The sequence below is a fragment of the Taudactylus pleione genome, unplaced genomic scaffold (genome assembly GCF_031769625.1).
Source record: "Taudactylus pleione unplaced genomic scaffold, aTauple2 ptg000110l, whole genome shotgun sequence".
NCBI classification, from domain to species: domain Eukaryota; kingdom Metazoa; phylum Chordata; class Amphibia; order Anura; family Myobatrachidae; genus Taudactylus; species Taudactylus pleione.
In genome coordinates, this window is record NW_028284512.1 from 1,617,047 (window position 1) to 1,761,225 (window position 144,179).

Here is a 144,179-nt window from a genome sequence, read left to right on the forward strand (position 1 = left end):
CTGATTACAGGGAGGGGGTGAGCTACTGGTACAATCTGAGAACTGGGTGGTGATTTCTGGGAGGGGGTGAGCTACTGCTACAGTCTAATTACTATGAGGTGGTGAACTACCGGTACAGTCCGACTACTTTGAGGAGGGGAGCTACTGGTACAGTCTAATGTCTACTGTGAGGAGGTGAGCTAGTAGTACTACAGTCTGATTACTGTGAGGAGGTGAGCTACTGATCCAGTTTGATTACTGTGTGGAGATGAGCTACTGGTACAGTCTGATTTCTGTGAGTAGATGAGCTATTGGTACAGTCTGATTACTAGGAAGTAAGCTACAGGTACAGTCTGATCACTATGAGGAGATAAGCTATAGGTGCAGTCTGATTATTGTGAGGATGTGAGCTACTATAGTCGGACTACTGGGAGGAGGTGATCTGCTGGTACAGTCTGATTACTGGGAGGAAGGGAGCTGCTGGTACAGTCTGATTACTGTAAGGTGAGCTACTAGTACAGTCTGATTACTATGAGGAGGTGAGCTACTGGTACAGTCTGATTACTGGGAGGGGTTGAGCTATAGTTCCAGTCTGATTACTGTAAGGAGGTGAGTTACTGATACTGTCTAATTGTTGTGAGGAGGTGAGCTACTGGTACAGTCTGATTACTCGGAGGGGGTGAGCTACTGGTACAGTCTGAGTATTAGGTCGCGAACTATTGGTAAAGTCTGATTACTCTGAGGGAATGAACTACTGATACAGTCTGACCACTTTGAGGAGGTGAGCTAATGGTAAAGTCTGATTACTGTGAGGAGGAGAGCTACCGGTATAGTCAGATCACTAGGAAGGGGTAAACTACATATATCGTGTGATTACTATGAAGTGGTAAACTACTGGTACAGTCTGATTACTTTGAGAAGATGAGCTACTGATATTGTCTGATTACTGTGAGAACGTAATCTACCTGACAGTCTGATTTCTGGGAGGGGGTGAACTACTGCTACCATTTGGTTACTGGGTAGAGGTAAGCTACTGTTACAGTCTGATTACTTGGAGGGGAGCAACTGAAACAGTCTGATTACTGAGACGGGTGAGCTACTGGTACATTCTGATCACTGTGAGAAGGTGAGCTATTGGCACAATGAAGTTACTATGAGGAGGTGAGCTACCGGCACAATCTGATTACTGGTAGGGGTGGGCTACTGGTATAGTATAATTACTGTGAGGAGGTGTACAACTGGCAGAGCCATAACTAAACATTTTGTTGCCCTCTGCCAGAAAGAGCATTGGTGCCCCCCCTCCATATTTTAAATAGGGACAGTGCATGCCCAATAAAGGGACGTGGTCTTGCGGGAAGGGGGGTGGCCCCATGATAGTACCCCCAGTTCAAATTATGCCATACAGTAGTGCAACCTTATTCACATTACACTGAACAGTAGTGACCCTTATTCACATTATGCCTTACACTAATGCCCCTTACACATTACACTGCACAGTAGAGCCCCTTATACATGTTATGCCAAACAGTAGTGCCCCTTACAGATTATGCCACACAGTAGTGCCCCTTATACATTATGCCATAAAGTAGTGCCCCTTACACATTATGCCACACTGTAATGCTCCTTACATATTATGTCATAGAGTAATGCACCTTACACATTATTCCATACAGTAATGTCCCTTACATATTATTCCACACAGTAATGCCAATTACACATTATGCCACACAGTAATACATATTATATCCCCTCCATATTTTAAATAGGGACAGTGCATGCCCAATAAAGGAACGTGGTCTTGCGGGGAAGGGGGGAGGCCCCATGATAGTACCCCAGTTCAATTTATGCCATACAGTAGTGCAACCTTATTCACATTACACTGCACAGTAGTGACCCTTATTCATGTTATGCCTTACACTAATACCCCTTACACATTGTACTGCACAGTAGAGCCTCTTATACACATTATGCCACACAGTAGTACCCCTTACACATTTTCCCATACAGTAGTGCCCCTTACACATTATGCCACACAGTAATGCCCCTTATAGTTTATGAAACACAGTAATGCCCCTTACACATTATTCCATACCTTAATGCTCCTTACATATTATTCAACACAGTAATGCCCCTTTCACATTATGCCACACAGTAATACATATTATACCCCCTCTCATAGGGTGAGTCACAGCGACAGCACTCTCACAGTCACCAATATCTCACTGTCTGTATGAGGGGAGAGAGACTAGGAGAGGAAGGAGCTGAGCACACTGCTAATAACAACAGTGCAGCAGGCACATGATAAATTGCGTAGATTGTGGTGGTGGCCGGTTCCACCCCCAGGGCATCCTGCACCCTGTGCGGCAGCACCAGCCATACCACCCTAGTTATTTCCCCTGGCTACTGGTACAGTCTGCTTATTGGGAGGGAGTGAGCTACTGGTACAGTCTGATTATTGGGAGGCATACTTACTGAGTCTCTTGGAAGTTGCGAAATTCTCCCAATTTTTTGGATAGTCCCCTGCACCCCTTCAAAAGTGGGTAGATCTCCTGCTTTCTGCCCACTTTCTAGGTAATTGGGCAGGTTGGTGAGATAATTACTGAGTAATGTGTGTCCGTATGGAGGGGGAGGGGCTAAAATTACGTGGTGAGCTAATTATACTGTCTGATTGCTGTGAGGAGGTGAGCTACTTGTACAATCTGATTATGGGGAGGGAGTGAGCTACTGGTACAGTCTGATTACTATGATGTGAACTATTGGCACAGCCTGATTACTGGCAGGGGGTGAGGTACTACTGATATAGTCTGATTACTGCGAGGAGGTGAGCTACTGGAACAGACTGATTACTCTGCGGAGGTGAGCATGTTTTTTCAGTCCAATCGAGGAGGGACCACAACACCAATGCAACTTTAAAGTTGCACACCTGGTATGCTCCCCTACAGAGGGACACTACAAAAAGTAGAAGAAGCTCCGAAACAGAGGAGTACAAGGAGGATGATTGGATTCATAAAGAAAAAAAATCCAAGAAACCATAAAAACAATTTTCCAAAAGGTCTTTATAACCTTTCATCCAAAAGCCTTACCCAAAATCAAATTAATCATCTTACTAGAGTTTTGATGTTTGCTCCCTCGTCTAAGCCAATTTTTTTTTTGCGGAATCTGTAGAGCTTAATAGGCTTGTTTGGAGTATTTGTTTTTAAAAAATACTTCACAAATAAGAAATTAAAACAAACAGAAATTGAGGTCTATCCAATTCTACTAAATATTAATGATGAGATCGCATTACAGAATTTGGAAGCTCTTTTTTATGAGCAAAATTCTTTATAATGTAGATATCTCTCAAAAAAATAAAAATTTTACTAATAAGTCACAATTTTTTCCATTAAGTCAAAAGAGTTCAAATATTGAGGCTTTCTATAAGAAGACTTTAGAGGATTTTAGAATTCTTTGTGAAAAAGAACAAATATAGTTTTGTTATAAACAGAACCTTCCTGCTGCAAAAAGAGAGGCTATTACAGAGCTTATCTCAGATCCTGAGATCTTTATTAAATTAGCATATAAAAGAGTGGCTAGAAGCTAACAGACAGTTGTCTAATGAGGCTTTTTACAAAACTATTACATCGGACCCCACTATTAAGTTTCAAAATAATTGAAGTTTCTTCTGGATGAAGACAATTGAGTTGACTCAAAGAAGAAATTTGATTATTTGTATCCCACCTACTATCTTTTGACAAAAATTCACAAAACACTCATTCACCCACCAGGTCGGCTTATTATTTCTGGTGTTGGGTCATCTTTCATTTTATGTTGATCACTTTTTACAATCACATGTAATCACATTGAGATCATACTTAAAAGATACTGATTTTTTGAATTCTATATCAACAATAAAATGGAAACCTCAATACAAATTTTTGATTTGTGATGTTAGTTCATTATATACTAATATTCCCCATGATGGGGGTAATAAAGCGGTTGAAACTTATTTTCTACATGATGATGGTATCACAGATGATCACCTTGGATTTATACTTTCTTATAAACACTTTATTCTTACACGCAACTATTTTTTACTTGATCACCTTTTTTCTTACAGTGCACAGGCACAGCAATGGGGACCAGGTTAGCGCCAAGTTTTGCAAACCTCTATATGTGTTGCCTGGAAGAGCAGCTCATTTGGGGAGAGCAATTTTAACAAAACTGGTCCTATATAAACCCTATATCGATTGATTGTTTATTATTTGGGATGGGGATAATGATTCAATCCTACAATTTGTTGAGCACTTACATCACAATAATTTCAATCTCTCTTTCACTAGCACTTTTCACCCTTCTACAATTACCTTCCTTGATATTAGACTAGAGATTCAGAATGATATTATACAAATTTGTATATATAAAATAGATACAAACAATTATATTGATTACACTAGTAACCACTATAAAAAGTGGCTAGATAATATTCCGTCTGGTCAAAACAGACAGATCGGTCATAATGGTTCATCCAAAGAGACTTTCATACAACAAGCTTCAGAAATTACCCAAGATATTAAAGATAAAAATTACCCTGAACCTCTATTACAACAGGCTTTTCACACATTTTCAGAAACCCTTCTGAATCCTGTGAAAAACAACCAAGGAACTCCTTGTGTAGATGGTTTGAATGCTTTATTTCCAAATATGATAGTTGTTCTAATAAAATTAAACACATTTTTAAAAAGAACTTTAATATATTACAATTGGATCTCATTCTCAAGACTGAGTTGGATTCCAAACCCACCATTCATTTTAAAAGGGCTCATCATTTGAAAAACATCTTGGCACCTATTTAAAAAAATAAATAAACAGAATTCTACTAAGATTGTGTCTCAATGGCTACCCAAATATGTAGGATGTTTTAGATCTGGCCATATGTGTTGTATAACATGCAGCTTCATTGGCCACAGAATCACACATTTTTCATAAAAATTTACAGAAATTATCTTTCCAATTAAGATGTTTATACATTGTGATAGTACATATATAATCTATCTATTACAATGTACATGCAAACTTCAATGTATTGGTCTTACGATTAGATCTTTAAATAATTGGGGGTCTATTTACTAACTTTGGATGGAGATAAAGTGAATTGGAGATAAAGTACCAGCCAATCAGCTCCTAACTGTCATTTGTCAAACACAGGCTGTGACATGGCAGTTAGGAGCTTATTGGCTGGTACTTTATATCTGTTCACTTAATCTCCATCCAAGGCTTAGTAAATAGACCCCTAGGTTTCTTGATCACTGCAGGAATATTTTATTCAGATATGATAAGCATAGTGTATCACAGTATTTTGCAATATCTTATTCAGGTGATCCCACAGTTCTACAGATAATTAGTTTAGAACATATTCCAACTACTCCACAATATCGCAAGCTTTGCTTCCGTGAGACCTTCTGGATGCATTGGTCTCCCAGAAGGTCTCAACAAAACTACTGAATTAGACTTTTGAGGGTTTTCACCCTATTTCCTTTTAAATTATATCTTCCTAATACTACCGTGTTGGCCATTAATCTATTATGTGAATGATGTGCAGGGAGGGCTTTTGTATAATAATGCATTTTTCAGTCAATACCCCCCCTCCTTTTCCTTGTTTTTCCCTTCCACCTTTCAAATTTTATTTTTATGTATTTATTCTTAATATATTATCTAGTCTAATTTCACACCACCTTTGTTTATATATACATGTATATATATATATATATATATATATATATATATATATATAGGGATGGGTCGGGATGCCGGTGCTCGGAATCCTGGCGTTCAAAATCTTGACGCCGACATCCCTCCCCCTCTCCCTGCACTAACCCTCCCTCCCTGGTGCCTGAACCTAACCTCCCCCCTAGTGCCTGAACCTAACCTCTCCCTCCCCACACCATAAACCTAACCTCCCCCTAGTACCTAAACCTAACCTCCCTCCTAGTGCCTGAACCTAACCTCCCCCTCCCCACACCATAAACCTAATTCTCCCCCCTAGTGCCTAATCCTAACCCTCCCCCTAGTGCCTAACCTTAAACCTCCGAACACTGCAACTTATCTTCAGGGTTCCGGCGCCTGGATTCTGACAGGTGTTCTAAGCGCCAGCATCCCCTGTGTGAGGATACTGAACGTATACATATATATTTTTATATATATATATATATATATATATATTATTATACCAAATTACCAATCGCAACGGCAATTCCGCACGCAGACAGACGATTGTTGCATTCTGTGCATGCTTGAGTTCTCACTGCCTACAGGAAGTTTAGCAATTACTGAGTAAGGCCTGACCTTGTGCAATTGCGTGTGAGGCTCCGATATTATTCAATGCTACTGATGGTTTCGCAGACTTGCAAAGTGTTACGGATGTGAGTAGGGGGAAGTGTGCGTCCTTATGTTGGGCTGCGACAGTATAGCGATCGCAGACATTAGCATAGTTTCGCAGTGAGACTCTCTTTATATTACATGGTTATTTATATTGTTAATTATATATTTGCCTATCTAGCAACAATTTAATTATTATAGCATACATCTGTTTGTTATTATGTAATATCCCATTGAGCTGGTATATATACTGTATAATTGAAAATGTGGTATAGGTTTAATTATACATCACATGTCCTTAAGAATGGACACATTTGATTGGTTCTTAGCAGTATATAGTACTACTCTCTATGGACACATTACAACACTTCCTTTTGAAAAAATCCTGAGAGAGGGGAGAAACGCGTCAAGGCTCTAACACTGACTGCTGCTTATCCTTCTATGGCAACATTTCCACTTCTTAAAACTCTCACTTTAGTAAATATACCCCCTAGTGTTCCCGCTAGGCTGTTTCAGAGTGGCGCTGCACCCTGCCCAATTGTAAATCGCTGAAATACACCCTGCCCTTATGGTGGCACCCTGCTGAAACAGCTGCCCCCACCCACGGGCTGCAGGGTGTCCCATGGGGAGAGGAGTTCTGGTGATACAATCACCAGTGAGTGAATAGATGCACATGGCAGGGGCAGCTTGGGGGCAGCCCAGCATCTCCGTGAGTTCTGGGCACACCTCTTAGAGTGATGAAAAGGGTGCATGTCTCAAGGACACCCCCTGTTTCTAGTGACCATGCCTCGGGTGAGCGAGTTTTAGGCGCAGCGGCACAATGGGCATTGAGAGAGAGGGGACTGCTGTTGTTGAGCAGAAAACTAATATGTACATGGGGAGATGTACTAAGCCTTGGAGAGAGATAAAGTGGATGGAGATAAAGTACCAATTTTATCTCTCCTCAAGCTTTATTAAATCTCCCCCTAATGCCCATGACACTCCTACAAGTCTGGGGGGTTACATGCGATCGCTTTGCCACCACCCAGTTCCCTCCCCAAAAAATCCCTATTCACCGAAAAACAGATTCGGCCAAGTTCTCCCCGACTCAGAACAGGACGGACATTTGTATCAGCACATGCCCTCTATGCTAAAAGTCACCATCTGCTTGCATGTAGAGAGATCCGTGAGACTCAGAATCAGCACCCAGGCTTCTTACGTTGATACCCAGTCTAGTTGTGCCATAATGACAATTTAGAACTAGGAAGGGAGACACGCAATCATGGCCACCAGGGGTTAAAGTCAGCTGGAATGGGAATGGTCTATCCCATAGTTCCGAGAAGCAGTCGGATGGCAGCGGACACAGGAGCGGGGCTTAAGGTTAGTATTGTGTGTTTCTTTTTGTGTAAGGGGCACTACTACTGGGGGCACTACTACTGGGGGCGCTACTAATTGGGTATAAAGATGGAGAATAAAGTATGCATTTTGCGCTAATGCCACCTTTTGCTAAGAGGCAGAATAGGGAATGGAGGTGGGTGTGCGAGTGTGTATGTGATGTGTTCACATAAATGCATCCCATGCAGCTCACAGGGGACGAGGTCATAAAACCGACAGAAGGGATGCCGGCGTTAGAATGCCAGCGCTCGAATCCCAACACCTGGCGCTGGCATACCGACTGCTGTCATCTCGATGGTAAGTAAAGGGGTTAAGGGGAGAGTTAGGGGTTAGGCTTAGGCACTAGGGAGAGGTTTAGGGTTAGGCACTAAGGGAGGAGGGTCATGTTTAGGGTGCCGGTGGGAAAGTTAGGTTTAGGCACAAGGGGGAGAGGCTAGGTTTAGGCAGCGGGGAGGGAGGATTAGGGGGAGAGGCTAGGTTTAGGCAGCGGGGAGGGAGGATTAGGGTTATACCTCTTTTCCACCAAAAACCCAGGTCCGAACAGGGTTTTTAAACATGGTTCCAACCCTGGTCAGACCCATTTACACTGCACCTTTCATCTGGGTTACTCCCAGGTCAGCCCTGTTCACACTGAACTCAGGTCTGCCCTGCTAAACCTGTGAGGTCATAAAAAGTGGGAGGTGAATGCTCCACAACCACCAATCAGCTCATTTTAGGCATGATGCAGGTCAGATAACCTGGGTTGCACCGTTTACACTGCACCATTACCCGGGTCCATCCTGGGTCCAACCCTGGTAGCTACCTGGGTTGGTTTGCAGGGTCACTTGACCCAGGTTATTTTTCAGGGACCCTTTTACACTGAGCTGCGACCCGGGTAGACCCAGCAAAAACCCAGGTTTTTGCTCTGGTGTAAAAGGGGTATTAGAGAGAGGGGAAGGGTTAGGATACTCACGAGTGCTCAAACACTGGTGCAAAAGTGGAACTGATTATGATAGTGATCAGCAGATTTATTGGCTGCGTGCGTCTTGATCAATCTCATTACCATTAGTGTGGCTGCTTCAATCTACTTGGAGTATAAGGGGTACGCATTTTATCTTACTGAGGATGCACACCTATAAATTCTTACACTTCTATAACTCAGTACAAAAATGTGTCTACATACACATCTGAGAGAGCCTTTTTTAAAAAATATACTGCATATGGTCTGAGAAGTACAAGGATAAAGGATATTAATAATATAACCAGTAGATGGCAGTACATATCAATCTAAACCATAGTATTTATTGCTGTCAAAGTTGCTGTATCTTAAATCTAAGAGGCCTATTTTTTAATTGAAGCAATACGTTTTTGTTTTTTTTATCGCCCATATTCATCAAAAAATGATTGTTGAAGCAGCTGGGTGTTTCTCAGTATAATCTCAGGTGAAGATACTGACCCAGAAATGTAAGGATGACTTTACTTACAACTTCTCCATAAGAATTACAATAAGAAACATTTACTGACTGTCAGGGACACACAGTTTAAGTGATATGTTAGACAACACTAGATGGCACTTAGTAACCAAAAGATCATCATAATGTTGCACTATAATGCTGTTTTAATAAATACTCTTTTCATGTTGTTTTTTTTCTTTAAAAGCAATAAACACATGTGTAGTGGTCCTGCTTGTGAAAGGATTATGAATTATTTATAACATCAAGACATAAATCTATGTATTATCTTTATGTATTGCAAAAAAAAAATTGATGTAGTGAAACTATCTACTTTATAACTCAATCTCAGAAAGTATTTTATTTTTATTATTATTAATACAGTCAGGTGCATAAATATTGGGACATTGACAGAATTTTCATATTTATTCCTCTATTCACCACCACAATGGCTTTGAAATGAAACAAACAAGATGTGATTTAACTGCAGACTTTCAGATTTAATTTGAGGGTAATTAGTAATTACATCCAAATCAGGTGAACGGTGTAGGAATTACAACGGTTTCTATATGTGCCTCCGACAGCAATTGATTCCAAATGCAAATGTCACACCTAGAATCAACTCCAGACCTTTTACCTGCTTAATTGATAATGAAATAACGAGGGAATAGCCCACACCTGTCCATGAAATAGCTTTTGAGTTGATAGTCCCATTACTTTTGGCCCCTTAAAAAGTAGGAGGCAAATATGGAAACCGTTGTAATTCCTACACCGTTCACCTGATTTGGATGTAATTACCCTCAAATTAAATCTGAAAGTCTGCAGTTAAAGCACATCTTGTTTGTTTCATTTCAAAACCATTGTGGTGGTGAATAGAGGCCAAAATATGAAAATTCTGTCAATGTCCCAATATTTATGCACCTGACTGTATGATTATTATGATTACTCGTATTATTATTGTAACAAGAAATCACATAAAAACTTATAAGATACCCAGCAAAAATACAATGCCCATTAGTGGACATTCCATAGAAAATATACAAGTGATGAGTTGCAGGGGAAGGCGCAACAGCTCTCGATAATACTAACTATACCCATCATATGGGTGAGCATAAAGTGTCAGAGATAAAGTACCAACCAATCAGCTCCTACTACTTACCCAGGCCAGTTGGAGGAGCCCGGTGGGAACCCGGGTCAGCGATCGCCCCCATTTGAAAAATTCACCACCCTGCCCACTAGGGCTGCAGCCGCGTCTGTATAGCAGGGCAGCCACATTAGACAATGGGCTGTGAGAGAGAGGGGACTGCTGCTGCTGAGCAGAAGATTATCGGAGGAGATGTACTAAGATTTGGTGGGAGATAAAGTACCAACCAATCAGGTCCTAATGGTCACTTTACAGGCTGTGTTTAAAAAATGGCAGTTAGGAGCTGATTGGTTGGTACTTTATCTCTCCACTTTATCTCTATTCAAGGCTTAGTACATCTTCCTCGCAGTCTCCTCTCCTTCACTGCCCAATGTGCCGTTGATACATTTCCCCCTCTAAAGGCTTTGTAAGTAAAGGTGAGAAATTTGAATGCATTTTGAGGGCTATATGTTGCCAATGTAAGAGGTTGCAGTGGGGAGGCCGACGAGGTGATAGAGGAAAATCTGTAATTCCTTAATAAAACAGGGTGGTACTGAATATATTCATGTTATTGCTGTATATATCTGTAGTCACTGTATTTTCTTAAGGCTGGTTGACATTTCTCATCAGTTTGCACCCACTAATGTTTATAGTACTCAGCTATAAACATGCTAATATAATGTATATATTAGCTCATTTACAAACTGCAACAAAGGCAGACATTCACTGCCTCTTTATTTGTATAAGTGCCCCTATTTGTTCATCAAACACATTTTAACCTGTACACCCATTTTATGGACCTAGAAATTGCCCATGGGAAATCAGTCTAGTTTTGTGGATTTGTAAATTGAATGATGTTTTATTACATAGGGGTCTCTCCCAGTAGCAGCCTTCATAAAAATGAAACAATAGAAAATTTTAAAAATAGAAAACAAATCATTCTTTTAATATAATTTTAAAATGAGCGAAAAAAATCCCACTTTATTCAGTGAACTAAAATACTTTCTTCTCTATCACCCCTGCTATCGCCTATCCGAGACGGCAAAAACACTAAGACGATTACTGGTTGCATTGGTACAGGTACCACCTTGATCCTTCTTAAATTTGGAAGCTAGGGCCAGAAGCAGCTATGACAGTGATACTCAGAGATGTATTTTGCTGGCTACAGGACTTGTTAAATAGGGAACGTGTATGGATCTTCTGTTTTTGTTAACATGAAATGCACCTAGAAATGCCTTTCTCCAGCAAAGTGCAACTAGAAGGTGCAAAATGGTCAGAAGTCCTATAGCTAGAAGAAAGAAGCAAAGATTATGCGAAACCATGAACACCTAAAAAATGTGCCTCCTGTGTTCTACGTCCATTTATCTCTTTTAAATAATTGTGTCCTGAACAAAATCTAATTTGTGCGCATGGGTATAAAAGTAAATACAATCATGTACCCAATCCGCACACAGCAAAGATCACACCTAATCCATCAGGGTAGTGCCACCATTTGCATACGTACAGACACCAACATCTTGCTTTAGACCAGGGATGGAGACCCTCAGGCCCGGGGGCCGTATAAGGCCCGCGGGTTCATTTGGCCTGGCCCTTTGAGCTTTTTTGGTAGCCTCGTCTGGGTAGCAGGGTGTTTAGAATGGCACCCGGCAGCCAGAATCTATGCAGCAGTGCCACCTGGAGTGTCCTTATGACACTTCAGACGGTCACACCGCTGCCCTTACAGCTCCCCGGAGCATCCTCAAGATGCTCCGGGTATTGCTGTAATCACAGGCGATCGTGGACCCGCCCCCGTGTGATGTCACACAGAGGGGCGTGACCTGCTCTAGGTCAGCGACTAATGTTATATATATCAAAATGGCCCTCAGCAGAAAAAAGGTTCCCCACTCCTGCTTTAGACCCACCATTGCCAGTACCTTGTTGCCTTCCTGAGTGGGTCCCGTCTTATTTGTATATTATATGTATCACCATGGAAATGCTGGCCTTACTGAGCATGATACCATTTCAGGATGTTGGAGTTATGGTTTTTCATGTTATATCGGACATGGAAGTGTGAAAGCTAGCACCTTAATTCTGGTTTATGGTCAGACTGGAAATGCTCATGGATATAAAAGTTAAAATGGGGTGTAGTCAAAAGGTCGACATTGACAATGTCAGCATTCAGGATGTCGACACCAACATGTCGAATGTTATCATGTCGACATAGTGAAAATGTCAAGAGGGAAATGTTGACAGGTGAAATGTTGACATTATCAAACTGTCGACATTATGGTTAGGCTGCCCGCGGGACGGTTAGGAGTGGTGGGAGGTTAGGGTTAGGCTGCTAAGGGGGGTAAGGGGGCACTAGAGCAGCCTACACTAGAGGAAGGGTTAGGCATAGGGATTAGGGTTAGGGATAGGGGAGAAAGACTAATAGCTTTGACATGGAAATCACCTCACTGCCAAGACCTGGAACTCGCTGGACTTGCTGCAGCTGTCAGGAGCAGATAAGTCACCGCTGGGTCACCGGGGACGATATGTCGAGATTCTAACATTTTGACATTTCATCACTGTCTACATGGTGAGTTTCGACATGGTCAACATCAAAATTATGACCATGTTGACATTCTCATATCAGCATTATGACTGTCCACAGTCGTTAAAATGTCACTTCAAAGGCCAGCCTACAATCACATGAGGACCACCCTTTTCTACTATTGTAAAGTTTCTCCTAAAATACTGCTTAGTTTAGACTTAGTTATGTCTGAAGTGATTAATAGGTACCTAGAGATGTGTGGGTTCGGTTTTATTTGGTCCCTTTCGACAAATTAGCGAAAGTTTGTATTAGTTCAGATTTATCTTATTGGCTATCCAAAACACATTAGCCAATATTATGCCATTTTTGAGATTTTAACATAATCAGGACTGTTGTTTTTTATTTTTTTTTAAATATGAGCATGCCCTCATTTTAAAAATGTACCCCTGCATGAGGATACAGAAAACAAGGCATGTTCATGCGCTTACAATTTGCTCTATGCAGGCTGCGGAACCAAGCATATATGCAAATACTGGTGATGTATAAATATAAGCTCACCAAACCTATTTCCACTTGTGACTGTAGGTGTGTGACAGGGCTGTAATGGGGCGTTCTCACATATGCAATGTTCATCAAGAGTATCTATGCAATTGAGTGGTATACAGAATTGTACGCACGGATTCAGTACATTTTGTCGACAGTTATCATATTGACATTCATGTCGACATGGTTGTAATGTCAACATACAGCATGTTGATGAAACGTTCCTGGTTGTCTACCGGTGACTACGCTGTTTCGACAGCTCCAGCGGTGTCTTCCGGGTCCGACAGTCAGCTTCAAAGTGACTTCTGGCTGTTCCTGCAGCGGTTCTGGTGGTGAGTATAGCTTTCCCCTTACTCTCTCCGTAGTTCCTAACCCAAACCACTCCTCCTGCAGCCTAACCCTAATACTCCACATAGTGCCAAACCCTAACCCTCCCCTCCTGTAGCCTAACTCTAACTCTCCCCTCCCGTAGCCTAACTCTCCCCTCCCGTAGCCTAACCTTAACTCTCCCCTCCCGTAGGTTAACCCTAACCCTCCCTTCCCGTAGCCTAACCCAAACCCTCCCCTCCGGTAGCCTAACCCTAACCCTCCCCTCCCATAGCCTAACCCTAACCCTCCCCTCCTCTCCCCTCCTCTCCCCTCCTGTAGCCTAACCCTCCCCTCCTGCAGCCTAACCCTAACTCTTCCTTCCCACAGCCTAAACCTATCCCTCCCGTAGCCTAACCCTAACCCTCCCTTCCTGTAGCCTAACCCTAACCCTATCCTTCCCGTAGCCTAACCCTAAACATCCCCTCCTGCAGCCTAACCCTAACTCTTCCTTCCCATAGCCTAACCCTATCCCTCCTGTAGCCTAACCCTAACCCTCCCCTCCTGTAGCCTAACTCTAACTCTCCCCTCCCGTAGCCTAACTCTCCCCTCCCGTAGCCTAACCCTAACTCTCCCCTCCCGTAGGTTAACCCTCCCCTCCTGCAGCCTAACCCTAACTCTTCCTTCCCATAGCCTAACCCTATCCCTCCTGTAGCCTAACCCTAACCCTCCCCTCCTGTAGCCTAACTCTAACTCTCCCCTCCCGTAGCCTAACTCTCCCCTCCCGTAGCCTAACCCTAACTCTCCCCTCCCGTAGGTTAACCGTCCCTTCCCGTAGCCTAACCCAAACCCTCCCCTCCCGTAGCCTAACCCTAACCCTCCCCTCCTCTCCCCTCCTGTAGCCTAACCCTCCCCTCCTGCAGCCTAACCCTAACTCTTCCTTCCCACAGCCTAACCCTATCCCTCCCGTAGCCTAACCCTAACCCTCCCTTCCTGTAGCCTAACCCTAACCCTATCCCTCCCGTAGCCTAACCCTAAGCCTCCCCTCCTGCAGCCTAACCCTAACTCTTCCTTCCCATGGCCTAACCCTATCCCTCCTGTAGCCTAACCCTAACCCTCCCCTCCTGTAGCCTAACACTAACACGTTCCATGTCAACATTTCAACAGTTTTGACACATTAACTGCCAACATTGTGGTGTCAGCGTTTTTATTGTCTACATTATAAATGTTGGCATAATGACTGCATCTCATGCACACACATAAGTACACCTGGTATTAGTTCTATCTATTGCACCAAGGATAGGGCTGGTGCAAGTATGCACTGATGATGATGAGGAAGGGTATCAAAATAAGTGTGGTACAGCTGCAGAGACGTGTACAACTCTGCATACTGGTGAATATAAGCATTTAGTTCCATACACAGAGCCTGATTATGAGATGGACGTAGTGCTGATGTTTAAGCACAAGTCTTGGAAATCCTTATGCATCAAACCAAGGGTCGATGGTGCGATCGAAATATCGTGGATGTTGAAGTCAGGGCCGTAACTAGGGTGGTGCGACCAGTGCCTTGGCACAGGGCACCACAAGGCAGGGGGCGATGCTTGGGCCTGTCAATTTTACTGTTTATTATAATTCTCACTTGTAGCGTCCTCTTATTTTATCCCCAGCATCTCCTGGCCTCCCGAATCTCTTCCCTGGCCCTTCCCCATGAGGCTATTGCCCTTTTTCAGGTGCACTATCTTATGTCCTTTTTAAAAAAATGGGGGGGCGCCAATGCTCTATCTGGCATAGGGCACCAAAAAGTCTAGTTACGCCTCTGGTTGAAAGGCGTATTGCCACTCGTATACTCCATCGCACCGTGGAGCATAGAGGGAGATTAACATTTGCATATTCCCTCAAACGCCATAGCGAGAGCGGCTTATTTAGCAACCATGCCCACTATGCGGGAGCAATTGCATCAACCTCTAAACAATTCTCTGAGCAACTCCTCCAAATTTGAACCCCTCTAGACACCGCAGCATTCTTGGCCTTCAAATCCACAAAATTTCACAAAATAGCATTCATGTTGCGGGCACAATGTAACACTTTTGTAATTTAACCATATGGGTTTATATTGTAGCTCTAATCTAACAACCGGTTCTGTGGGCCTGATTCAGTTTTGGGAATAGAGGGCCTGATTCAGACCCGCTTGCGAGCGCCAAGCGCTCGCAAGCGGGTCACTGTTGCCCAAGTGCGCATGCGCATGACGGAGGCGGCTCCGTCGTGCGCATGCGCGAGACCCGAATAACGACGGCCAAGCCGTCGTTATGGGTCTCGCACCGAAGGGGGCGTGCTGTCGATGGTGATTGACAGCATGCCCCCTTTGGTGGGTGTGCCGGGGGTGTGGCTGCCCAGAAGGAGGTGGAGGGATGGCCCTGATTCAGAGCGAGCGCTCTATCAGAGCGTCCGGCTCTGAATCAGGGCCAGAGTAAGAAACAGCACGTAAATGGAAATCTTGGTAAAACCATGCTGTACTGCAGGTGGGGCAGATGTAAAATGTGCAGAGAGATTTAGATTTGGGAGGAGCGTGTCCAAACTAATATCTAAATTGCAGTATAAAAATAAAGCTGTCCAGCATTTGTGAGCTACATGCAAAAGCAGCCAGTATTTACCTTACATGCAATTTTTTTTAATGTATTGCTACATGGTTTGTCCAAGTGCACAGTTACTTGCTCTATCTTATACCTCTTTTCCACAAAAAACCAGGGTCCGACCTGGGTTTTCAGACATGGCTCCAACCCAGGTCAGACACCGTTTACACAGCACCATAGATCTGGGTTATTCTGAGGTCATTCCCGTTGACACTGAACCTGGGTTTGCTCTGCTAAACGTGTGAGCTCATAAAAAGTGGGAGGTGACTGCTCCACAACCACCAATCGGCTCATTTTAGGCATGACCCAGGTCTGATAACCCGGGTTGCGCCATTTACACTGCACCATCCTGGATCTGACCCTGGTAGCTACCTGGGTTGGATTGCAGGGTCACTTGACCCGGGTTATTTTTCGGACCCTTTTACACTGAGCTGCGACCTGGGTAGACCCATCAATAACCCGGGTTTTAGCTCTGGTGTAAAAGGGGTATAACTCTATTCCCAACTCTGAATCAGGACCAATGGCCCTCATTCAGAGCCGCACGTTAACAACAGTACGCTCGTTGCGTTCCGATGTTGACTAACCGCGCATGCGTCGGTGTTACACTGCGCATGTGCGTACGGCAGATTGCGAGCTTTTTTTCTCTCGTTCCTAAAATAGCGTACAGGAAGTGACATGTCAAATGTGATTGACAGAACAGGGCGTTTTTGGGTGTTGACGGGGGTGGAGATGAAAAAACGCAGGCGTGGCGAGGCGTTTTTGGGGCGTACATACATTAGCAGATGCGAACGTCAAATGTGTTCGGACCGTCTCATACGTCACTGGAACATCCGCTTTCCCTTCAAAATGCTCGCACAGCTTAGGGTCAGGATTACTCGACCACATTGGCGATGGCCTTCTCCTCCGTCCCGGGACTCAACGATGGTGCAGCGATTAATCGCGGCTGGTCAGTAAAGTAATTAGTGTTGGATTGAAAACCGGCTTGGTATGTGTTTGGAAAGCAGTTTATTGGGATAGCACAAAAGCGTACGCAGGTGGAAATCAGAGCTGCTAATGTCATGATTACACAATCAATTAGCGTACATTTTTGGTGTTTTATTTTGGCCACAATTTGTTGGTTATGGCCTATTGTAACAATAATGTCATCATGTTTTAATTAGCTCCCCTTTTTTTTGGTTTACTGTGGAATTTGCATCGCTATGTGATTTTTTAAACGTTCCTTAAAGAGGCCTTTTTTTTTTTTAAGAGGGTCAGTTTTTGCCTTTAGGGCCAGGATTAAATGTAACCCATTTGTACAATAATGTCACAATACAATGTCAGTTTTTTGTTTTAAATTTATTGTTTAAACACAAACAAATTGGCCTAATATTTTGTTGCCTTTTTTTTGTGGCAAAGATATTTGTTAAAAAAAAAAAAAAAGCCATAACTGGTAACATAAACGTAAATACCAAAATTAAAAACATTTCACAAGAAAGGAGAGGGAAGTTTTGACCAGAAAGGAATATGAGCCAAGCACAGAAGGAGTGTGGGAAAAGTCGCCATTGCTGTCACCGTTTTCTCGCCCGTTTGGCTGGGTGAGGGTGGGCGCCAGACCGGGTCCGGGATGCCATCGGGCTGGCCTGTCCAGAGGCAGATGTTGTGGCCTCTGGACTAGGCACAGGGCTAGGCACATTTGGAGGATTGGCTGATGTTGTGCCAGAGGTGGAGGATCCGGATGTTCCGGCAGGAAGGGAGGTCGGCTCCACCATGTGCTGGCAAACGAGCTGCTCCAGGGCATCGGCGATGCGGATGTTGGCCCTGGTATTTTCCGCCAGGGCCTGAGCAATGGTCACGTTGGCCGCAGCATTTTGCTCCAGGGCCTCAGCCACCCGTATCAGACTGGCGTCCATCCTCTGCAGAATCTCCGTATGGAAATCCGATTTAAAATTGAGTTCTGTGAGGAGGCCCACTGCCTGCGAGGGGGCACGCCCTGGACTGGCTTCTGCAGGGTCCTCAGCCGGATGTACTGGTTCCTCCCCTGCAGAGCCAGCCGAAATTCTGCGGCCAAGGCTCCCCTCTGGAGCAGACTCATCCGCCTCTGTCTCTGTTAGGAAAAATGCGAAAAGACTCACATTAGAATCTACATATTGGCACAATAGCATTTCAGAGTTGGTGACATCACAAGACTTACCTTGGCCAACATGAGGAGCCGCAAAGTCTGGCATGTCCGTATCCATGTTGGACACGCCAAACACCTCCACAGCCTGCACACACCCCTGTGCCAGCTCTTCTAAGTCTGTCAACTCCAATGACACAGGGGTGGGACCCCCACCTGTCCCCCTTGCATGCCTAGCCCTGTCGGCAAGTTTTTGCTTGAGACGATATTTGAAGTCTGCCCATCTGTGGAATGAAATTGGAACCATTATCCTTTTTTTTACAATGGGGTTTGTTTATAGGATGGGAAAGTGTTTACTTACCGCCGTTTGACATCCCGGGCTAGACGGACATAATCACCCACCCTATTGACAGCAACGGCGACCTCCTCCCACATTCTCCACTTCTGGCTTTGGCTCATATTCCTGGCTGCCTGGGGCAGGATGTCAACGCACTTCTGGATCAAAACCTCCATCTCCTTGCTTGTGAAATGTGGCTGCCTTTTTTTTTTGGCAGCTTTGGCGGGTTGACTGGGGCCAGCAGTCTCTTCCATGTCATCCTCCTCACCTATTTGGGTAAATATGCAGATTTAGCCACTTCACAACTTGCACAATATTATGTTTTAAAAGAATCATTGAGACAAAATGCATGAAGGCCTTACCGCCGGAATTTTGCCCATTGTTTCCCTGGTCTGAAGCCATGTCTCTGCTTCCAGAATGAAATCTTCCAGAAATTAAATGTGATTTCGTGACGTATTTATACATGCGTCCTTAGTTTGCGGCCGCATCATTGATTGTGCGTCCCTATGATTCATCCTTAATTTGTGCGGGAAAATAAACACTATTTATGGCTTGGTGTGTGTGGAGTCGAGGTTGCGTTGTTGGATTGTTGGCGGTTAAGTTGTTTGGATTTTGTTGTTTGCGGTTGGAGGATTTGGCGGTGTTTGTATTTTTTTTGGTTTGCTACAGTTGTTTTGGTTTTCCGTTCGCATTTTTTTGGTTTATTTTTTGCCATCGTTTCCTGATTTGGTAAGTTTTGTGCAGTCTAATTTGTGGCCAATTGGTGTCTACTTCTGGTTTTTTGTTTGATTTTTTTTTTTTAACACTAATTTCATCTATTTTAGTTTGTTTTGGCTTTCGGACCCAAAGACCTTTTTGAGGGAAATCTTATATATTCGATTTTGGTAAGTCCATTATTTTTCTTGCATTTGCGAACTAATTAATGCATTTTTGACTGTTGGTGTAGTGACTTGCATTTGCGAACTAATTAACGCATTTTTGACTGTTGGTGTAGTGACTTGCATTTGCAAACTAATTAACGCATTTTTGACTGTTGGTGTAGTGACTTGCATTTGCGAAATAATTAACGCATTTTTCGAGGCTTATTCATCATGTAAACCAGTTTTGCTTTTCCCTTTTCCATTTTTGGGGTCCATTTGACCCCTATTTGACGTACGGTGTGCAATGTCGTTTTCATCGATGGCCAAATGTGTGTTTCGCCTATTTTATGTGTTGGCTTGCACCAATTTGACAAACATAAAATCACCCTCTAAATTTGTGATGTCTCATTTTTGGCTTTTTTACAGTTTATACGTATCATGACAATACCCCGGCATGTAAGCAGCTATGGATGGTATCATAAAGCTAAGTTGTTTTATGTTACTTTTGGGGTGGCTCAAAAGCCTTACATTGTAAACTTTGAATTTCAGGTAGATCTGGGGCGAATTGTTCTGGCCCTGCTCCCGGAAGACGACCAACCTCAAACTCGTCCCAGGCGTAGGCATCGTAGGCATGCAAGGCCCCAGATATTTCGAACACGTGTCACCCTTTTTGGAATGCCCGATGATGAGGTTTTAAGACGCTACCGTCTACCTCCCAAAATCATCATAGACACTCTCTCATTAATAGAAAGTGATCTTGAGCGGCAAATTGACAGTCCAACAGCAATACCACCACTGACGCAATTTATGGCGGTGTTACATTTCTGTGCCTCAGGATCGTTTCAAACAATGGTGGGAATAGTGGCGGGCATCTCCCAATCCTCCTTTTCCCGGATCCTGAGGGCAGTGATGGAGGCACTTTTCAAGCACCTCCATCATTTTATTAAAATGCCTTTGGATATGGGTGCCCTTAGTGTGGCCAAGGCCAATTTTTACCAAATAGCTGGCTTCCCACACATCATAGGGGTTGTGGATGGTACTCACATACCACTTCAGCCTCCAGCATGGCTGGAGGCAATATTTAGAAACCGTAAACACTATCACTCCCTGAATGTAATGGTGGTATGTGATGCCTCCCTCCAGATCCTGTCCCTGAATGCTAAATTACCAGGAAGTGCTCATGACTCCTTCGTCATCCGGCAATCAGGGATATGGCAGAAATTAACCAACCTACAAGCTGGTGATGCGTGGCTTCTGGGTAAGTGGAGACCTTTAGTACATAACAATGTTAAGCTTGATACACAGTGTTCCTGATGTTGTCTATTTTTTTTCACAGGAGACAGTGGATACCCTTGCATGTCCTGGCTGCTCACTCCTTATTTGGCTCCCACACCAGGGCCACAAAGTGCGTATAATTCCGCACTTACAGCCACCAGGCAAGTGGTGGAGCGCTGTATCGGCCTTTTAAAAGGCCGATTCAGATGCCTCCACCGCTCTGGTGGCGAGCTCATGTATGTGCCGGATATGGTGTCTAAAATTGTGGTCCTGTGTGGGATATTTCACAACATTGCCATAAGGAGTGGTGTCCCAATGCAGCCAGAGGATGCCTTACCTGAGGATGGCCCCCCCGAGGTTGGTCGGAGGTCAGTATGTGGGGGGGCCATACGCGATGATGTTGTGGCCAGATTTTTTAGGTAAGTTGTAACAAAACTACAGTGTTTATACCTAATGTGTTTGTGTTTGTTTGCGAACATCTAATTTTGTGTTTTTTTTCTCACCATCTTCTGTTTGTTCACATAATCTTTGGCACTCCAACGCTCACTACTTCCTGCTACCCTTACCAAACCTGGATCTGGTCCTTTTGGGCATATATTCTGGAACCCATATCGCAACGCCATGTTTGTGGAATCATGTTGGCATGGTCCTTCGTCAACCAGTTCTTGATTTTTTGTTTTTATTTAATTATTTCTTGGTATGTGTTGTATTTGAATTTATCACTGTGTTCTTTTTTTGGGAGTGACCACTTTGTTTTCTCTGTTATGTTGTGAATAAATGTTTGGAGAGTGAAATGGTCTTCCTTTTTTGGGACGTTAACAGCAAGTGTAACCAGGTTAACACAAGTTACATTTGACTAAGGGGTAATCCAGTACTGACGCCAGTTGAGCTAAACTGAAATATGTTTTCAGCTTCCCAACCCACACCAAAAGGAAGCCTGGCCCAACCTTGGGATTTGTAAGATTGGCCTAAGCAGCTTGCGCACCAACTAGGAACCTGTAAAATGTAGAAATATGTAATTGACACTACACCCAAAAAGGGAAATGACATTGTTACTGTTATGTGTTTCTTGTGTCTGTTTGACATACAAAGACAAAACACAATCTAACTTTTAAAAAAGGGAAATCCTTGCAGGAACAGTCTACTTATGTCAGGCTAAACTATCTTGGTTTTGGATTTCAAAAATGAGCCAGAACGTATATTTGTATGAAAAAATTTATTTTGAAAAGTTAACAAAAATAAAAAAACTACTGGCGAAGGAGGCCAGACAGCCGGTCGAGGGCCACAAGAATGCCAATTACATGTTGGCGCATCTGGCCAACACTATCCGCCACCTCTTGCCGACGCCTCTGTTCCTCTGTGGGTGAGAAAAGTGTGTGGGTTAATACAACAATAGGGAATCCACATTAAAAAAACAAAAACACAACGAAATCACTCCTAAACCTAAAAAAAAAAAAAAAAAGGGGGTGCTGCCAAAAATACAAGGCCTATGTACAAATTCCCACAGGTGTGATATGTGTATGTTGAAATCACCAGGAAGAGGTAAAGGCAAACTGCGAAATCACCAAAAGTCAAGCCACAAAAACACAAAGAAAGGCACGACACATGATTACATACAAACAGTTTGTGCTTTAAAAAAAAACAACATAAAAACATACCGGGAGCCAAAACGGGAGCTCCGGAAATGCCTCCATGATCCTCCTTGGAGGATCCGTCATTCCCCAAAGAATGGGGAGGAGTTATGATGGACTCCGGGGAGGGGGTAATTGGAAGAGGGGTGGGTGGAGGAGAGGGGGAAGTGGGACGGAGGGGAAGGAGGCCCGACATTTCCGGGAGAGGGTCTGGGAAGGATGGGGAGGAGTGTAGAATAGGGGAAAGATTTGGGGTGGAGTGTTGGCTGGGGGTTGGGGATAGTGGCCGGGAACGCCGTCTGGACGGACGGTGACGGCGGAGTCTTGGCTGTCCCCCTAAAATATGTCAAAGAAATTGCGGTTAGTTTATGGACAAATCCGGGGACCAAAACTAAAAAAAAAACACAACCCAAAAAATAAGCCAAATAGGAGTAGAATGAATAAATCAGAAATAGAGGGAAAACATGCACACGCAGATATGAGTACAAATAATAAATAGGACAGACAGGAAAACATGCACACGCAGATATGAGTACAAATAATAAATAGGACAGACAGGAAAACATGCACACGCAGATATGAGTACAAATAATAAATAGGACAGACAGGAAAACATGCACACGCAGATATGAGTACAAATAATAAATAGGACAGACAGGAAAACATGCACACGCAGATATGAGTACAAATAATAACTAGGACAGACAGGAAAACATGCACACGCAGATATGAGTACAAATAATAAATAGGACAGACAGGAAAACATGCACACGCAGTTTGCCCCACAAACACAAACATTAAAACCACAATACATAACACTTACTTTCCTCGATCTGCATGCGAAAGCATGCCAGCAAGCGGGGCGTTCGCCGTTGCAGGTCGGACCACCTGCGCTCCAGCTGCCCGATGTTGCGGCGTGAGCCGAAGGACCGCAGGCGGGACCGTGCCTCCGCATACGCGGAGCGCTTCTGCCGGTTGGTGATGGGTGGAGGCTGGCTGGTGATCCGGCGATCCATGACCTCCGTAAGCACCAGCAGCTCGCGCCTGGTGAATGCGGAGGCTCTCATGATGGCAATGGTGTTTTTCTTAAAAATCATTTTTGATAAAGTGTGTAAAAATTTTCTGATTGGCTAATGTATTTTGGAAATTAACAGGAGCAATTTTATTGGTTAGTGTATGAGTCATGTGTTCGACAGGGCCAGAAATCTCTGGAGAGTTATGATAGGCTTGATGCAGTGACATGCGTAAGCAAATTTAAATAAAGAAATGAACCCAGGGAAATATGCGGGGATCCACAGCAATAGAACAATTGTTTAATTGTGGTTCACATGTTTTTTGAACAATAAAAGCGAATGTTTCATCCGTACGTATTCTGCGGGTAAACACAAACACGGACAAGAGTAAAGTTTCTTGCATTGTGTTGAAAAAAAAAAAACAATTAAGCTAATTGATACATTGATTGGCATGATACGATTGATGGAGGTAGGCAGAATAAAGGAGCAGGTAATCGACATCTGACAAGGCCACTTCCTGTTTATACTTGTGCGTGCGTTCCTTTCAAGCCATTTCGGGGATGTACGCTCGCTATTTCGTACGCTCGTTAGTTAGAGGAGGGGTCGTCAGAGTTTAGGGAGGAATTTTAGATGCGAACGAAAATACGAGCGAGCCATTGAATTTAAATATTTTTGTACGTACGCCTAACGTACGTGCGCCCGCTTGCGAGTGGGTCTGAATGAGGGCCAATGATCCATGTGTCTACATGTGTGGTGGGATTAATTGCCCATATAGGTCATGTGAAAATCCAAACAGTGTGTTTGTCAAATGGCAGCACAAATGTGGACAGTGGTCCTTCCTTGGTCAGATTCTGTAGCAAGGACCCAAACAATCTGATTGGAATTGATTGAATAATCTGTTCATTGGTGGTCATGGACATGGACTGATAATATAATAATCTGGCAAATAACAATTAATCTGATTGCCCAGTTCACAGTCATCTTACTGTAAATAGTACATTGTAGCACTCAACTTAATGAAATTGATTAGGCAACGTCATGTTTCAGTACAGATACTCTTTATATAAGATCTTTACACTTGCACTATTTCATGTGTGTTCTGGCAAATCTTTGTTCCCTATTTTGTCACTCAGATTTCTAAAAAAAAGTTGTTTTTGGTCTTCAGAATGATTTGTTGACAATCTCATTAGACACAGCAATATCGACATGTACACGTGCCGACAACCACAATATCGACTTGCAAGATGTCGACATTGACGGATTGTCAACATGTTCAAAATGTCAGCTGTCAAAATGTTGACTGGTACAGGTGTTGACATGTTGGGGGTGCACATTTTAACCATGTCGACAAAGGACATTTGATATTATGGTGTCAACATTGTGACAATGACATGTTTTCGCAGTTGAGGGATTATTAGCCATCTGCCAAGGTACATTACCATAGTTGCTCGCAGCGAGTATTCGCAGCGTGATTGACAGTCAAGGAGCATTTGAGGGAGATAACGGGGTGTGGTGGTAAGGAACGTACTGTAGGTCATACTTGCCGACCTGGGAGAGGAGATAATTCTAGCCAGTTCGGGGGGCTGGGTCGGGCTGTGGATGTAAATAGGCCCTGCCCCTTTCCCGGGAAAGCCCGCAGTTCGCAGGTCCGCGAGGAGGGGGCGGGGCTAAACTATGCAATTTGCGTCATATAGCCCCACCCCCTCCCTATTGACCTGCAAATTCCCCATTAAATCTCCCCATCCTGCCGTCTTCACTAGGAAGTGGGCAAGATGCGGGAGATCTGCCTACACTTCCAGGGGTGCGGGGGGCTACCCGAAAAATGCTTGGATTTGCAAAGCCGCAGGTGGGCGTCTCAATATAAAATCTCCCGGCAGCTGCGACAGTTACATGGCATCTCTGTATAAATTTACAGCTGCGATAGCATTAGCATACAGCTCTGAATCAGGCCTGTGTTTGGGCTATGTAGTGCATCTTGTCCTGTAAATTTTCAGGGCACAATGAAACCAGACAAAGATTTTGGAGCTCATTTTGAGTACAACGCTAAGCCCATATATTTATGTAACTTACACTTTTTCAGGGGCACATGTGTATCCTTATACAGGGGCGCCGAGAGGGGGGGGAGTGGGTACAATTTACCCGGGCCCGGACATCCAGAGGGGCCCGGCGGTGGCCCGGGTCTGGCACCGCACCCTCCTCCCTTCCTCCCTCCTCCCTCCCTCGCAGCAGCCCAGCACACAGCGTGTGCTGGGATGCATGTGCTGGGATGCAGTGGGAGATTGCTTGCGGCTGCTAAGTAGCAGCCACAGCAATCTCCTATGCCTGAGGGGGGGTGCGATAACACTGATCGCGCCCACCCCTGGCTTTGCGCCGGGCTGAGGGGCTCACAGCGCCCCTGCAAAAGTATTTATTTATTTTTATTTTTTCCAAGGGGGCTTGGCCACGCCACCCGCGATTAGGCCACGCCCCTTCTTTAAAGAGGCCCGGCTGCGCTCTCTACGCCCCTGTCCTTATGTACAGATTGCACTATTTGTGTATAACCTATTTACATCTCCAGAGGCAGAACAGTAGAGGGAAGGGGCATTTTATCATAGGCAAAGTATAATAAAGGCATGTTTATGTTGTTACACTGTATTCAGACCCACTCGCAAGCGGCAGTACGCTCGCAAGTGGATCGATGTTCCCCACTGCGCATGCGCACGACGGAGGGAGCTCCGTCGTGCGCATGCGCGAGACCCGGACTGCGACAGCCAAGCTGTCGCTTCGGGTCTCGCACCAAAGGGGGCGTGCTGTAGATGGTGACTGACAGCACGCCCCTTTTGGTGGGTGTGCCGGGGGCGTGCCTGCCAGACGGAGGCGTTCCCATGGGAGCGCCTACCGTCTGAAGCCGGCCCCACTGACATCACTAGTGATGTCAGTGGGAGTGATTTTGGCTCTGATAGAGCCAAAATCACTCCAGGGCTTGTGGCTGGGAAACCCTACCGCAGGGTTTCCGTCGCAAGTCCGATGGTCGCGATGGTCAAGACCATCGCGACCATCTTTTTGGACCCTCGTATATGCTGTGAGTGGTCACCCACAGCTATACGAGCGTCCAGGAGGACGCTCCATTTTAATGGAGGTGGGCCCTGATTCAGAGCGAACGCTCTGGTCAGAGCGTCCGGCTCTGAATCAGGCCCTTAGAGGTAGTGACATCTGTAAATCATACATGTCTACTCTCCCGGAAGTTGCAGGAGGCTCCCGATATTCACCCCGCACCCATGGGAAAGTAGACACTTCTCCCGCATTCTACCCAGTGAAGTGGGCAGAATGGGGAACATTTACTCGCGGATCGGAGGGTCCGCGAGTAGGGACGGAGCCTAATGACGCAATTCTTTGTTAATCGTGTCATTTAGCCTCGCCCCTATTCAAATATGCGGGAATCGCAACATTTTACAGTGAGTGGGTGGGCCTTAATGAAATGGATTGTCTGGCCCCACCCCCAAAACAGCCCACCTGCTTCTCCTCCCCGGCTTTCTCCCGGGGAGGAAGTGTCAGAAGTTGGCAAGTATGTCATAAATATAGCTGCCTGTCTGGAGGCATATCTCTGCCGCAGTGTACATTCAGTGAAATACATTGTAACAATACATTCAATATATTAACCACTTAACTGGCTAATACTCTTTAAAATGAATTAGGCCAAGAACATCTATTTAAAACTTATCCAACACGTTTTTATTAAAAAAATGTTTTTAGTGTAAACACATAACATTAATATCTTTTATTAGAAAAATATATATAACGAGTAACACTAAGCCCATATATTTATGTAACTTACACTTTTTTTTGGTTGTGACCCAAAACTAACCCTAATTGCAGCCCAAAGCTAACTCTAATTGTAGCCTAACTCTAACCTTAACCCTAAACCTAATTGCATATGTTGACATTTGAACATGTCGACATTGTGGATGTCGACATTTTATATGTCGGCATTCTGACCATTTCGACATCCTGAACCCTATTGCACTAATAATGTTAATGGCTATTCATTAAACTGTCTATGGGCCTGATTCAGCAGCGATTGCAAGTGCAACTACGTATGTAGAACGAGCAATTGTTTGCCATTGCACATACGGCAGGTCAGACCTGTTGTAAATGCTGTGTGAGTGGCCAATGTACTTCGATGGTATCGATGTATCGGTTGAAATGCCGGCCGCCGGCTTCCAGACTGTGAAATCCCGACGTGGGACTAATGATAGGCGTCTAAATACCGACGCCTATCATCAGCCCCACTCCGAAATCCTAAAGCCAGGCATACCGATCGTAGGTAAGCCGGGCGCCGGGAGCGCTTAGCCGCAGGGGGGAGGGTTAGGATTAGGGACTCCCGTGGGACTTAGGGTTAGGCACCCCCCCCAGGGGGTTAGATTTAGGCTAGGGGAAGGGGGGAGTTATGGACAGGCACCACCGGGGGGGGGGTGTTAGGTGTAGGCATCCCCCCGAGAGGGTTAGGTTTAGGGTGCGGGGAGGGGGGGTTAAGTTAAGGCACCCCTGGGGGGAGGTTAGGGATAGGCACTAGGGGGGGAGGTTAGGTTTAGGCACCCCTAAGGGAGGGTTAGGGTCGGAAAGGGGAGGGTTAGGGGTGTTACTTACCTTTATTCGGGATCTTCAGCTGCCGGCCTTCAGGCGTCTGTATTTCATCTGCCGGACTTAGGTCCGGCGGTGATTCATATCGATTCCCCTTTAAAGAGACATTTTGCATTACACTCTTTAAGCACCTGACGCTAATTATTATTTTAAACCCTATTTCAGCCTAACCCTAATTGCAGCCTAACTCTAATTATAAACTAACCCTAAACCTAATTGACTGTCGACATTCACATCGTCAACATTTTGAACATTTCAACATTGTGGATGTTGCCTGTCAACATTCTGAATATGGGCATTCAGAACACGTTGATGTTATGGTGTTGACATATGATGTTGGCAACCTGACTGGAACTCTTAAAGACAAAGATTAGCGCATTACAATGATATTTAGAGTACGGAATGGCAGAATGGATAAGGCATGCTTGTTAACTTAGATAATAGGTTCAAGCACTAGTGTGTACTGTATGTAAAATTTATCAAGTATAGAAGTCACTGTTTAATCCATTCTCTGAGCTCTATATTTGATGAATACTGTGCCCAGCATATATATTTTTCCATTTCTGTGTTTGAGATACGAGAACCATTGTACCACTCATTCAGTTTGTGACCTGCCCAACCACCACAAAACACTGGTGCGAGTTTGTCCGATACTTACTTACCACCATTGGAGGGTGAGTGCAATATAACTCACAGACCATCTATATTATAAAACAGTGTACACTATATATTGTCTTTTCTTTTCATATATACTGTACACTTGGATTTATTCAATGAATACATCCTATAAGGACATTAACTATCCAATGGTTTCAGTAAGGCTTGAACCGCCTTTTCTAAATTCACATTGACCTTGAAGAGTCCGATTAAAATACTCCTGGGTGTATATTTACTGAAGGTCAATTTTAATACATTTTGATGGATTTAAAATCAATGAAAAGGAATCAAAATCGATCAAAATCGATGTTGTAACAGATAGTTTTTGATTTGTTTTTTTTTTATGTATTAGTAAATGTGTAATTTAGCCCTGGAAATTAAACATTAATGTAAATCGATATTGATTTATTTTAAATCGATTAAAATCGACCTTTAATAAATATACCTCTTTCTGTTTCTGGCTGCAAAACTTTTTCCATCATTCCTGGTGAAGCCCTTAGAGAGAGCAACCTTTTTGCTCTTACATGTGTTTCTTAGTCACCAGAGGGAAAGTAGTCTTTGATAAGTACCACACAAAGAGAAGCTACATATTCCCTTGTAGCTCTTCATGATCCTGTTAGCTCAGTGATAGGCAACCTGATACAATTCAAGGCCCACATTGGCCGGCCCTCTAACCTTCAGAAGGGCCGCACATTACTCCTAATCTCAGTACTTAAATGAATACATTTAATCAATGAAAGATACACCTATCTGTTATAAGATATCAGCAGGCCTTTATGACAAAGAAATCTGACAGCAATGCAGGAAGGAGCTGGTGGCTGCAAGTGAAGGCTTGGGGGGGCCACCTGAACCGACTGTTGCCCAATACTGTGTTAGCTTGTAGTTGTCGACAGCTTGTCATGCTGTCAAATTGCTGCGATTTGAGCTTTAAATGGTACATTTTATAGGAGATCTGTGTTTTAAAATGAACTATTTGTCTTTATTGTGGCTGTGATGATTAGAGGTGTTACTCTATGCTCCTCCCTTCCTACTGGAGTGACTGAGAGACAGTGAAAGGGAATCAGTTCACTATCAGAGCTGAGGGAGGCAGAAGAGGGAATCATCTGTCCATATCACCGCCCCTCCCTCCACCAGCATCCACCAGCTCCCAGTATCAGCCACTGCCTGCCAGTACATGATTACTCCTGTCTATCAGCAGAGTCACAGACAGCCATGTGGGGATATAAACAGCTTCAGCTCTTCTCTCTCCTCTTCATCACTACCGTAACAGCAAACAGTAAGGTAGGAGGATTCACTGTTTAAATATTATCTGTGGACTTATGGGAATCGGTTACTTATGCCAGTAATAGGTTGTATCATGGAGAGGGAGAGATATTGTGAAAACTTTTGTATAACCTATGAATATGTTTTGCTCCTTATCTCTAAGGTTTTCTCAACATTTCTGTGTTCTTTACTGATTGCTTCTGTTAAAATAGTTTGTGCTGGACACTTAGTAGAGACACCAGCAGCCTGTTTGCTTTCTGAAGTATCAAGAAATTTGTGTGTGATAATTTACATCCACACATAACATTCCTGAAATCAGCACTGGGATGGAATGTCCACTGCAGACCTCTGCTGCTGCATCTGCCCAAGTAGGCTGCCTGTGTCATGTGCTCTTTCTGGCTTTGACTGATTAAAACAGTTGTATGAGTCTCAGTTTTAATGTCAACCCTGTGCAACTGGATGTGCTGCATTGCGCTCCTTATACTGAGCAATTGTTCCTCTGTATGCGCTGAGCTCTCACTTCTGGCTTTATTGTTTGGACAATTACATAGGTGGCAAGTTTGCTTTTTACTGGTCGTAAATGAATGTTCTTCTTTGGGGTCACTCAAGTTGCAGTTATAAAATACTCTGGGCAGCTACATTTAAGATGCCTTGTTTGTAAGGACAAATTGTATTAAATGGTTCATCATTTTCAATGGTACTTATTTTTTTTTAATCTTTTTTTTTTTGTGTGGTATTCTTCCAGGTGCTTCTGTTTCCACCTACTTTCTAAAAACATATTGTCAGATTAGTTGGCTTCTGACAAACTGACACTAATAGTGAGTGTTGCGTGTAAGAAAATTTAGACTGTGAGCTTCAATGGGGCAAGAACTGATGTGTGTAATTACATATTATTTTGTATGGCGTTCCATAATATGATTGGCACTATAACAATAGTGAATAATAATTACCATTCTTGTGGACATTGTAGAGTAATAAGCAACACATCGCAGTCTGGAGGGCACTGGGAAAGAAAGGGTTAATGGGAAATGATTTGTGTGCTCTTCAATCCTCTTTTTTTTCTACTTGCAATTGTAAAGACTCATAATAACACTAGCTAATGTGCCTTTATCTGCATGTACTATGGGGTTAATGTGGTGTGAATGGCAGTGATCAAAGATCATTGACGTCTATGGCTTATGTGTCCATAAAAATACTCAACCTTTTCATACACCTTTTAGGGTAGTATGTTTTATTTTGAATGCTCCTAACCTTTGAATATATATAGGGATTTCACATTTACAGGAATCAACAATTTTTATCATAATAGCTGTACAAATCACATTCACTACTAGATGAACACAGCTAAAATTTCCATTGGGCAACCCTGTTTCCACTAATGTATATGAACCAGAGTTTTATGTTTGGAGGTTTCAAGAAAAAATACTGAAAATGCATTTAAAAAAAACATGATTACAGATTTATCCATCCTATTTTGAGCAATATTGTCTATTTAAATTTTGGTGACACTTAGGATTTTTTTTTGTGTACAGTCATTACTTTGTGCACTTTACAGTATAATTCTAGAAAAAAAATGCTTTTAAAAACGTTTGTATTTTTATTAGAGATGAGCAGGTTGGTTGTGCTGAAAACCACACCTGAACTTTGGGCTACCGAGTCAAACCGAGTCCTGGCTCGGAACACTTTTGGGGTTCCGAGTAGAACCGAGTCCTCTGGTCCATCCATAAGTTCAAATCTACAATATAAAAACCCGGATCTCGGATTTTGGATTGTATCTAAACAGGTCGAAATTACATGATTTTAGCTGTTTTTATCAATTTTAAAGAAATCCAAACACAAAACCGAACCAAAATAACTGATAGTGGTTTTGCCAAAACCATAACATTTGAGGGTGGTTTTGCCAAAACCAAAGCCAAAACATGGGGGTCTCTGCACATTTCTAATTTTTATGTGTATTCATGAGTTCATTAGGATTCCATTTTAATGAATGGAAAAATGCACCTTATTGGATGAAAACTGGGACATAGTAAGCTGAAAAAAGCTTTACATTACCCTATACTGTCAATATTAAAGTGTTCCTTGGATCCCATGGATGTAAGCAAGACTGATCTCCATTGGAAGCGTGTTTATCATACATGTAGCAGATTTACTCAGAATTGCTTGTATATAGAATGCATTTGGATCCATTGAAGTTAATGGAAAAAAAACATTTCAGAACAATGTCTGGAGGCGGTGTGAGGCACTGATCAAGCCTTGCCATTTCCTGCCCTGTTGCTTGTCACATTGCTGGGATATGGTGCAGCCGAGTCCTAGTTCTATTATTTCACAGCTCAATGTCAGGGCTACACATCAGTCCTTTGAGAGGAAACAAGTGGATATTAATGTTTTCCTTTATGGTGTCATTCACATCTGTTTTCAGCTGCTCTACAGAAGTCTCTTCTAAGTCTTCCAATAACCACTTCTGTGGTGTCGCATGTTTCTCCAAAATTGTTGCATACCATTTAGCCTGGAAACCAAACGTAGCAAGCCAATAAGAAAGATCATTTGATTTAGCAATGTTTGAACTCCTCTACCATTATATTATTACGCTGTTGTTTTTCATTTAGTCTTGATCTCTGTGCCCAGGGCTAACTGTTTTTGCTGAGTGCTGCAACATTGTTACAGCTAAGTAAAGACAAAACAAACTAATAGAAATCTTGGCTGACTGGCTGCCAGCCACTATTATAGTGCAAAGGGGAGGGGAGTGGTTACAGGAGCCCAGTCTACTGTCTCTTTGAACTTACTTGATACATGATAATTGAATTCTCTAGCAAACATATAGAAATAACTTTAAAATATGGGTATTTAACACCACAATACAGCAGAAAAAAGGCAATAACACTGTCATAAATAATCATCTTGGCTGAACAGAAATAAAAAAAACAAATGTTGTACTCCCTTTTTAACTACTCCTATATTGTTATTATAATACAGGTATACAGTTTCCCTGACCAATATATTAATTTCCCCAATTTTAACAATGCATCTTCCCCTTTAAACTGTAATTTTGACGTCTTATACTATATATCACTCAATCAAGATGTTATCCTGGATTATCTACATTTTTGAACAATGCATTCATAAACTAATGTGCTCCTGCATCACAGCATTCCTGCCTTCCCTTTAATCTGGAATCCATTCCCTCCTTAGCAATGTCTGATGGCGTGCACTTTAGAAATCCATTCGCTCTAGACAGCTGCTTCCCACTATTCTTGCTTTCAGCAGTCACCTAAATCCTAGTCCTGGAGCAGTTTTCATTGTGTTAACAACTGCAGTCATAGTGGGTGTAACATTTTTTTTTGCTACATGAATATCTTGAGTTTTGCACCCAATCAGTTCTTACTGCAGAAGAAGTGCAGGTATATCATACATCTTATGTACATTATGATGACAATAGATTATACAATCTAGTTAATAATTTAAATCCTATTCTTGCCCCCCTCCGCCCCCCCCCCCCCAAAAAAATACAAAAATACATAAGTGCGTTTTCAAACTTAAGGATATGAGCTCTGAAGCATTATGCAAGTACTGTCAGGAGTAGATGTCCCTTGAGTCACATTGGAACCCCACTGTTCTGCAAAGTGTAGTGCCCAAATATTTTCAAAATGTATTTATTGCAAAAAAAAAACAATACAAAAACAAATCTAAAGATTTCTTTAAAATTTACCAACAAATCTTGGATGCTTCATACAGCTGTGTCTACATATACATCTTATCTCCATGCACTACAAGTCACGTTAAACATAATGTGTGAGCGCCGTGTGACTCAGTAGCGATGAGCATCATTGCGTGCGACTTTTTACCTTCAAATGCATCTTATTCGCAAAGTGATGCATATATTCAGTGTGACACTGCGGCTGTATTTGCATGCAAAATACTACTCTTTGCGAATTAGACGCATTTGTAGGTAAAAAGTCACACAAAAAGACACTCTGCACTATTGAGTCACGCCACGGCATGGCGCCACTAGAAGATCTGTTTAATGCGCATGGAAGTAAGATGCATTTGGACACATCTGTAAGTTTTTAGAAATATTATCAGATGATGGGCCCATAAAATGTTACTGAAACGTATTACTTATAAACACAGATTTATTGCATCGGTTTGAAATTAACCTTTAAAAACAAAAACATTTTAACAAGGTTTTTTTTTTAAAAAGGAGAGACTGGATATATCTTCTGCTCAATAAGAAGCGATATAATGTTTAGAACATTTTGAAACCTAATGCACAGGAAACGGCAGATGATGTGCTTTATCCATAGCAGCTAATCAGACATCTTGTCTGTGCTGTTATGCATTCGGACACCCCTGCACTGATTGGGATGAAACCAACGCGAGGTGATCCATTTGGGTCCTGGTTAGGTTTTAGGGGGGTTGAGGTCCTGGTCGGACCTCCTTGTGGTGTACGCTGGGCAGAACTTTGACCCGGGGAGCCTGTTCTGGGCTTTCCACTGGATGGATTTGGTTGAAAACTTCACAGAGGAGTGGCAATTGGTCTGGGATACCTAACCCTTGCAACGCCGGATAGTTCAGCTAGTTTCTTTTATTTTTTCTAAGCTGTATTAGAAAGTTGGAAATTAACATTAACTGGTTGCTATGGGTTACAGAAGCCTTTTTGATGATGTTACCTGTGTAACTTTTTCATAAATGTTTCCCATGTTGTTCTTGATGCCACTTTATAATATACACAATGGGCCTGATTCAGTGCTGTGCGCTATTTGCATTGCAGCTGAGTCTTTGGACACAGCGGCAATACAAAAATATGCTAATGCCGCAAGAGGTCTCTGAAGGCATTGGCCCTATGAGTGAGCCGAAGGCTACTTAGAATGGCCGCCTGTTCTCCACAATTGAGGCCATTAAGACACTGGCTTCAGCAGGCCTGGAAAACGGGGCCGACTCGCATCAGTTTTTGAGAAAGCGGACATTATGTCATCATATTTGCAACCATTAGGAAAGCTTTTATTTGATGGGAAATAATTATAATACTATAATTATTGCTCATAAAACCTCACATATCCATAGCTTATATTTTTTGTTATGGCCACGGATCTCAAGATGACTCATGATAATCTCCTTATGCTGGCCATACACTAGTACGACCAGCATAACATGAGATTCATCTTACGATTTCCCTTGAACTCCCCGGCAGCTCCCTGGCAGTCCCGGCCACACGATTGACACACTATGGGCCTGATTGAGCGCTCGCTCTGAATCAGGGCGGCCTCTTCGTTTTTAAAAACATGGCCCCCTGGTCGCTCGCTAAGCTGTGGGTAACCACCAACAGCTTTAGCGAGCGGCCAGGTGATGGTCGCGATGGTCGTGACCATCGCGACCATCGGGCTTGCGACGAGACCCTTGTGATAGGGTCTCGTCTGCCGCAAGCCCCAGTGAACTTTCGCCTCTAATAGAGCCGGAAGCTCACTACTGGCATCATTCGTGATCTCAGTAGGGCAGCCCACAAACGGCAGGCGCTCCTTCAGGAACGCCTCCGTTTGTCCAGCCACCCCGCCTACAAAATGGGGCGAGCTGTTGATCAACATCGACATCCGCCCCGTTTGTAGCGAGCCCTGGAGCAAGAGAATTTCTCTCTCGCTCCGGGGCTTGCGCACGCGCATTGCGCAATGCCCCACCATTGACCCGCTTGCGAGCGGGTCTGAATCAGGCCCTATGTACATACGATCTCAAGATATGATTGATCTGCAGTTTAGGAGGGAAGGTCATTGAAAGAACATACACTTCTTCAAAATATAACTCATGACGCTGGACGGATGCACGATGCATCGCATGCACAAATACAAGGCATGATCTGCATATGATAACGATAGATAATATAGGCTACACATCTGATCATACGATAGGTTTTAAGAGCGGCAGGAGCACACATCGGCTCGTATCCTACCTAAATACTACACGATTTCGACACAATTCATCGTACAACGCATCTAAAATCAGGCAATCGGCCCGAAATCGTGATAGTGTATGGCCAGCATTAGAATTGAAGGGAAAGAACACACGATCCCATATTGGTAATATCTTTCAGATACCCAGGAGTGAGGCAGATGGGTGCCAGTAGTGAAAGAACGCTTTTTGTATGAGGCAACAAGTGCACTTAGCAGTGCAGTGACTGTAAACAGAGTCTATATGGCTTGTTACCTCTGCATTCCTTTCCGCAATCACATGTTGTTGTAAAGTGCTGCACCATGGGTCACTTGCTAATTGTTGCCTCATCACTAGCACCGTAATAGTTTAATATATCTCTCCGGCAAACATAGGATTTATTGTTAGCATGTGTGAGAAGGTGTGTGCATCCCCTTAAGCTTCCATTCATTTTGGAAAGAGAGTCCAGATAGGCCACTTAAAGTTTATAAGCTGGAGAAGGTCATATGTCTTTATTTAGTTTTCTAATGGCTGAAAAGGGCCCGCACAGTTTTACACTAGACTAGAGAGAGGACAGATGTTTGACTAAAAATGTATCGAAGTGCAGTATCCAGTCATCCATATGAGTGTTCATAAGGCCCATGTCTTGATACTATCACATGCCTCAAATTATTTATATCAACTCAATTAACATTCCATTAATTTTCAACTGTTGAAGGATAATTAGCAAAGAGACGACAAACAAAGCAGCATACACCACACTCTCAGGCTTCTGCTATCACGCTGCTTCTGGGCTCAGGGCCTCTGCGAGTACCGGGCATGTGTCATCGGGGGCCTGAAAAAACTCTGCGTTAGAGTAGCCCATGGTCTATTTTGCTTTTCCACCCTACAGTGAATCTATGTACATTTTCAGCTCATCTATTTTCAGCTCATGTTGCCATAATCCATTATTCACATCTAATACCCCTTTTACACCGGAGCTAAAACCCGGGTTATTGAAGGGTTAACCCGGGCAGCTCCCTGGTGTAAAAGGGGAGAGGGTTGGATCGCCAGGTCGAGTGACCCAGCAATCCAACCCAGGTAAATAACAGGGTTAACAGCGTTGCCCGTGAAACCCTGCTGTGAGAACAGCGCACTCCGGGTCACGATTCAGTGGCGCTTGGAGATGACACCGGGAAAGCCGGGTCTATGCAGACCCGACTCCTGTGTGAGCGACGCCGACTCGGGAATATCCTGAGTTGGCGCCGGCTAAATTCCGGGTCTGATCCGGATAGGAACTCTGTTCCAATTCCGGGTCAGACCCGGAATTTAGGTGGAAAAGGGGTAAAAGAAACAACAATACATTTTTAAATAGAAACTCATTTGTAAGTTGAATGAAGCTGCAAACTCATAGAGGTTAGATAGCAGTTGATGCTTCCTGTATGCAATCAGTCACTGTCACATCACCTGTACATCATTGGTTAGTTGCAGTATATGGAATGGCGTTTGCTAGACTAAGTACGTCTGCTCACTCTATAGCTGCCCATACATCTGCGACTGATTGTCACGATCTGGCAATGCGAAGGGAAATGCCGGCATTCCACTATCGCTGTTCAGCGATCTGTCGCAGGATCGCTGAATTTTGACATGTTAAATGTCCCTGATTAGACAATCACGATCATTTTTTGATCGCGATCATCAAATCGGGAAAATCCAATATGTTGGATTTCTGCGATCCTGCGATTCCGGGTTGCAGCATCGCGGGAGGGGACACAAGATTCTAGAACAGGGGTGGGCAATAAGCCGCCCTCCAGCTGTTGTTGAACGACACATCCCAGCATGCCTTGCACAGGTTTTAGCATGGCCAAATAGCAAAACTATAGCAGGGCATGCTGGGATGTGTTGTTCTACAACAGCTGGGGGGTAGCTTAATACTCACCCCGAATCTAGGAGGAAGAGGAATAAGTGTGTGTAATTGAAGGGCCGTGTGCCTATTAGGAGGAGTTGATGGAGTAAAAGTAATACTGTAGCTTGAGTTTAGGTGATGGGGAGAACTGGAGAAAGGAAACAAAGCAGGTGGAAGGGAGGGGGGGGGGCTACAGGGGGAATGTTAGTGGAAGTTGGGAATGAGATTAATGTGAAATAAATGGAAGATGGAGAGTGTGGTAGGTTATGGGCATAATGGGGAATGTGGAAGTATGCTGTAGAGCAGTGGTCTCCAACTTGTAGCTCGCGAGCTAGCGGTGGCTCGCGGTCTTAATTTTGGTAGCTCACCTAGCTGCAGTACTGTGGAGTCAACTAGGAGAAAGTGACCTCTGACGTGTGCTCCCCCGTGGCATAGACGCCATGGGTGGAGCCACAGGGAAGCACATCACGTGATTGCCGCAGCCTCTACAGAAATCACTTGACGTGCTTCTCCGTGGTTCCACCCATGGTGTCTACACTACGGCAGAGTGAGTGACTCCCGCCCAGCCCTGTTGGACAAGCACACAGCAGCCCTGCCTATATCTTTTGCTCCTCTACTGCATGTACCTCCTTGGAGCTGGTAATTAACAGTGAAATGTGCCTGTGCTTACATTTTATTTACAAACTACAACAATATCACTGTAATAATTAAATGCATTTTTATTTTCTATGAAACAGTTTTTTTTTAATTTCCTTTAAATTACCTTCAATTATTTGGTTATTAGCTCCAGAAAGTTGTTCCTTCAATTTTAGTAGCTGTTTAGGAGGTTTCATTTTTCTAAAGTAGTTAATTAACGTTGGAGACCACTGCTGTGAAGCTAATTTTGGTTTGGAGGAAATTATTAATAGGTATAAACTAATGAATAGATGTATATAAACAGATTTAGTATCAGAGTATTATTGTTGTTAGATGTAAGTAATGACTATGGAATAGAAATTAGGGTAATGCAAGGCAGATCATCTGTAAGAATGTAGACTTAAAAGAGATAACAAAGCTTTCTAGTGTTTTAAGTGTGAGCAAATGGAAATACAGCATGTGGAAGAAGCAGGGATGTACGTAAACTGGAGAAAATCAACTAAAGGGATACAAATTAAATTGATACAAATAAAGATAAAAGTAAAATAAATCTGCAACCAGTGTGTGGTTACAGTTACAGGTCAATTTGCATTTCGCAACCAGTTTGTTGCTTTTTCAGTGAGTTGTTTTTTGCAAGTCGTATTCTGCAAAATTCAAGTTTTCAGGGATGAAGAGGCTTTTATGCCGATCGGCATACCACAGCGTCTCCAACATGCATGTGAAGTGGGGATCGGAGCACACGCCACCCCATCCAGCGGCTTTCACTGCAGTAAGCCCCTGGACGGGCAACCAGGTAAGGGTTAAGGCCCCCATACATCAGAGATGAATCGCTTCAATACTGCGATCGGATCAGAAATGCCGATCCACCGGTCAGAAATGCCGACCGGCGAACATCGATGTTCCACGATCCGTCGCAGGGTTTGTGAGATTCTACATTTTAAATTTCATTGATCTGCCAATCACGATAATTTTTTGATTGTGATTGGCAAATCTGTGAAATTCAACATGTTGGATTTCACCAATTCGCCAACTCTGTATCGCCGCATCACAGCTATCCGTCTCTGATGTATGGGGCCTAAAGTATATATAGCAGGGTGGGGGTGGGACAGAGCAGGGGCTGGTCATTATTTCCATGTTTGGCAATGCATGGAAATTATTTGAGTGAATTTGCATTTAAGCATCCACTCTCCTGACTAAGGCCCTCATTCAGAGCCGTATGCTCTGAGCAGAGCGCACGCTCTGAATGAGGGCCACCCTCCATAAAAATGGAGCGTCCTCCTGGACGCTCGTATAGCTGTGGGTCACCACCCACAGCCTATACGAGCGTGCAGTTTGATGGCCGCGATGGTCGTGACCATCGCGACCATCGAAACTGCGAGCCGGAGCCTGCGGTTGAGGTTTTCAACCGCAAGCCCCGGAGTGATTTTGGCTCTATCAGAGCCAAAATCACTCCCACTGACATCACTAGTGATGTCAGTGGGCCGGCTTCTGACGGGAGGCACGCCCCCGGCACGCCCACCAAAGGGGGCGTGCTGTCAATCAACATCGACAGCACGCCCCCTTTGATCAGACACAACGAGCGAAGGACTTTCCTTCGCTCGTCGCGTCTGGCGCATGCGCACGACGGAACTCCCTCCGTCGTGCGCATGCTCAGTGCAGACCATCGACCCACTTGCGAGCGGACAGCCGCTTGCGAGTGGGTCTGAATCAGGGCCTAAATTACTACAATAATGTTAAATATCGCAATGTGAGATTGATTGTTACTTTTCGCAGAATGTTTGGAATTCTTGATAAATAGGCCCTTTAAGGTGCGTACACTAGACGATATTTTGAACGATATCGTTCAGTCGTTCACTATATCGTCCAGTTTGATGAACAATGAACGTCCAGTTTGATGAACGACAATGACCAACGATGCGTGCTCCCGCAGTGGTTGGTGTTTGTTGTTCATCGCCCGAACATGCAGACTAACCTGACGATATAGTCAGGTTTTTGCATGTTCGGGGATGAGGGAGGGAGCCCGGCACTGAACGATTTCATGCATGATATCGTCCAATGTGTGCTCAGTGTTGTTAACGACATTGAGCACACACCTGCCGAGAGCTACTTTTAAACTATCCAATTATCACATTTGGATTTTGTGTAGTGCAGAGTACAATTATCAGGGCCGTAGGGAGGGTGGTGCGGCCGGTGTCTCCGCACACGGCGGAAGCATCCAAGGTCACCGGCCGCAACCTGTCCGGCTCCGGAGGTCTGTAGAGAGACCTCCTGCAGTGCTGCTTGGCGCTCGCAGGGCGACGCCGTAGAAGTTCCCCGCCCTTCACCCATTTCCAGGTGGAAATAGGTAAGCGCTCAGGGGGAGGAGGGGGCGAGGGGTGGCAGTGCAGCACAGGGCGCACTGCCATCCTGATACAGCGCTGACAATTATGATAAAGCAATTCTGAGTTTCTTGTAAGTAAAATACATTCCTGGCTCTAGTACAGCTGCACTTGTACATTTAATGCGGTTATACTCTGTTTGTGTCAGCTGTTCCTGGTATATTGTTGTAATAGGAAAGAAGGTCTCACTGTTTTCACCCACCCATAAAAGAGGTGGGACAGTGATTAAGTGTTCCACTTGAATTCTCCTGGGTGTAGGTGTTTCTCTGCTGCCTATGCAAAGGAAGTTCATTATAAGACACAGTTGGAAGGTCAAATGACATAAACACTTCTTGTACTAGGGTAGTCGTAATGTTTGATCAAAGACTCAAAAAAAACCCCAAGCAAAATATGTACATAGAGAAAATACTACATCATATTATATTCTTTTACATATGGGTAAAACATACCGCAAAGTGCATAAGTTCAAAATGGTACAGACAAGAACATTACAAATGTACATATTTACATCATTGCAGTGCCCAGATTAGGGGCCTCATTCAGCTTGTATCGCAACTGCTAAAGCATATGAGATAGGCGATTGTTGCGTACTGTGCATGCATATTCATCGCAGTGCGCAAGCGCAAATGCCTTATTGCGATCAACTGCGATCGCAATCAGTACGCAGACCCATCGCAGAGTGATTGACAGGTATCACTGTTTAGGAGTGGTGATGGGGGGGTGGTCGGGCGAACGCAGGCGTGCCAGTGCATTTCAACGCCGTGCATAAATTAGCCACTGCGATGGCCTCCGCAGTCTGAGATCTGATAACGTGCGAAGTTGTTAGTAGTAGGGTCAGACCTGCCTTAAATGTGCGAGTGGCTCCGATGTACATCGATGTTACCGATGTTTTGGCTGGATTGCAAGGTGTTGCGGATGTACGAGAGGGAAGTGGGTGTCTGCATTTTGTGCGTGCGAGTGCTTTGTGATTGCACATATTAGCATACTATCGCAACTGACCTGCGTATGCGATTGCAGCATCAGCAATACAAGCTGAATGAGGCCCTAGGTCCCTGCTCGTGAGAGTTTACAATCTAGAGGGGCTATGGGTGGACACAAAGAGAGTGAGGGGAAATGTATATGTCATTGATGATTATAAATGAATACATTAGGAAACATGATTTAGCAATGTGGTGGAAAGTAATTTTGTATTGCAGGTCCCTTATCTAACACACACAGGGGCCAACCTGGAGTGCTGAATTGCCCTAGTACAGCACTGTTACCTTTGCTTCTGTCTGTACTATTCTGAAGTTGTGATCAATGTAAACAAGAAACAAGCTGTAGACATTGGTCCTCATTGAGACCTGGTCACAAGCGCTGAGCGCTCGCAACCGGGTCGATGGTTAGGCCCTGCGCACGCGCAGCGGCCGCACTGCGCATGCGCAAGCCCCAGAGCGAGAGAGAATTTCTCTCGCTCCGGAGCTCACTACATAAGGGGCGGCTATCGATGTTGATCGACAGCTCAACCCGTTTTGTAGGCGTGGCAGGGGGGTGGTTTCACAAACGGAGGCGTTCCTTAAGGAACGCCTGCCGTTTTGTGGGCGGCCGCACTGACATCAGCAGTGATGTCAGTGGGGAGCTTCCTGCTCGATCAGAGCAGGAAGCTCCCTGGGGCTTGCGGTTGCTGAGACCCAACCTTAGGGTCTCGTCGCAAGCCCCGATGGTCGCGATGGTCTTGACCATTGCGCCCTGCCCTATTTCTAAAGGGCAAAAAGCACCCTGTCCTCCGTGCAGCTCCCCACTTAAACAGCCTGCAGGTGCCGTCCCCACCCACGGGTCCAGGGGCGTTTCTAGAGAGGAGGGGGTCCATGTGCAGTCTCCATCACGGGCCCCCTCCTCTCCGTCTGATGGGCAGCATCGCACTGATCGGTGCCCCACCAGCGCCGCACTTATAGACTCTGGCACTACAATGTGCCCAGAGTCTATAGCGCATGCGAAGGTCACCGGGAAAATGGCCGCGGTGGCCATTTTCCCTGTACTGCGCATGCGCAAATGATGGGAAAATGGCAGCGGCGGCCAATTTCCAGCCATTTTTACAGCAGACACCAGCGCCGACGTGGGTCTCCAGAGAGGTAAGTATAATATGGGCGCAGGGTGTGTGTACCGCATACACCCTGCACCCGTTATAAATATGCCGGTGAATGGATGCCAGGCGCATGCGCCCAGCATCCGTTCACACTGATAGCAGCGCTTGGGGACAGCCCGGCGTGTCCGGCACGCCCCTAAGAGTGACAAAAAGGGACACGTCTTAAAGACATGCCCCTTTTCATTGGCCATGCCCCTTTTTCGGGCACAGACGCACCTTCGACGCATGAACATGTGCCCTTTCTCTACGTCTGGTGCCCTGCTTGGCACCGGACCTAGAGTGAACACTATTAAACAGATACCAGTAGTAGTGCCCCCAGTAGTAGTCCCCCCTATGCAGTGCCCCCAGTAGTGGTACCCCCTATTCAGTGCCCTTTATATATAGTGCCCCCAGCAGTAGTCGTGCCCCCAGTAGTGGTCCCCCTTATGCAGGCCCCCAGCAGTGATTCCCCCTATCCAGTGTCCCTTATAGAGTGCCCCGTGTAGTGGTCCTCCCTATTTAGTGTCTGCAGTAGTGGTCCCCCCAGTGCAGTGCCCCTTGTGCCCCTAGTAGTAAGCCCCTTATATAGTGCCCCCAGCAGTAGTCCCCCCCCCACCATGCAGTAGTAGTTCCCCTTATGCAGGCCCCCAGTAGTGATCCCCCCTATCCAGTGCCCTTATAAAGTGCCTCCTGTAGTGGTCCTCTCTATTTAGTGCCCCCAGTAGTGGTCCCCTAGTAGTAAGCCGCTTATGTAGTGTCCCCAGTAGTAGTTTCCCTTGTGCCCCTAGTAGTAAGCCCCTTATATAGTGCCCCCAGCAGTAGTCCCCCCCACCATGCAGTGCCCCCAGTAGTAGTCCCCCTTATGCAGGCCCCCAGTAGTGATCCCCCCTATCCAGTGCTCTTATAAAGTGCCCCCTGTAGTGGCCCTCCCTATTTAGTGCCCCCAGTAGTGGTCCCCTAGTAGTAAGCCTTATGTAGTGTCCCCAGTATTAGTTTCCCTCCCCAGTAGTAGTTCCCAGTAGAGGTTCCCCCTCTGGATGCAGTGCCCCCAGTAGTAGCCCACCCCCCAGTTGTAGACCCCCCCGTAGTGCAGACACACACGTTTAAACAAAAAAATTAACTTACCTGAATCCACGCTCCGGCTCCGGCCACTGTCTGACTCTCATTGGCTGCTGGTTAACACACACATCGCCGCCGAGCTGGCTGCGATCTATGTGTTAAACTGCACAGCCTGAGCTCGCCTCCCACCGTCCTCCTGGCGCTATTGGGCAAACGCTCAGGGGGAGGGAAGGAGCTCGGCTGTGCAGCACAGGACCGGTGCTGGGCGCAGGGAAGCCTAGTGCCGGTCCTGTGTAAATGTGTAGAGCTGACCGCACACACTACACTGCCCAACTAGGAGGGGCCGGACTGTAGGCGGCGGGGGGGGGGGCCCCCTGAGTCTCCTGTCATAGGCGCCCAGGGCACGTGCCCCGCTCACCCTGCCCTAGTTACGCCACTGGCCCCAGGCCTTAATCTGGCCCTGCTTACCATCAAACCATTGCTGTTGCTTATCATAAATGGTCGATGGTCAATCCTACTGCACATCCTATGCATCAGTTTACAGTGGGGAAAAATTATACTGTAATTGTTAATCCCAGTCTACTGAAATGATGTTTATACACATTGTTTAAAAAGGATTCAGCATATAAACATTTTAAGCACCATTGGCATTCACATAATATTGAAGTGGTAAAATGTATTAACTTATGGCTATAAATATTACAACATGACTATTATTAAAGAACATAATGAGAAAACAAAGGCTGTGCATGACTAGGTACTGCGTACATAATTCTCGGATGCTAAATTTCCTGTCTGTCACACTTTGGTATTTAAAATACTTAAATCTCGGGTGCATTTACTCAAAGCAGAGTCTGTTCTTGTACTGTACATGCATTCGTCTTTTCTAATCACTTTTCCCCAAAAAAGTATGCCCCATGGTGTAGTAAAAACAATCGTTTTCCATTGGCTCTTATTGCGGCAATGTAAAATCTTGTTCTGCCGCTATTTGCTAGTAAAATGTCGCTGGGCCAGGTGAGTGATACTGAGCTCTCCTACAATACTGGCTGCAGTGGTAAGGAGAATATTACCGCCTCTCCAGCCATTTCTGCTTGCATCGTGGAGTCCAGCCCAGACTTGGTGCGTACACACTAGACGATGTGCTCACGATACTGTATTGTTAGCTATTTCCCTTGTGCTCTCTCCGGCAGCTCCCCGGCACTCCAGGACACGATATGGTGCTAAAAAGTGTCCAATCTGACTTAAGATCTATCGTACACAAAATCTATCTATTGCACAAAATCGTGTATGAGATTGGCAAATCTTGCCTGCTGTAGGCAAGATCTGAAGATGCGATGTACGACCAGCAGGTACGCGCATCGGCATCGTGGTCGTGAGTGGACATTCACAATCATATTTTACACGATTTGTCGTTCCGATGCGTCGAAATCGGGTGAATCGTGTAAAATATTGTCTAGTGTGTACGCACCTTTATTCCACACTTTTCATAGGAAGAAAAATTAGAATATTTAAAAATATAAAAATAAAAAGACATAATAACAATAATGTAATTGTTTCGCCATCCTGAGATAACATTAGTGATAAGAGGATTGCACCACTTTATGCAGGGCCGGCTCTAGGGGTGTTCGACCAGTGTGGTCACACAGGGGCGCCACCCGTTGAGGGCGGCACCCCTCCCCAGCACCCCGAGTTCAGCGGGACACTAGTGTCCCGCTGTTCCACCCTTGGGCCGAAGTGGCCCGCGGGTGGTCAAATCGGGAGGCTGGGGACCCCCACCGCCGCAGCTGTGCGGCAGTGCTGGACCCCCAGAGAGTGAATGGATGCCGCGCGCATGCGTGCGGCAACCATTCACTGACGGGAGAGGGCTGGGGGAAGCCCAGCCAGTGACGGAGTGCTGGGCTTTACCCTCAGCCTGATGTTATTTGGAGGCGTGCCATACGGGCACGCCGCCAAATAACGTCACACAGGGGGCATGGCCTATGGTAATTAGGCCACGCCCCAAAATTTGGTCAAGGTTAGGGCGCTCTCTCCAGAGCTGGCTCAGGGTGCTCAGAACCCTGGAGCCGGCCCTGACTATATGTACCGCTGCAATGCTTCTTTAATCAGCTTCGCTATGATTTGCAATGAGAAGAATGTACCGGAATAAAGTGGTTAAAAGATTCTCCCTTTAGTACAGGGGTGTCTAAACTACACACATGCCAAATTTGGCCCTGCGCTTGCTCCAATTCGACCCTCTGACTGGGCCGCAGTTTAGAGTTTTTGATCCGCTGCTTCACCCCTGCGCCTCCATTACTGCAAGGTAAACTGTGCCCGCCCTGCTCAAGGGAGATTGGGCCTGATTCAGCAAGGAACGCAGTTGCTAATACGCACACAATCGCTCGATTGTTGCGTACTGCGCAACAATCTAAACCTAAAGGAGGAGTGAAAACATTCGGGGAGATAGCTGATTTTCATATCAGCTGTCTCCGCCCTGGAAGTAATGATGAATTGCGCCGGTATATGCTGCGAGTTAGAATGTTAATTACCGGGGACCTCGATAATTAACATACTGAAAAGACCCATAAGTCATTTATGTCACACAGCACCAAATAGATTTAAAATCATATCTTTAAAAGTTTTGAAGTGACTAAACTTTTCCTTTCGACTTTTTTTTTCTATCTGTTAATACCCCTGTTTTATTACTGTTGTTCTGGCATTTATAAAGCAATATGGAAGGGGTAAAGGTAAGCATTAGGTGAAGCAGGGAGGGAATATAATTATTTTTTTTATATGTTGAGGTTGTAGTTGATTTAGGGTTAGATATTTTAGGGCTTTGTAAGGATGCATTGATCAAAACTACTAGGCACAAACTGTGGTTAGACTGATCTTTGAAACAAGGAGGTATAGTACACCAGGAGGTGTAGATAGAAAATCTTTCTATACACTCAGGGCCTGATTCAGACTTGGGAATAGAGGGCCTGATTCAGAGCCGGACGCTCTGAAAGAGTGCTTGCTCTGAATCAGGGCGTTTTTTTATTTATTTTTGGAGCGGCCTCCTGCTCGCATAGCTGTGGGTGACAGCTAGCAAGTCACCCACAGCAAGAGGCCATGATGAGGGTCGCGATGGTCAAGACCATCACGACCATCGGGCTTGCGACGAGACCCTTGTGGTAGGGTCTCGTTCATAGCAAGACCCAGAGAGCTTTCGGCTCTAACTGAGCCGGAAGCTCTCCACTGACATCAGTCGTGATGTCGATGGGGCCGTCCCTAAACGGCAAGCACGGGAAAATCTCCGTTTGGGCAGCCACCCCCCGCGCCCGCCCACCAAACGGGGTGAGCTGTCACTCAACATCGACAGTTCGCCTCCTTTGGTGCGAGATCCGGAGCGACGGATTGCCCCGCTAGCCGGGTCTCGCGCATGCGCTGTGGGCCACCATCGACCCAGTTGCGAGCGCTCAGCGCTTACGACCGGGTTTGAATCAGGCCCAGAGTGAGATATCTCTCTCAACTGATCATCTTGGTAAAACCATGCTGCTATGCAGGTGGGGCAGATTTAAAATGTGCAGAGAGATTTAGATTTGGGAGAAGTGTTTTGAACTGACATCTAAATCATACAGTAATAATAAAACTGTGCAGTATTTGTGGGCTACATGCAAAAGCAGCCAGTATTTACCACACATGTAAAAAAATTTATGTATTTACACCCCTTGCATTGCAATATGGTTTGTTCAGGTTCACAGTTGAGAGAAAGATCTCACTCTGGGCCTGATTCAGAGCCGGACGCTCTGACCAGAGCACTCGCTCTGAATCAGGGCCCTCCTACATGAAAATGGAGCGGCCTCTTGGACGCTCGCATAGCTGTGGGTGACCACACACAGCTATAGCGAGCGTCCATGATGATGGTCGCGATGGTCAAGACCATCGCGACCATCGGGCTTGCGACGGAGACCCTGTGGTAGGATCTCGCTGCCGCAAGCCCTGGAGTGATTTTGGCTCTATCAGAGCCAAAATCACTCCCACTGACATCACTAGTGATGTCAGTGGGGCCGGCTTCAGACGGTAGGTGTTCCCATGGGAACGCCTCCGACTGGCAGCCATGCCCCCGGCACGCCCACCAAAGGGGGCATGCTGTCACTCAACATCGTCAGCACGCCCCCTTTGGTGCGAGACCCAGAGCGACGGCTATCCCGTCGCTAGCCGGGTCTCGCGCATGCGCACGACGGAGCTCCCTCCGTCGTGCGCATGCGCAGTAGGGCACCATCGACCCGCTTGCGAGCGTCCTGCGCTCGCGAGTGGGTCTGAATTACCCCCTCTATTCCCAACTCTGAATCAGGCTCACAATCTACATCCCTAGGGCTTAATGGAGGGTCACCAGTCGTGGGTGGCGCAGTGCTAATACTACTTTTACTCCATATTAAAATTTCCATGATTATAGTACATACTTTCTGACTCTCCAGGGCATATAGTAATAGCAGATTATCTTCTGGACTCCCAGGAAGCCAGGCCGGAGATACGCAAGGCAAACACACCACAGAGGAAACACTTAGAAATGATTACATCTGTGTGCTGGCAATTGGTGGCCATTTTCTTGTAGCACACCTTCTTCTGGTAAATAAAGGTTATTTGCCAGGTGGAGGTGTGGTTCGAGAATTGCATTTATGTGTTCAGAATTTTGAGAATCAGCTTTATAGGACAATCGCTTTATACTATACTATATGGACAAACTTTGCTCTATTACACACTGCAAGTTACTGGAATGCTTGGTTTGTACTATGTTGGGCAATTACTACTGCTTGTTTATTATATTCCCAGGATACTAATCTACACCATTAGCAGGTCACACTGGAATAACATGTATGAGATGTGTTATATGCTTACAGAATAAGTCAAGCAGAGTTACAGTGTTCTTATAACTAACATAACACATTTTTGCATTTTTATTCTGTCTATCACAACTCTGACTGTCCAGTAATACTATATATCATGACTATTTCACACGCAATACTTTTGTTTTACTGCTTGTGTTTATGTTAAAGGGAATTTTAGCTGCATTAATTTGTTAAGGAAATAGGTCTACAGGGAACAATATAACATGACTGTGCTGCAACAGTTCCGTTCCCCTCCACTAACAGGATGACATACTGTACCTGTAACTAATCAAGAACTGACACCATGTGCGTGGATGAAATTGGCCACATCATTTGTACAATATGGAGCTGGGAAGTGCTGTAAATGGGAGCATTTTCATAATTGCGACCGAGTCAAACCTGGACACAAATGTATATACGTTTGTCAGGAGGCGTATTTCTTACAGGAGCTCGACTCCATGTGCAAAATGGAATCAGTATGATTTACTGCCGCATGGCCGGCGGTTTAAATCCCAACAGCAGAAGCCCAGCAGGGGTGAAGATCCCGAAGCTACAAAAGGTAAGTATTAGCTTACTTTTTTTTACCCCCTAACTGTAACCCTCCTTTAAGGGTGTCTAACCCTACACTCGCCCCCAAGTGCCTAACCCTAATCCCCCCCTAAGTGCCTAAACCTAACCCCCCCTTCCCCGCAGCCTAACCCTAAGTCTCCCAGGGGGGGTGCCTAACCCTAACCTCCCCCCGGGGGTGCCTAACCTTAACCCTCCCTTCCTCTAGCCTAACTGTGCAACCCTACTGGTACTGTGGTACACTTACATGGAGTACCTGAATACTGTCTCTCACCTCTTCATGGTGACTCTCCTTTGTTCCGGCTATGGCGTGGGTATGGAATCCATGACCAGCAGGGCCCCCGAATACTCGGGTGCTTAGCACAAAGTACCTGATGGAGGGAACACATGTGGACAACAGGTGCAGTGCAGTAAAGAAATTATTGGGCGCCAGACCATCTCATGATGCAATAACAGGTAAAACTTTATTTACACTCCTCCATATCCTCCAGCACAGTAAGCGTAATGGTTACAAGCTCTACTTAGCCAACTTCCTCCAGCACAATACTTGCAGTAGATGGTAAATGCTGTATTTTAAGTTTAATGGTTACAGAAGATTAGTTACGTTCCACTCCAAACTAGCACCTCCAGCGCAGACTTACATATATGACACAGCAGTAAAATGGTAGCACATACCCGGTGTTGCTGAGCTCAGTAGTTCTACGCATGTCAGTCCAACAAATACTTCATACAGCATACAGGGGACTCCAGATACGAAGTTCATCGCACTCGTCTCTATCCTCACGAGAGACTGCTAACGTGCAGCACATCCCATTACACAGGGACCCTTTCTCCTTCCCTCACCTCGCATACACCTTCTTCAGGCATACTGACGTCCTGTATATCCCAGGGCTCTGCCTCTAGTACAAGTCCCACTATCCAGGGCCCTTTCATCTGACGTGCTGGCAACTTAATGCATACCGTTAACCCTTTTACTGCTGGGCTTCTCTTCTTCAGCACATGGTTACACAGGATTCTTCCATTAAACTCCCCTCTAGCCACACTGCCATTTTGCACTGAGCCCTCCCTCACTATAGGGCACTTCTTCAGGGGCTATCGACCAGGGATCCAGCATTATGCATCACAGACACTCACCCTCTCACACATGGGCTGTCTCTTCACAGGAGATCTCTCATCTTCCACTGTGGCATCAGGCAGCACTTTCCCTGAGATCCTCTGCAGTGACTTCCTCACTCAGCAGGCACTCTGCTTCCAGCTGCTACCTCTGCAGCACTCCCCAATCTTCTTCTCAAAAGGGGTTCATTATCAGTGGGCCTGCTTTATTCACAGCTCCCTTGCAGGACTGTGGGAAGGGTGACTTACCCCCTTTGTCTGTACCCAGGGGCTTCTCTAAGGCTCCTTATTGCCTAGGGGTTTCTCTCAGGGGCCCCTTACTGCATTACAGGGGCATTCCCCTGTACATATAAATTGTGGCTCATGGCAGATTGCCATGCACCCTCCCCTAGGATACCAGGGTACCGCGGGACCTCCCTCCTCCCGTCCTGCAGCCCCAGCCTAAGATGGCCGCACTTCTTCTCCCCTAAGGACGTTGTTTTTCGCCTGCCGCGAGGCCACGCCCCCTGGCAGCCTGGTTCCTCCTGCCCTCCCGGTAATTGACGGATGATATCACCGTGAGGCGGGGCTTAATTGCAGCAGTGCTGGGAGGCGGGGCCTAATTGCAGGGGCGGAGCTTAAGTCCGGCTCTGCCGAATATTACATTACTCTAACCTCCCGGGAGGGTGCCTAACCCTAAGTTCCCCCGGGAGCCCATAACCTAACCCACTCCCCCCCGGCAGTTGTCCGCGCCCGGCTTACCTGCGATCGGTAAGCCAGGTGTCGGGCTCCCGGTGTAGATCTAATGACAGACGTCAGGATTTCGATGCCTGTCATTTGTACCTTGCCGGGATTAGACAGTCGGGAAGCCGGCGGTCGGCATTGCGACCGTAGGCTTCCTGACTGCATCCTTTGCAACATAAACATTGAACACGGGAGCACACATTTCTGCTGGCAGCCCCCCGGGCGGCGAGCAGAAATGTGTGATAAGTCGGCACTCTGGGGTGCCCAAAGCAGGACTTTAGACGGGTTTAGCCATTTTACATGGCTAAACCCTGTCTATTTGGACGCGATATGCATGGGTGCCCAAAAACAGTTAAACATTGTACGATGGGAGATAGGGTGCAATAAATCAATTGAGTCGCCAACTTTAATCGCTTAAGTGCAATTGGCATATTTACTTAGTAACACATATTTCTCACAAGCATATGTGAGAAAAAGTATTTTCTTAAATCTTTACGCCAGCAAGTTTTTTTTTTTGTAAGTTCGTTTAAAAAAATGTATTCATTTAAAGATATTACATTATCTTTTAGGGCAGAGGTGTATTAATGCCCAAAGGGGCCCGTGTGTAGCCCCTCCTCTGAGCAGCACCCAACCCCCCCATCCCCCAGCCCGACATCTTACCATCTTACCTGTCCTCTACTGCGCCATCTTCCCAGTAATATTCGTGCAGATGGCACATGCATACAAGAGAGCAAAGGCTCTGGCACAGTATCATAGTTTTTCCAAAGATGTCACTAGGGAAATGGTGCCATGGAGGAAGAGGGACCTGCATACCGGCACAAGGTAAGTATAGTATGGGTGCAGGGTGTGCGGTGCAGGACACCCATGGACCCATTATAAACCCATGTGCCCTGCACACCCGCACCCATTATGAATACGCCTACAGTATGCTTTTAAGCATTAACTAACATAACATTAGGAAAGAGATCTGACATGCACTGCACATGATTGAACAATATAATTGATTGAAGTGTGTGTTGCTAGGTCGTTGATTAATTAATTGGAAGGATATCACCCAAAGTACACAGTCCTTGACCTGTGCAAAACGGGATGGTAAGAAACAGTGGCCCTGATTCAGAGCCGGACGCTCTGACAGAGCGCTAGCTCTGAATCAGGGCGTCTTTTTTTTTTTTTATGGAACGGCCTCCCGGCCACTCTCATTGCTGTGGGTTGCCACCCACAGCTAATGCGAGCGGCCAGGATGATGGTCGCGATGGTCAAGACCATCGTGACCATCGGGCTTGCGACGAGACCCTTGTGGTAGGGTCTCGTTGCCGCAAGCCCCAGAGTGCTTTCGGCTCTAACAGAGCCGGGAACGCCTCCATCTGGGCAGCCACCCCCCCCGGCCCGCCCACCAAAGGGGGCGTGCTGTCACTCAACATCGACAGCACGCCCCCTTTGGTGCGAGACCCGGAGCAACAGATTGCCCGTCGCTATCCGGGTCTTGCGTATGCGCACGGCGGAGCCGGCTCAGTCGTGCGCATGTGCTCTGGGCCACCATCGACCCAGTTGCGAGCGCTCAGCACTCGCGACCGGGTCTGAATCAGGCCCAGTATCCAAATCATACACACTGGTGATGTACTGATGGGGAAGAAAGATAAAGTACCAACCAATCAGCTCCTAACTAATTTTTCAAACAGCCTGTAAAATGTCAGATAGGAGCTGATTGGTTTGTACTTTACCTCTCTCCACTTTATCTCTCTCCAAGGTTTGATACATCTCCCCCCTAGGTATGTGATACCTGCTGGCACCAATGGTGATCTCAGGGAATACAAGGCTTATTTAATTACTGTCAGGGGCCCCAGCGGAAGTACCACCAGAAAATTGTAATAAAGGGTAGCGGCACCTGTTATTCAGCAGAGTATGGATATGGAGAACCAACGTAATCGATTAATAAACTTTTTTCTTTAAATATTTGTGAATTTTGTGTTTTCAAATTATTTATTACACACAAACATTATACACGTTTTTTTTTCTCTAGGAATTGCTCATTTTTTATGTGGCTCAACTGACAAATATAAGTTCACTGCAAATGATTACTGCACTAGTATGCCCGTGGCGAATATTTTGCCAACTTGAACCCAGAACATACATACGGAAAATGCTTCGCTAGATAATGGCTAGATCGTATGTTAATACGACGGTATCAGGTAATAAAAGATGAGTGTGAAACATAACCAGCTAAGCCACACCCTTTTATTTTTATTTATTTTTTTATTGTGACATTTCGCCAGTTTGTACGTGCGATGATATATTTGGCCATGGACTCTGAAGCAAAATGGACCGTTTCCAGGGGGTATTGCAAGCTGAGCCCCTATAGATGCAAATAATAATGCACTGTTACTCTGCCTCACTGCCTCCCAGCCTCCAGCCAATCAGCGGCTGCTGGCAGCTCTCGTGGAAAGCAGAGAAAAGAGGCGTTGCTTTCGAGGTGCAAACCCGGTGCTGATTGGCTGGGAGTTGCAAGCCTGGAATTAACGTATTGGAGAAAGTAGGTGAGGGAAGAGCGCATCCTACAGCAGCAGCCTCACATATTGTGCCGCCCGAGCGCTCTCCCTCCCACAGCCAGGCGGCCATTCATGTGCGGAACTGGGCAGAACGTACACAGTGTCCGCACATTGGTAGAGCGCCGGGTCTATGTAAGAGCACAGACCACCAGTAGTGCGTGAGAAGAGCAGCCTGTGGCGGTTACCCGTATCCCGCTTCCCTCGGGTCACTGTGCCGGCTCTGTGTTCTGGTAGTTTTCAGGTTACCTATACCAAAGCATTTCTTATGGTTTTTGTCAATTTTATTTTTTTTCATCAAATTTTATACAGTTTTATTCCAAATTCTGAAATTTATTGCTGATTGAAATCCATCGCATAAGAATCACATCAATATCTTAATTAGTCTTTGAGATATTCAAAGAGATACCGGACAAATGGACTAAGCAGATTATATATATATAAGATGTTAAAACGTGCCCTTGAAAAATAAGTAAAACAATGATATTTATATATTCTCCTAATGGAAGGAAATAACTCAAAAGAAAACAAAAAAAGTTGAATAAACAAATAGACATAAAGATTTTAACAAAACAAGTTTAAGGTCATAGTCAAATACTATACCAAATACTATACTAACAGTACAAAGAAAATAAATACCATAAATTGAACTGATAGTCATATTGTTCCAGATCTCTGTCTGGTCCTCCCCCTTCAACATGTCAGCAAGTTCAGTACCCAGAGAGTTTCATGTGGAAACTTGAATGATGTTTTGAGACCAAGGGGGTCATTCAGACCCGGTCGTTAGCGCCGATGCGCTCGGACCGGGTCGATGGCCCCCCACAGAGCATGCGCACGACGGCACCGGCGCCATCGTGCGCATGCGTGAGACCCGCTACGACCGACAGCGCTGGTCGTAGCGCGTCTCGATCCTAAGGGGGCGAGCTGTCGATGTTGATTGACAGCTCGCCCCGTTTGGAAGGTGGGCCGGGGGGTGGCAGCCCAAACGGGGGCGTTCCCATGGGAATGCCTACCGTTTGGGGGCGGCCCCACTGACATCACTAGTGATGTCAGTGGAGAGCTTCCGGCTCAGACAGAGCCGAAAGCTCTCCGGGGCTTATGACAAGGGAGACCCTACCCTAGGGTCTCGTCGTAAGCCCCGATGGTCGCGATGGTCTTGACCATCGCGACCATCACCTTAGGCGGTCGTAAGGCTGTGGGTGTTAACCCACAGCCTTACCACCGCAAAGGAGGACGTCTTGAAAATTCAAGACGTCCTCCCCTCATTCAGACCGACCGCACGCGACCGGCTCTGAATGAGGTCCCAAATCCCCATATGTAATGAAAATAAGGTTGACTTTGTCATATGAATTTCAATGAGGTTAGAGGTCTGGAAATGATTGTTTTAGAGACTGATTGAAATAAACTGCTTATTTGTAGATATGGGTAACAATTTGCTATGGCAATTGGGGGTTTATTTGGAATACTTGCAAAAGATGGAAAAGGTTTAGAGGAGGCTAAATCATTAATAAGTGTACTCGTGCAGACACCATGGGATAAAAAGAGCAATGGGTGTTTCCCAGGTGTAGGTATTACAGGTAAAGGAGAGGGAGATCTACCTGTTTGTCTCACATATTTAATAAAGACAAGAGTCATGAATGGCTTTTGAAGGCAGCCAGGGCATCTGATCTTTACGTAGCCAGTAAAGGAAATATAGTGAATGAAGGGGTGTGCTATATGATATTTATTTATTACCAGTTATTTATATAGGGCACACATATTCCGCAGCGCTTATGTCGACATTCATTATGTAGACATTTATTAAGTGACGTTAGTATACTTGCTGACCTGCATTCGGGAAGGGCAGCAAGGTAGACATAGTTGGGGCATGATGGTCGGAAAGGTGGGCTGTGCAGGGAGTGTGGTGGCATGAATGTTTCACAGTGGCCCTGTCCCCGTAATACAGTGCAGCAGAGAAAACAGGCATTGAATAGCGGGGGTCTGCAATGATTCAGCGAGAATGGTGTCATCGGCCTCCCCGGACTGCCCACTTGTGCTCTGTAATTGGGCAGCCACAGGGGTATATGTGAGCGGCTGCCTGAGAATGTCGACATTTTAACAATATCAACATTATTACTGTCGACTTAATGACTACATTCCTATTAAAGGTGTGTATCTCCAGATCCTATAGCTATCCAAACCTTCGAATGCCATCGGGCAGTTGGAGGAAAGCCATGTAATATCTTTGAAGTCCCTCTCCCCATCCCACAGATTCTCTTTGTTTGTTTTTTTGCCAATTCCAATTAAAGCGGGACACTCTTTATAACATATATAGCAGATACAAAGCACCTGATTTCATTAATTTGAGAAGAACTTTGGTAGGTTACAGTGGCTGATTTTACCTAGGGGCTGCGGGGCTGAAGCCCCCCCAGCAAAATCTGCTACTTCAGTGAGGCAGTTGCAGTCTGTGACTGCACTCGCTTCACTGTGGCTGGAGGTGGCTTCCCATTGTTGGTTGGTATGTAGTTGACCATTATTTATTAGTATGTAGTAGGCCATTGTTGGTTGGTATGTAGTAGACTATTGTTGGTTATTATGTAGTAGACCATTGTTGGTTGGTATGTAGTTGGCCATTATTGGTTAGTATGTAGTAGGCCATTGTTGGTTGGTATGTAGTAGACTATTGTTGGTTATTATGTAGTAGGCCATTGTTGGTTGGTATGTAGTAGGCCATTGTTAGTTGGTATGTAGTAGGCCATTGTTGGTTAGTATGTAGTAGACCATTGTTGGTTGGTATGTAGTAGGCCATTGTTGGTTATTATGTAGTAGACCATTGTTGGTTGGTACATAGTAGGCCATTGTTGGTTAGTATGTAGTAGACCATTGTTGGTTGGTATGTAGTAGGCCATCATTGGTTATTATGTAGTAGTCCATTAATAGTTGGTACGTAGTAGGCCATTGTTGGTTAGTATGTAGTTGACAATTTTTGGTTAGTATGTAGTAGACCATTGTTAGTTAGTATGTAGTAGTATGTAGCTGTCTGGAAAATAGACTACAATGGCTGTGGTTTGGGTGACTGGTGACGTGGTGAATGCCATGAGCATGCCATTATGTGAGAGGGAGGGATTTTAAAGAAACTTGCTTTTTTGCATAGAGTTACCACTTATGTAATGTACTAATATGTTGGCTGCAGATATGGGCACAGTTGTTGTTCCCACATGCAGTACATGGTATTTTGGGATATCATAGCAGTTAAGCTTTATTATAACATGTCTATTTTTCAGGGCTATGAGACAGATAATCTTACCTAACACCTGTATGTGAAGTGCCTGAGGAATGTAACAACACTCCCTTTATAGGTGCAATCAGAGAACTATACATGTACTACATGCTTTCTGCATATTCAACATTCTACACCTGACTGTTGTTTATTCCACTGTTTGGACTAACACACTGAAAACCATCACTCTGCAACCTATAAAAAGTTTATATTAATACCACAGGGCTTATTTACTAATGCAATAACCCATTGCAACCAGATTACGGGGCTCATTCTGAGTTGGACTCAAGTCGCCCGGATTTTCTGCATACACGGGTGAACTCTGACATAAGCTAGCAAGCATGCTGCTACGAATGAGTAAATGTTAATAAACAGCACAAGTTGGAAAATGAAAGCAAACATTTGGTTGCTATGGGTCACAGCACATTTGGACAAATTTCAGCACAATTTCTCAGGGAGATAAAATTGTACTTCTGTTTTTCACACTTGTTTTCTTATCGTAATCAACTGGCGTGAGTTAAATGCCCAGAATTTGTTTTCAACATCAGTTAACAAATTTAACCCAGTTTATTGCAATTGGAAAAATAGTGCAAAAATCAGAACCAGTGCACTCTCACAAAGACTCAAGTTGACAAGTGTACCAGCGATATATGTCTGTGAACGACGTCGTTCACAGACATATTACGATGCAGCACAGCCGATGGCCAATATATCTGAATATATATCGGCTCATCATGCTGTGTGTACGAGCAGTTAGCCCGTACACTTACTGCAGCTGTGATTGACAACTGACCTGGGCCAGTCCAGTTGTTATATCAATGCACTTAGCAATTGTCAGATAGGTTGGTGGATCGGCCGGGCGACCGATCCACCGTCCTAACGTGAACCCAGCTTTACTCCAGCTGACAGGGTACACTTAAGGCTCATACACACTAGACGATTTGCTGAGTGATATTACTGAAAGATATTGGTGAAAGATATCGGTGAAAGATATTGGGTGTACACACTGAACGATATCATTAACCATATCGTTCCGTGACGTCATCCTGCCACATCCCTGAACAGCAAACATCGTTAACGACCCGCAGGAGCGCGCAACTTTGGTCGTTTGGTGCGCACTGGACGATATGAACGACATATATAGTTGAAAGATATCGTTATCGTTCACTTTTATCGTCTAGTGTCTAAGCCCCATTTGTCGAACAATCAGCAAAATGGAGCAGCCAGCTAATCGTTTTTCAAAGACTGTTTAACACACTTTGTTTTTCCCAATTGGCACGCGTTAATAAATGCATGGAAAGCACAATGAAAATAAAAACATATGTTCCCAAAATTGCATTCTATTATGATAATGGTGTATTTACAATTTTAGAAAGCATAATGCCTTTTTGGAATGTATTAATGCACACTACCCTGTACAATGTTTTGTATTGGTAAAAGGCCATAGCTGACAAGTGCATGGAAAATGCTTTGCAAAACCATGTTCATTTACATGCATTTGTATCCATCTTCCCAGCATATACAGTCAGGTCCATAAATATTGGGACATTGACAGAATTTTCATATTTTGGCCTCTATTCACCACCACAATGATTTTGAAATGAAACAAACAAGATGTGCTTTAACTGCAGACTTTCAGATTTAATTTGAGGGTAATTACATCCAAATCAGGTGAACGGTGTAGGAATTACAACAGTTTCTATATGTGCCTCCTACTTTTTAAGGGGCCAAAAGTAATGGGACAAACTAAACAATCCTAAAGCTAACTTCCACTTTTTAATACTTTGTTGCAAATCCTTTGCAGACAATTACAGCCTGAAGTCTGGAACGCATAGACATCACCAGACGCTGGGTTTCATCCCTGGTGATGCTCTGCCAGGCCTCTACTGCAATTGTCTTCAGTTCCTGCTTGTTCTTGGGGCATTTTCCCTTCAGTTTTGTCTTCATCAAGTGAAATGCATGCTCAATCGGATTCAGGTCAGGGGATTGACTTGGCCATTGTATAACATTCCACTTTCTAGCCTTAAAAAACTCTTTGGTTGCTTTTGCAGTATGCTTCGGGTCATTCTCCATCTGCACTGTGAAGCGCCGTCTAATGAGTTCTGAAGCATTTGACTGAATATGAGCATATAATATTGCCCGAAACACTTCAGAATTAATTCTGCTGCTTTTGTCAGCAGTCACATCATCAATAAATACAAGGGAACCAGTTCCATTGGCAGCCATACATGCCCACGCCATGACACTACCACCACCATGCTTCACTGATGAGGTGGTATGTTTAGGATCATGAGCAGTTCCTTTCCATCTCTTCCCATCACTCTGGTACAAGTTGATCTTTGTCTCATCTGTCCATAGGATGTTGTTCCAGAACTGTAATGGCTTTTTTAGATGTTGTTTGGCAAACTCTAATCTGGTCTTCTTGTTTTTGTGGCTCACCAATTGTTTACATCTGTAGGTGAACCTTCTATATACACTCTTGTGAAGTCTTCTCTTGATTGTTGACTTTGACACATATACATCTACCTCCTGGAGAGTGTTCTTGATTTGGCCAACTGTTGTGAAGGGGTTTTTCTTCACCAGGGAAATAATTCTTTTGTCATCCACCACAGTTGTTTTCCGTGGTCTTCAGGGTCTTTTGGTGTTCCTGAGCCCTCCGCTGCATTTTTTCTTTTTAAGAATGTTCCAAACAGTTGATTTGGCCACACCTAATGTTTTTGCTATCTCTCTGATGGGTTTGTTTTAATTTTTCAGCCTAATGATGGCTTGCTTCACTGATAGTGACAGCTCTTTGGATCTCATATTGAGAGTTGACAGCAACTGATTCCAAATGCAAATGTCACACCTAGAATCAACTCCAGACCTTTTACCTGCTTAATTGATAATGAAATAATGAGGGAATAGCCCACAACTGTCCATGAAATAGCTTTTGAGTTGATAGTCCCATTACTTTTGGCCCCTTAAAAAGTGGGAGGCACATATTGAAACTGTTGTAATTCCTACACCGTTCACCCGATTTGGATGTAATTACCCTCAAATTAAATCTGAAAGTCTGCAGTTAAAGCACATCTTTTTTGTTTCATTTCAAAACCATTGTTTTGGTGAATAGAGGCCAAAATCTGAAAATTCTGTCAATGTCCCAATATTTATGGACCTGACTGTATGTGTGAGTGTGAACAAGTATTGATTTGGTGCAGTCATTTTCTTGGAGCAAACAGCTCCTCTCGGTGTGTAAGCATGTCTTATTGTGTAACCCTTATTACACAATGCAGCACAATGCATACCAAATACTTTCACAGAAAAGTTCCTCTATTGAAAGTTAATATTTGTCAACACTGTGGATTTGTTAAAACTTGCCGTTGCTGCGGGCATGTGTGAGAAAGGAATACTGAGGAGGCTTCTACTGAGGCATTCTGTGGGCAGGACAGCTGCAACTGGAAACAGAGTATGATGGCATTGCTATGTTATATGTCAGCTTGATGTCAAATTTCCTGTCAAAGATATGTATAGAGATCAAACACCTCTGCTGTGAGAACAGTGAGCAAGGGCAGGTCATCTCTGTGGCTGATAGTTACCAGTATACTGATTATCTTATTCACTGCCAGCAGGTGCTGCTGACCACTCTAGGAGCCTACAGTATAACATGATCCAAATCGGTTGCATCTATTATTTTACGCACAGCACACGTGTCCGAGCCAAGTTTTACTGGAAACAGTCCATCAACGCATGATGGCAATGGGGAGTTCATGAAATACTCTGAACTAACGGAGATCTTACTCTTCTCCGGACAATCTTCAAAGACAAGCAATGATGAATTACTTCTATAGGTCGGAAACCCCTCATGGATCCAGCACAGCAATGATGGCCCGCCCCAGTTACTCGCCATCACATTATCTGCCTCACCAAAGTCGGTACAGTCATGGATCCGATCATTCTCCCCCACACAGATATGATTCCTCTTCCAGCCACCGATCCAGTAGAAGTGCATAACCCTTAACACCTCTCCCCGCAGCCTAACCCTCCCCGGTCGGTGCCTAACCCTAACCTCCCTCTGGTGGTGCCTAACCCTAACCCTCTCTCCCCGTAGCCTAACCCTCCTCGGTCGGTGCCTAACCCTAACCCAACCTGGGAGGTCCCTAAACCTAACCCCCCCATCCCCAGCCTTACCCTAACCCGCATACTTACATTCAGGATGCCGACGTCGGTAACTTCATCTATTCAGGATGGCGGTGTCGGCATTCTGAAGGGGCGTCGGGATTCCGGCGTCTGTATATTGATGCCTGGCATCCCGTCCGCCGACATCCTGACCGAAAAGGCAGTAAATAAAATTATGTAGACTTGGGGCTGCAAAGAAGTTGATATAGGTCTATTTATAGAAAAATACAAAGTTGTGGCACCATCTGTGTTAAATGTTTAACAGATTTATAGAAATGCAGACAGCGAAAGCCGAGGAATTAAAGAGGTGGGAGAAAAAACTCCTTTAAATACACAGTAAGCAAATAGGCGCACTTGATGAAGATTATTTTGTTATTGCCAGATCCTAAGTAAATGATCACCACGAGGGATTTAAAGAAGTAAACATCTGATAGTATGTGTTCTGAGTTGCAACAGTCAGTATTGTAGATAGTGCTACAGTATATACTTGACTATTTATTTAAGCATTTCATCCAAGGCTACTAAATTCAGAGTATTTGAAGGAAAACTACGCACAATTATTCATCAGGGCCGTAACTAGGGTGGTGCGACATATGCCACAGCACAGGGCACCAGAGGGCAGGGGACGCTGTTCGGGCCTGTCAATTTTCTGTTTATAATCATTCTCACTTGTAGCTTCCTCTTCTTTTATGCCCAGGATCTCCTGGTCACCCCATCTCCTCCCTGGCCAACTCCTCCTCCATCTGGCCACCTTCCCGCACACAATCAGTCACATCCTCTTTTATTTAACACACACATTTCATCAATGCAGCCATTGGATTCACACTGTATTTGGCAGTGACACCTGGATAACAGTGGTACAATGGGATCGGTACCCCTTCATCATCGTACGGGAAAAATCATATATATCATGGCCCTTCCCCATGAGACCACTCCCCTTTTTTCAGGCGCATGTCTTATGTCCCTATTTGGAAAATAGGGAGAGGGCACCAATGTTGGATATATTATTTTATCTGCAGTTTTTATGCCTTATCTCATGCTGCTAACTGTTGTCACAACCTGCTCCTGTATAGGTTTACTTTTTTGTATACTTGGCCAGTGAATCCCCTGACTCAGACCCCTACATGCCACTCAAACCTCCCCACATGCACCCAATATTCCACCCAGGCCCCTGCCACATGTCTGCATATACCCCTCAGAACTAACTCAATGCCTTTTAAACCTCTTCATATACAACCAGACCTCCCCAAATGCTCCTCAGACTTCCTCACATGCCCATCAGTCCCCCTCATATAACAAGGAGACCTCCCCACTTGCCCATTAGACATAGCCACAATCCCACCAGATCTTGCTACATGCCTCACAGAGCTTCCAACAAGCCCCTCACCTGCCCAACCCAAATACCTATCACATGTTCATCAGAACTTCCCACATTCCCATCAGATATTCCATACATACCCAATTGTACCTTCCCAACATGCCCATCTTTCGCTGTCAATTGCCCATCTGACCTACCCACATTCCCTTCAAATATCACCAACTCTCCCAGAGGTGGTCTCTGCAGCCTTATCACTGTATTTTTGTATTTTTCTGAGAAATTACAGTGACGAGCGCCGCGCATGCACCGACCGGCCGTCGCTACACTCCCCCCCCTGCGCCTGTTAGAGCACAGCAGGAGTCCGGAAACCAGGGGAGACACTGGATAACGCCACCTCCCAGGTGGCGTTATTATCCCCGGTATTTTTTCACAATTTATCTTTAGTAAATCCCAGGCAGATCGCATTTCCCATTACAATTAGCTTTACTACAGCACTGATGCATTACTATAGAGGTGAAGGATTAATGTGTTACTGGAGTGGTGTGCTGGGAATGGAAACAGCAAATATCTAAGGTTTACCCCAGTGAAACCGGGTATATCTGCTAGTACAGTATAACGTTAATAAAACAAAAAAAACATGCAAATGTTAGATCATCCATCAAAATCAAAGTAATTGTAGAGGAAAAATTATATTTAATTGATGGTATCTGGTTAGCAATGTTATCTTGGTATCTCTTGAACAAGACTTGGGCAGAAAAGATAGGAGACACAAACAGAGTTTGATTTAAAAATAAAAATAAATTCATTTTTGTTTTTAAATGATGAATGAGCTCAAGATCGTGGTATGAGTTGGCACAACACAAATGATACCATTGTCCTACTTAGGGTCCAGGACACTCATTACTCGGCCTGTTTTTCAGCATGAGCACAGCTGCCAACCGGCTTCATGCTATGCACTAATTGGGCACAAAGTATGAGCAAATGACTGTAATTACATAATTCATGCACAAATGTGCTTGGCAAATGTCTCCCTATATGCTTTGTGGGTCTCTCCTTGCTGAGTAAAGCAAAGGTTCTCCCATGTCTGCTTTATTTAAACGTTGTTATATAATGCTGTTATTTATGCAGAATAATTTGTCTACTGAAACTCATTTACATTAACAAATGTAACATCATTTAAGATCAAAAATGTAAATTAAAGTGAATTTTTTTAAAATTTTTCAGGTTTTTGGAGATACAGACCATGTGCAAATGATTTCCGAGGGCTCGGATTGTCGCTGTAAATGTATCATGAGACCCCTAAGTAAAGAGGCTTGTTTCCGTATTAAAGATGGCAGTATGCGCGTGGAAGATTATTACACAGTAGAGACGGTCAGCTCCGGGTCAGACTGTAAGTGTTCTTGTACTGCACCGCCATCGTCTCTTAATCCATGTGAAAATGAATGGAAGCAGGAGAAGATGAAGAAACAAGCTCCTGAGTTATTTAAGGTATCAGATGACATTATTGTACCTTTACATTTATTAGAATCAGTTAATAATGAATGGTAAGAGGTGAATAAGATCTAGTATAATGGGTGCAGTGTATGCAGTGCACACAGGGTGCTCGCTCTGAATCACGAGTGATGTCAGTAGGGCCGCCCACAATCGCCAGGCGTTCCTAAGGGAACGCCTGCGTTTGTACAGCCACCCTCCCTCCCCGCCTACAAAACGGGGTCGAGCTGTCAATCAACATCGACAGCCGCCCCGTCTTGTAGTGAGACCCGTTGCGACCGAGCTGCCGTTGCAGTACGGGTCTCGCTCATGCGCACGCCGGAGGCGTACCGCTGCATGGGTTCTTCAGCCGCATCATCTGACTGGACTGCATGTAGGGAAGAGCTGTGCGCTCGCGAGCGGGTCTGAATCAGGCCCACAGACCACTGGGCCCCATGCCACACACTCTGCACTCAGAATTGACCTCACCATGTGCCAAGCAGAGAAGCTGCCGGAAGACATCTTTCGGGTGATATATTCGTTAAGCTGGCACAAGAGATCCACAGACACTGGCACTGTGCCAGGGCATTTGCAATCTTCTGCAAATGCGCCATCTTTTGAAAACGTCACACCCGGAAGATGGCTGCCAGCAGGTAAAGAGGGAAGAGGAAGGGGGGCGCTGCAAGTTAATAATACACCTCTTCAAAAGGTACATACTAAACCCCAACATTTCCATTTAGCATAAGTAGGTGACAACATTTACTTGAAACTGAAAGCTTCCACAAATTCGGTTTAATTAACATGGTACATAGAGCATTGATATGCTGTAATCATAGCAACCAATCAGTTATACAGTATAAGCTGTAATGGGGAAAGTGTGTGTGTTTCATTGAAATTCCATTAATAGCAATAAAGAGAAAAACACTAATGGCCTGGTTCAGAGTCGATGGCAGCGGCGGCAGTGCCTGCATCTTTGGCCGGTCACATGTCTGTGACTTTATATTATAGTGCCAATTCAGTGCCACGCCTGCGACACTCCCATAAGACGCCCATAAGACGGGCCATCTCTGCGCGTCCTCATAGCCACCTCCCTGTCACCACCCAGGAACACCCGGCTGTCCTATCTGACGATTGATAAATGCATACACACTTACCAATCGTCGGCTTGATGTATTCTGACTGACTTCACAGCTGGATGGGCATTTACATGTGCCCAACTGTACGGGCGGTTGGCTGACCGCCCATACACACAGCACAATGCACCAATATATCTGCAGATATTAAGGGCATTGGCTGTGCTGCACAGAGAACACGACATGTCTGTGAATGACATAGGTCACAGACATATAGGGGCCTCTTCATCGTCGATAAATGGCCGGTAACCATGTGGAAACGCTAGTTTCCGCATATTTTAGTTACCGGGCTCTCCATCATCAACCACCTGATATTCAGCAAACTCCGAAAACTGAAAGTGCCACCTTCAGACACCCCCCTCTGCCGCCTCCTCACTACCTCCTCGGCGGCTTTGTGCATGCGTGATCTCGGGTCACGCATACGTAGCTGGGCCGATGGGGAAGAGGTAAGTAACGCAGCTACTTGTGTAGCTGCGACACTAACCAAGGGGACAGCTGCTTTTTGGAGCAGCTGTCCCCGCACCAAAGCAATGATGAATTGCTCCGGTGTCAAGTTTCCCCCACTGCGAGTTACTTATATATCCCTCGCAGCAGCGTCATACGTCCTCCGATGCTGAATAGGCCTCATAGTGTACCCAGCATTAGACGGAATTGGTATGAAATACCGCCGGCCGCATGGCCGGCAGTTCGATTCCCGGCAGCATCAGGCTAACAGTGGAACAGATCCCGGCAGCGGCTGCCCGACAGAGCTGGAAATCCCGATCGTCCCCAGGAAAGTATGAACTAACCTAACCTACCCCCCTAACCCTCCCTTAAAGGTGCCTAACCCCAAACCTCCCCCTAAGTGCCTAACCCTAATCCCCCCTGTAAGTGCCTAAACCTAACCCCCCCCGCTGCCTAAACCTAAGTACCCTGGGGGGTGCCTAACCCTAACCTCCCCCCAGGGGTGCCTAACCCTAACCTCCCCCCAGGGGTGCCTAACCCTAACTTCCCCCCAGGGGTGCCTAACCCTAACCTTCCCTCCCCCTAGCCTAACCCTAACCTCCCGGGGGGGTGCCTAACCCTAAGTCCCCCCAGGAGCCCTAAACCTAACCCTCTCCCCCCCCCCCGCGGTGCCCGGCATCCCTTCGATCGGGATGCCAGGCGACGGTCTCCCGGCGTCGGTGAAATGAGCGGCATCTACATCTAGACACCGGTCATTTCACCCTCGCCGGGATATGACAGTCGGGAAGCCGGAGGTCGGTATAATGTCAGCCGGCTTCCCGATTGCATCCCCATTAGACGCATGCACAGTAGAAAATAATTGCTCAACTGCGTTCAGCATCAGCAGTGCATCCGCCTCAGAATCAGGCCATCAATGAATGATAATGATCCCATAGACAAAGTGATGTGGTACCAAAAGACAACAGGCAGATGAGGGTGCAGGAAATAAATGGAGGATAATATTTGAATTGCAGCCAAAGGGACAGTCACAATATGGAATAATATAGGAGGAACTGTTGTGAAATAGTCAAATTGTTAATGTGTGAAAGCTGTGGTAGTGTATATATAGCTTTTTATAGTTGCAGAAAGTACAATTTTAAATTGATAGCAGCTCCAGGCGTTGTCTGTGGAAAGATACATTATGTGGGTGTATATTTTCACCAGCTAATTTTATCCATATCACAGAAAGTCATGGGAAAATGCCTGTGCTCTGGGATGGTCAGTTTCTAGCATAAAATTCAGAATTTTCTAGGAAAACTCCCTAAGGCTTCCCTTATTTTATCTCGCAACCCTGAGCCAATACTCTAAACACAACAAGCACTTGTTTAAATGAAACTGGAGTAGGAAGTTTTGCAGAATGGGAAAAATAAAATCACAAGCTAGTTTTCTCATCAATGGATTAAGGGCCTGATTCAGAGCCGTTCGCTCGCGCTGTGCGTTCGCCAGCGGCCCGATGTTCTGCGTACTCGCATGTACACGCTTTGTTCTGCGCTTGCACGAACTACACACTGCGATCGCAACCCTCTCGCTCGCCCAGCAAAGATAGCCCAGGGTAATGAGTGACAGGAGAGGCCGTTTGTGGGTGGTAACAGGGGCAGGACACTACTAACGGGGGGGTTGGAAATGCGAACGCAGGCGTGCCTGAATGTTTCAACGCCGTTTTAGAGGCGTGCATAATTAACAGGCAGCGTCATAGTACACGTCGCTTGCCTTTTTTTACACTGATTTCCTCGCAATGCTTGCGGTAGGGTAAAGCAACCGTATGCGCTGCGTTAGCATCCGATGGTGCTCAATGTACCAATGTTTTAATACACTTCCTGGAGATGACGTGTTGCTGTTGGGCGGCTCTGCCTGTGCGATTGGGCGTACGCTCAGACAAAGTGCCCGCTCGATAAGATAAAGTGGGCGTGCTTATGCCTTGTCAAGCGTTCACTTCCCGTATCGTCACTTTGACAAATTTGCATACGCATCCAGCGAGTGTACGCAGATAGTGACCGGGTCTGAATCAGGTCCTAATATTGTTCTAATATTCTGCTAGCTGATATTGTTTTCCTTTTTGCATTTAATGAACAGTAACTACAGTATATAGCGGTCTATTCATCACCATTTCATTTCTACAAAAGCAAATTAAAATTTAGATTTTCTTTTCAACTATTTTTGTATAAATTAAGTTTTGGGGCCATTCATTATAAAGGTAATGCAGGAGATACCACAGTGATCTCATGCTCACCTTTCAGCCCCAATGTGGCCCGCCGTCCCCATACTAATGGGGACCTAAATACATCAAGCTCCGAAAAAAGATATTTTCAGTATTTGACTGCGGAAACTTACGCCATCTTTAGATGGCGTTTGTTTCCGGGTTGCAGCTCCTTCCTATGCCCTCATTTGGCTCCTTCCACCTGAGATTGCGCACGCAATCAGACTTGGCAGGGCAGTGCTCATTTTTTGATAGGGATCACGGAGACAGCTGATCTTTGGATCAGCTGTCTGTGCAATAGTGACTTGCTCCGGAAATCTTGTATCCACAGCTGCTGCTCGTAGTGAGTTGGATACTTTAATTTCAGGGGCCGCCTTAATTATCGGTGACCACCCTAGATTCCCCAGACAAAACTGTTTCAGGACAGAATTCCAGTGGTTACACCAAGGGGAAGGAGCGGCTTGGTGAAAATGTAATGATTGCCCGGGAATGTTGCTTTGACTGTTCTCTGAGTAAGCGGCAAGGGATGTGATGCATTAAAATGTGGAAATGTAGAATTGTTATTTTAACAAATGCAGCTCAGCTCCAGGGCCAGGATGGCCAATAAGCTACTTGCACTAATCCAAATGTCTACCCGTCTCACTATTGAGGCATTTTTACTAAGCAACAATGTATGTAGATACAATGTACAGAGTGTTGCTAAACTATTTTCCCCATTCCCCACCGTCACACTCCACCGCTGGTCCTAGGCTTGGGAATCGGGATGCCACTAGGGATTTGCCTATAATGACTATGCCTATGGCCGGTCTCTGAGGTGGTAGGTAATAAGCAGTAGACTATGGGCTATTAAATTTAACCTACGGCCAACACTCCTAAGAAGAAGAGGCAACTTTCATTCTGTGAGCTCATGCACTGTGAGCACCATTATTGGTCATGTTAGTTCAATACATTGGGTAGTATATTCCTGCTGTGCGATGTGGTGTCATGTCCCTTCTTACCACTAGCAGTGTCTAATTATTTTTTTTCTATGATACTGTAGCCTGGTGATCCACTGTATCACAGCTTTGTAGATCAGCAGTTGTCTTTTATCTTCAGGGGCTTCTGCATTTAATGATGGGACACATTCTAAATGAGTCATATGGTACATACTGCAGTAGGGCCTAGAGAATGGGTATGAAATACCGTCGGCTGTTTAGCCATTGGTACAAATCCCGACAGGAAAAGCCTGACAGGACAAGATGCTGCAAGTACCCTAACCCTACCCTCTCTCCCCCTAACCCTCCTTTAGTGGTGCCTTACCCTAAAACGCCCAAGGTGGTGTATAAACCTAACCCCCCCTTCCCGTACCCAAAACCTAACCCTCCTGGGGGGTGCCTAACCCTATCCTACCAACAGTGGCACAAACTCTAACCATCCCTGGGGGGTGCCTAACCCTAAGTCCTCCCGGGAATCCCTGAACCTAACCTCCCCTGCCCTTCCAGCAGCTAAGTGCTAAGACGACCGGACTTACCTTGTTCGGTCCGGCGTCTGTCTTCCGGCATCGGGATTAAGATTTGAGGCGGTATTTCGACGCCTATCTTAAGTCCCCCGTCGGGCTTTAGCAGTCGGGATATAGACCGGCGGCATTTAGTCCGCCGGTCTATTAACTACATCCCGGGCCCTAGTTTTGTAAGAATGTACCAATAATATATTCTCTGGGTAAGGTCATATCCTCCCAGTCTTTTGCAATAATACATTAAAAGTATATCTTTGTAATAAAATAATCGTAAAGTTATCAGGGTTAATGCTAAATTAGTTTCCAGTAAATTTCTAGATATGGCTATTCACCTGAGAGAGGGTGCTCTGCTCTTACTATGTTGGACATATACTCAACATTATTTACTGACAGTGCAAATATATAGTGAGTTGTAGTTTGACTATTCAGCAATAATGTTTCATTGATCTATTGCTCTTTAGATAATGAAAGTTAATTGTTCAGTTGGTTGCTATGGTTACTGTGTATTTACATTCTCACACTATGTTGGTAACTAACTCCCCATGACAGTTATAAATGGCTTATTAAGCAGCTGTACATTCTGCATTTATTATATGTTTGTTTAAAAATCACTGACAATGATGAAACTCTAATGAGACTGGAAAGAAAACATAGACTAACAATTCTGCTTTCGAGACCAAAATAAATATTCTGACAAGTATTGATTTGAGCTCTTCTGAGTTTCTCTTCAATATATATCGACATCTGCAGTTTTTCAAGGCTACAACAGCTGTTTACAGTAAGCTTGGACACATTTCTCGGCATGCTTGGAACGAGAGCCATAATATAATATAATATTACTAATATTAAAACATACAGTAAACATAACTGGATGCAGTCAGGATACCGGCGGGCGCTATCCCGCCCACCGATATCCCGACACTGACAGCCCAACGGGACTAAAGATAGGCGTCGAAATCCCAATGCCTATCATTAGCCCCACTCCAAAATACAGACACCCGGCATACCGAACGAAGGTAAGCTGGGTGTCTTAGCGTCTGGCCGGGGGTGGAGGGTTAGGTTTAGGGACCCCTGGGGGTACTAAGGGTTACCCCCCGGGAGGGTTAGGGTAGGGAAAGGGGGGGTTAGGGTTAGGCACCACTAGGTGGGGTTAGGGTTAGGCACCCCGCCAGGAGGGTTAGGTTTAGGGTGCGGGGAGCGAGGGTTAGGTTTAGGCACTAACGAGGGGGAGGTTATGGTTAGGCACTGGGGGGGAGGTTAGGGTACTCACCAGCCCAAGTCGGGAATTAGGTCCGTGTTCCGCTGTCTGTATTTGATCCGGCGGCTATTTAGGCGCTGGCATTAAATACTGATTCCGAACGTAACTTGTATAGTAAAACCAGTAAGACACATAGCCCAGCAATAATGTTCCCCTAAAGAATACTAGCAACAACGCCGCTTCAATTTATACCAGTGCAGCCATACATTTGAGCGAGTACCCAAGTAGCAAACCATTAATCCATACATGCCTACCCTCCCGGTTTTCGCGGGAGGCTCCCGATTTTTCGGGTAACCCCCCCGCACCCCCGGAAGGGTAGGCATTTCTCCCGCATTCTGCCCACTTCCTAGTGAAGTGGGCAGAATTAGGAGAATACCTGCGGCAATCGCGGGTCTCCGTGAAGGGGGAGGGGCTTAAGCTGTGATTCTGCATGAATCACAGCATTTGGCCCCGCCCAATCGCGGCAATTTTACCGCGAGGGGGCGGTGCTTAATGACGCGAATCATCAAGCCCCGCCCCCGTCGGCCCCCTGCTGCTTCTCTTACCCGGGCTTCTCCCGGGAAGAGAATGTTAAAGGTAGGCAACCATGCATTAATCCCAACTGTGCAAGCACCTAGGAATACCATACTGGGCCCCCATTTATCATCCAGTGCAGCCACATACCTGCCAGCATCTGCCAATAAAAGCATTAGAGTTATAAATGGATCCTCTTAAAGGCGCATACACACGGGACGATGAGCTGTATGAACGATATTGATGAAAGATTTCCCTTGAACTTTCTGTAGTACAGGACTAACTATATTAGGTGTACACATTGAAAGATATCTTTCAGTGAAGTCATCCTGCCACATCTCTGAACAGGCAATACTTGACGATATCGTCCAAATTGGCCTGACCAAAGATATCGTTATCGTCCAGCGGGAGCACACATCGTTGGTCATTCACTGCATACACACGGAACAATATGAACGATATATCATTGAACGATATCATTATCGTTCATATCGTTCAAACATATCTTGTGTGTATTCCTCTTAACAATTACTAGCACAGGCTGGAAATGTTTTAAATATTAGACACGTCAATGACCCAAATATTGTTGGTAACAATGACTAGTACATGCATAATGCATACTCCTCAGTAGTGACACACATGCCAATAATATACTTAACAGTCAAACAGCATTTGAAATACCAGCAGTTTCCAATGATTTACCGTAAATCGCAACCGGTAGCCAGAATATTATATCTTCAGCTCATTAAGTGCTGAACAGTGCCCAGTATATACATGATATACATACTTGCCTACTTTAAAATTCTCCGCTTCCAGAGATCCCTGAGGGCAAATAGAGGTGGGAGGTGTGAAAGGTGTGTCCCAGTGAATTGTGTCATTGGGGACCCTCCCCTAGCTGTATATACAGCCGTGAATTGCAGCAGTGTGTGGCAGGTTCAGTATGATGCGTTTTGCCACAAAACATGCCATCAAGCCTCAGACTACTCACTTCACTGGGAAAGAGGGCGTAATGTTGTAGGCTGTTCTAATCACCCAAGAGCTCCCCAAGTTACGAGTGAGTAGGGAAATATGATGATATATCAACCAGTGCTCGTTATAGTACTCACAAAGTAACCAACATGGTACAAACATAACAATGTCCAAGCAGTGAATAGTATCCAGCAGTGAATAAACATATATATTGTCTGTTTGCTCATATCTGAATATTATTCACTGCACTGATTGGGCATTGCTAGGTATTGTGAGAATACCTGTTCCTACCTTATGTGCTGAAGGGTTGGCCTAGCCTCAAGAGTGGATTTTGGGGAAGTTGAGGGATGGCTATAGGACAGAGTAACGAGACCCAGAGATAAACAAATGGGTCTGTTTTGACCTTGGAACCCACCAGCATTGTAAGTGATTGTGCTAGTGACAGCAGCTATAAGCGGGTGTGATTTACATGAAGGCACTTGCTGACAGCTACTGTTCATGTGAAGGTCCTGGTTATTTAGTTTGGCCTACTCTGAGAGGTTGGTTGCTGGTTTTGTTTATAGTAAATAAAACAACGGGCAAGTTGTGAGAGTCTCCCTAGACTGGTATTTGTCCAGCTCTGAGATAAGCATAGTGCTTTTTCCCTCTGGCACATCGCTATCTATTCACACACTAGATAATACTAGCTCTGGGATGATGGATGACTATGATGATGGATGACTATGACTAAAGACTGGTTTTGCATTGTTTTTTAGTTGCAGTCTATGATAGACCTACTGGAAGGAACCCTATACAGCATGGACCTGATGAGAGTGCATTCCTACATAAACAAAGTGGTGTCACAGATGAACACTCTGGAAGAGGTATGGCTGGCTACCGCTGTCTAACAGTCTAGTGTATAAGCACACATGGTTTAGCTAGTGATGCTGTAGAGCACTGAACATGAGCAACGTTCAGTGCAGACTTGAAGACAAGTGTTTGTCTAAGCAGCTCTATTTGACAACTTTTGACCTAAAGGTTGAGCGCAGTCCTGTGGACAACTATATGTTTATAATGAATTAATTATGAGAGAAATTGCTGAGCAACTCCTGATGCAAGTTATGATTGGCTTGCGGCCCAGTCTTTCTGTATGAGAAACACTAACCTGTTATATTTGAGAGGACATTTGGCCAATCAAGTTCTCTGTCCCATTCTGACAAGATGATATAACAAAAACTCCTGCAATGCGCAAAACACCTCTCATTTGCAGAAAACTGGTCACCAACAAGCAGGTACAATACGGTACATTATACCTATCTATCTAACATAAATAGAAAGAGACATAACATATTTTTCATTAACATTAATTGAACATTAGCTGTATGTGAAATTGTGAATATGTACTGTCACTGATAGCACTTGTTGCAGAGCTGCAAGGAAGCCCCGTCTATGGGCCACATGTAATAGGTAGTCAGTTTTAGTAACAGTACAAACTCGCACTTTCTCGCACTTTTAGAAAGTGCGAGTTTGTACTGAAACTCGCAAATTCAATAGCCTGCGAACTTTTCATCTCGAGGCTGCTGCATTTGCGAGTGCAGGCGAGTTTAGGACTATAAAGACCACAAGAGAGAGGAAAAGAAGGACTCTTTGTGGGGGCACACAATAGGTATGGAGATATGGCTGATATCAGCGAATTAAAAATTAACTTTTATTCTAACGTATTATTAAAAGGTGAGCAACTAGAAACAATTAAACAAACAAAAAAACTGACAATACATATATGAATGAATCAATGGAAATAATTTTCCACTCAAGAAGCCAGGCAAAATAATGCTGTGATGCTGTGAATCCTCTTAGGTGCCTAGGACCACAATATGTTTAAATACTAATTAAGGCGTGCTTAGCTATAAAGGGGTAATGCATATATACATAATTCAAGGGAGATGCATTCCCTACAAGGATGATCACCTCTGACACTAATGTCTCTCTTTATGATGTTAGAAGAGATAGACAAGACGTATATAAATAAAACAGGGGAAATGCAAAGGTTTAACAACATGATATAAATATTCAATATGTGCCTTTGGCCACAATACAATATTTCATACCTATCAATCCATAGTTAAACCGTGTTGGCATATAAAGCCAGTTTAACGTATACGCTTGAATTGAGGGAGATGTATTCTCCACAAATGATACAAATGATACATTGATACATTGTATCATTGATGTAACCACATGATTAACATCAATTAATCTTGCGGTTACTATGTAGCGGCTCTCACCATAGACGGCTATGGGGATTTCTCACCATAGACGGCTATGGGAGACAGAGGCTGGCCGCATTCAGCTAATCAGGGAGCTGCTCCGACGGAGATGCTCCCTGATTGGCTGGCGGCCCCTGCACTGACGGGGCACGCGTGTGCCCCGGTCATTTACGCGGAGCAAAGGTATGTGTACACACATACCTTTGCTCAGTCCGCATGGATCGTTTTTTTTTAGGTTTTTTTATTTTAACCCCTGGATTGCCTACTTGGAGAAGAGGACATGATCTACGCATAGGAGAGGTGAGTATGGATTTTTTTTTCAGGTACACCCCTATGGATTACTTCGGATAATAGGTGAGTATGTGTGAGTGTGAGTGTGCATGTATGTTTTATTAAAATTATACTTTCACGGTGTAAGTTTGTTTATTTACGTATTTCTTTAGTTGTGGAACTACAAGTAGCAGCGGGCCCATAATGCCCCGCATGCTGGTATTTGTGGTTCTCCAAATACCAGCATGCAGGGGAGGCTTGCTGGTACTTGTGTTTCGACAAATAAAGACAATATGGTAAATTTTATTTTACACTTTCACTTTACACTATCAACCCGGCACCCACCGCCCTAAGGTGCCGGGGATAGCCCCGGGCTATCAGTCTAGGCCTGGGGTGCCCTGGAGAGGGGTACCCCTTTATTGGGGGGTATCCAACTCCCCAGGGATCCCCAGCCTGGACTGACTAGCAGTCAGGGATAATGCTTTGGCCGGGGAAACCGGTGAAAGGTTTTCCCTGGCTGTGGCATTATCCCCCTGCTAGAAAGAGTTCGGTGCTGGTTCAGGAATTTTCAGGGGACCCCTACTCGTTTTGTCCCCTGATTTTCCAGAACCAGGACCAGCTCAACAAAGCCCTGTGCTGGTTCTTAATATACAGGGGCCCCCTACGCATTTTGGCCCCTGTATTTTTAGAACCAGAACAGGCTTTATAAAGCCCGGGGCTGGTTATGCTTTTGGGGAGGGGGTGCACGTAATTTTTTTTTATTTTATAACATTTAACATAAGTACACACAGAAACATGTACATATCTCATGGATATGTGCATGTTTCAGTGTTAATCTGACCTGCTCAGGATGTACTCGCTAGCCTGAAGCAGGTCTATTATTTGGAGACTTTTGGTAATCTTTTTTTTGCGAGTCTGAAACAGACACCCTATTACATTGGGCGAGTTGATTGTTTTCAATGAGAAAACATCTGGATGCGAGTTTGAGAATGGAGAGTTTTAGTAACTCTGAAAAATGCGAGTTTTAGTGAACAGACACCCTAATACATTGGAGAGTTGTGAAAAATTGCGAGTTTAGCACCAAACTCGCAATTTACCAAAACAGACTACGTATTACATTTGGCCCTATATCTCAGAACACTAATTTGTAACAGCAAGGATTCTCCCATCGGCTGTACAGGCTGCATGGTGCCTGTCCGTTCCAGACACCCTGCTAGCCAGAAGCAATGGCCGTGGGTGGCAAAGGCTCTGCGCTTTGTGAGACAGGACCGGTAGCACACCCCTAGTTACGGACCTGCATTTCCCATTTAGTTACAATTAGTGAACCTGCCCTAACTGTACTCAGCTTACACTTACTCACCTGTTTTCTCCCCTGCTCCCAAAGTGGAAGCATAATTGTAAGCTTATATTGCGTCTGAGGGGCTGATTCATTATGGATCGCAACATTGCGTACGCACACAGTTCAACTGTGATAGTATGCTAATCCATTGCGCTCACAATGCAAACTCAGCACTACATAAGGACGCCCACTGTACCTTACACACATCCGTAATACTTAGCAGATTAGCGAAACCATCGGTACAATCGAGTACCATCGCAGCCTCACGCACACTTGCACAAGCCCTGACCTTACTCAGAAATTGCTAACAACCATGCACGCTATGATACGTCAGACTGCGCATGGCATTGCAGTGGATAATATATGCACACCACTGTAACGCAGTGCAAACACACTGGCACGCCTGTGTTTGGGCCAACCACCCCCCCATCACCACCCACAAACGGCACTTCCTGTCAGTCACTCTGCGACGGGTCTGCGTAGCCACTGCGATCGCAGTCCCGGTCGCAAATGCTAGTTCGCGCACTGTGATGCATACGCCTAACGCAACAATCGGCCGATTGCGTGCGTATTCGCAGTTGCATACGGTAGTGAATCAGGCCCCGAATCTGCTTACAGATGTGTGTGTGCACATCTTTGGTGCACATGCTGACTGTTAAAATGCATATTTATATACTCTGCATGAGGCCCATAGTCTACAGCTGATATATTGTTTTAGCATGGCCAAGTGTTTCTCCATGTCCATTAACATACATGCATAAAAAGATGAAGTTGAAAAACCCTACCTATAAATATATTTTAGCTTCCCATTAACTTTAAAACAGACTCGTTTGTTTGTACAGGTAAAAAATCCTGTATGCCTAGGAGAGAATGCAGAATCTCCACCACTTGTTTTGTGTGTACAATTTAATAAAGTCAATAATGGAATGTGCTGGAGTCTCTGTGTGTGTCTTTTACAGTTTGCTAAGGTTTTTATCATTCTTTAGTTAGTTAGTTCCACGTGTAGTCAACTGGAATTTTCGTAACTCTTTCTCCACCCTTTTAAACATTGCTCCCTGATAGCATTGGCCCAGGTATCGAATATAGGGCCCGATGCAGACCCACTCGCTGGGCTGCGTTCGCACGTAGCCTGCCGATGTTTGCAATGCGCGCATGCGTACGAACTAGTCAATACGATTGCGAAGCGATCGCCCATTAAGCATAGACGGCTCGCTAGATTGAGTGACAAGACGAGCCGTTTGTGGGTGGTGACAGGGGTTGGTCGATGGAAACGGGGGTGTGGTGGTGCGAACGCAGGCGTGTCTTAGCGTCTTAACTCCGTTTCAGAGGCGCGCATAATTAAGACACAGCGTCATAATACACGTCACATGTTTGATTTACACACTGAAGCACTCGCAGTGCTTGCGGTAGGGTATGGTCAGCCACAAGTGCTCCGTACGCTTCCGATGGTACTGGATGTTACCGATTGTTGCATACACTTCCTGGAGATGACGTGTATAAGTGGGCATCTTAAGACAGGCTGGTGGGCGTCTAAATACACACCGTGATCTCACGCCAAGACATATAGGGGTATTCAATATGGAGCGAAAAACGCCGTTTCTGCGATGTTTTCGCTCGGATGACGTCATTTTCGCCACTTTTACTTTTACACCGTATTCAATTTGAAAACTGTTTGCTGGTGTGAAAAGTATATTGCATTCGACCCTGCGAAAAAGTATCACCAAGGAATGGGTGGCGAAAAAAAGTGCAGAATTGGGGTGCAACATTTCAGAAACCACCCTGCAACCTTCAGACAGTCCCGCAAAGGTAAACTGTGTCAAGAATGTTAAAAAAAATACCTCAGAAGACCCCAAAAAAAACACTTTCATTTTGAGGGTGAAAAAAAAAATTGGGGGGTACAAAGTTAAAAACTAGCGAACTACAATCTAGGGGGGTCCCCAAGTATGCCCCAAGTGTTTTTTTCATTGCAGGTGTTTGCGGCAGGTGGATTTTTCAAGTTTTTTAAAACTTCACTTTAGCAACTTTTAAATATGCTCACTCCCATTTTCAAGTACCCCAAATTTGCTGGGACTACTTATTTTCTGCAAAAAAAACTTCTAAATAATATTCTTCACCACCTTCCCAAATCCCCAAAATAGCAGCTATCGAGCCCGTTTAAAGACCCCAAAAACCTTCAACAGGGCTAATCGGGGGTATCCAGAGTGATCCCCCATGTCAGAACATCTTTTTGGGGGTGTTAGGGTGATTTCCCCAAAAATCAGCGAAGTTTTCGCTGATTTCACATTCGCTGGGTGCCGTTTTCGACGATTTCATATTGAATACGGGTATAATCGGGGGCGCGCGCGATACTTATCGCCGGCAAAAGCTCCGATGTGCGGCGAAAACTTCGACACGCATAGACGGCGAAGTTTACGTTTCATATTGAATACCCCTAATAATGGGCGTGATATTGCCTTGCCGTGCTATCGCCCGATTTGCATACTTTGGCAGCTGACGTCTGCGTGCGAACGCATCTAGTGAGCGGGTCTGAATCTGGCCCATATTTCAGAGATAGGGCTTAATGTGGTGCTACTGTATGTGTCTAATAACAGACACCAAAAAAAAGAATTTACACTATAATGAATTCAATATGTAATAAATACAAGAGTGGACTATACTGATTATCCACTTCCAAGATGACCTATATACTTTAGTCAAAGTTCTTTGTTTTTAAGATGCATTTCTCAGGCAAGTTAACTGCATGTATAACTAAAGCATTGCATCATATATGTGTTTTACATGTGTTTAACATGTGTTTAACTAGTGTTATGCTGTGGTGCTTTTTTAATGCTTCTTGTTCCGCTTCAGTACATCTGGGGCAACTCAAGGCAATTTAAACTAGTATTCATCTCTTCTGTGCCCTGGGCTGGCTCCCTGCTAACACAGGACCTCATTCAGAGCCGGACACTATTTGCGCTCGCTCGTTCAGAAAAAAGGGGTGGCTATTCAAATGAACCGTTCGCTCTTTGCGGTCTGTTCACGCCCTTGGTCTGAACGAGTGAACCAAACATGTGGTCGTTTTTTGGAAAAATACGCCCCCTGGCCGCTCGCATCCTACGTCATGTCCGCTATTTATTAGATTAATCGAGTACATCGACCAGCGTATGAACTGCTCGCTATTCTTGTGGTTGGTTTTTCCTACCGCAATCTTGCAAACAGTTCTGACTATAAAATAACCCAGTGACATGGTCAATGACGCTGCTGTATTAATTATGCACACCCATAAAACGCCCGTTTTGACCTTTAAGCACGCCTGCGTTCGGATCTCCACTCCCCGTTTTCAAGCACCTTCCCCTGTTACCACCCACATACGCCTCCTCCTGTCACTCAAAATAGCAGGCATTCGCTATTTAGCAAACAAACGATTTTCGGCATGGTTCGCGCATGCGTATTACGATCCGTACGCATGCGCAGTTGTGCAAACATCGCTCAGAACGAACGAGCAGCCGCTTACGAGCGTCTCTGAATCAGGCCCGCGGCACGTTACAAAAGAGGAGTCCAGGAGCAGCCAGTTGGGTGTCAGTGGGGTAATGCTTTAGGCCAGTGGTTCTCACACTTTTTTGAATCACGGCGCCTTAGAGTATCAGCATTGTTTCCATGACACCCCTAAGCCAAAAGTATATTATTGAGAAATTCAGAAAAAAATTATTAAGTAAATTGTGCTTAGTAAATTGTGCTTACCTGTCATCCTTAGGTTCAATTATGTGGTGGTTTGCGCTTCTGTTTGTCCACATATTTTATGTTTTTGACTCTTACATTAACCATAAATAATTTGATTTGGTGCTGGACGCTGGGCTGGACACGGGTGCTGCTAGACAGCAATTGTGCAGCCCTCTCTGTCTTGCGCCCTTAGCAGAAGCACTGGCTGCTCGAGTCTCTGTATGGCCTTCATACACGCACGCACGCAGGGGGGGTTTTCAAGCACCCTGAAACCCCTCCTGCCCGTTGCTCCCTCTACCTGCACCCTCCCTCCAGCCGACGCAGGGAGGCTCCATTTGCCATGTGCCCACTGAGATTTTGTTACCAGCGGGCACCCGACTTCTTCCCCACAGCGGCAGCTGGAGGCTGGAACTCACTTCTGAGCTCCTGCAATGAGCACTATGGGAAAGACGTTATGACGTCTCTCACATAGATCTGAGGAGCGGTCGGACCGGATGGCAGCAGACGCAGGCACGGGGCTTAAGGTAAGTAGTGTGTTTGTATTTTTAATTGGATTTTTTTTAGAGGCACTACCACTGGGTGCGTCACTACTGGGGGCACTACTATAGGGGGCATTACCACTGGGGGCACTACTAATGGGGGCATTATTAATGGATGCATTACTACTGGGGACACTACTATAGGGGGCATTACCACTGGGGGCATTACTACTGGGGGCACTACTAATGGGGGCATTGCCACTTGGGGCACTACTACTGGGGGCACTCCTACTGCGGGCATTACTATTGGGGCATTACTACTGGGGGCACAACTACTGGGGGCATTACTACTGGGGGAACAACTACAGGGTGCATTACTAATGGGGCACTACTAATGGGTGCATTACTAATGGGGGCATTACTACTGGGGGCATTACTACTGGGGGCACTACTAATGGGGCATTGCATAGGGGATACTGCATAAGGAGCACCGCTACTGTAGGCACTGCATAAGGGGCACCACTACTGGGGAAACCACTACCAAGGGCATTGTGTAAGGGGCACCACTGCTATGGGCTTTGTATAAGGGGCACTACTGCTGTGGGCATTGTATAAGGGGCACTACTACTGTGGGCATGGTGTATAAGATATACTAATGTGAGCATTGTGTAAAAAGGGCACTACTGTGTGTCATAACATGAATAAGGGACTACTGTGTGGCATAAATTGCACTGGTAGTTTAAATGTTGTTCGTACATAACAAGTTTTATGCCCAGATGCCTTGTTATTTATATTATTTATTGTTATTTATATTGAAACACTTGAAATACAAAAAGTGTATGTTGCAGGCTTATTCTAGTTAGACTTTTTTGTCATTGGTTCTGTAACCAATTATTTGGAAACCCCCGTTTCAAATCCTGCGTTTGCCACTGGCCTTGATGTCAGTGCATTAGAAACACAATAGAATTAAGTTAAGAAGTATTTATATATGTCATTCTGCAAAAATATGAAAGACGATTGAATACATCTAGGCACAATTATAAACGTGTACATAAATGGAAAAGGTTTATATATATACATTGGAAACACGTGTATGTAGCGTTAAAGTAGATTTTCACCTGTAGCTACTACAGAACATAGGGCCTGATTCAGACCCACTCGCGAGCGGCTGTCCGCTCGCAAGTAGGTCGATGTTATGCACTGAGCATGCGCACGACGGAGGGAGCTCCGTCGTGCGCATGCGCCAGACGCGACGAGCGAAGGAAAGTCCTTCGCTCGTTGTGTCTGATCAAAGGGGGCGTGCTGTCGATGTTGATTGACAGCACGCCCCCTTTGGTGGGCGTGCCGGGGGCGTGCCTCCCTGACGGGGGCGTTCCCACGGGAACGCCTCCCGTCAGAAGCCGGCCCACTGACATCACTAGAGATGTCAGTGGGAGTGATTTTGGCTCTGATAGAGCCAAAATCACTCCGGAGCTTGCGGTTGAAAACCTCAACCGCAGGCTCCGGCTCGCAGTTTCGATGGTCGCGATGGTCACGACCATCGCGGCCATCAAAATGCACGCTCGTATAGGCTGTGGGTGGTGACCCACAGCTATACGAGCGTCCAGGATGACGCTCCATTTTCATGGAGGGCGGCCCTCATTCAGAGCGTGCGCTCTGCTCAGAGCGTACGGCTCTGAATGAGGGCCATAAATCGATAAGGGCAGCCAATACAACAGACTATAGAAGTGTCCTGTAGAAAGAGTGGTTAAGATGTGCATTTTAGAAAGTTTGGGGATATAGTAGATATACAAAAGCTGACACCACCTACAAAGTGATACAAAAGAAAGAATACTTGTATTCAGTGCTATCCTAGGCCATGATTTAGAGGTGGACACAATACATAGTTGCTGTACAGAAACAAGCCCGGAGAGGAGATGCGGTGGACAGGTTCGGGGGCAGGGCCAGACTATAAACATCATTAAGCCTCGCCCCATCACAGGAAAAGGCAGCGATTTGGGGGTCTGCGAGGAGGGGGCGGGGCTAAATGACACAATTTGCATCCTTTTAGCCCCCCCAGACGGACTCGCATAATCTCCATAAAATCTCCCTATCCTAGGAAATGGGCAGGATGCGGGAAATGGGCAGGATGCGGGAAATGGGCAGGATGAATTAGATTTGCCTATTCTTCCAGGGGTGCGGGGGGGTTACCCGAAAAATCGGTGGGCTCCCGCAACTTCTGGGGAGTAGGCAAGTATGACACAATACCAATGTCGGACGTAGAGGAGAGATTTTTTCCTACTGCGCATGCGTCCTTACTGTGCCCATGCAGCGTCGCTGTTATTATTTCATGTGCAATTAGGGAGAAGTGTATTGAAAATGTGGGCGTTCCAATCAGTAACACTGTGTGTATGGGGGGTGAAAGTGGGTTGAGACACCGTGATACCGTGAGACACAGTGATACCGCCCATTGCCCATTCGGACGTACGGATGGATGTACACAAGGGAAAGTCTTTGTAGCAGCATGAAGTTGCAGACCGGTGATCGCCAATAGATACTGCTCTAGGCGTTTCTGCGTCCACTTCTGATACAGGCCCCTAATGTCTAACAGCAGCAGTCTATCTATTAAACTAATTTTGCAGATAATCCCCCGAAAACTGATACTTTTAGGGGATTATCGCAAAATATAAGAATATATTGTTTATAATCACAATAGCAGGTTTCTACCAGGGCTGCTATATTGTGAGATTTATCAAACTCTGGAATGCGAATCATTCCAGAGCTTGGCCCCGGAAGCTAACTTCACCTTTAGATAGTGTTAGCCATTGTAGCCTATAGGTTACGGATTGCACCCTGGTGATGGCCGCTCGCACATGTGCAATCTGATGACTTCGCATGCGCAGTAGCGAGTCGGAGTCCCGCAGCAGAAAAAGAAGTTATTGCATCAGCGATCACTTTACTTTCCACAGGGAAGGGCTGATATTGGACCCCTGTCCCTGAATGTGTCTCTTAATACATCTGATCGATACATAATTTCTAATTGTTGGGAATAGAAGCAAAAAGAAATGATAATTATCCGGTCTAAAACCCGATAATTAATAAATATGGCCCAAAATCATATATACAAATGTGGAATAAAATACAAATCCTCAAGAGTGAAGTAGATGCACAAATGCACCTAGTTGTGCTAAACTTTAATAGGGGTGACAGGCAAAAAGGATTTCCAATATAGCACTTGCACAAATAAAGAAGCTATATAGCAATCCCAAGCAAGAGGCTTTAGGCCAGAGCAGATTGTTGGTCTGATTACAATCAAAAACGTCATTGTCATCATCACTCTCACGTGGTCATGTCTTCTCCACCATCCACTCACTCAAGTCAGAGGGCTGGATGCGGTCAAACCTCCAAAAATGACATCTTCTGAGGTTTGGCCGCTTACCGCATATGCACCAAGCTCCAGAATACAATACATTCCAGGGCTTGGATGTGGTGGGCAACGCCATCGGATCCCTCCCAGCACCATCTGCGGAGCGTGCGTCACTTGACGCATGCGCAGAAGGACTTCTGGGCCACAATCCTGAAAGGACAGCTCTTACCTGGAAAGCTTTCCTTTGTGATTTTTTTCATGCATACCGGCGTTATTAACACCAATGATGCAATGATTGGCGGGATGCATCACATGTGATATGTCATACATCACACCCAGAATGTGGTGAGTTTTTCCACCAGTATTGAATTTTGCAGGAAGATGGCTGCCGGGCTCATCTCCAGGCACTCTGCATGGTAGAAAATGCTTCTCAAGGGGGCACTTTGGGCCAGTAACCGTGTTACCCTGTGTGCCATGCTCCCTGGGCAGCGATCGAACCCCCCATCACAGCCCTGAATCCTATGTTGTAGCATGTAGACTTACAAGCTGTGAACAGATTGAACCCTTGATGGACTTTGGGCCTGATTCAGCGAGGAACGCAGTTGCTAATGCGCAAGCAATCGACCCATTGTGCGCACTGTGGGGCTGCATCGTAGTGCGTGTTCGCGAACCAGCCACTGCAATCAGGACTGCGATCACAGTGACTACGCAGACCCATTGCAGAATGATTGACAGGTAGTGCCGTTTGTGAGTGGTGGTGTGGGGTGGTCGGGGAAATGCAGGCGTGCCAGTGCGTTTGAACTCTGTTGCATGGGCATGCATAAATTACCCATTGTGATGCCCTACGCAGTGTGATGAGGTTAGCAATTTCTGAGTAAGGCCAGAGCTTGTGCAAGTGTGCGTGAAGCTGCGATGGTACTCGATGTTACCGATGTTTTTGCAGTCTTGCTAAACATTACGGATGTGTGTAAGGTAATGTGGGCGTCCTTATGTTGTGCTGCGGTGGAATTGCTATCACAATGAATAAGCATACTATCGTAGTTGAACTGTGCATGTAATCGCTATTGCATTTGCAGTTGCGTTTCGTAATGAGTCAGGCCCTTTATTTGCTGTTCTATTATCCTTACTTGCTCAAGTACTAGTTGATCACTCATTTTAATTCATATGACTTTGCTTTATGATGTATAGTCCCTGTTATTTATAGACATTAGATTGGGATCGGCTACAGTATTTCTTTCTTTAGACTCAGTCCAATAGGTCAGCTCTTAGAATTCGTCAAATACAAAATGGGTGTTTTAGTCACAAAAACCAAAGCAAGCCCATGGGGTCTATGTGATACATAAAACAACATGGTGGTTGCATTCCAGATGTTCTCCGTGTTTGGTTGGGGAAGTGGAATCACATTAAGGACGGGAGAATACAATTAGTTATTAAGGCTGTATAAATAATATATTGTGAAGATGTATTTATGTATTACTGATATTATTGAATATTGAATAATCCTTTTCTGTGATTCTAGACCATCAAAACAAACTTAAGCCGAGAAAATGACTTCATGAAGGAAAGTGTCATCAACCTGTCTAATCAGATGAAGAAGTATGATAACTATTCTGACATTATGCTGAGTATCAAAAAGGAGATTTCCAATCTGGGCTATCAACTGCTTCAGAAGGATGCGCCTGAGAACAAAGTACAGGTAGCAATAAGGGTTTGCATGGAAGGACCGCCATTTGTCTTGTATATGTGCTTACAGACAGCTCTGTTTAATGTTACTTCATTTAAGGCGATTTAAACCTTTGCACTACTTTGATAGACCATATTGCGTACTTTTCCTAATAACATTGCCTACATACTTCCCACCATTTTCCAGACAGGGCCATGTATATCTATAACTACTCCCCACCTCTAAATGGATTTCCTTGTTGTCATGGAAGCCATGTATCCCAAGCCAGACAGTGGGCAGATGCGACAGCCACTCTTATCAGGTTGTTTTTAGTGTGTATAGTCAGATTAATCTTCCCACTGGGTGAAGAAGGAGGAAGCAGTGACATATTTTATTGTGTAATACAGTGTTTCCCAACCTCGGTCCTCGAGGCACACTAACATTTCAGGTTTTAATGATGTCCATGCTTGAGCACAGGTACTAATTAGGACACATGTGCTCAAGTAAGGCTATCCTGAAAACCTGGACTGTTAGTGTGCCTTGAGGACCGTGGTTGGGAACCCCTGGAACCCTGGAACCTCTCCCCACTTTATCACGTTCCAAGGCTTAGTACATCTCCCCCTAGTCAAATCGCATACACAGCAAAATAGTGAGCAGAGATGCTAGCTTGCGACTTTAATGTCAAAGGAATTGGTTTTACACACATTCAAAATGGTGGGTTGGGTACGGGATCCTGGCTGTCCGGATGCTGGCTGTCAGAATACCGACAGCGGCATCCCGACAGACACAATCCCGACACTGGAAGGTAAGTTTCCTACACCTAACCCTTACCTGTACCCCTAACCTTAACCCTCCCCCCTGGAGCCTGAACCTAACCTACCCCCCCTAGTGCCTAAACCTAACCTCTCCCTCCCCGCACCTTGAACTTAACCCTCCCCCTTAGGGCCTAAACCTAACCCTCCCCCTAGTGCCTAACCCTCCCCCCTTAGGGCATAAACCTAACCCACCCCATACCCCCGATACTTACCTTTCGGATGCTGGCGGTTCGTAATTCTGGAGCTGGGATCCCTACGCTGTCAGTATTCCGGCGTTGGTATTTAGACTGTCGGCATCCCGTCTGCCGGGATGCTGACTACATCCCCAAAATCACAGATGAAGCAAAATAAAGTGCGAGATACAGCCGCGGCCACTAGTACTGGAGCCTTTTACACAAATTCATATGCAGCCGCACGCACACAGATGCACAAATGACCAGAGAAAGTTTGCAATGCAGTTTTGCTGCTCCCAGTTGTTTTATTTATGCGAATAAGATAAATATTTTGAGCGAGAAAGACACTTGGTGCGACAGAATCACATGGGACCTGATGTGCCCAGAGGGGCTATTTGGCGCTACTGAAGCACCAGTAAGAAAGGGAACATCTGTATTTGGCTGCCGTACCATGGCATCCTTACTGTATCTTATTAAATAAGCAACTCATCTGGCGTTTGACAGAGCTGCGAGTCAGATGATCAGTTCAGACTTGTTAAGAAAAACAGTGTCTGGCTCTCTGCTTCGTGGTGTCCTTAGCAACATAGCAGCTACTGGCCCTAGCGACAGATCCACTGCCAACCTCCATAGCAACGCAAGCTAGGCTGCAATCTTGGTCCGTAAACGAAACGTTAGCTTGATATTTTTAAATGTTTTACTTGATCTAATCCATATAGATTGTAAAGGCAGCATTCTCATTTAATAAGTAGTCTATTGAAGCAAATGTTCAATGATCATGTATGGTTGTGTCAAACAACCGCTGGGTGGTCGCCTACCAATGAACAAAGGCAGTCTCATTGCCGTCACCATAGTGCATGATTTTTGATAGATTATCCTACTTCAAGTATGTGGCTACAAAGGTTGTGTGTAGTAAGATCACCCTGAGGCTGATGTCATTGAAGTTTTTTATGGTTGTCCAGTGACTGAATGATATTAAATGGGAGTGACATAAGAACTGTGAAAGGCATTAACTGATTAACATAGTCCCATTGACTTTAAATCATTATGTCAGTAAGGTCAGCAGTACACATAGAAAGACAGAACTTCAATCAGTCACAATGATTGGTGAGAGACATCAATACCCCTATCTGCAGAATGGAGACCTACTGTTATTTCCTTAGGGAGTATTCAGAACACTGACGTTTCAGCTTGTTTGCTCACCATACCCTGCCCCTATACAGTTATTGTAACCAAATGACAGTGTAAACCATTGAAATGACCCACACATTTTTGGCATTCAAGCTTGGACATATTACTGGGTTCTATATACTAAGCCTTGGAAGGTGGGATGTACTAAGGGCAGAAATGCAGTCAAATCTCTGAAAATGGCGTTTTCGGGGGTTTGACTGCACTTCTCAAATATACTAAGCTTCAACCCGGTGGGTAACACCATCTTTAGGAGCCTGTGGTCTTCTTTCCGTGTCCTGCACTCAGAGGGATCCCACCTGTGGTGTGTGCGTAATTCTGCACATGCGCAGAAGGACGCCGGAGGGACTTTTGGGTCATAAACCCGGAAATCCTCTATCACAAAGGACAGCATGTAATAGGAGAGCTGTCCTTTGCGATTTTCTCGGTACATATCGGTGATATTATCGCTGGTATGTACCCGATAAGTGGCGGAATGTACAGCATCGCGGATAAGATGGTTAGTACATCCTACCCGGAAATAGATAAAGTGGATAGAGATAAAGGGGTCTATTTACTAAGCCTTGGGTGGGGATATTGTGAACGGAGATAAAGTACCAGCCAATCAGCTTCTAACTGTCTTTTTACAGGCTGTGTTTGATAAATGACAGGAGCTGATTGGTTGGTACTTTATCGCCATCGACTTTATCTCTCTCCAAGGCTTAGCACGTAGATCATAGTTTAATATCATTGTAGTTCATCATGAATTATTCTTCTTACAATGAAGTTATTCTCCTGCAGGACACAGCAGGAACGAAAGTAACAGATGTCAAATATCCGAACAGCAAGAAGAACTCTGGAGAGAAGACGCCGTCTAAAGTCACCAAGGAGAAACCACAAAGATCTGAAAAAAACAAGAAAGATAACAGCAAAGCCAAACCAGTGCTGCCTCAGCCAACACCGAGACCTAGATCCCCTGTGCACCAGCAGCCCGTGGTCATACGAGGAGTCACCTACTACAAGGCTGCAAAGCACGAAGAGGCTGATGGCCTTACAAGCCATAGAGGTACGAGGAGTGAAATTGCTCTAACCTACCATTCTCTATTCTCAAATAACTGAATTAATTATATTCTCTTAGTGTTTCATTATAATACCACGAGCAGGATATACAGTATTAACCCCAGAAAATTAGGTCAAACCTCCGGAAACTGCAGGTTTCTGAGATTTGGCGCAATCCCCATCTGCATTAAAGTGGAGCTATCCACTGGCAGTATCCAATGATGAATTGATAAAATAAATAATATAAATATATGGGCGGGATGTACTAAGCATCGCATCCAGGATGCCGTACAAACCATCAATTATCAGATACATAATGGCGATAACTATCGACGGTTTGTACCTACAAAATCACAAAGTATAGCTCTCCCGGTAAGAGCTGTTCTTTGCGATAGAGGATCATCCAGGTTTATGACCCAGAAGTCGCTCTGGGTCATAAACAAAATGATGCGCCTTCCGTGAGGGGAGCTGGGAGGAATTCGATTGGATCCCTCTCAGGGGGTGTAGAGAAAAGAAGCCCGAAGGCTTCTATAGGGTTACGCCAAGGATGGCGTTACCCACTGTGTCCAAACCCAGGAATGTATAGCATTACGGATGTGTGTTAGGTAAGGTGGGCATCCTTATGTAGTGCTGCGACGGGATAGCGATCGCAATGGATTAGCATTTGTTCGCAGTGAGACTGCGTTCGTAACCGCTACTGCAATCGCAGTTGCGATCCGCACTGAATCAGGCCCACAGACAGAATGTACACAAATGATATGAGAGCGCTAGTGAGAACAAGAGGGACCACACAGGATAGATTAAAACATTTATTAAATAACAAATATATGAATAATCATAAAATAGTTATAACCACAAACTATGTTGCACACAAATAATCAAAGAGCAAATATATAAAGTTGTAGCATTAGACCACTTGACGGCCTTTTCCTTATAGATCTGCAATCTGCAGTATATTCCACTATAGTTCTCTATAAGAGATGTAGCTGTTGGGACAAAGACAATGAATACGGGACCCACAGACGTTATGATATAAACAGTCACCTATATGATGCCAAATATTCACGTTTGTAGACAATCGGACTGATACCTGGTGTCGCGCTGGGATCCGTTGCAAACGGCAACCGAGCGCGTAGCTGGTGTAGCTGGTTACAAACAAGGCAGGGGGAGCCGTGGCCACCGGCTGATGGTAGTAATCTTTTTACTGGCTGTGCAAGCTGCAGGTCTCCGTGTGAGGCTTTATCCTTTGAGCAGAGCCATGTTTGCGTGCTCTCTCTCTTAGCGCACCAAGACTTGAGGCAAAGTGTCCATATACAGGAGCCGCATCTAGCGTGCTCTGTGTATTACTACTTCCCAAGCGCTACAGACTAGCAGATTGTGGAATAGGATATCTGTGTATAGAGCATAGGAACCTGGACGCGTCTCTCCGGGGTTGCAGTGTTCCCGGTTTCATCAGAAGGTAAGTCGTCTCCGTTGTGGTATAGTATGGGTTTACATGGCTACCATAATCAGCTAATTAGATTCAGACCTGTTAGGAAAGTCTCTCTCAATTGTTGAATACTGGTGTGTAACAGTTTAACCATTAATATCTCTAACTGGATCTCTAACTGATCCGTCATTTAAAAACCATGGACAAATAACTTAGCAGATATAAATAAAATACTACGATGTAACAACATAGATAAAAATAAAAAATAGGATCAAGATCGCAACGATGTGGAGAGTAAAAGCTGATAATATAAAAATAATATTACAGACATATGTCAAATCTACTAATATGAAAATTAATGTACCAAAATGATTTTGTATATATAAGGGAAAAGGGGAAGGAGAGAAAGAAGAGACCTTTAAATATACATATAGGAGATGGGATATGGTATCCACTTTCCAAAAATACACATCTCTCGTTGAAGCAGACACATTAACAATAAACTATTTATGAAAAAAAAAGATATAGTATAGACAGATGACATAATAATGTTTAGAAGTCGAGATCAATAGTTTTGTTTAAACCGTCAGGAGATAGTGTATGCAAAACATGAATCCAATAGGATTCTCTAATGCAAAGTTTTTTTAACCTATCTCCACCCCGTACTGAAATGGGAATATGTTCTATAATAACCGCTCTCAAAACATCTGGATTAGCTCCGTGAATATGTGTAAAATGACGTGATACACGTATGTGTTTATTGAGACGATTGACTATATTCCGCCGATGTTCTAGAAACCTTAGCTTGAATTTGCGGGTAGTACAGACAGAGGGTCTCATTCAGACCCGGCCGCAAGCGCCTTTGCGCTCGCAACCGGGTCGATGGTTATTGGGCGTGCGCAAGCCCCGGAGCGAGAGAGAAACTCTCTTGCTCCGGAGCTCTCTACAAAAGGGGCGGCTGTCGATGTTTATCGACAGCTCACCTCGTTTTGTAGGCAGGCCGGGGGGGGGGGTGGTTTCCATAACGGATGCCTACCGTTTTGTGGGCGGCCGCACTGACGTCATCAGTGATGTCAGTGGGGAGCTTCCTGCTCAATCATAGCAGGAAGCTCCCTGGTGCTTGCAGTTGCCGAACCCAACCTTAGGGCAGCGTCGTAGCTAGATGGCAGTGCGCCCTGTGCAGCACTGCCGCCCCTCTCACTCCCTCTCCGCCCCCTCCTCCCACCCCCTGAGCTCTTACCCTAACTTCTGACGGGAGGAGGGAGGGCGGGATCTTCCGTCGATTTTTCAGTGGCGCGCACCACTGCCGGAGGTCTCTATCTGCAGACCTCCGGCACAGAGAAGTGTGTGGCCGGTGCCGCTGGAGGATGGCGCCCGGTGCACATGACCCCTCAGCCCCCCCCTAGTTGCGGCCCTGCTTAGGGTCTCGTTACAAGCCCCAAAGGTCGCGATGGTGAACACCTGGTCGGTTGCTAAGCTGTGGGTGGTAACCCACAGCTTAGCTAGCGACCAGGAGGCCGCACGAAAAAAAAGGAAGCGTCCGCCCTCATTCAGAGAGAGCAATCGCTTCTTGCGACCTCCTCTGAATGAGGGCCAGAATGTGAAGGTTTATCAGAAAGAGTGTGCATGTGTGTGTTTAGGTCAATTGGCTCATTGGCTCATTATTTGTACTGACATTGTTATAGCCTGTTCACCAGGCATTAATACTGTGTATAATATATATTAACATGCATTTGTACATGTACAAAGTAGATAAATATTAAATACTAAAAGAAAACAAATAATAGAAATGTCAGTTTGAGACTGAGTTTATTTGTACAACTTTGTAATGATAACTTCCATTGTAATTATTCAGGGGGGCGGCAGTTCTACAAATTCCCAGATGTTTTTCCAGTGCTATGGTCAGCTGTTTCTGGATATATTAATATATCTTCCATTGTCTGACGGTAGTGTATCTTATATGCGATCTCAATGGAAAATACAGTCTGTCGCCTCCACTGTATGCAACCGCAGGGTGGGTGGGTGGCTGTCTGTATGGAGTTACATAAAGAGACCTAAGAAGGATGAGTAGGATGCACTAAATTGTTTAACCTGTTCTGTACTTATCTGACAATCAAAGCTGAGAGCTGCAATTACACTTTCTAACTGACTGCGTCTATTCATAGCTGCAACCGAGGGATCCTCTGTTCCAGGGCTGAATTATGGTTTGTGGGAGCCCCAGGGCAACTAACTTGTCGGGCCCCTACCAATACAATTGTCAATAAGGTATGCTGGCCATGTTATTAAAAAGTTTAATGTGTAAATACTCCCATCATCACAAATGTGTTAAACACACTACAGTGCCCCCAGTTCACAATATGCCACACAAAAATCCCAGTTCACATATGCCATAGTCAGGGCCGGCTCGAGGCATGTTCGACCAGTGTGGTTGAACAGGGGCGCCACCTCATAGAGGGAGCACCTCTCCCAACATCCCGATTTCAGCGGGACAGTCCCACTTTTCGGGCACTGTCCTACTGTTTCACCCGTGGGACAGCTGTGCGGCAGTGCAGGACCTCAGAGAAGCTGAATGGATGCTGCCCACATGCATGCGGCATCCATTCAGTGCAGGAAGAGGGTTGGGAGAAGCCCAGCTAGTGACAGAGTGCTAGGCTCACCCCCAGTCTGACGTTACACGGGAGGCGTGCCATACGGGCACGCCCCCAATTAATGTACTTTAGGGGTGTGGTCTATGTTAATGAGGTAACACCCCCTTTCCAGTCGCGCGTGGCAAAGCCATGTGCGCAGAAGACTGGCTCCTGCGTCTCGGTCGTCACAGGGCTCTGCTCCTACTGGAGCCGGCCCTGGCCATAGTGCCCCCCCATGCTGGTGAGCTAGCTATATGTGGGGGTCTTAGTGTGTGGGGGCCCCGGTCCCTGTTTTTAATTTGCTCTGCTCAGCATGAGAGTGTTTGTATGCAGTCCTCTGCATAAATATCAGCACCCACTGCTCCTCATCTGCCCAACATCAGGCGTTTAGATATCACAAGCATGAATAACTTTCACACTAGGGATTTCATGATTTGAAAACAAATAGATCCAGCAATGGCCACGGTACGTATGCAGAGCACTAAATGTTAACCCATCCTTTTTAAAGACAGATTTAGTGGCTGAAGGCGAGACTGACATATCTCATTGCTGTAGCCTACTGCAAAATTGGTCCTTCTATTGCAGAGTCGTAACTAGACTTTTTGGTGCCCCCCTCATTTTTCAAAGGGACATAATGCACCCAAAAAAGGGCCATGGCTTCATGGGGAAGGGCCAGGGAAGAGATAGGAGAGGCCAGGAGATGCTGGGGATGAAATATGAGGAAGCTACAAGCAAGAATGATAATAAACAGAAATTTGACAGGCCCAAACAGTGCCCCCTGCCCTGCGGTGCCCTGTGCGATGGCACTGGCCGCACTACCCTAGCTACGGCCCTGTTCCATTGTTGGGACCAAAGAGAGGAGACACAATTTTATATTAAAACATGAAATTCTCCTTTCAGTGTTCCAGAACCCCAAATGATATCCTTTATATCTCAATATTCATTCGTACATCTAGAGAGGGGTCTCGCAACCATGTACTGAAGTATTCCCTTCAGTGGTTTGCCTAGTCAATCTGGCAACTGACATTGTAGTATTGTCATTCATCCATAAATGTTCATTTGGTGCTTATACACAGTATAAAACAAGATTTTTTTTTTTGGAACTTGTAATATTTATGTGCTAAAATTAAAAATTTATGAAAATTGCTTAAAGTTCCATGATCATGACCATCTAAGATTGAGCATATTTAAGCAACTCCTGTGTCCAGTATGTTGGTAATTTCTGCAATGTCTTCATTATATTTTAAAACACTTCTTGTACCTACTATCATCAAGTCAGGCGGAGCTTGATGACCTCATAATTGGTTCAGTTCACCTGTGAATTGGTAATGAGTTTCTTCTTTAAATGTAAATTTGCTCCCTTTCTCGTATTAGTACTTAATGGGTTTAGAAACTTGGACCTGAGTTCTAGAAGGTTTAATGCACAGGCGGCGCATGGTATTTCACATAGGGCTTGTCACAAACCTTGTGGTGATAGTGTGGATGTTGTCAGTACACAAAGGATGGTGTAGACCCAGAGCAGAGGCGCTGAGTCTAATCTATCGGTGGCCTTCACCAGGGACCTCCGTATGGGGTTTTGGGTCTCTCTGAGCCCAACACGCAGGTTGTGGTTCTCTGATTGGATTCCTTGTGTACAGGCTGATGGTCACAGGTGATGGTAGTGACAGATAGTTAGTGGCAGAACTGGTAGCTGTGTAGGCGTACTGAAGAGTGGTTATCAGGCATGGGTCGGAAACCAAGTGGGCAAGGTGGTACCAGAGGGAGCGGACTTAAGCAGGTCAGGATGTCAGTAGTCACATGACTGCAACTTCCAAACCCGGAAGAGAGCCAGGCACCCGCACCTACAGCGCAAGAGGGAAACATGGAGGTCAATACTCTATGGAGGAGAGTGCTGAACAAAAGAAGACCGGTACATGCCCGCGGGAGACCAGCGCCACCACTCCTATAGCTGGGATCCTACATGCCGTGACAGGGCCCCTGCATCATACATGGGCACATGGGCACCAATACCATGTAAATGGTTTCACCTGCAATTTCTTGGCTGCATTGTACTATTCTACAGTAATAATGTTTATCCTGCCCCAGATTGTCATTTCATGGAATTTGGATGGCCTTGTCCCATTCTCACATGTTTGAGCTCCTGACCTCTGACCTGATACATGTCTTGTTTGTTTTAAGTGTTTGGACTTTCCATGGTTAGTTTGTGAACATCAGCCAAACAAAACAGCTTTATTAGACCACATTGGTTCATCTCAGCATTCTAAATGCTGGAATAATTCAAGAAAAATAACAATTTAAATCGCCAAAATAAACGAAGACATGCAGTTTTCCCCGTTGGATTACCTGGTATCACGCTGAGCTTTTGAATTTTTTACACTATGCGCAAGGGAAAAGACAACATTTCTAAACCTTCTTTGAATTGTAGTAGATATAACACTTATACCTTTTTTTTTTTAATTAAAAGTCTAGTAAAAATAAAAAGTAAAGAATTCTATGTATGCAGTTGTAATTTTCCTGTAAAATTATCTCATTATAAAAGGAGATTTTGTATTCCGATACATATTCATGATAGTTATATGGCATTAAACACATATTATGGATTATTGTAATTTTTTGAATTTGCAAACAAATTAGAACCATTTATCTATTAGATTGTTATTCCATGGTAGTCAGTAGAATGTGTGCTGTATTATTATTATTATGGTTATTATTATTATCCTTTATTTATAGAGCACAGCAAGGGGCCCTCAGTGCCATACACAGTGCATTCAAAAGCACCAAACAAACACAACAATACATAAAGTGCGTACAGAACTACATTACAGACATAATAGGACTAAATAAACAAAACAAAAAAATACATGGTTGTTACTAAAAAAAAGCAGCACTAGCTGAACCTGTACTTGAATTGATGGGTACAGCAGACAGTTTCAGAGCCAATGATAGCAAAAACAATACAAAGAGGGAATAGATAGATAAGGAAAGGAAGAGTGCACGAGGGAAGAGGACCTGGCTCGTAATGCTGTGTACCATCTGGCCGATATATATCAGCTGTTCAATTGAATGACCGATATGTATCATAGGTGCGACTGCCAGTGTTTACAGATGATATGTCTGTGAACACATAGTGCTATGTGTCTGGGCGGCTTGCTTACTGCCCGTACACTTGCTGCAGAGGCCGCAGGGAGAGGGGCGCCATGCGACCCCGGGCCAGCCGGACTCACGGCCAGATGACAGATGATGGTTTGATCAGTTTGTATGAACAACTATCATCTGCAGATATATCTTTTAGGTGTTTACCCATCTTAAGAGCTTACAATCTTTAGGTGAGGAGGAGTACTTAGAGAATATCAGGGGAAATTAATGTGTTTAGTGAGTATCGAACTTGGATAATAGGAGTGACATAGCAGGGTGATAATGCAGCCTGGGCATAGGTTGGCACCTCATCCCTCTAATAAGGGACACACATGAATAACACAAGTTCTGTGGCTCACTGACTTCAAGTCTACATTTGACCTGGTTTTAATAAGTCACAGAACTCATGTAATTCACATGTGTTCCTTATTAAAGGGATGATGGGCTAGGAAGATGATGAGCCTTGGGACACCCTAGGTGGTTCTACAACAGCTCTCTAGGTTGCAGGGTGCACATTCCAGGCACCCTGCAAGCCATATGCAGGTGCCAGAGGGCAGTAACGGTGCCTAGGCTCTGCATCCTGGGCAGTGGCACCCCTTACACACCCCAGGTTAGGGCCCTGTGATAAAGGCATGACTAGAGTAAACCTATAAGGCTCATCTTCAGACTTCTCAACACTAACATCAGGCACACATGTTGAAAAATGTTTTTGCAGGTTCGTCTTTTTGAGTCAGCACATAGGCACAACACTTTCTTCTAACATTCCAAAAATGTAGCATAGGTAATTTTTTTTAAATATTAAACATGCAGATCACATTGCAGACTGGTTATCTGTAAAGTCTGTCTTCCTGCAAAGCGAAAAATATATCTATAGTGTCTGAAGGCATGATGAATCTACAGATAATCTGTTTTCTTTTTGCTCGGAGGAATGTGCATCAGAATACTGAATATCATGATGAATCGCTTAAGTCTTATTTTGTTGAGTAAATTCAAGTGTTTTCTTGATAACATTCCAAAGTCCAGCTGTTTCCACTCTAACTCGGCTCTTCTATCTACATTAGATCAAATGTGAAGTTTGCTTCTTAAGCAGCTTCCTATAACGCTTTTAAATCACAACTTCTAGGGTCAGTAATTATCTCATAATCTAGTCCATTCATTTTCAAAGAGCTGAGAGGGTAGACTGTTCCTCTGCAAAGGTTATACAGTAACACGTCTCACTGTACATCAGTCAGACAGGGACTGGCATTGATTCAACTGTGATGGAGAACTCTTAGCAACCACCATAACTCCTTATTCAAAACGTAAAAGTAGTTATTCAGATGGGGGTTGTTTGCGGAAAATAAGTAACTTACCATAAGTATCTCTGTTGTTTTCATTTGTAGTTAGTAGTGTGTGGCATTGGTCCTACCTGCAGATGGTAATGTCATCAAAGTATCTGCGGCTTCCTATCATGTCAATGGCCACATACAACAGAATTATCGCCCCCTTCCTAATGCTGCCAAGGCAATCATGTAAAAACAGGACTGAAAATCAGTAATCGGAGCTTACTAGACCCACATCAATGTTTTTCCAAAAACATCGTACTTGGTAGAAATAGCATCTAAAAAAATATATAACACATTTATTGTAGTTATTCTATGGGGAATAATATCCATACACATGGATTATTTTTTTTTAAATAATAATTTTTATTGATTTTCAAATGTAAATCGGGCTACAGGAATAAAAAGGGAAATTAAATGATCAGGAAGGGGGAGGATGGTGCACGTGTAGTAATATACTGTTCGATGTGAGAACAGCTCACAGGACCAACTTACACCTAATTGGCTTCACCCCATAGAATATTGTACATGAAACCTATCACTCCATTGACTGCAATTCCTCCAAGATGGATGGACAGATTTTATGTTGTCTACCCAGAATAAAGTGTCACTTAGAAAGCTGCACATGTATTTTTCTACATACATACTGTATAATGGGGCCGATTCAGACCCGCTCGCAAGTGCTATGTGCTCGCAAGTGGGTCGATGTTTGCCCCCTGCGCATGTGCCGCCTCCTGCGTGCGCATGTGCGAGACCCGGTCAGCGAGGGGCGCTCCGTCGCTACAGGTCTCGCACCAAAACGGGGCGGCTGTCGATTGTGATTGATAGCTCGCCCCGTTTTGGAGGCGGGCATGGGGGGTGGCCATAGGCGCGCGCACATCTCAGGATGTTAGGGGGGGGAGGGGGGCTCCCTTTTCTAATTTGCCCTGGGCTCAAAATACCCTAGTTACGCCACTGTCTTATCATTACATAATGTGCCATGTGACTGTGGTTGCTTTGGTAGCCACATGACACTGTTCAGAACTATGGGCCTGTTCGAGAATCTGCGCAGGCACATGACCCGTTCTGCGCATGTGCAGAACGGGTCTGCGATCCCGCTCGCAGACTGTCAGTGATTGACAGTCTGCTGCCGTTTGTGGGCGGGGAGGAGGCGGCAATACCTTCCGTTCCCCGAAACTGAAGCATGTCGCTGCCATTGGGGGGAGGGAAGAAACCAGGGTCTCCGTCGCCTGATGGAGATTTCCTCGCTTCTTCATCTCAACTGCGGCTGCTGGCTGCGTGACCCCATAGGTAACCGTAGCCAGCCGATGTCCCGGTGTTGGCAACACAGCTCGGATACGTAATGCAGCAGGGGGCATGATGCATCCTGCTGCATTACCATATCAGCACAGACGGAATCGCAAAGCTGCTAGTGAGCAGCTTTGCAAATCTTTCTAAAGCTGGATCAGGCCCTATACCTATAAATCATCAATAGCAGCCTGCAGTAACACATCAAGGAAATGGTAATTAACAAGCTTTTTCTTATAGCCTACGACAGTGCATTTTGTCATGGTACTGATGCTTTGTTTTGTCACCAAAGCTGTAATCTAGTTATATTGATATATTTTGCTTTATATTAACATTTCTATAATCTACTAAAGATGGTAATAGCTATTAGAGCATTCCGGCGCTTGGTGAATTTCAGTTAAGCAGGCCCCATAGAAATTTATGGGGAGCTCCTTGTTCGATCAAAAACGGGATTGAAGCAGATTTCGCCGATATGTGCTGCGGACCCTGTACATACATTTTGGGGAAACATATTATTTGTAGGTACCTGTTAACGTTAAGTACCCATAAACCTGTATAATAAACCAGTGACAAGTGTACTGGCCAGCAGGAGCTAAACTTCACAAGAGTGTATTATTGGAGACTGTAAGGAAATAAATCAGTGTGATAGGTATATAATTGCTGCTGCGGTGGTTATATGATATGAAATAAAACTTGCTGGAAGGTTTGGGCTAAACTCAAAAGCAGAGGGCCTGATTCAGCATGGATGGCAATTGCAACCGCGTACGCAGATCGCCCGATGGTGCGTGTATGAAGCGCAGTGCACGTGCGCAGCGACAGCATTGCGATCGCACTGTGATCACGCACGTAGATAGAAAGCTATCACAGAGTGAGAGTGAGTGATGGGACGTCAGTGTTTGGGGTTGGTGATTGGGAACGCCGTTTGAACACAGTTACATGGGCGTGCATAAATTAACCACTGCGATGGCATACACAGCTTCAGTACTCAGTGCGTGCAACAAGACTTTGAGGGGTCTATTTACTAAGCAGTGTTAGGAGACAGAGTGAAAAGTGATAAGGTGCCAGCCAATCAGCTCCCAACTGTCATTTTTCAAACACAACCTGTTAGATGACAGTTAGGAGCTGATTGGCTGGCACCTTATCACTTTCTTATCACTTTTCACTCTGTCTCCTAACACTGCTTAGTAAATAGACCCCTCAATTTCTGAGACAGGTCAGAGCTGCTGTAATCCTGCGTGAGGGTCCGATGTTACTCAGTGTTACCGATGTGTACACAGGACTGCGAGGTATTGCGGATTTGAGCAAGCGGTAGTGCTGGCTGAGCAGTTGCAAACATTAGCATATTTTTGCAGCAGAACTGCGTGCGATTACTCAGCTGTGATCCCAATAGCGATACATGCTGAATCAGGCCCCGATTCCCTTGCTGCTTATTGCATTTTGAAGTCATTAGTTAAACGTAACATTAAACTGCATAAACACTGCTCAGTTTTCATATCTATATAAAGTTAAAAAATCTTACACGTCAATTTTTTAAAGTGAGATTTCATTAAAAAAAATATGTATCCTTAGGACATAATGTAGAGCAATGATTAGTATTTGGCATATAAACAAATATGCTGAAAGATCAAATGAAAGATAAAAAAATCATGGTTAATGCTAATTAGTGCATGCCGCATTATGCTAATGTAGAAAACTAATAAAGTTACTGACATGGAAATACATCAAAGTTAGGGCCTCATTTATCAATGAGTTTTATCATTCACAACGAGTGATAAAACTTGTTGTGTATTATAAATGGTGCTCCAGCCAATCAGCTCAAAACTGTCATCTGTTTGAAAAATGACAGTTGGGAGCTGATTGGGTGGAGCATCATTTATCATACACAGTGAGTTTTATCACTTGTGAATGATAAAACTGGTTGATAAATGAGGCCCTTAGTGTGTAATGAGAGCAGCTGTTTTATCCCTTGCTCCTGTTAGAGGAAATCACATATCTTAGCTGCTGTTACTGTCTAATTGTTTTGACTAGAGATGAACTTTTCGGTTTTGGCTCAGATCTTCCCGCCATGTTCGGATCTCAGAACCGAGATGTCCGTGAAAGATGACGTTTTGCCTTATTCTGAGATCCGAACTTGGTGGAAAGATCCAAGCCAAAACCGAACCGTTCAAGTTTTAACTATGGGTCACATTGGGGTTTATGTACTGTAGCATTGGACACAATGTATGTAAAAAAAAATAAAAAATACACAGTATGCAGAGCTGCAGGTATCTTAAGATTCCTGTGACTGTGCATATATTCAGATGATCAAATTATCACTTTAACATTTTAAAAGATATTTAACCGCCCAGGGATGTGGGAATTGTCCTATTGCTATCAGTCTGCCCCACCGTACCTCACTCTATCTCTCTACACTACAACGTCACATGCATACAGTATACTGTACATCCTAGTCAGCATACTTGTTTTGCATTTTGTTCTTGACTCGCGTCCAACTAAATGAACCTCATTTTGGATTTTTTTTTTATGGAATATGTGTGCAATATATATACACAAATCTGTTCTTGATGTGAGAGGGACATAGACAGCACCACTGTCTATTTGTAAGCAGTAGCAGGAGAGAAGAACATACAGTGTAGACTGATGGAACCTTTGTGGGGAACAGTGTATAAGATCTAATTGCGCACTGGAGGTTAATAGTAATAGAATTTTTTTTAAATTACATTCTTAATCTTTATGAACTGTACCTGCAACGTGTAATATTTAGGTACAGGTTGAGTCTCCAGTATCCAAAATGCTTGGGACCGGGGGTATTTTGGATATCGCAATATTCCGTCATTTGTAATATTTGCATAATGAAATATCATGGGAATGGCACCCAAATCTAACCACAGAATGCATTTATGTTTTATATACACCTTATACACACAGCCTGCAGGTCATTTTATACAATATTTTCCATAATTTTGAGGCTCAAACAAAGCTTGTCTATATACATGTATTCATTTATGTTTCATATACACCTTATACACTAAGGACCTGCTTCAGACCCGCACGCAAGTTGCGATCGCTCGCTGGCAAAAATGGGGCGAATATGTAAATTATGCGCTCGCACTGCATCGCGGAAGGACGCCCACTGTGTGTTAGCGAGCTACGGCAAAGTGCGTTCGCAAGTGTCTGAAGACGCCCCCTTGCCACTCTCAACACACGCCATCTTCGGGAATTGAATGATTAATCGGGACCATCGTGAGCCATCGGAGTTGCTCGCAGCCCTTGGGGTCGCCTTTCCCCGCCGCAAGCACTGCGATCAGTGCAGCCTGAAATTCATGCAGGTGACGTGTACAGTGATGCTACTTTGTTAATTATGCATGCCCTTTAAACGGCGTTTTGGTGGGCAGACACGCCTGCGTTCGGAACACCACTCCCCGTTCACATGCACCTTCCCCTGTTACCACCCACTAACGGAACTGTCACTCAAAGCAGTGAACTGATAGTGGCTTACGAGCTACCAAAATCAGATCGCAACGAATGGCTTGCGCACGCGCACTGCGAATTATATGCATGCTCAGATGGGCGAAAATTGCTCACAGCGAGCGGGTCTGAATGAGCTCCTAAGCCTGAAGGTATATTTATACAATATATTTGATAAGTTTGTGCCTTAAACAAAGTTTGTGTACGTTAAACCATCAAAAAGCAAAGCAGTGGCAAACGCAGGATTTATAGAGGGGGGTTTCCAAATGCTTGATTTTAGAGCTACTGTGGACAGTCCGTGAAGAGGGCAGAATTAGTACTTATCCAGCTTTAATATGCATCATACAATGTGTATTCTGTGTCATAATTCCAGCATATACAGGATCACAGTAAGCCATTAAATGCGGAGGTAGGGCCTTCCTGCCTGAGCTGGATGTTTTTATTTTAGATGTGGGCACCATTCCAGAGCATTGGAGCAAGTCCGGGAGCCTGGAGGAGCAGCAAAAGAACTTAGCACTGCCCTGGACATATATGTACATATTGGGCTCTATAGCAGTGCATCCCTAACAGTGCATGTTTTCCAGATCTCCTAGTTGGTGCACAGGTTATTTATTTCTGGCTGATACATGTTAAAAGATCCACAGGTGGTGCTAATTATTTCATTTGTGATACTGAGAAGCACATTTAGCACTAGTAACATTCTATTATATTACTATTTCTTCTGTGGTCATGGTATGTGCTGGGGAGGGGGGTTTCCAGGCAGACGGAAACCCCCCTGCGTTTGCCTATGCAAAGGTTTTACTAGCTCAGTCATGCTGAAAAAAATTCTGTATTTGGGAATATTTGGATATGGGAGACTCAACGTGTAATATACAGAATAAGGTGACCTCAGCCACCTTAGAGGTCAGAGAGAATTATGGAGCTGCTGGAGAGGGGGCTGGACAACAGGGCACATGGTAGTGAATAATACCAGTACAATGTTTGTGAGTTTTTGCCGCACATTCCCCTGGTTATGCTCTGAATTGGCGGCTGTTCAAAGTGGCTGTGAGAAGGCAAATACGAGGGAAGGAATGAAAATGTTCTGATCGTTCTTCTATGTTTACATAGATCCAAACGTTTTTAGATTTGGTTGTTTTTTATATAATGATTACACTGATTAGGAGATGCTGAAATACAGATCTCGTATGTTATTGACTATTATAATGTTATTCCGTTTTTTTACAGAACCTAAAGTGTGATTCTCTAAGCTTCCAATATACTTCATCCGTATACCGGAAACATAATGACTGCATTGATCATTTTGTCTTCCTGTTACTTGTAGAGAACACAGGGAGACTGACTTTGCGAGGAGAAAGACTAGATGCCAAAGCAGAGGGAAACATTTCGGAATCCCGCCTCGTACAAGAGGAAAGGAGCGTGGAGATTGAGAGACCACCTACTACTACTATCACCACCACCACCACCACCACAACAACAGCGGCACCCACCACTACCACCACCACTGAGAGCACCACCACCACCACAATGGCCAGAACTACCACCCTGACAGAGTATTCCCTGACGGCGCTCTCTTCTACAGGGCTTGGGTCTGAAGCACAAAACATTATTAAAGGTATTGTGAGGTCTCTTGTCACACATAGCTAGATAGTAGCTGGCTTTGGTTTTAATTCGTCGTCCGGTTTTGGTTTTGCCAAAACGCTGTGACTGGTTTTGACTTTGAATTTTTTCCCAAAATTTACCAAAAAGCTAAAATCACATAATTTTATTTTTTTTTGTTCCTAGAGTATAATTAACTTCAACAACATTAATTTGCAATAATTTCCAGTCAATTTTGACCACCTCACAGCTCACAATATTGTTTTCATCCACTTTAGGTCAAAAGGTTGCACCGAGCTAGCTGGCTGAGTAAGCTCTTTGTTACATTTGGCTTTTTCATGTGTTTTAGTACATTGTTCTGAGTACCATAATATAACATAGTGGTACATAACGGGTTCCACTTAAAGTATTTTACGAGATCCGAAGATAACCACAATTCATTTACTGTTGATGGGACGGGTGGTCATGTGCTGCCCCACCACACAGTTAGGAACGCTTCATAAAATGTGCTATCCCATTTCGGTAATATCACTCCTCAAAAAAAAATATTGCATTGCTCTGCAAGCCGAAGCATCATTGGCCTATCTATAATGGCTGCAGGGTGTGCACGGGCACCTGGGTCCAGGGGGGCCCACACTGCACACCCTGCACCATATAATCATTCTTACCTTTCCAGAGTCCAGCTTCAGCCAGTGCTACAGACAGAAATCACCGGGAAATTGGCGCTTTAGCCTTTTTCCTGTAGATTTTCGCATGCCCACTAGAGAAATCTCTGGGGACATAGCGCGGACGCCATGTTCCTTGAGACCTGCATATGCGCAGTAGACTCTGGCACAAAGCCAGAGATACTGCGCTACTGGAGATGAGGGGGCCTGCATTTAGGCTGCACCCAGGCCCCCTCATGTCTTAAACCGACCCTGCTAAGCGTAATGGTCCAAAGCTGGTTGTGCACTACGGAGTTTTATCATGTGCAACTATAAAGATAATATAAATCCTAAAACAAAGGTTAACATCACTATTCTCTCCCCATATATACAAACTACTATAAATACTGTATATATAATAGAAAAAAAGTGAACTTAATTTTATTAATAGATTATCTAACAAGGTATAAAACAGTAAAAAGTTGAGCGATTATACTCTTCCTGTGATAATATAATGATCTCTATGCGGGAGATGTATCAAACCTTCAAGAGAGATAAAGTGGAGAAGTCACCCTTAGCAACCAATCAGCTTCTGTAATTTTATAAACTGCACCAGATAAATGATAGCTAGAAGCTGATTGGTTGCTATGGATAACTTCTCCACAACCTCTCCGCATACATCTCCCGCTTGGTCACAGCTTTATTAAGAGGGTACCTAAATGCAGTCTATCGCCAAGAATAAGCCTATTGCAAAAAGATGACTGAGAAGGAATAGGGCCAAATGCAATAGCCCGCGATCTGCGGGAGCCGGCCTGATTCCGGAGAGATCACTAGATGTAAAGCAGCATTTAGTTTAAAGTAGAGCTGTGCAGGCTCGGATTGGTTTGGATTTTCCCACCAAGTTTGGATTTTTCCCGCAAAATTGCAGGTCTCAGAAAGAGGCAAAACATCATCTTTCATGGACAAACATCATCTTTCATGGAAGATGATGTTTGTCCATGAAAGATGATGTTTTGCCTCTTTCTGAGATCCGCAATTTTGCGGGAAAAATCCAAACATCATCTTTCAACGACAAACATCATCTTCCATGAAAGATGATGTTTGTCCATGAAATATGACGTTTTGGCGGGAAAAATCCGACACAATCCGAGCCTGCACATCTCTAGTTTAAAGGCATCACCAACTTGGTTTTGCCTTTAAACTAACTGCTGCTTTAAATCTAGTGACTATCTCTCTGTATTTGCACCAGCTTCTGCACTTAGCGGGATATTGCATTTGGCCTATAGCTTATGTATGTGTGTGTTTATATACACAATGTAGCTAATCAACAAAATTTATTTTTACTGATGTATACTAACATTAGGTATTGGCTGTAATTATATTGTTGACATTCATTTGTAATCAAGTTTTTGTTTTTACTAACATCCTAAATAAAATAACATGCAATACATTAAAAAGTCCAGAAATACAGTGGCTTAAACACAAAATAAAACAAAAAGCACAACAAAACCCCCCTTTTTCATTGCGAGTAGCGCTCTAACTTAGGATAGGTCAAACTATGTAACGGAGAGAGTCGCTTTCACCAAGTTTTAATGTATTACTTACCGAAAGGTACAGGAACTACAAAGTATGCAGCACAGAATTGTATACACAGAAGGTTATTTGGTTCTTAAAATCAATCTGTTTCTATATGACAGTGATAGATGAATTTCTAATTTCCCCGTCTACAGCTAAACTTGTTATTGCACACCTTATATACCAAGCATGTTTTATGCTTCTTGGATTGTAAACTCATTAATACATCTTTTCCATTAGAATGCTGGGTTGCATCTGGGATTAAGGCCCTCATTCAGAGCAACTCGCTATTTGCGGTCGTTCGTTCGTTTTCTAAAAAGGGGTTGCTATTCAAATGAACCGTTCGCACTTTTGCGGTCTGTTCACGCCTCTAAGTCTGAACGAGCGAGCAAAACATGCGAACGTAAATTTGAAAAATACGCCGCTCGCACCATACGTCATGTCCGCTATTTATTAGATTAATCGAGTACATCGAACAGCGTCTGAACTGCTCGCTATTCTTGTGGTTGGTTTTTTCAACCACTATTTTGCGAGCAGTTCTGAGTTAAAAAAAAGCAAGTGACATGGTCAATGACGCTGCTGGATTAATTATGCACTCCCTTAAAACGCCCGTTTTGACCTTTAAGCACGCCTGCGATCGGATTTCCACTCCCCGTTTTCAAGCACCTTCCCCTGTTACCACCCACATACGCCTCATTCTGTCACTCAAGTTAGCAGGCATTCGCTATTTTGCGAGCACATGAATTTCGGCCGCACTGACTGGTTCGCGCATGCGTATAACGATCCGTACGCATGCGCAGTTGGGCAAACATCGCTCGGAGCGAACGAGCTGCCGCTTACGAGTGGCTCTGAATCAGGCCCTATGTTCATCCGCCCATCCCGGGTGCGACCCGGCTGAGACACCATAAAGATGGGCGGTCCGACAAAGCATTAAAGCCGGGATGATGACGCCATCGGTATCACGTGTGGAGCCAGCACTTGGAGATAATCTCATCTCCAAGCAATGGCTCTTCCTATGCTTCACGACCAAGGTTGAACGCGCGTTCAACCCTTCCCGTAACCAGGGTTGAAATGGAAGGTCACGCGACCCGGCTTATTTCAACCCTGCAGTTTCACACTGCACAATAACCTGGGTTGCTGTGCGCTCATGTGCAATAACCCGGGTTAAAAGTGTAAATGGAGTATTAGGCAGCGCCATGTTTACCTTCTGATACTGATGTCATTGTATATAAGTTATTGGCATGATAACCTCAGTGTACAGCATTGTGTAATACACACTGCTTAACATTTAAGGCGCGTACACACTTGCCGATATTTTGAACAATTGAACGATAACGATATCATTATCATTCAGTCGCTCAGTGTGTATGCCGTCAACAACCAGCGATGCGCGCTCCTGCTGGTCATTGACGACATCTGTCATCGGCCGTCCTTGCAGGGCAACCTGACGATATTGTCAGGTTCTGCAAAGACGGGGATGAGGGGGGTGTTGGCATTGAACGATATCGTTCATGATATCGTTCAGTGTGTGTGCTCAATGTCGTTAACGACACTGAGCACACCACTGCTGGGGACACACTAGACCAGTGGTTCCCAAACATTTTTGAATCACGGCCCCCTAGAGTATCAGCATTGTTTTCATGGCACGCCTAAGCCAAAGGTTTGTTATTGAGAAGTTCAGAAAAAAATTTGTAAATTGTGCTGACCTGTCATCCTTAGGGTCAGTTATGTGATGGTGGACAGGTCTGTGCTTCTTTTTGTCCACATATTTACATTACATTGACCATAAATATATTGATTTGGTGCTGGACAACCAAACTGATGCACCCCTGCAAGTGTCCAGATGCACCCCAGGGTGCCACGGCGCACAGTTTGGGAACCACTGCACTAGAAGATAATGCTCATGAGCGAATCGTCTAGTGTGTATGCATCTTTAGACAAGTATAATCTGGACAATATAAGCCCTTTTATTGATCCAGTCAAACCCTGCCCAAAACACCCATTTTTAGGCAAAACTCACTTCGGGACTGTCTGAAATTGGGACAGTTGGGAGTAATCAGGGCTTTGTTAATGAAAGGTAATAAGAAGATAATAAATAATATAATAAAATAAAGCATACACTGTTGATGTGTATAGACATTTCCTAACTCTGTATTAATGTTATTTAGTGTATTGGATAACAAGCTCTGTTTTGATCATGTGGAAACTAATGGTAAATGGAAAGCACTTCAGCAACAAGATTATTAGTCAGACAGCGTGTCCGTTTTCAAAGTTTGCTACACAATACTTCTTCTATGATTTAATTCCAGCATCTTCAGTATGATTAATGCAGGAGAAACAAGGCCAGCTGTATGGGGAAACTTCTAACTTGTTTCAGACTTGTGTGATTGATTAAGAGAAAGTGACATTTCCTTTCTAAAAAAACACTTGCAGGCATTTATAGTATCTGCATCTCAGCAGCTGCAGAAAATGTATCTATTATTATTTATTATCAGTTACTTATATAGTGCCAGCATGTTCTGTTACTGGAAACAAAATAGCAATAAAACAAGACTGAAAAATAGTACCCCTTTTACACCGGAGCTAAAACCTGGGTTTTTGAAGGGTTAACCCGGGCAGCTCCCTGGTGTAAAAGGGGAGAGAGTTGGATCGCCGGGTCGAGTGACCCGGCAATCCAACCCAGGTAACTAGCAGGGTTTAACACGGGCGTAGCCCGTGAAACCCTGCTGTGAGAACAGCGCACTCCAGGTCACGATGACCTGGAGTGCGCTGCTAGCCGGCCGATTGGTCCGGCTTCAGTGGCGCTTGGAGATGACGTCATCTCCAAGCGACCACTTTCACTCCGCAAAAGCTGGGTCTATGCAGACCCGACTGCGGTGTGAGCGGCGCTGACTCGGGAATATCCCGAGTCGGCGCCTGCAAAATTCCGGGTCTGATCCGGATAGGAACTTTGTTCCAACTCCGGGTCAGACCCGGAATTTAGGTGGAAAAGGGGTACTACAGGTAAAGGGGTAAGGGGGTCGCAAGCTTACATCTATAGGGAAATAAGCATTGATGCACAAGGATAAGTGCTACTGTACATATTGTATATTGCTCCAGCCAGCTTGTAGGTTCTTGGTGGGCTGTATGATCCAATCAAACAGGAATGGAAGGCTTCCCATTTGTAGGGAGTGGCTATAGGGTGCGCAGCATACACTACTTTTTAAATCACCATAGTCCAATTGTTCCTAGAGTAATGTTGGGTATTCATTTTCTATTTTCCATTTTTGCTGTTTATAATTTTCAATGTAAAATGTCTTTATTTGTAGTGATCTGCTTTGAAAGGAACCGACTTATGTAAGAAAAAATGTTACAGATTGATGTAAGGACTTTTGCTAGTGCACATTAGCAGTAAAAGTGCACACACACACAACGATTTTTTGAACGATTATCATTAACGATATCGTTTATTGTTCAATCGTTGAAAAAATTGTTCACTTTCTGAGTTAAAACGATGAACGATGATCATTCATGCGCGTTCATGTTTGTAGTTTGTAGTTTAGTCAGACTGACCAACTCAACGATTTTCAGTAAAGGAATATGCAAAAATCGTTTGTAGTTCAAAAAAATCTTTCATTACATTTATTAAATGAACGATTTTAGTAAACGATTTTCATTCATATTTCCCTTGAAAAAATTAATGAAAATCATTTACTAAAATCGTTCATTTACTAAATCGTTGTGTGTGTATGCAACTTTACAGTTATTTATTATAGTAAAGGATGTAAAGAGAAACAGCGCTACTATAAAAGAAAATCAGTGCTAATAACCCATAAATAAGGCAAGATTTGTTCTAACAACATCTATAAAAATTGCTATAAAACATAATGGTGTTCCATGCGCATTGTGTTGTAGACGTGTATTATTATAGAATGTTTGGTCTGAAAGGCGTCTCTGTTCTCTCAGTCAGAGAAGGCGAGTGTGAAGGCACCATCGCATCAGTCGAGGCACCTAAGAAACAGCACAGTTATGGTCGGAATGAAGGAGCCTGGATGAAAGACCCTGCAGCAAAGGATGGGAGGATCTACGTTACTAACTATTACTATGGCAATAACCTGGTGGAGTTCAGAAATCTCGACAATTTCAAACAAGGTAGAAATTCCAACAATATGATATGTTGATATGGTGGTTTCACAGACTGACTGCTCTATATTTTTATATATTATGTGTTTTGAGTACCTTTTCTAATTAATGCGCAACATCTTTATTTGAGTTTGCTAGTGTCATACAGATAAAAATGTCATGTGGTAATACAGGGCCGGATTAAGGCTTGTGGGGGCCCCAGGGCAACTAAATTGCGGAGGCCCCTTCAAGCCACACGGAGCTTCCCCCCTTCTCTCTAAGCCTTCTGCCCTCCCACCCCCAAAACCTCCGCCGCTGACTTACCTGAGAGCCGGCGTGCGGGGCGTGACCTCCTCCCGGCAGAGCTGCTCCCTGGTCCTCTCATCGGCGTTGTGGACATTATGTGTCACGTGGTGCCGGTGAGAAGACTCGGGAGCCACTCTGCGCTGTATACATTATGCATACATTAATAGCGAATCGCGACAGTGAGCCTCAATCCGGGAACAGGTGTCACTAGACACCTGTCCTCAGCAGGGTTACACTGACTCTGTGTGGGGGCCCCTCCGTGTGTGGGGGCCCAGGGACGATTGCACCTGTCGCCCCCCCCCTTAATCCGGCCCTGTGGTAATATATACTATATATCACCACAGTAATAAGGAAAAAATCAATCAGCACTGAAGGAGTACTGTATATTCACACAACTGCACAGCAGGAACATTTTGAGACCTCTTTTTTTTTAAATAATAATAAATATAGGAAATTTGAACTGATATCCCAACTCATGTGAAATAGCCTCCTTATCCTCAGTTAGGGGCCTATAATTAAGTATCCAGCTCGCCACTAGATACGGCAGTGGATACTTAACTGCCAGAGCAATCCAGTATTGCTGCAGTATGGGACAGCTGCTCCGAAAAGCAGCTGTCTCCGCGATCTCTAACACTGCTACAGAAGTAGCAGTGATACTTACCACTGCTGATCCGACTGACTGCACATGTGTGACATGAGTTCAAGCATATGCACGGCCGCAGAGCACACAGTGACATGGCGGCGGAGGGATCCAGTTGGATCCCTCTTTGCAACCCCGGACCTCTTTCCCATAGGAAGTAGCAAGGCTTGAGACCTCTGCAAATTCTACAATCCATCTCCAATACTGTACGAGATGGGATGCTGATGCCAATGGGAAGATAAATGTACAAGCCACTCAGTAATTGATTGAGCCATTTATGGATTTTTAATTTCAATTTATTTGTTGTCTTCATTTGGGGACAATAAGGTGCATTGTTGATGTTTGTTTTCCTGAGCTGCTCCTAAGTCCAGCACTGTAGTGTGAAGCTGCCAAGTCATACCGGGCCTCTGATTGTGAGTCAAATGCAAGGCCAGAAATTGACGCATTTCACAATTATCATCAGACTGCAGATGCACTGAAGAAAGCACCATGCATACACACCTTGACATTGTATATAAGAGCAGACAGTCCGTTCTGTGCATGCCTAGATTTCTCCCTAGTTAAAATGGGGTTTTCTGGGCAGCAAGTGGGCGGTTACCATGTGAACATAACAGGTCCATCTCATTGGAGTGTTGTGGTCACGTAGACCGACTCCTGCACTTGTTTGAGACATGTGGACGTAGATGGGACGCCCGTTTCAGACAGATCAAATGCACTCAGCATGGGATGGGTGCAAGTGCCGATATTAATCATGACGGCTGCGGACGGGAAATCAGTCGACACTGCAACCATATGCATAAAGATGAATGGATACTCGCATAGATGGATGGATGAGGCAGTAAATATGGCTGCCACAGACGCCCGCACGTGCCCCCCCCTTTGCATCCAACTGAGTCAGCCCCAACGTGTCCCCATTCAAATACAGCAAATACACTAGTATGACCACTCTTACATGCACTCTTATTTACATTTCTCAGAACTATTGAAATGAGGTCACTTGTATTTTTCTGCAATTGTAACATTAACTTTAGTATATATGTATTTAGTATTACATTATACATTCTAGAGCTTGCCATGCTTATACATAATAAAATACTGACTATAGGAACCTAGAGCCAAATTATTCTGAAAAACTGGGAGCAAAAATGATGCAAACTCTTCATATAAGACACAGACAGTATTGTGTATATTGTTTTCAAAAGTACTGTGTCAATGTAATACCCCTGGATTACCTGACTTTCGGGCTGATCGCAGATTCCCGATTATCGGGAATCTGCGCGTGCACAGGACCTATTCTGCGAGTGTGCATAATGGGTCCTGCTTAGTTGCATGCAGCCCCTTCTGTGCCTCTGCCTGATTGACAGGCAGGCATTTAAGGGACGGTGGGGGGCAGCCAGCGTTCCTGGAAACGGGGGGTGTCCTCCCTGTTTCCCAGGAGTGGCAAGGCCAGGGACTGCGTCGACCGATGCAGTGTCCAGGTTTCGCAAGCCGGTCAGCCTGAGTAAGCTGAGGCATACTCAGTTGGCTGGCGGCGTCCACCATCGCGACCATCGACCATCAATGGTTGTGATGGAGATTCAAGTCTGTGACCACCGTCGCAGTACTGGGATTGCAAAAGCAGCAGGAGGTGTCATACACAATCTTTGCTGAATCACCCCCTATGTTTTGTTAAAACCTGGAAATCTGTGGGTATATTTACTAAAGTGCGGGTTATTAGAAGTGGAGTTGTTCCCCATAGCTACCACTCAGATTCTAGCTATTATCTTCTAGAACAGTCCCAGCCTGCCCTGCCACGGTGTTACTATTAGGGAATACTAAAACTGTGGCAGGGCATGCTGGGATTTGTAGTTTCACAGCAGCTGGAGTGCCACAGGTTGGCCAGGCCTGTTCTAGAAGGTGCTAGATAAATGATAAGTAGAATCTGATTGGTTGCTACGGGCAACATCTCCACTTATAAAAATCTGCACTGTAGAAAATATACCCCTTAGAGTTGAATAATCATATTGACAATATAAATTATCATATTTAAGTTATGAAAAGCTAAAATGAGACATGAGCAAACTCCAGAAAGCCTGATGTCTGGCAAAACATCATGAGAGATGAATGCCAAGGTCGCCCATGTCTCATTAAAGCTGGGTACACACTGACTGATATACTGTATATAGACTGTTCAATTGAAGGGGCGATATATCTGTAGTGCATCGGCCACTGTGTACAGACCATATGTCTGTGAACAACGTAGTTCACAGACATATCGCATCTGCCTGCAGCACAGCCGATGACAATTTATTTAGCAGATATATCGACATGTCTGACTGTGTGTAGGGGCGACCCGCTGACTGCCCCTTACACTGGCTGCAGGTAACCGGAAGTGATTGACATCTCAACTGGACGGGCAAATTCATATGCCCGCCCAGTTGTGATGTCATCGCTGACAGTGCAGACACATCGGTAGAATGATTGGTAAGTGCGCATTCACTAACCAATCATTAGATAGGTCGGCAAGTTGGCCAAGTGTGTACCCAGCATTACAGTATTCAAATGATGTGTACATATATGACAGGATTTCGCCGCCGGTAATATCAACACAGGCATCGTGGCCGCCGAGATACTGACTGTGTATTTATGTGTGTATATATATATATATATATATATATACATACTTTTGTCAGAATGAATTATATGCACTCCCAAGAGTTACAGATTGAGTAGCATTGTATAGCAGTAAGGTTTTTTTCACACCTTACATCTTCTGTTTCAGGTCGTTGGAGCAATCTGTATAAGGTCCCTTACAATTGGATTGGCACAGGACATGTGGTCTTTCAGGGAGCCTTTTATTATAACCGGGCTTTTACTAAAAACATTATCAAATATGATCTGAAGCAACGATTTGTAGCAGCCTGGACACTCCTGCATGACGTTGTTTATGAGGACACCACTCCGTGGAAATGGAGAGGACACTCGGATATTGACTTCGCTGTGGATGAAAGTGGCCTCTGGGTTATCTACCCATCTGTGGATTATGATTATTCGCAACAAGAAGTCATAGTCATTAGCAAGCTTGACCCCAATGACTTATCTGTGAAGAAGGAGACTACATGGAGAACTGGCTTGAAACGCAATTCCTATGGAAACTGTTTTATAATATGCGGAATACTGTACGCTGTGGATGTCTACAGCCAAAAAGAAGGGCAGATTTCTTATGCCTACGACACCCACACAGACACTGAAGCAGATCCAAAGTTGCCTTTTATTAATGAATATGCCTTTACAACACAGATTGACTACAACCCCAAGGAAAAAGTTCTGTATGCCTGGGACAATGGGCACCAGCTGACCTATAAAGTGAACTTTGTCGACTGATTGAATGAATAGCTTGTTAACTCATAGGTCAGTCCTACACAAAGAAAGCACTTTTACGAATCAGTTATAACATATTGCTTGGGGAGCAACTAAAGTTTTATCCTCTGGCCGAGGAGAAAATACCCAGGCCATGAAGAGTCTGATGGCCTAGTAATGTGGTATGTGACTAATCCATTGTTAAGAAGCTGAACAAAGCGTGAATGGACTTAGGATGAATGGTTCACAGAATAAAAGGAAAAAAAAACATTTCATTGTCAGCCTTTCGACATGCTATATTTTTTCATTTAACCCCCATGAAGGAGCTAGAACAAACGTAACACTAAACGGTTGGCAGCAACGTCTCATTTCTTATTCAAAGGACAACCAAAGATAGCACAGGCACCCGAGCTTAATTTTTATTTTTTTTTACCATTTTGTCTAGGGTTTAACAGCATCATGACAAGACAATGAACATTTATGTTGTGCAAAAAGAAAATGTTTTATTAAATTTTAATAGTATTTAAAAGGGGAACAATGATAAACAATAATAAATATCTACTTGGCCTGCAGATACAGGGACTGGCCCACAGGGGTACAGGGGAAATCCCTAGTGGGCCCCACTGCCTGAGGGCCCTACCTCCTCTTCTAATATCAGGTTTAAGACAGTGCACTTGAATTATACATTGTTACTCTATTACAGAGTCAGTTACCTGGCAGAGCAGGAACGTGGATGAACAGACCATGCAATGTAGTGTATGTTATCTGCAGGCTATGTCCTCTATAATGGCTAGCCAAGCCTCTGTGGTGGCTGGCCACACCCCTCTGGAGGCTGGCCACACCCTTCTGGAGGCTGGCCAAACCCTTTAAGCATGGGCCCCTACCATTGCCATCCCCCGGTGGTACCTTCATGCCCCAGTCCGACACTGGGCAGATGTATTCATATTGTAGGACTAGTTCTTACTCATTCTCCAGTATGGTTTTGCTTTGAGTTGCTTTTTTCAGAAAGCACTGTGACATGAACATGCCAACAATGTATTTCTTCCAATATGACTTTATTTAGAATTAAACACGAAGTGAGATGAGCTGGAATTACTACTGCAATATAGCACTCACGTCATTACCCAATATAACTTAATTTGTTTTTTCAATGTACAAGCCTGATGCCAAAGGCCTTTTATATTGAAACACTTTTGTTTTGATCAATTTCCATCTGTCCTGCTATTCCACTCTGCAACCACTAACTAATCTTTCAAAGAAACCAGCCTGTTTGGGTGACTGGTTATTTGTATGACAGCTTTAGTCTGTCTAATAGCAGGAAACAAGTGCTATCACCTGTACAGTTTCACTCCATAAATGGGTGTTAGCAAGCAAACTCGGCTAAGTCATGGGGAAATAAAAATTCTGTCTGCCAGCTCACTGGTGCCAACTATGTTTTCCCACAGCTCATATTCCTATATAATATTTTTGTGTGATAGTTCTATAGCTCTTGAATATACCCAGATCTGTTTTGGTGTAAATGCTCATAATACAAAAAGTAAGATAGTTAATATAATTTCAATTTCCAGCTGCACATGTTTTTCTATATCGAGTTCAAGGTAGTGTATATTGCAATTCTTAGGATAGAGAAGTAGGCAGTCTATGCATGTAAGCCGCCCCCCACTTCCCGAACAGGCGATGTCATGATGCCACACCGAGGAGGTGGGGCCGCCATTACCAGGAAGTAGGGCACTGCACAGAGCATTCTTAGGATGCGCTGGGCAGACTACAGGCTCCAGGGTGATGTTCCGGCTAGCTTGTGAGCCAAATTCAGGTGCCATGGGCAGCAACGGTGCTGCCCCTAGAGCCCTGCACCCTGGGTAACGGCACCGCTAGCACTCCCCTAGTTACAGCCCTGCCGTTCCTTGTCTACTTCTAAACAATCTGAATAAAATGCTGCACTCTGTATTCTCCCTGAAGCTTACAGTATGAATATATTATATACCACATTTGTAATGATTTATTAGGAAAAATAAGCAATATCTAATGACCAGACTTAAAGGAGGTGTCCATCCAAAACATGTCTTACAGATCAGCCTCTACCAACTAGCAGATTTATGGGGTTCCCATGTCTGGGCAGTGCCATAGCAGGACACTGATGCACCCTTGGTTGGCCCAGTGCCCCCTCCCCCCCTTCCTGCACATGATGACCTTGCAGCTCCAGGCACCCTGCAAGCCATATACAGGTGCCACCAGTGCAGTAGTGGTGTCGCCTTTGCCTTGCGCTCTGAACAGTGACACCACTTGTACACCCCTAGTTACTGCCCTGTGTCTGGGACATCTGTTATTCTGGATATGCCCATTCCTGGTAACAATGTGTAGCATTGTATCATTAAAGTTGATACTATAAAGCACGTCAGCCTCAACTGTCTTTATCAACACTGAAAGGTGTATTCATTCTCACTTATCCTCTTTTTAAAAAGCATATCTGGCCCAGGTAGGTATCTCCAGTAAGTGAGACTCTAAACACCAGTTCCCTCTGGTTCATATAGGGGGGGTAGTGGTTCATCTGTAGGACAGGAAACAGTTTTATTTTATTGTCTACTTCTTGGAGAGTACTGCTCACATACATTGTTACACAATTAACCTAACGCAAATATGTAAAAGTTTATTTGAAGCAGTAAAGTAAACCTGACCTTCCCATTGCAGATTGCATAGAGCATTCCCATTTCCTAGGAGACTGCAAGCCAATCCTTCAGACTCTGGCTTCAGCACTGCCACAGAGTGATGCAAGATAGAGACACACCCCAACTACTATAGTTGTATGGAAATGTCAGCTCACAGCAGCGGATAACTATAATGAAATAAAGCACAGTGATGTCATTTCTGTGAACTAAAATCACCATTGGAATCCTAATGGTACCGAGTATAATATCTTGCCAAGAGAAAAAGCATTACAATTAAAATAAAACAACATGCATCTGCTGATTTAAAAAAAAAAGTTTTGCACAATAGTTTTACCTAAAAACTTTAATTTGACAAAATACCTCCATAATTAAATGACTCTATATACCAAGTCTAAAAAGGAAAGTCCGTTTAAACCGAATGCATTTTGTCTTCATATTTAATACTGACATATCTAAAAAATGTGTTTTTGTCTTTTAGCACAAAAATAGTATCCATTTTATTAGAGCAGAAGAATGATAGGATTGCTGCCCCTGGGAGCTCCATCATTACTGAGTTCTGTGGCCCAGAAATTTGAATGTTGAAGTTATTGCTACAGTACATAACAATTTTGGAAGTGATATTAACTAGTTCCATTGTGTGATCTATCTGCGATCACTAACCACTGCAGGGTTCTCTATATATGAATGTCAAGGATCTTTATCATAGGACCAATGAAAACGTCAGGGAGATAGAGAATCTTTCAAACAGTGCATGGTCCATATATGTCTCTGGTGACTTCTCTGCTTTTATTCAGTTATTTTATCATGGCAAAATAAATTATGTACGAGGTGTGGCTATTAAATAAAGAGACTGATGCTATAATTTATGTTTAATTATATAAAGTACATTTTAACCCTTTTCCCCTTCTATGTACTCCCCTTCTGCACTCACACACTGCTGCATTCTTATTTACCATTGGTTAAAGCCGCGCTGCAGCTCATTATCTGTCAGTTGTCTCAACAGCTCTGAGGTTTTCTTCTTTGTACTCAAGGGATCCCGTTTTGCATCAGTTACTGAGATAGAGTGGACTTTAGGGAAAAGAAAGAAGTCACACGGTGCTAGGTCTGGCGAGTATGGAGGATGTTCTAGCACTGCAATCTGTTTTTCGGCCAAAAACTGCTTCACAATGAGAGCGCTGTGTGGGCTGGTGCGTTGTCTTGATGGAGGAGGAAACCATTCTTCCACAACATTTTTGTAGTAATGTTAATTCACTGTTGCGCCTTCTGGTACCCAGTCTTCCAAAATAACACCTTTGATATCAAAGAAAACAATTAACATGGTTTAGGGTTTGGACTAGCTTTGACGTTATTTCTTCATTCTTGGTGATGATGGTGTTCTCCAGTACATGGACTGGTGTTTTGTCTAAGGATCGTGCTGGAAGATCCATGTTTCATGTTTCAGGTAATAACTTTATCTCAAAAATGTGAATCCACTTGAATTTGTTCCAAAATGTCTGTACAAATTCGCTTTCAATTTTCTTTCTGCCCGACAGCGAGAAGCCTTGTGACCATCCTAACACAAACTTTTGTCATGTTAAGATCTTGATGCAAAACTTTCCCAACAGTATCTTTGTCGATGATTACCATTTCTGCTGTCATTCGGATGCAAACAATTTTCTCAATTTTTTCTACATTCTCATTTCATTTTTGATGTACAAGGCCTTCCGGGTCGTTCATCATGTTTGACATCCTCACGACTGTCACTAAATCGTGTGTGCCACTCAAACACACATGCACATGACAAACACTCTGCCCCACAAGCCCTGGTTAGCATACGGAAAGATTCGGTGGGTGTTTTGTTAAATTTTACTAAACATTGGAAGTTAACACTTTGCTCTACTTGTGAACTAAGCATTTTTACAATGCACAGGAAAAACAAAACTTCTTAGAACGCTGTGTGACAGCAAACTATCTGGGTGAAACTTGCAAAACCGTTTTGGGATCGTCCAAGGTCAATGTTCCCCCACTCCCTTTTAACTGACGCAGTTTGGTTCATTTTTTACTAGTACAGTTTTGTAATTTTATAGCCACACCTCGTATTTAAACTATCATTTTTTTAATAATCATTGGAGCTGAATAGAAGTGAAGTTAATTCGTTTGTTTTATGCCTGATTGGGAGTTTGCATTGTGTGGAGATTACTTTGTACTTGGAGCTGAACATTCTTTTCTTCCTCCATAAAATCTTTAGGGATATATTATCCTGTTTTCCATAATGGATAACAATTAGGTATATATTTAGTAAAGCTTCTAAAGCAGAAAAGTGGTGATGTTGTCCAAAGCAACCAATCAGATTCTAGCTATAATTTCTCTATTGCATTCTAGAAAATGATACACAGAAACTGATTGGTTGCTATGGGCAACATCACCACTTGTCTGTTTTAGATGCTTTAGTAAATATACGCCTTAGTCTGAGGTATAATGCAGCATATGTGGCATTGGCTACTCTATCGCTGGTGCACACGGGCCCATCAGTCCTGGGGTTCTCCACGTGGTAACCCCAGCGCCCAGGGCCAATCACTGGTCCCCCCCCCCCATTCCCAATACACACTGGTGACACTGTCTTTATGGTGGTATATTTAGAAAGATGGCTCCACACAGGAGCTACAGTGTCAAAGTCTTTGCTTTCTTCTGTGTATACATGCGCCATTTTTCCGAACATATCACCAGAAATTTGAGCAGGTATGGGGGGGAATCCACTGCACAATGGGGGAGGGTCTGGCACTGTACACAGCCCCCCCCAGCTCATAAAATGGTCCTTGTAAATGCCTGGATTAATTCAGTTTTGTTTGTTTTCTAAACTTTTATCCCAAAATTCTGCTAATCAGCCGAACCACTTTCCAACCAGTACCCATTTTCCCCACTAGGAAGAATTGGAGATACAACCAACAAGATATATTTTTTATTTTTTAAATTTCTCCATAGTTTTTTTTTTTATAAAATGCATAATTAAAATTTTTGTTTTATAGCATGACACCCTGAACGAAACATGTTGGAGATATTTTTTATGTGCTGTAAATAGATAACACACCTTCTTTTTTAAAACGCTATATGTATGTAAATGAGGTTAATGCTCTGTCGTCTGTATATAGCACGAACAATACAGTATGTTCATCCTTATAAATAATTTAATGCAAACCACTCTCTCTTATTGTAGAAGTGCTGCCGCTGAAACATCATTTGGTTAAACTTCTGATGTGAGTGGATGCTTGCACTCAGCATAAAGTGACTCATTTAATTTTTATTATATTGAAGTAACTTATGACCTATTACTGAGTCAAATTCTGTATTGTCTGCTGAAAAATGTAAGAAAAAAAAGAAATAAAATGATATTAAGAATGAAATTCTTCTAACAGAGGTTCACTTGCATTGTTTTCATTATTTATTTGTATCTATATATTTGTTGCCTTTAGAGATATATAAATGATATAACTGAATTGCTTTATCACTCACGCTTACCTTTATACAATTCTCAACCAGAGAATGCTACTGATCTTCTCAGCCCTCTCTAATCTGATTAACACAGTTATTTGATGATAGAATGCTTTCTAAATCCAGAGCCCTGTACTCACACAGGAATCCTAACCTGGGGCCTGATTCATTACAGATTGCAACTGCGATTACGCACAAAGTCTCACTGCGATAATATGCTAATCCACTGTGATCGCTATGCTGTCGCACAACAACATAAGAACGCCCACTTTACCTTACACACATACATAATTCTTAGCAAGACTGCAAAACCATCGGTAATATCGAGTACCATCGCAGCCTCACACACATTTGCACAAGCTCTGACCTTACTCAGGAATTGCTAACCTCAAGCTGCGTATGGCATCGCAGTGGATAATTTATGCACGCCCAGCACTGGCACACCTGGACCCCCCCATCACCTCCCACAAACGGCACTTCCTGTCAATCACTCTGTGATGGGTCTGCGTAGTCACTGCGATCGCAGTTCTGATCGCAGTGGCTGGTTCGCATACACGCACTGCGATGCAGAAGCATATGCAGAACACAACAATCAGCCAATTGCATGCATAATCGCAGTTGCTAGATAAATGATAAGTAGAATTTGGTTGCTATGGGCAACATCTCCACTTCTAAAATCCCACACTTTAGTAAATATACTCCTAAATCTCCAAAATGTACTAAACACACCATGCTGGTCAGGGCAGATGGGACTACAGCTCCTGGTCTCCACATAACCATAGGCCCATCATCATAATTAGTTATGCAAGTTTACTCAGTTTTACATATTTAGGGAGACATTGGGGCTGATAGTGTAGGGGGTGTACATGCCCATCTGGTCACCCAACCTGACCCTATGCCAATGAATACAGCACTATAAAGATTATTAATTACAAATTAAGTAGGTGAGCAGCACATTTGATTTTGCCAAATTAGCCCTACTATGGGTATATTATATGGGAACACTCTCAATTTCCAATTTTGGGAACTTCTTTTGTAAAATGGGATTATGGCTACACATGAATATACACATGGAGGAATCTGTGATGACGAAGCTTTAAAGTCCAGCCTGTTACCATTTTAGAGACACACCCTTTATTTTGAGTTAAAAATTTAGTTTCCCACCTAAAATACTACTCAGTAGAGTATCTTTATTTTGTTTTCAATTAATCATAAGAGTAAAGCCGCATATCCACTTGCAGATAGTGGAACGATAGTACGATTACAACATTGTTATCGTACAGTCGTTCCTCATCCCCTGTAGTGCCTACACTGAACGATATGTTGTTCAGTGCAGGCACCCTCCATCATCCCCGAACATGGTCACTGTCGTTATCGGCAGATTGACCGTCATGTTCAGGCGATGATTGATGTCAGAGACGACCAGCGGGAGCGCGCATCGCTGGTCGTTTCCAACATTAAACTGCCAGATTTATGAGAGATTGAACGATAACAATGTCGTAATTGTTCAGTCGCTCATTTATATCTGCAAGTAGATACGCGGCTTAAGGAGATATCTTTATTACATATGCTGCTTCTGAGTGTTTGAAGGTTTTCTATAAAAGGATTATGCTGAGCATCCATATACGAGGGTATAAATCGTATAAATGTCCTTTTTTGGGTCAAAAGAGGTTTTGTATCCACACTCTGAACTGAGGGGCTTCTCCAATCTTAGAATTTAATTTAAATATCTTGTGGTGCCAGACAAAAAGCACAACATGGTATGCATGAATGTGCCCAACAAGGTCTCAGCTAGGACAGTGGGATACACTGTATGCAATGCCTTCCTAAAATCTAGGATTTATCACAGTAGCTGTATCCACCAACGGGATGTAGTTATTTCCCAGCTGTTGGGTCGGTGGTGCTCAGAATGTCGGCGCCAAAATCGGACACCAATCAGAATCCTGTCGCCAGGATCCCGACTGCCGGCATCCCAGCGGTGAAGTATTGGGGTTAGGGTTAGTCTGGGGGGGAGGGTTAGGGTTAGGCTGCGGGTGGGGGTAAGGTTAGGCTTAGGCTGCAGAGAGGGAGGGGAAGGGTAATATACTTACCTCCTGTTGGGATTGTGACCCAGTTGGGATGCCGAAGTCTGGATTCTAACCACCGACATCCTGAGTGCCAGCATCCTGTACCCAACCCCAACAACTGCCCAGAGTCGGGAACTAGGAAAGTACCTATATTCAACAACATCCTGAATCCAGACTCTGGCACTATATCCACAATCAACTGTCCAAAACCCAGGACTTGCACAGTGCTTCCCCACCAATAGCAACATTTGTTATTCTACTGTCTGCATTATTATTCATTTTATTTATAAGCTGTCACAAGGTCTCCACACTAGGAGGTAAACATAAAACATAAAAGCATTGTAAAATCACAGAGTAACAGAGAATAAGTACATAACAGCTAACTATCATAAGTACATATTATTATAAATACAGAAACTTGCTATAATGCCAAATACTGGGTAGGACAAGTAACAGTCGCAACTCTCTGTAAGGGGGAGGGGGAGTCAATTCTGTACTCATTGACCCAATACAAAAGGGCAGGCAAGCAAGTAAACAGTGTCAGTGCCGCTAAATGGGGAGTAGGACTCAATGGGGTGGAGCACTGGAGACACATAAATAGTGCTAACGAAGGCAAGACGGCACTGACCATGAAAGCTTATACACTGGGGGAAGCATACAAGTTGAGTAGGGAAGATGAGTGTTGTGTTATGAGGAGGTATGGTTAGCTATAATAAAATGGTGCATTTTAGTCAACGCTTAAAGTTGAGGAGGGTGGTAGAGAATCTGACAAGGGGAAAACGTAAGTTCAACAGGAAGGGGGCACATTGATTGAAATGTCATGTGACGCTGGTAGGAAGAGGATTGCAAAGAGCAGGAAGAAGTTGACAGAGACAATCTTAGAGATGAAGAGGAGAGGAGTGGTTTAGAGTTTTATAAGTCTTATGACTTTAAAGGCAAATTAGATATGCACTGCCCCTGGTAGCTTGCTCTGCGGTCATAAGCACAATGAGAGTACTTGAGTGCTGCTTGCACTACCGTAGGCTATGAGAAGAAAATCAGCAAGTGGCGCATCCATCAAAATTGTGCTGATCACGGGTAAATGAATCTGGCCTTCAACGGTCAACAATCTGTTTTTCTTAAAGAATGTTTATTGTTTTCCCTGCTACAGTAAGTACTCACGGCTTTATATTTACTATAATCTTCATATTCACAGTACTCATCATCATCAGATTCCTGTTGACCCATTTTAGCTATACAGAGTAGTGGTGCCAGACTGTCCCGCAACCTCCCAATCGCCCGTGGGTGGGACAGCGGGACGGTTGAGAGGTATGCTTAATAACCCATAAGGTATCTGACTTTTGGAGTGAGGGCATGCTTAAGTTTTGTCTGTGGTGAAAATGTGGACATAGGCCCTCATTCAGACCCACTCGCAAGCGGGCGCACGTACGTTAGGCGTACGTACAAAAATATTTAAATTCAATGGCTCGCTCGTATTTTCGTTCACATCTAAAATTCCTCCCTAAACTCTGACGACCCCTCCTCTAACTAACGAGCGTACGAAATAGCGAGCGTACATCCCCGAAATGGCTTGAAAGGAACGCACGCACACGTATAAACAGGAAGTGGCCTTGTCAGATGTCGATTACCTGCTCCTTTATTCTGCCTACCTCCATCAATCGTATCATGCCAATCAATGTATCAATTAGCTTAATTGTTTGTTTTTTTTCAACACAATGCAAGAAACTTTACTCTTGTCCGTGTTTGTGTTTACCCGCAGAATACGTACGGATGAAACATTCGCTTTTATTGTTCAAAAAACATGTGAACCACAATTAAACAATTGTACTATTGCTGTGGATCCCCGCATATTTCCCTGGGTTCATTTCTTTATTTAAATTTGCTTACGCATGTCACTGCATCAAGCCTATCCTAACTCTCCAGAGATTTCTGGCCCTGTCGAACACATGACTCATACACTAACCAATAAAATTGCTCCTGTTAATTTCCAAAATACATTAGCCAATCAAAAAATTTTTACACACTTTATCAAAAATGATTTTTAAGAAAAACACCATTGCCATCATGAGAGCCTCCGCATTCACCAGGCGTGAGCTGCTGGTGCTTACGGAGGTCATGGATCGCCGGATCACCAGCCAGCCTCAACCCATGACCAACCGGCAGAAGCGCTCCGCGTATGCGGAGGTACGGTCCCGCCTGCGGTCCTTCGGCTCACGCCGCAACATCGGGCAGCTGGAGCGCAGGTGGTCCGACCTGCAACGGCGAACGCCCCGCTTGCTGGCATGCTTTCGCATGCAGATCCTGGCAAGTAAGTGTTATGTATTGTGGTTTTAATGTTTGTGTTTGTGGGGCAAACTGCGTGTGCATGTTTTCCTGTCTGTTCTATTTATTATTTGTACTCATATCTGCGTGTGCATGTTTTCCTGTCTGTTCTATTTATTATTTGTACTCATATCTGCGTCTGCATGTTTTCCTGTCTGTTCTATTTATTATTTGTACTCATATCTGCGTCTGCATGTTTTCCTGTCTGTTCTATTTATTATTTGTACTCATATCTGCGTGTGCATGTTTTCCTGTCTGTTCTATTTATTATTTGTACTCATATCTGCGTCTGCATGTTTTCCTGTCTGTTCTATTTATTATTTGTACTCATATCTGCGTGTGCATGTTTTCCTGTCTGTTCTATTTATTATTTGTACTCATATCTGCGTCTGCATGTTTTCCTGTCTGTTCTATTTATTATTTGTACTCATATCTGCGTCTGCATGTTTTCCTGTCTGTTCTATTTATTATTTGTACTCATATCTGCGTCTGCATGTTTTCCTGTCTGTTCTATTTATTATTTGTACTCATATCTGCGTGTGCATGTTTTCCTGTCTGTTCTATTTATTATTGGTACTCATATCTGCGTCTGCATGTTTCCCCTCTTTTTCTGATTTTTTAATTCTACTGCTATTTTTTTTGGTTTTATTTTTTATTTATTTATTTTTTGTTTGGTTGCCCGGATTTGTCCATAAACTAAACGCAATTTATTTGACATATTTTAGGGGGACAGCCAAGACTCCGCCGTCAACGTCGGCGTTCCCGCCCACTCTCCCCAACCCCCAGCCAACACTCCACCCCAAATCTTTCCCCTATTCCCCACTCCTCCCCATCCTTCCCAGACCCTCTCCCGGAAATGTCGGGCCTCCTTCCCCTCCGTCCCACTTCCCCCTCTCCTCCACCCACCCCTCTTCCAATTACCCCCTCCCCGGAGTCCAGCATAACTCCGCCCCATTCTTTGGGGAATGACGGATCCTCCGAGGAGGATCATGGAGGTTTGGCCGGAGCTCCCGATTTGTCTCCCGGTATGTTTTTTTTTTTTTTTTTTTTAAAGCACAAACTGTTTGTATGTAATCATGTGTCGTGCCTTTCTTCGTGTTTTTGTGGCTTGACTTTTGTTGATTGTGAAGGTTTGCCTTTACCTCTTCCTGGTGATTTAAGCATACACATATCATACCTGTGGGAATTTGTACCTAGGCCTTGTATTTTTGCCAGCCCACCCTTTTTATTTCTGTTTTTGGGTTTAGGAGTGATTTGGTTTTTTTTTTATGTTTTTCTGTGGATTCCCTATTGTTGTATTAACCCACACACTTTTCTCACCCACAGAGGAACAGAGGCGTCGGCAAGAGGTGGCGGATGTTGTGGGGCAGATGCGCCACCATGTAATCGGCCTTCTGGTGGCCCTCGACCGGCTGTCTGGCGTCCTTCGGCATTAGATTTTTTTTTTTTGTTCTATTTTCCAAATAAATTTATTAAGACAAATATACGTTGTGGCTCATTTTTAAAAACCAAAACCAAGATAGTTTAGCCTGACATAAGTTCCTGCAAGGATTTCCCTTTTTTAAAAGTTAGATTGTGTTTTGTCTTTGTATGTCAAACAGACACCAGAAACACATAACAGTAACAATGTCATTTCCCTTTTTGGGTGTAGTGTCAATTTCAGATTTCTACATTTTCCAGGTTCCTACTTGGTGCGCAAGCTGCTTAGGCCAATCTTACAAATCCCAAGGTTGGGCCAGGCTTCCTTTTGGTGTGGATTGGGAAGCTGAAAACATATTTCAGTTTTGCTCAACTGGCGTCAGTACTGGTTTACCCCTTAGTCAAATGTAACTTGTGTTAACCTGGTTACACTTGCTGTTAACGTCCCAAAAAAGGAAGACCATTTCACTCTTCAAACATTTATTGACAACATAACAGAGAAAACAAAGTGGTCACTCCCAAAAAAAATACACAGTGATAAATTCAAATACAACACATACCAAGAAATAATTAAATAAAAACACAAAATCAAGAACTGGTTGACGAAGGACCATGCCAACATGATTCCACAAACATGGCGTTGCGATATGGGTTCAAGAATATATGCCCAAAAGGACCAGATCCAGGTTTGGTAAGGGTAGCAGGAAGTAGTGAGCGTTGGAGTGCCAAAGATTATGTGAACAAACAGAAGATGGTGAGAAAATTAAAAATAAATTAGATGTTCGCCAAAAAACACAAACACATTAGGTATAAACACTGGAGTTTTGTTCAAACTTACCTAAAAAATCTGGCCACCACATCATCGCGTATGGCCCCCCCACATACTGACCTTCGACCAACCTCGGGGGGGCCATCCTCAGGTAAGGCATCCTCTGGCTGCATTGGGACACCACTCCTTATGGCAATGTTGTGAAATATCCCACACAGGACCACAATTTTCGACACCATATCCGGCACATACATGAGCTCGCCACCAGAGCGGTGGAGGCATCTGAATCGGCCTTTTAAAAGGCCGATACAGCGCTCCACCACTTGCCTGGTGGCTGTAAGTGCGGAATTATACGCACTTTGTGGCCCTGGTGTGGGAGCCAAATAAGGAGTGAGCAGCCAGGACATGCAAGGGTATCCACTGTCTCCTGTGAACAAAAATAGACCACATCAGGAACACTGTGTATCAAGCTTAACATTGTTATGTACTAAAGGTCTCCACTTACCCAGAAGCCACGCATCACCAGCTTGTAGGTTGGTTAATTTCTGCCATATCCCTGATTGCCGGATGACGAAGGAGTCATGAGCACTTCCGGGTAATTTAGCATTCAGGGACAGGATCTGGAGGGAGGCATCACATACCACCATTACATTCAGGGAGTGATAGTGTTTCCTGTTTCTAAATATTGCCTCCAGCCGTGCTGGAGGCTGAAGTGGTATGTGAGTACCATCCACAACCCCTATGATGTGTGGGAAGCCAGCTATTTGGTAAAAATTGGCCTTGGCCACACTAAGGGCACCCATATCCAAAGGCATTTTAATAAAATGATGGAGGTGCTTGAAAAGTGCCTCCATCACTGCCCTCAGGATCCTGGAAAAGGAGGATTGGGAGATGCCCGCCACTATTCCCACCGTTGTTTGAAATGATCCTGAGGCACAGAAATGTAACACCGCCATAAATTGCGTCAGTGGTGGTATTGCTGTTGGACTGTCAATTTGCCGCTCAAGATCACTTTCTATTAATGAGAGAGTGTCTATGATGATTTTGGGAGGTAGACGGTAGCGTCTTAAAACCTCATCATCGGGCATTCCAAAAAGGGTGACACGTGTTCGAAATATCTGGGGCCTTGCATGCCTACGATGCCTACGCCTGGGACGAGTTTGAGGTTGGTCGTCTTCCGGGAGCAGGGCCAGAACAATTCGCCCCAGATCTACCTGAAATTCAAAGTTTACAATGTAAGGCTTTTGACCCACCCCAAAAGTAAGAAAAAACAACTTAGCTTTCTGATACCATCCATAGCTGCTTACATGCCGGGGTATTGTCATGATACGTATAAACTGTAAAAAAGCCAACAATGAGACTTCAAAAATTTAGAGGGTGTTTTTTTTGTTTAAAAATTGTTGCAAGCCAACACAGAAAATAGCGGAAAAACACATTTGGCCATCGATGAAAACGACATTGCACACCGTACGTCAAATAGGGTTCAAATGGACCCAAAAAATGGAAAAGGGAAAAGCAAAACTGGATTATATGATGAATAAGCCGTCAAAAATGCGGTAAATAATTCGCAAATGCAAGTCGCTACACCAACAGTCAAAAATGCGGTAATTAATTCGCAAATGCAAGTCACTACACCAACAGTCAAAAATGCGGTAATTAATTCGCAAATGCAAGTCACTACACCAACAGTCAAAAATGCGGTAATTAATTCGCAAATGCAAGTCACTACACCAACAGTCAAAAATGCGGTAATTAATTCGCAAATGCAAGTCGCTACACCAACAGTCAATAATGCGGTAATTAATTCGCAAATGCAAGTCACTACACCAACAGTCAAAAATGCGGTAATTAATTCGCAAATGCAAGTCACTACACCAACAGTCAAAAATGCGGTAATTAATTCGCAAATGCAAGTCGCTACACCAACAGTCAAAAATGCGGTAATTAATTCGCAAATGCAAGACAAAAAATGGACTTACCCAACTCGAATATATAAGATTTCCACAAAAAACTTCTTTGGGTCCGAAAACAAAAAAAAACAAAAAAAGATGAAATGAGTGTTAAACAAATTAACGAACCACAAAACAGAAGAATACACCAATTGGCCACAAATTTGAATGCACAAAACTTACCAAATCAGGAAAGGATGTTGAAAAAATGAAAAAAATGCGAACGGAAAAACCAAAGAAATGTAGCAAAAACAAACAAAAAAACAACTCTGCCAAATCCTCCAAACGCAAACAACCAAATCCAAACCACTTAACCGACAACACTCCAACAACCCCACCTCGAATCCACACACACCAAGCCATAAATAGTGTTTATTTTCCCGCACAAATTAAGGATGAATCATAGGGACGCACAATCAATGATGCGGCCGCAAACTAAGGACGCATGTATAAATACGTCACGAAATCACATAGAATTTCTGGATGATTTCATGCTGGAAGCAGAGACATGGCTTCAAACCAGGGAAACAATGGTCAAAATTGCGGCGGTAAGGCCTTCATGCATTTTGTGTCAATGATTCTTTTAAAACATAATATTGTGCAAGTTGTGAAGTGGCTAAATCTGCATATTTACCCAAATAGGTGAGGAGGATGACATGGAAGAGACTGCTGGCCCCAGTCAACCCGCCAAAGCTGCCAAAAAAAAAAGGCAGCCACATTTCACAAGCAAGGAGATGGAGGTTTTGATCCAGAAGTGCGTTGACATCCTGCCCCAGGCAGCCAGGAATATGAGCCAAAGCCAGAAGTGGAGAATGTGGGAGGAGGTCGCCGTTGCTGTCAATAGGGTGGGTGATTATGTCCGTCTAGCCCGGGATGTCAAACGGCGGTAAGTAAACACTTTCCCATCCTATAAACAAACCCCATTGTAAAAAAAAGGATAATGGTTCCAAATTCATTCCACAGATGGGCAGACTTCAAATATCGTCCCAAACAAAAACTTGCCGACAGGGCTAGGCATGCAAGGGGGACAGGTGGGGGTCCCACCCCTGTGTCATTGGAGTTGACAGACTTAGAAGAGATGGCACAGGGGTGTGTGCAGGCTGTGGAGGTGTTTGGCGTGTCCAACATGGATACGGACATGCCAGACTTTGCGGCTCCTCATGTTGGCCAAGGTAAGTCTTGTGATGTCACCAACTCAGAAATGCTATTGTGCCAATATGTAGATTCTAATGTGAGTCTTTTCTCCAATTTCCTAACAGAGACAGAGGCGGATGAGTCTGCTCCAGAGGGGAGCCTTGGCCGCAGAATTTCTGCTGGCTCTGCAGGGGAGGAACCAGTACATCCGGCTGAGGACCCTGCAGAAGCCAGTCCAGGGCGTGCCCCCTCGCAGGCAGTGGGCCTCCTCACAGAACTCAATTTTAAATCGGATTGCCATACGGAGATTCTGCAGAGGATGGACGCCAGTCTGATACGGGTGGCTGAGGCCCTGGAGCAAAATGCTGCGGCCAACGTGACCATTGGTCAGGCCCTGGCGGAAAATACCAGGGCCAACATCCGCATCGCCGATGCCCTGGAGCAGCTCGTTCGCCAGCACATGGTGGAGCCGACCTCCCTTCCTGCCGGAACATCCGGATCCTCCACCTCTGGCACAACATCAGCCAATCCTCCAAATGTGCCTAGCCCTGTGCCTAGTCCAGAGGCCACAACATCTGCCTCTGGACAGGCCAGCCCGATGGCATCCCGGACCCGGTCTGGCGCCCACCCTCACCCAGCCAAACGGGCGAGAAAACGGTGACAGCAATGGCGACTTTTCCCACACTCCTTCTGTGCTTGGCTCATATTCCTTTCTGGTCAAAACTTCCCTCTCCTTTCTTGTGAAATGTTTTTAAATTTTGTATTTACGCTTATGTTAGTAGTTATGTTATATTTTTTTTTGGATCAAATATCTTGGCCACAAAAAAAGGCAATACAATATTAGGCCAATTTGTTTGTGTGTAAACAATAAATTAAAAACAAAACACTGACATTGTATTGTGACATTATTGTACAAATGGGTTACATTTAATCCTGGCCTTAAACGCAAAAACTGACCCTCTTTAAAAAATAAAAAGGCCTCTTTAAGGAACGTTTCAAAAATCACATAGCGATGCAAATTCCACAGTAAACCAAAAAAAAGGGGAGCTAATTAAAAGATGATGACATTATTGTTACAATAGGCCATAACCACCAAATTGTGGCCAAAATAAAACCCCAAAAATGTACGCTAATTGATTGTGTAATCATGACATTAGCAGCTCTGATTTCCACCTGCGTACGCTTTTGTGCTATCCCAATAAACTGCTTTCCAAACACATACCAAGCCGGATTTCAATCCAACACTAATTACTTTACTGACCAGCCGCGATTAATCGCTGCACCATCGTGGAGTCCCGGGACGGAGGAGAAGGCCATCGCCAATGTGGTCGAGTAATCCTGACCCTAAGCTGTGCGAGCATTTTGAAGGGAAAGCGGATGTTTCAGTGACGTATGAGACGGTCCGAACACATTTGACGTTCGCATCTGCTAATGTATGTACGCCCCAAAAACGCCTCGCCACGCCTGCGTTTTTTCATCTCCACCCCCGTCAACACCCAAAAACGCCCTGTTCTGTCAATCACATTTGACATGTCACTTCCTGTACGCTATTTTAGGAACGAGAGAAAAAAAGCTCGCAATCTGCCGTACGCACATGCGCAGTGTAACACCGACGCATGCGCGGGTAGTCAACATCGGAACGCAACGAGCGTACTGTTGTTAACGTGCGGCTCTGAATGAGGGCCATAGAGTGTGTCAACTACATATTGTCAACATGTACTGTATGCCGGCAAGCGGTTCCCTCCTCAGTGGCACCATATTCTCAGTGACATCTTTGTGAAGATGGAGCTGCGCAGTGACAGCCAGAAATATGTCTTTGTGCCTTTGATCTACAATGCTCATGCGCCATCTTCACGATTATTTTGGAGAGGATGACGCTGAGGAGGAAAAGGATGGACCAACTTGCCGGAGTGAGGTAAGATTTCAGGTTGGGGGGGCTCGTTGCACAGATGAGGGGGTCCATTGCCCAAAGGCCCCTTCTGGCATTAATATGCCCCTGCATGAGCATCTTCAGAATGTCGATATCTATCCTTATCCCTACTCTAAAGCATAATGTGACATTTTTCGTTATGTTGACATGTCATATGTTGACATTTTGTCCATGGCGGAATTTTCTGGATGTTGACATGTTAGATATCGACATTTGAACCATATTGAACATCTAAACATTTGACATTCTGTTGTCGACATTTTGAATTATGACAGTAAAAGCATGCCGGAGTGATTTCTAGACTCTCAGCTTATAGACCTTTCAGTTCAGCTAATTACATGATCCTTGCATTTAAAATTCTCTCCTATCTAATTAAGGGTGTGTTAGTCTAGCATCAAGGGTGTACCTACAATGGGTACAGGGGGTGCGGTTGCTATGGGGCCCGGAGACGCCTCTCGGGCCTGCCTCCCCCTGCACCCAGCTCATGCATCGGCCAAATGCCGTCTGCTGAAAGAGACTTATGGTCCCAGTATTCCCTGGTCAGCCAGTGATAACTGAGGACGGATGGAGGAGGAGCCGACACTGGATGGACTGAAGAGCTGTGTGAGTGTCTCAGAGCTCACTGTGTGCTCCAGAAAGGTCTATTAATGAGAGAGGGAAGAAAGATCTATTAATGTCAATGTGGCAGCGCAGAGATCTAGTTAATGTGGTGGTGGGGTAGGCAGACTCTAGGATGTGCAGGCTCGGTTCTACTCGGCTCCGTTCGGGTTTTTTTTACCGAATCTTATTGGCTATCCAAAACTCGTGACAGCTGATACCCAATAAGATTCGGTAAAAAAAAACGAACGGAACCAAGTAGAACCGAGCCTGCACATCCACTGTCAACGTATAGAAAGCTGTATTATTTTATGATCAGTTGTGCCTGTGTTTGCGATCACAACAAGGTCATTTGAGATTCTGGGCAGGATGCATGACGCATCGCACTCGTGATGCATTCCGCCAGTCATCGCATGCATGCCAGCATTGGTAACGCCGGTATGCATGAAGATCACCGCAAAGGACCGCTCTGTCGGTAAAAGCGGCCCTTTGCGATGGAGGGACTTCCAGTTCTATGACCCAGAAGCCCCTTCGACGTCCTTCTGCGCATGCCGCTGGGGTGCCGGGAGGGATCCAATTGGATCCTTATATCGACACTCTGCGGAAAGAAGCCCATAGGCTTCTATGGGTAATGCCGACAGGAAGATCGCGTTACCCACCGTAACTAAGTCCCGCAGTGCATTGCACTCTGGGGCTTAGTGCATATGAGAAATGTGGTCAAACCCGCATTTTCGGAGTTTGACCGCATTCTCTCCTTCCTGCATCTCGCCCTCTGTGTGGTATGGTCATCTTAAACTGAAGGTTGAAGCATTTTAATTAGAATGTTGTATCAAATGGTTGTGGAGGAGCATGCAAAGGATCTTCTCCACTAAAAATGTTCACACAGCCAGTGTGTCTTAACTAAATCAAACTTACTTAATAAATGGAAGACATATTAATATCAAAACAGTACAAGTACACAAATGAATCATATGTGGAGAAAGATAAGCTGACCATATAAATGGTTTTGCCTCTAGTGATGTTAAAGTACTGTTTCCTTACAAGAGTCATGGAAAAGACAAGTTGTAGAAAGTTCACGATAGTCATATATTAGAGTTATTTTATTAGAGCACAGAATAATGTCTCCCGAATTCGCATTGGGACCTTTTTTTATCTAGATTGGATCAGCAAATAATAGTCTAAAGGTGGGTACACACCTGAAAGATGTATCTGCAGATCGAGTGATCTGCAGATATAACTGTAGATGATGGTTGCTCATACACACTGAACGACCATCATCTATGCGGGAGCCTTGGGTCCCGCTGGCCGGGAGGCAGGTCAAGGGCGGGACTGATCGCTCATACACACTGAACGACCATCATCTATGCAGGAGCCGTAGGTCCCGCTGGCCGGGAGGCAGGTCAAGGGCGGGACTGATCGCTCATACACACTTGCCAATGGACAGATATGTCTGCAGACATATCTGTCCATCGGCTGTGCTGCACAGCCAATGCAATATGTCTGTGAACGGCGTCGTTCATAGAGATATCACCTGTACACACTGGCCGACGTGCAGGAGATACATTGGCCAATCATTTGATCGCCCAATATATCGGCCAGTGTGTACCCAACATTACCGGTGTTGATGAAGTGGAGAATATCAGTGGGCTATCTCATTTAGCAATCTCCTGCCTGGTATAGATCCCAATAACAGCAGGAGAATAAGCATTGCAAACACTTAATAGACCATAGTCAGTGCTGGATGAATTATGCACCGTGCTCTAGTGGGACAACCGCCTGATGGGTATGTGTCCCATGTGGTTAAATATGGTAGACAGTACACACCTGATCCACCGGTATAAGCTTACTGTTCTACCTCTTAGTCAATGTCAGTGTTCTCCTAACAAATAGACATGTAAATACAAGAAAAGATCCCCCTCACCAAAATATATACCAATCAACATGTTTAATAACACTTAGAAACATTTTCAAGTTAATTTAAAGATATTCATTTGGTTTTAGTCTTGCTGTGATAAAGTAAATTAGAACAATACCAGGGCATAGAATGTAATAGGGCACTACTATGGGGCATAAAATCAACATCTGATGTGGAGCAGTGCCTCTCTAGAAGCATTGTGGGTCCCTTCAATATGGTGCTATGGGGCTCACAAAGTTCTAGTTCTAGTTATGCCCCTGTTTAGCATAGATACACCCCTCAGTACAACTTCTAACTGAACACTATCCATTCTTTTTGCACATTACTTTCTTGCTCTTCACACAAATCACTTTCTTAGTTTGTTATAAAACACATGTTGGCTTCTGATCAAGCAACTTTTCCACAATTAAAAATTAATTACAAATGGCACATTTGGAAATGTATTCTAATGTGCTACATCCACAAGTTTCATTAAAGGAATAGATGAAAATAGTTTTCAAGATGAAAGCTGGAGTTTTAATGAGGGACCCTTGTGCATAGTCGTCATGTTTTCAAATGTACAGAAAGGAAAAGGCATACTTTGTTTCATCGTTATAAAGAGAAACAACAGTATACAGAATACTGAGCATAACTATGTTTCTCTGCTGATGTGATGCCAGATATTTACTATCCAGACTCACTGGGCTATCACTGGCTTCAGGTCCATTTTGATGTTCTCTGGACCTTGAATGTAGGCATTGGTTTCCAAAGGTTAAATTTCACCATGTGTGGTGCTGGTCTGGAAATCTTCCATGTTCCATGCTAGGCTTTCCCAAACACTTGTCACATATCAGGGTCAGGGTCCCCTTTACCGGGTCTGGCGGTGTTACCTTACTGCAGTCTGTGTCCCCGATGGCCACCTGTATCATTCCTGAGACATGTGGTTACTCATATGTATATGTGCAGTTCCTGCTGTTCTACATCATGGACCATCTTGGGCAGTATCACATGATCCGCTACAACAAATCAGTTTCCTGCAACTCTGGTCACATGATTCAGCCAGCCTATCAGTTTTAAGGGTGCCCTATTTAAACCACTGACTGCTAACTGCTCAGTGCCAGTACAACTTCTCTCCATGATGATCGGTACCTTGACTCCTGGTTCTGTCTTGTATAGCCGCATTCTGTTCCAATTACCTGCTTCAGTATTTGACTCACAACATTTTGTACCTGTTCCAGTTACCTGTTTCAGTATTTGCTTCTAGGCAATCTGCTTCATTGTGTTCCAGCATACTTGCTTCACAGCATTCAGCCTCAGTGCAATCCAGCAAACCTGCAAAAAAATAGCTTCACAGCACATATCATTGCATCCTGCTTCAGTTGTGCTTCCAGCACCCAGTTCCAGTGTATTCTTGCAGCCTGCTACAGTTGTGCTCCTGGCACCAGGTTCTAGTATATTGCAGTCTGCTCCATCCTACATTTTGCTACATCCAAGGGCTGTGCTGCTAGCTTGCACCTGTTCTCAATATCTATTCTCCTAGCCATTCTGCAGCATCAGTCTCCTTCTGCTACTTGTAACCTGAAGGAGGAATTGCATTATTAAGCCATCCAGCTTCCTTCACACACCAGCTAGATCAAGGGGTCCCGGCCCAAATCAACAAATCTCTAGTGCTGTGACAACTCCTACATGAAGTGGATTCAACTGGTTAGTTTTCCAGCACATCACTTACATAGGACACTGAATTGGTTACTCTCTACAGGATGATGGAGAGGACTCAACCTCTTGCATACCTGCAGCACAGTAGAGTAATACCTTTGCTGGGTTGTCCAATGGGACCAGATTGTTGCATTGTTTACAATGTGTATAAAGTTATAAACGTGTCAGTTCAGAAAAGTCATATTCCCCAGGACTAAAGGAGCAGCTCTACACTATCTCATGCTAGTGACCCCGCCCCTCCCATGACATCACAGGTTGGGGGGCTGGCACAGGGCAGCAGTGAGCCCTGCTCCGCAGCTGCCCATCCCTAAAATGTGATGTAATAACAAATTTCCACAATAACCAATTCCCTTTATAGCAAGTAATAGTTTGCTGAAGATTTGCTTCTTTACTAAACACTGACGAGTCCACAAAATATCAAATGTTCTTGTTGGCCATATCCTGCAAGCGTAGATCAGGAGATATAGAGGCAAAGATCATTATCTGCATTGTTAATCAATAAACATAGCAAAAACATAAATTTTCTGTAAAGTATTATATTGTTAAAAAGCACTTATTATTTTTGTATACTTTGCTAGTTTTGCTGTATGTTTATTTTGCTACAATTCACATTTTGCAGCAGTATAAATAAAAATATTGTGCATGGGTGAATGATAACCAAACACAATTGGATTTAATTAATTTATCTCAGAAAACATGAATTAATCATGATTCCTCCTGGAATTCAGGCACATCAACATTGGAAAAGAGATGTACTGTAAAGCTTGTTCCAGAAATTGCCCTTAGGCAACATAGTTTAATGAGCCTCCACATCTCAAAAGCATATGACAGACACATAAGAAAATAAATCTGTCTGCCTGGTGATACTAAGATGGGTCCATTTATCTCCAGATAACACTATAAAGGCCGGATATGTATGTCATTGCTGATAAGAAGAGAGTTGTGTGAACCCCATGCTAGCTCAAAATTGCATTTGGACTTATAGCATCAAACAAAATTGAGTCATAAAGAGTTTTCCAAGTACTTCATAATATTGTATGAATCCAATATTTTTAGATCTTACTGCACGGGCTTCTGGTATATATATATATTAAATATATAAGAGTTTATACAACCTATAAAACAACTACATTACAACATCAAAGTAATACAGTAGGATAATAGTGAGTCACTGCGCAAGCCACCAAAGCAAAAACACATTGGTGCCTAGGGATGGCGTCATTTTCTCTACATCCTCAAATATTCCTCTTCCTATTCATAAGGGATTATATAATTATAACATGGTATCATGCACACTAAAGTATTTCAAACCATTTTATTGTCATTTTCTAAATGATGGCATTTACTTAGTATCCCTTGGTTACAGCACATTTCCACACAATGCACTATTTTATGAAATAAGCCCAGATAAAACTCACCTGGTAGCAACAAAATATGCAGACTGGCAGCTTACATTCATTTCTGGACACCCTCCCATTTTTTTACTAAGGGCCTAATTCAAAGTTGTACTCAGTCCCGTATCGGACCAGTGGCAGAACAGGAGAGTGGTGGGTCCAGGTGCAAAAATATGCAGGGATCCCGATGAGGTCACCCCGGGGCAACCCAGCATCGCCGGAGATACTGGGCTGCCTCGGGAGACTGGGCAGACAGGAGCCGGGTGCAGCAGGAGAATGTCACACTGCAGCACCCGGCTACTGTCACTTGCAGAGGAGTCGGCCTTTTGGTGTCACTCCCTCTGAGGGTGACACCCGGGTGCGGCCCGCACCCCTTCATGATGTCACTGTAATAATTGCAACACAAATTACATTTGTAATCTCCTGAGATAACAGCTAGCACAAACCTGCCAGATGTTGGGCTAATTGATGCCCCTAAAGATCCAATATAATGCTAGCATCATATAATGGGCATATTACTGCTAGCATCATATAATGGGCATTGTCGAAGCTGAATAATTGGCTGAGACAAGTTAAGTTTAAAATTTAATCGCGACGACGCCATTTTGCGACTGGCCTCAAGACACCATCTTGTGAATGGCAGCAAGACTCCATTTTAGAAAAGAAAGCTTACACAAGCGCCATTTTGTCAAAAATACATAGTACACAATCCACAGTCCAAAATTGCTAAAAGTAGCAATTTTGCTACTCACAACGCAAAGTTGCTAAAAAGTAGCACGAACAGCTTTTTCACAATCTTCCCCAAACACCTACCGACGGTGTTTAGCAGACATAAAATAACTTTGCAACACATTAAAATCACCACAAACATATTTGAGCAGTAGCAAAGTAGTGGTGTTTTCCCTTGCATTCACATTAACACATACGCGATGTAGCAAAAAGTAGCAAATTAGTGGTGTTTTCCCTGCACTTCATGTTAAACATAGGACAACGCAAAATAGCTATTTAGACGCACAGCCAGCTTTTTAGTGATCTTTCCCAAACCCATACTGGCATGCTCACACACATACACAGAAGCCTTTCCAACTTAGTGCCGGTCGCTAAGTGCCCCACAGACCCTCAAACGCACAACACAATTTAATGTCATTTCTCCCCGCATACACATTTAAAAGCAATGGTCCCGCAGCACGAAAGGAATGATTATTATTTGGTTTAATCGCAATGTCAGCATATGAAGAAATGAATGTTTTCTGTAACTATGGTTTAGTAAATGGCAAATGGACCGTGATTGGTGCCGTACTGATCTACTCTTTTCCCACAGCGTTCCGGTGGCATCGGTGAGGAGATCAGAACATGCGGCTATGAAATATGAATGATAAAGAGAATAACTTCTTGAAATGTTGTATGCCATAGTTTAGACTAGATTTATTATGCAGCGGGAAAGTGGACACAATCAGGCTGTTAGAGGCTGGTTTGAGTCTTTGCACTGACCTATGAATTGTACCGTAATCAAAGAAGCAAGAAGAGGAACCAATGAGCCTGCCAACGTATTCTATTGTATTGCTTATCCCAGTACGGGTATATATGCGAGTGCTCTGAAACGAGATGCCAGTCTGCGGTGGTCCTGTTATGCTGTTTTGACGAAGGTTTCATTACTGATGCCGGTATCTGGTCCCAGAGCGCATGCATATGTATTGACTGTACCTTATGACCTAAATGTTTGTACAATTTAGTTTGCGCTCATTGTTAGATCATAGCGTGGTAACATCTGTACTTTTACCTGAATAATAATCTTTAGCACGTTGGACCGCTATTCCACTGTCTTAGAGTCTTATTAATGGTATATTTAAAACACAGCGCTAATTAGCAACACCTTATGGTTTTAGGAGGTATAGGCAGGTTTTGTCTTAGAGGTTCTAGGCAGGTGAATCTTAGAGGTTTATAGGCAGGAATGTACAAAAGGTTCAGTTGCACGATTCAACAGTTGGGGGCTCGTAGGTTTATCACGTTATCTGATAAACTGTAACACTCGGTCAGTTCCCTCTCAGCAAAAGGGTGGAGGCGCCTTTTGAGAGACGCATTAGTCTTTCATTACCACAGTGTTGCTGAGAGCGTACTGCCGGTTATTGTGTAGAGGAAGCGCTGATCAGAATCCAGGGACAAGGAGAGAAAAGTTATTTTCTCTCATTGATAAAAGTTTAGAGGGAGTAGCATAATAGCGTTAAGGTAATAACATGTGGGTCTGGTCGCATCACTGTGTATGCGACTAGTCGCACAATTGTGTACACGTACTTCCGGTTGTGCTGCCATGTGTTTGAACAAAGCCATTGAGGTTTACATTTTTTTTTCTATTACCAATATCTTGGTTAAACGTGTATTTTTCTGCGCAGGAAAAAAGTGTGTAACAGTGAATATTTGTTGAACAAAGTTAAGGGTATCGTATGATCCTTAAGGGCTAGGTGCAAGGGTTAGCCTAGTCGCTCGGTAAGCAGCTTTACCGTTCTATACACAGTAGCAGGTGTACATGTTGTCTTTTGTTGTATAGAGGTGCGTGAGAGTGGCCGACATATAAAATCTCATAGACTTGGAAGTTGCCTTACTAAATCTTATCCGGGTGTGGAAGTTGCCTTTTTCAAATCTTATCCAGGTGTGGAAGTTGCCTTACTAAATCTTATCCAGGTGTGTGGGCACCGCCGACTTAAATCGTCCGCAGGTAAGTGAAAGTATCTTGATTGTCTTTCACCGGTTTAAATTTTTATTGGAAAGCGTAGGAGTTGTCCCAGAATGGGAGCCATGCAAACAGTAGAAATGTTAGGCAATGATGTGCTGCTAATGGAGGCGCCGATCGGATCGGCTCGTCGTATCATGCATACCAAATACGGTACTTATGCAATAAGGTATTGTGATTTATGGTTTAATATGACGAGGAAGAGTGTCAGACCATTTCCCAGAATTGGTAGTTTTGATAAAAATGTGTTAGATAATGTCCGGGATCACATCAGTTTGATGCGATCCCGAGAGAAAAAGATTAAATATTTTGAATGTTTAAAACTGTGGCAGCACGAGGGGGAAATGTGGCTGAAGGAGGTACCCGCGACGCAAGCAGGCGTCGCGGGCACAGTCTCGGGCAATGCGCCGGTGATGCTAAATAGCGCCACAGATGCATTGCTTGATAGCGCGCACGCACTGCAAGGTAGCATCGCAGAAGGTAGTACAGATGGTTCACGCGCACCACCACCACCCTATGCGGATGGGGGTGTAGGTGCAGTCAATGAAAAAACCCCCCATAAAAATGTAACAAATTGTACCCTCTCTTAAGCAACCTTAAAGAAAATGTTTATGATGTGGATGATGAGCCTATTGTAATGTCTGCCATTTCCCATGCTGTGCAAATGATAGATACTGCATCACCACAATCACGGGTGGTGCCGCCATCCCCATCGGTAACAGCAAGGGAAGTGTTAACACACTCTGCACCCATAGAGGAAGTTGTTAATACCATACGTAGCAGCAGCAGATTAAACCCCCAGTCAGGTAACCAGGTCAAAGGTAGCAGCGCTACCGGTCTGCATCCCATTCGGACAATAACTGTTCCAAATGGAAATGCAGACGCAAACGGTATAGTGCCCACGAGGGAAGTAGTAATGCATTGTCCTTAGACAAGAGCAGAACTAAATTCCATCATAAATGATTTCCCCGATCCCAAAAAGGAATTAGCCAAATGTCAAAGATTTTTGAGAAATTTGGGTAGTTCACATGAGCCCACTAATAAAGATTGGCGTGTGGTGTTAAGGGCCTGTCTGCCACGCAATACCAACGTGACAAAATTTATCACGGATTGTGTATTGGATGGTGACGTCCCCTTAACAGATCAAGTAAACCAAGGTAACATTTCCCGCATAGTAACTCAATTGGGTATATATTTTCCAGTAGTAGTTAACTGGAACAAAATTTTCACAATTAAACAGAAAGAGAGTGAGACTGCAGAAGATTACTGTGATCGGGCTCTGCAGGCTATCACCCAGTACACTGGGATAGAGGATATTAAAGATAGCACTCACCACCGGGGAATGATAGTCAAAGTACTTGTGGACGGTCTGAAAGAGAGTTTGAAAACTCGGGTACAGACCTCACAGCCTGGCTGGCGGGGACTTACTATAGATACCCTCATAGAAACCGCCATTGAACATGATAAGAACATCTCCAAAAAGAGAGAAGCCCAGAGCGAGAAACTGATGGCTGTCAGTATACAAGCTCTGGAGGGAATGACGGTAACATCACAGCCAACAGACACGCTTGCACTTGCACACACACCCACTCTCACTAACCCCACTCAACAACAAACGCAACTCTATCCCACTAACCCGATGCAACCACAGGTCCCAGGCTATCCACCAACTTCTTATCCCCCACAATACCCTTACCCTCCCTATCCTTACCCATATCCACCACCTGTACCCTCTGCGCAAACCTCACAACACCACATGTCTTCACCCGAAACACGAACATGCTTTAACTGTAAACAGACAGGACACTTAAGTAGAAACTGCACAGTAAAAGGAGTAGGAATCCCACATCAGGGAAAATTTAGATATCCCCATAAAGGATATGCACAAAGGCCAGCAAATGTTCAACAGGCACCAGCTCCAATTGTAGCCGTAAATGCTTTATTGGAGAACGGTAGCCAACGCTAGGGGTCAGGTCATACCTGTAGTCTACAGATAGTCAGGTTAACGGGAAGTACTAGGGAAGAACCGGTCATGATGGTTGATGTAGCTGGTACTGAATATCCTTTTCTGGTAGACACAGGGGCGACCAGGTCAGTGATGAAATCTCCCGTTAATTTACAGGTGACCAATGAGACAGTAGCAACAATGGGTGTAACAGGTAAAGTGGAACGTTATCCTTTAACAAAGTCCACAGAGGTTACTATTGGGCCGTTGCATACCAGACATTCGTTCCTTCTGGCTGCTGCGGCTCCTACTAACCTACTGGGCAGAGACTTGTTATGTAAGATGGGATGTGTTATATATTGCACCCCTGATGGGGTATATTTAGATATCCCAGAGAGAATGGTATACGAGGTGCGGGATATGTTAGACACTCCTCAAAGGATAATGTATCACGCTACAGTTGTAAATGAATCCCCATCACAAGTAGACGAAATGTTGTCCCTAATTCCAGATTCCCTTTGGACTAAGGATGGACAGGACACTGGATTAATGGCAAATGTAAACCCTGTAATGGTAAACTTAAAAAACGGTAGGCAAGCTCCAAAAATTCCCCAGTACCCACTAAAACAGGAGGTAGAATTAGGGGTGTTTCCAATAATTGAGCGATTGTTACAACAAGGAATTTTAGTCCGTACAGCTAGTGTAGCCAACAGTCCCATCTTTCCAGTGAAGAAGAGTGGTGGGAGGGGCTATAGGCTGGTACAAGACCTTAGAGGTGTTAATAAGGTAGAGAGCCAATTCCCCGTAGTGCCAAATCCAGCTGTAATTTTGATGCAGATCCCACCAAATGCAACCCATTTCACTGTCATTGACCTCTGTTCTGCTTTCTTCTCTGTGCCTCTCCATCCTGACTGTCAGTATCTATTCGCATTTACATACAGATGTTTACAATACACATGGACACGATTACCCCAAGGTTTCATAGACAGCCCCAGTATCTTCTCCCAGGCATTGCACGACTGTTTACAATCTTTTCAACCTGCCAATGGATCTGTTCTAATTCAATACGTGGAGGATTTATTGCTATGTTCTGACTCATTTATGTCATGTTTGAATGATACTAAACTTTTATTACTTCATCTCTCACAAACAGGACACAAGGTGGCTAAGGACAAACTACAGCCGTGCCAATCCAGAGTAAAATATTTGGGACACTGCCTAACCCAGGGGTTATGACACCTTACAACAGATAGAATACAAGCCATACAAAACATGACACTGCCGCAGAATCAAAAGCAAATTCGTACCTTCTTAGGAATGTGTGGATATTGCCGAATGTGGATCCCTGGTTTTTCTATTTTGGCCTTACCTTTACAGGAATTAGTCTCTTCCTCAAAGCCCGATCGTGTCATACACACAGAGGAATCAGAACAGGCTTTCCTTAATCTTAAGGATAGTCTGACAAGAGCTCCTGCATTGGGAATACCTGATTATGAAAAACCTTTTGATTTGTATTGTACGGAAGCCGATGGTTGTGCTGCAGGTGTCCTTACACAAAAACATGGTGATGCCAGTAGGCCGTAGCATACTACAGTGCCCAATTGGACACGGTAGCAAGATCACTCCCCACTTGTTTGAGAAGTGTAGCAGCTACCGCTCTATTGGTGAGTAAAAGTGAGGACGTAGTATTGGGCCATGATATGATTGTCTACACTCCCCATGCTGTATCTGCTCTGTTGAACTCAGCTCAAACCAGACACGTCTCCTCAGCTAGGTTCACCAAATGGGAACTAGCCCTAATCGCTCCTGCAAATGTTACTGTTAAACGTTGCAGTACGCTGAATCAAGCAACATACCTACCATATGTACAACATGATGTACAAAGGGTCGAAGGAGAAGAGTTGCTGGCGGGAGGTGAGTTCGGCAGACATAATGATACGCACGATTGTATGACATATCTGAATCAGACCTTTACTGCTAGACCTGACATACATGACGCACCTTTAGAGAATGTGGATGTAACTTTTTATACGGATGGGAGTTGTCATAGACAAACAGACACAGGTGAGTTATGTAAAGTTATGCTGTTGTAAATGACACAGACATCATGGAAGCTAAACTTCTCGGTCCTCCTCACTCGGCCCAGGTGGCAGAGTTAGTAGCACTGACTAGAGCATGTGAACTGGCAGCAGGCAAATCTGCTAACATTTACACTGATTCGAGGTACGCGTTCGGGGTAGTGCATGATTTTGGGGCTCTATGGCGTCTGAGAAATTTTATGACAGCAGCAGGCACACCAGTTGCACACTCCCGACACATAAAACATCTCTTAGAAGCAATCCAACTGCCCAAGGCAGTGGCAGTAATTAAATGTAAAGCCCACACATGTGAGGATGACCCGGTGTCACTGGGCAACAACAGAGCCGATGAAGCTGCA

The 144,179-nt window shown here is 44.3% G+C and overlaps 1 protein-coding gene across 1 annotated transcript; it reads left to right on the plus strand.

Moving 5' to 3' along the window:
- The first annotated feature begins 29,819 nt into the window (after nt 1-29,819).
- On the plus strand, nt 29,820-119,800 carry OLFML2A (olfactomedin like 2A). Its single transcript, XM_088471097.1, has 8 exons — nt 29,820-30,020; nt 63,730-63,993; nt 72,779-72,886; nt 84,922-85,098; nt 88,019-88,283; nt 102,866-103,156; nt 109,305-109,490; nt 113,168-119,800. Exons 1-8 carry the CDS (start codon nt 29,952-29,954, stop codon nt 113,767-113,769), a joined length of 1,962 nt encoding a protein of 653 aa, XP_088327223.1. The 5' UTR covers nt 29,820-29,951; the 3' UTR covers nt 113,770-119,800.
- Nucleotides 119,801-144,179: the final 24,379 nt, after the last annotated feature.

What these genes read in the sequence shown, in the direction of transcription:
- OLFML2A (XM_088471097.1), top strand. Translation starts at nt 29,952, where the DNA reads ATGTGGGGATATAAACAGCTTCAGCTCTTCTCTCTCCTCTTCATCACT. An exon ending in TGGCCTTACAAGCCATAGAG is followed by an intron (nt 88,284 to 102,865) that starts GTACGAGGAGTG and finishes TGTTACTTGTAG; the next exon opens with AGAACACAGGGAGACTGACT. An exon ending in AGCACAAAACATTATTAAAG is followed by an intron (nt 103,157 to 109,304) that starts GTATTGTGAGGT and finishes CTGTTCTCTCAG; the next exon opens with TCAGAGAAGGCGAGTGTGAA.